The following is a 144,179-nucleotide window of genomic DNA, read 5'->3' as shown; positions in this document are numbered from 1 at the left end:
ATGTCTTGATTAAGTTAATTAATGATTTTTAAATATTTCTAAAGTTAAAACTTGGGAAAATTGGTTAATTAATTGACATTATTTAAGATAGGGTTGATTTGCCTCTAAAAGCTTCTTCAAAGTTTCTAAGATGATCTTAGCCATTGATTAGGACAAGATAGCTTCTAATCTTGGTCTTTCATTTGTGAATGAGAGATTATTAAGGGAAATCGATAGTCAACATTGGAGCACACATCGAGTTGGATGAGTTTTCAGTGAAACACCATAAGGGTTTCAACAACAATAATTGAAAAGAGTTTTTGCAAGGTTTACTCTTCATCCAAGAGACTTCCATCTTCTAAGTTTTAGAGGGAGGTTTTCATTGGCCGAATTATTTCCTGCATAGGTTGTGTGAGTTGTCAGAAAGGCAGTGTGAATTGCCAAAAGGTCGTGTGAGTTTCCAGAGGAGGGTCGAGTTGCTTCTAGGAGGTCGTGTGAGTTGCCATAGGCAATGCAAGTTGCTAGAGGACTGTGCAAGTTGCCAAAGGTTGTGTGAGTTCTTAGAAATGGACATGCGAGTGGCAGAGAAAATCGTAAAATTTGCATAAGGAAGGTTGTGGGGTTTTTCCTAGTTAATTTGATTAACATGAGTGAAGCTCAATTTGCGAGTGTAAGGAAAGAGTGAATGTAATTTCTCGATAGAATGTTTGCTAAAAAATCAATAATAAAACCCTCATACTAAAAATTGGATATCTCCATCTCAGGGATTTTCCAGGGACATTTGTTCAAAAGCATTTTTCATTTGTGATATTCCACTGCATTTTAATTTGGTGAATGGTGTTGTTTATGTTTTTGATTCATCACTATTAGCTAAAATTTTCATTACGTTGTGTATAATTAATCAAAATAATCTATTGGATTAATAACACCTTTTGGGTAGTGGAAATTTTATAAAAAAACACAGATACATCTAAATCATCCTAGCCACAAATATATTTACATCAAAATATTTGATCATACAATATTTTTGTTGGACTGAAGTCACAAATACATTTACAACAAACCATTTGGTCAAATCAAATTCTCAAACCTAAAACCGCAAAAATACATAAATTAAAATATTTAATGATATCACAATCCCATGATAAAATGACAAACACATTTCCAGGTTGGTAGGAGCGAGAGGGGTCATCCTTCACCCTAGTGATCAAAGAGAGATACAATTCGCTTGGGACTGGGCATTTCAACAAATAACCAAGTTGAATATATAGCCCTCTCGAGAGGACTAGAATTAGTCATTACTAAAGGAATAAGGAGATTGATGGTCTTTGGAGATTCAATGCTTGTATTAAAACAACTTAATAAGTTAAAAGTAAGAGAAATAACTATCAATACCACAATACTAAAAAATATTTCTCTACAGTTGAGGAATTTTGAAGAGATATAATTATTTGATGTATATAAACAATTGAAATCGGAAGCAAATATGTTAACTAACGAAGGAGAAACTTTGAACCAAAGCGTTATGGAGATGGACCATTCACAAATTTCATATAACCCTTTACCATGATGAGTCCAAAAAAGTTTAATGTCAAAAAATGGTCATCATTGCCATCAAATCGGTGAATTTAGCCACCAAATTTCATATAACCCTTTACCATGATGAGTCCAAAAAAGTTTAATGTCAAAAAAATGGTCATCATTGCCATCAAATCGGTGAATTTAGCCACCAAAATAATTATGGAGTTATTAAGCATGATAATGCATACCATCAAGCTCCAGCCTAATGCTTGCTCCAAGGTAGATGTAATAAATTGAAGCTTGTTGAGCCACTAGTTAAGGTGTTGCGGTTGGTGGATGGGGAAAGGTTGGCTATGGGCTTCATTTATGAGGTTATGGATCAAGCAAAGGAGCAAATAAAGACGGTATACAAGGATAGAGTGGCAAAGTATGGGCCCATTTGGGCAATCATTGATGAAAGATGGAACAAGGTAGATGTAATAAATTGAATACATAGGGGTAGCATACACCAGTTATGAAGACAATTGCCTCGAGACACGTTGGGAAAAAAGTGTGACAGATGGCAGAGGAAAGGGCGTCCATGGAGAAAGGCAAGCAATGAACAAGTTAACCCACTTATGTCCGGAGTAGAACGTTAAAATATGGAATATCTGTGTTAAAGGTGATTCTCCACAGGAAAATATCATGTATTCAAAGCACTTGCAAGGATGGATCGCTCCCACGAAGCTTTGATTTGGATAGATTTCGTTTCAATATCCTCCTTTAGGCAACGTCGTCTCAAGATATGAACATCACGCGGTTATAGCCAGCTTTAGCAAGCATGATGCCAACACTAAGTTGGAATTAGTTCAGAGCAATCAAATCTTCAGTAGCATCGCGGAATAGGTGGGTGGAAGTGGGTAGAAATGGCATCAACAAAACCACTTTCGCTCGAACAGGAGACATATGAACTAGATGATAGACAATATGACGGAGGTGGTGGTGTCATTAATGGAGTTGATGAAGCAACGAAGTGAAATGGCAGAGAAAAAGGAGAGGAGGAGGCAAAGATGGAATTGCTGGAGAAAAACGTGACTGGATGCAAAAAAAAATTGGACAAAAAAATAAATAATTATGGAAGCCGAAGTAGCAGTCATGAATCTCAGAATGACTAGAATAGAAGCAACTTTGAACAAAAGAGTCCAGAACAAACAAGAGGAACCAAGTCTATTGATAATCAACCAAGGCAGAAATCAGAGAATCAATTGAATGAGGACAGGGTCGCACATTGCTAAAGAAAAAGCTAACACAACTCCAAAAGTTGGGCTCTCCAAAAGTTGGGCTATCTGGAACAAGTTAATCTTTTTTCTTTTCTTCTTTTTTTTGGAAGAAATTAGTTTAAAATTGTAGTCAAAAGATCTTATAGAGGTAGGAAAAAACTCATGTGGATGTATTGGAACAGTGAACTTTGGAGAAAGATATGAAATATGTAAAGGGTTTTGGTCTTGAAACTAATCTATCTTTTATTACAAAATGATAACCATTCCATTTAAAAAACAAAAAAACAAAAAACATCTTATTCAAAATATTTGGTAATCGTTGATCTAAATAAATATTCATCAATCATCACGATTGAATATATGTTCACATTATTGTCACATATATACATTTAAATCAAATATAAATTATTTTGGCCTTCAAACTAGTGTATATTTTATTACAAAATAAATATTATTCCATTTAAAAATATATATATATAATAAATACATATTATTCAAAATATTTAGTAATCATTAATCTAAATAAATATTCATGAATCATCATGATAAATATATGCTCACATTATTATCAAATCATTTGTTTACATTGCAATTTTATACCTAAAATCACAAATACATCTAAATCATCCTAACCCACACATGGGTTTACATCAAAATATTGGATCACAATAAAATAACAAATAAGTCTATATCAAAATATTCAACCACACAATAAAATTACAAATTCATGATCAAACCAAATTCTCAAAACTAAAACCACAAATATACTTAAAATACCTGATGACAATCCAATAGTAAAAGTACACACATTTTATTCAAAATGTTTCTTAATGATTCCTATAAATAAATATTCTTACACCAACAACCATGACAGTAAACATGTTTAACCATGACAATAAAAATATTGATAAAAAAATTCACCATAATCATTTAATACACTAATTTAACATTTTGTATAATTTTAATTATTATTTAATTTCAATCTAAAGTAATAATATAATTAATTTACATTTTATGTGATTTATTATTTATTATTTATTTAAGTGGCACTTTTATTGATTTTAACTATCTACAAAATTATATAAGGTATTGTCTATTATTTGGGATTATCTTAGGTAGTTGGGAAAAATCATTGTTATCTTGCCAATCTAGATTCAAATATATAGTGATATGATGAGTTATAATGCCCAGATAAATATTGTTGTAATGGATTCATGTCTATAAATATTATTGTATTGGTTTTTACGAAGTTGTATTGGTTTCTAGTGTACTTCATGAACAAGTATTTTACTAGCTTAACAACAGGAAGCCCAAGAGCGGCACTGATACAATATAGATAATCTGGAAATGTGACTAACACCTTAGGCACGCCATGGCCATCCACTAAGACAAGCAGTAAAAATCTGGACAAGAATGAACTCAATATGAACCCACTATAAAGTTATGAACCACTTTGTCTCAAGACGAAGTAGTAATTATTTGAATAAATTGTTATATTTATTCGAAAGGATCAGAGAAATACTGGAGGAATAAGCCAACCAAAAATTTACAAATTCCCATTCAAAGCCCATTCAAATGAAGTGGTGAATTTTAATTCCCAACAAACTCCTTGTCCTCATTCCTGCGAGTTGTCTGTAGTGAGACTTTTTGGAAGATTTTCCAGTCTAATTTCTCTAAAATCGGCAAGAATTTTGATCTGATAATCACCCTATGAGTGACCTTAGTGAAGATTTATTAAACAAAAGGTATTACAGACCCATGTGCTGGTGTGTGTGTTTTGTGTTATTGAAACAATGGATCGATCAGATTGCCAATACACAGAAAATAAATGGAAAGACAGCAGAGAAATACAGTAAGCAATACAAAGACACAAGCAGTTTTTAATAAGGAGTTCACCCTATTCTCCAAGGTTATGTCTCTGATCCAACTTCAGTGGTGGCCTTGTTTTATTGTGTCCTTCAGCAGAGAAATTACAATGCAGGGACTCAATATGAGTTCTCCTGAAGCAGATTTTTCTTGGCAGGGTGGTTCTTGGATTCCGCAAGCCACTTGGAGTACACAGACTCTTGTTCTTCCTACCAGCTCTGTGACCCTCGGTCTACAGTGGAAAGAGCCAACTGTGATGCTCAATCCAGACAAATTCCTCTATGGGAAGGCTTGATTCCTCAAGCTCTCTGGTGCTCGATGCTGCCTATGGTCAGCTCAGCCCTCTGTCTCCTCTACTTGGCTTTATTGTTCTCTATGATCAGTCCTCCTCTCAGGGTTCACTGTTCACTATCTCTCTTGGTCGCTTGGACTATTCGTTCTCTCTCTTCGAATCTTGTTCACTATCTTTGTTCATGGCTTTAACCATTCGACCTCCATGCCTGTTCGGTTCCTCTCCCACCTGCGTCGATGCACCTATCGCCTGCGTGCTGGGAGTTCCCTGTTCGACATTAGCATGAACGCTCGGGAAGTAGCCACGTGTCTCAATCGGAACAGTGTCAGCCTGTTCTTCGATTCGTTTCTTTCCCCATCGTGGCTGTCAATGGATTCCAAATCCCCTTACATCGCGGCTTAATCCCGTATCGATTCCACTTCTGTCTATCGAGGTTAATCTCAGCTGTCCGATCTGGGCTCCTCCAGATCCAACGTCATTCGCACGCCGAGCGCAGTTGACTTGCTCGATTGATAACACGCGATCACGACGGTTTTTCTCTCACCTCCACTAGCACGCGTCGACCGCTGAGTGTGATCGCTCCGCTTTCTCCAAAACCGCTTACCATTCAAGGGAGCCCCGATCAATACCGTCGGTTTCCAGGGTGCGAGTCCCGCCTTTGTACATTAGCACCTCTACATTTTTCCGCCCACGGTCCTCTGGTTCCCCCACGCGACCGAGTGCTTAAGGCTCCTCCTTTTCAGCCCTATTTTTACAGCGATGCACGTTAACGCTAAGCGCTAACGCGCATTGAAAATCAGCTCCTTTTCCCGATCCGGGGCTCCCAGGGGCTATTTTGACCTCCTGCGCAGTCTCCATGGGCCTCAGTCAGCGCGCTTTGACCAAGGTCCTCGTGGTTCCATGCCGGCTGCCATGGCCACTGGTTCAAGGTGTTTTCGATTGTTGTTTTGGATTCTTCAAGGGTTTGTTTCGTCCCAATATAGTCATGGTTCTATGACAGTCGTTTATGGATGCGATTTGGAACACGGCCTCCCAACTGAAAAGCTTTTGGACCACCAAAAGTTGGTTTTCTTCAAGCATCGACTAAGTGACAAAACTGTTGTCTCACTTGTCCAATCTCGATCCACTTTGCACTGCTCAACTTCGAACCTTTAAGCCCAATTCTGAGGTATTCCACTTGTCCACTGCGCGTCGTCCTTACCTTCCTGTCCAACACTGTATCTTCCTACAACTCATTAAGATATTCAGGTAGTAGGTCATCAACAGAAGGCAATTGACTCTACTCTTCAAGGTCCTCAATTATTGAAGGTTCAAACAACCTCAAGCAATCTGCATTCACGACTGAGTAGATGTGCATGTACGCTGTAATATCAAGGCGAAAAGCATTCTCACCAATCTTCTCAAGTATCCTGAAGGGTCCATACCTAATAGGTTTTAGCTTCTTGCCTTCACCTTACATCATGTCCTTGTTGATATACAGCCATACTTGGTCTCCAACTTGAAAACTATGCTCCATCTGATGCTTATCATGTCTAGCCTTGTACTTGGCTTGGCTCTTTTCCAGTTGTTCCTCTACTGCCTGTTGGATCTCCTAGATCTGTTCAATGAACCTATTTTCCCTGTCCACATCATTGTGTCCATCAACCATGGTATCTTTACCAAAGACAAGATCCAAGGGAGACCTTGGTAGGAAACCAAAGCAGGTCTCAAAAGGAGATCTCTGGGTAGAAGAGTGTTTAGCTCTATTGTAAGCATGCTGCACATAACACAAGTGTTCATCCCAAAGCTTAGGGTGTTTGCTGCAATATCCTCTCAGTAACTGGATCATTGTCCTGTTAACTACTTCTGTCTGGCCATCTGTTTATGGATGAAAAGTTGTGCTTTTCTTTAATTCCATTAGTTCCCACAGACTAGACCAAAACTTTCCCACAAATCGGGTGTCTCGATCAGATATAATAGAAGTGGGTAATCCAAAATGAACCCATACATGTTCAAAGAATAATTTTGTAGTTTTTTCAGCTGTAATCTGTTTACTACAGGGTATCAAAATACACATTTTGCTGAACCTATCCACAACAACATATAGATAATCATGACCTTTCCTAGATTTAGGCAGTCCTCCAACAAAATCCATGGAAATGCTTTCCCAAGGGTGAGAAGGAACTGGCAATGGAGTGTACAAGCCTAGTTTTCTGTTGCTGGGCTTGCTTTAGCATACATAGCACACCCCTTTACATATCTAGAAACTGTCTCACTCATTCTTGGCCAATAGCAGAACCTTTGCAGCTATGCAACTGTTTTACTTACCCCAAAGTGACCTGATATCAGAGAAGTGTGTGCTTCCCTAATTATCTTTGCTCTCTCAGTTTGTGGAATGCAGAGTTTCCCACAATGATATAAGAGTCGGTCCTTCACATGATAGTCCAATTCTTCTACTCTTTTTCCTTGACTCAAAGTTGCATATACATCTTTAAAGTCCATATCCTGAGCATACTATTCTATGTAGCTTTCATGGAGCACAGAATTATGCTTAAGTATCGTAGATGCATTTATAATGGGTCTAAATAACATGTTTGCAACCTTGTTATGTATGCCCTTTTTATATCTGATGACTAAATGAAACTGTTGTAGAAAACCCATCCATTTGTAATGTCTTTATTGTTGCAACTTAGTTTAGGAGTGTAGATATTGAAGTGGTTTATGGTCAGTATGTATTACTGTTTCTTTTCCCATTAAGTAATGTTTCCACTTTTTCACACTCTGAACTAATGCATACAATTCCTTATCATATGTAGGATAGTTAACTACTGCAGGATTAAAAGTCTCAGAATGATAACATATGGGTTTACCGTGTTGTGTCAACATTGCTCCCATGGCATAGTCACTGGCATCAGTTTGAATCTCAAATGGTCTTTGTAGATCTGGCAGTGGTAGTACAGGTGTTGTACTAATTTTTTCTTTCAAGTTGTCAAAGGATTTCTACTATTTGCCTCCCCACTGGAACACCTTGTTCAATCCTGTCAAAGCATGTAAGGGAGTTGCAATTGAGGAAAAATTTGAAATGAACCTCCTCCAATACTGTGCTGCTCCTAAGAATCTTCTTACTTTTGTAGCAGACTTGGGTTTAGGCCAGTTTACAATGACTGCCACTTTAGAGGGATCTATTTTCAATTCACCTCCCCCTACTATATGACCCAAATAATTTGGAGGTTTTGCCAAATTCACATTTGGAGAGTTTAACATAGAGTTTTTCTCTTTTCAAAACATCTAATGTTGCTTAACATGCTTTAAATGTTCTTCCCACGTTTCACTAAAAATCAGAATGTCATCCAGATACACAATAACAAAATCATCAAGAAAAGGTCTGAGTACATCATTCATTAATCTCATGAAAGTAGCAGGGGCATTGGTCAAGACAAAAGGCATAACCAGCCATTTATACAATCCCTGCTTTGTTTTGAAAGCAGTGTTCCATGCATCTTGCTCTACAACTCTGACCTGATGGTATCCACTGTGCAAATCCAGCTTGGTGAAATAAACAGCTTCCTTCAATTGATCGAAAAGATCATCTATGTGAGAAAGAGGGTAGCAATTCTTCATCGTTATTTTATTCAGTGCTCGATAATCAATACACATTCTCCACGAGCCATCTTTCTTTCTCACCAAAACGATTGGTGACCCACATGGTGATGTGCTAGGCCTGATGAACCCTTTCTCGAGCAACTCCTGCACCTGCTTCTTGATTTCAACATTATCCAAAGCAGATAACTTATACATCCCAATGTTAGGCAAAGGAACATCTTGCTGCAAAATAATATCATGTACTATTCCCTTTTTGGGTGGCTGACCTTGAGGTTCTTGAAACAAGACATCATACTCTGAAACAATCTTTTCTATATCAGCTTGCTGATCAGAATTACAGCCCTCAAATACATTGGTTTTATCAGTTTTCTTTTCCTCTACAACCATTAGTAAGAACTGTTTGCATCATGTTATCATTCTTTTCATCTGTCCTGAGTTTATGAGACTATAATTATTCTTGAGCTTATGAACTCTTACAAAGTATTCGATTCCATATTTAACAAGTAGATACTTGTTCTCAGCTCTATAGAAAATAGCCTTTCTATCATACAAGTAAGGACTTCCTAAAACAATTCCACATATATCCAAAGGAATTACATTTAACTCAACCTCATCTACAAATGCTGACCCAAAAGAAAACTTGAGTTTGCACTGTCTAGTCACTTGTAGTTGTGCTTTATCATTCAACCATCCTAATGGGTATGGCTTCTTATGAGGTGTGGTTGCTATTCCCAATTTTTTGACAATTGCTTCAGAAATCAGATTTACTTGTGAGCCACTATCAAACAAAGTATCAATATTTTGATTTTTGGAAACAACTCGAATATGGAAAAGCTCACGCCTTTTTCTCTCATGTTCTTCATCAACAACAGATTGAGCAAAATTACTAGTATATGCTTCAAAATTCTTACCTTTTATACCTGTGGCTGCAATGATTGTTTCATCTCCCGAGTCTGACCCCAAATCTTTCTGAATAGCTGCAGCAGCCTTCTTCTTCTTGCCCTCTGACTTCTTAGGTCTCAGCTCTGGATGCAGAATCCAACAGTGCTCATCATCATGCCCCTCATTTTTACAGTGAGTGCATGAGGCTTTGCCTTTCTGTGCAGTGTTAGCCTTCCTTTCTTTCCACTTCTACTTTCTTTTCTCCTTGCTCTTGCTTACAGTGGGTTGGAATGGTCCCCCAACTTTTGGATTTCCATTCTTTCCTCTAGCTTCTAGATGAGTAGCTTGTACAGATACCTATCTATACTAGTGGGATTAAACATGAGGAAGGTATACCTCATGTAGCTGTGTAGACCACCAATGTACTTCAAAAGAGTTTCTGGTGAGTCTAATGAAATACCCAACATCAATGCTCTCTTTCTGAACTCTTGAGTATACCCTTGTACACTTTGCCCTTTCAACTGCCGAAGATTTTGCCAACTCATCATGGCTTGTTGCATGTAGGCCAATGGATAGAACTACTTTTTGATTGCAGTAACAAATTCACTCCAGACAGAGATGGTCTTACCATGCTTCCTCATATCAGCTTGGGTTCTGCCTTCCCACCAAACCAAGGCAATGCCTCCTAGGCAAAGGCTTGCCAGCTGAATCTTGCTCTTGTCTAAATCTATATTTTGTACTCTGCAATACACATCAATTTGTCTTATCCAGTTGTCCAACTTTTCAGCATTCAACTCTCCATCATATATAGGCAAATCAAATTTAACATCTAACTTAATCAAAGATGCCATCTTATTATGCACAGGGCTACTAGGAGGTGTAGGGAAGCTTTCTTCTTTCCCCTTTTCTTTGGAGTGGTCATGGGAATGGGATTCATCTTCTTTATCTTGCTTAGAGCCTGATGAATCTTCACCCTTATGCTTTCTAAAGTCCCTATACATTTTTTCCACCATGGACATTATAGCTAGGAAACTTTCTATGAATTGAGAGTCTGGCCCTATAGAACCTTCTTTTGACATTGTCTTTCGAGAATAGACTCTCCCAAACTCAAGATTAGTTTCCACCAACTCTCCTTCTCCTAATTTGAGCTTTGATCTAGTGAGCATTCACAGCTAAACCAACACAAGCTTGTCCAACCTTACAGCCTAGAGCTCTGATACCACTTGATCTAATAATCACCCTATGAGTGACCTTAGTGAAGATTTATTAAACAAAAGGTATTACAGACCCATGTGCTGGTGTGTGTGTTCTGTGTTATTGAAACAACGGATCGATCAGATTGCCAATACATAGAAAATAAATGGAAAGACAGCAGAGAAATACAGTAAGCAATACAAAGACCCAAGCAGTTTTTAATAAGGAGTTCACCCTATTCTCCAGGGCTACGTCTCTGGTACAGCTTCAATGGTGGCCTTGTTTTATTGTGTCCTTCATCAGAGAAATTACAATGCAGGGACTCAATATGAGTTCTCCTGAAGCAGATTTTTCTTGGCAGGGTGGTTCTTGGATTCCCCAAGCCACTTGAAGTACACAGACTCTTGTTCTTCCTACCAGCTCTGTGACCCTCGGTCTACAGTGGAAAGAGCCAACTGTGATGCTCAATTCGGACAGATTCCTCTATGGGAAGGCTTGATTCCTCAAGCTCTCTGGTGCTCGATGCTGCCTGTGGTCAGCTCGGCCCTCTGTCTCCTCTGCTTGGCTTTACTGCTCTCTGTGCTCAGTCCTCCTCTCAGGGTTCACTGTTCACTGTCTCTCTTGGTCGCTTGGACTCTTCGTTCTCTCTCTTCGAATCTTGTTCACTATCTCTGTTCATGGCTTTAGCCATTCGACCTCCATGCCTGTTCGGTTCCTCTCCCGCCTGCATCGATTCGCCTGTCGCCTGCGTGCTAGGAGTTCCCTGTTCGGCGTCAGCATGAACACTCGGGAAGTAGCCACGTGTCTCCATCGGAACAGCGCCAGCCTGTTCGTCAATTCGTTTCTTTCTCCACCGTGGCGGTCAACGGATTCCAAATCCCCTTAAATCACGGCTTAATCCCCTGTCGATTCTGCTTCTGTCTATCAGGCGCAATCTCAGCCGTCCGATCTGGGCTCCTCCAGATCCAACGTCATTCGCACGCCGAGTGCGGTTGACTTGCTCGACCGATAATGCACAATCACGGCAATTTTTCTCTCGCTTCCGCTGCCATGCGTCGATTGCTGAGTGTGATCGCTCCGCTTTCTCCAAAACCGCTTACCGTTCAAGGGTGCCCCGATCAATACCGCCGGTTTCTAGGGCGCGGGTCCCGCCTTTGTACTTTAACGCCTTTACCTTTTTCCGCCCGCGGTCCTCTGGTTCCCCCACACAACAATGTGCTTAAGGCTCCTCCTAAGCGCTAACGCGCATCGAAAATCAGCTCCTTTTCCCGATCCGGGGCTCCCAGGGGCTATTTTGACCTCCTGCACAGTCTCCATGGGCCTCGGTCAGCACGCTTTGACCGAGGTCCTCGTCGCTCCATGCCGGCTGCCATGGCAACTGGTTCAGGGTGTTTTCAATTGTTGTTTTGGATTCTTTAAGGGTTTGTTTCGTCCCGATATAGTCATGGTTCTATGACAGTCGTTTATGGATCCGATTTGGATCACAGCCTCCCAACTGAAAAGCTTTTGGACCACCAAAAGTTGGTTTTCTTCAAGCATCGACTAAGTGAGGAAACTGTTGTCTCACTTGTCCAATCTCGATCCACTTCGCACTGCTAGGCTTCGAACCTTTAAGCCCAATTCTGAAGTATTCCACATGTCCACTGCGTGTCGTCCTTACCTTCCTGTCCAACACTGTATCTTCCTGCAACTCATTAAGATATTCAGGTAGTAGGTCATCAACAGAAGGCAATTGATTCTGCACTTCAGGGTCCTCAATCATTGAAGGTTCAAACAACCTCAAGCAATCTGCATTCACGACTAAGTAGATGTGCATGTAAGCTGGTAGATCAAGGCGAAAATCATTCTCACCAATCTTCTCAAGTATCCTAAAGGGTCCATACCTGGTAGGTTTTAGCTTCTTTCCCTCACCTTGCATCTTGTCCTTGCTGATATACAGCCAGACTTTGTCTCCAACTTGAAAACTATGCTCCATCCGATGCTTATCATGCCTAGCCTTGTACTTGGCTTGGCTCTTTTCTAGTTGTTCCTGTGCTGCCTGGTGGATCTCCTGGATCTGTTCAATGAACCTAGTTGCCCTGTCCACATCACTGTGTCCATCAACCATGGTATCTTTACCAAAGACAAAATCCAAGGGAGACCTTGGTACGAAACCAAAGCAGGTCTCAAAAGGAGATCTCTGGGTAGAAGAGTGTTTGGCTCTATTGTAAGCATGCTGCACATAACACAAGTGTTCATCCCAAAGCTTAGGGTGTTTGCTGCAATATCCTCTCAGTAACTGGATCACTGTCCTGTTAACTACTTCTGTCTGGCCATCTGTTTGTGGATGAAAAGTTGTGCTTTTCTTTAATTTGGTGTCCATTAGTTCCCACAGACTAGACCAAAACTTTCCCACAAATCGGGTGTCTCGATCAGATATAATAGAAGTGGGTAATCCAAAATGAACCCATACATGTTCAAAGAATAATTTTGCAGTTTGTTCAGCTGTAATCTGTTTACTACAGGGTATCAAAATACACATTTTGCTGAACCTATCCACAACAACATATAGATAATCATGACCTTTTCTAGATTTAGGTAGTCCTCCAACAAAATCCATGGAAATGCTTTCCCAAGGGTGAGAAGGAACTGGCAATGGAGTGTACAAGCCTAGTTTTCTGTTGCTGGGCTTGCATTTAGTACACATAGCACACCCCTTTACATATCTAGAAACTGTCTCACTCATTCTTGGCCAATAGCAGAACCTTTGCAGCTGTGCAACTGTTTTCCTTACCCCAAAGTGACCTGATACCAGAGAAGTGTGTGCTTCCCTAATTATCTTTTCTCTCTCAGTTCGTGGAATGCAGAGTTTTCCACAATGATATAAGAGTCGGTCCTTCATATGATAGTCCAATTCTTCTACTCTTTTGCCTTGACTCAAAGTTGCATATACATCTTTAAAGTCCATATCCTGAGCATATTGTTCTATGTAGCTTTCATGCAGCACAGAATTATGCTTAAGTATGGTAGATGCATTTATAATGGGTCTAGATAACATGTTTGCAACCTTGTTATGTATGCCCTTTTTATATCTGATGACTAAATGAAACTGTTGTAGAAAACCCATCCATCTGTAATGTCTTGATTGTTGCAACTTAGTTTGGGAGAGTAGATAGTGAAGTGGTTGATCGTCAGTATGTATTACTGTTTCTTTGCCCATTAAGTAATGTTTCCACTTTTTCACACTCTGAACTAATGCATACAATTCCTTATCATATGTAGGATAGTTAACTATTGTAGGATTAAAAGTCTCAGAATGATAACATATGGGTTTATCGTGTTGTGTCAACATTGCTCCCATGGCATAGTCACTGGCATCAATTTGAATCTCAAATGGTCTTTGTAGATTTGGCAGTGCTAGTACAGGTGTTGTACTAATTTTTTCTTTCAAGGTGTCGAAGGCTTTCTGCTGTTTGCCTCCCCACTGGAACACCTTGTTCAATCCTATCAAAGCATGTAAGGGAGCTGCAATTGAGGAAAAAATTGAAATGAGCTTCCTCCAATATTGTGCTGCTCCTAAGAAGCTTCTTACTTCTGTAGCAGACTTGGGTTTAGGCCAGTTTACAATGACTGCCACTTTAGAGGGATCTATTTTCAATTCACCTCCCCCTACTATATGACCCAAATAATTTAGAGAGGTTTTGACAAATTCACATTTGGAGAGTTTAACATAGAGTTTTTCTCTTTTCAAAACATCTGATGTCTGCTTAACATGCTTTAAATGTTCTTCCCACGTTTTATTAAAAATCAGAATGTCATCCAGATACACAATAACAAAATCATCAAGAAAAGGTCTGAGTACATCATTCATTAATCTCATTAAAGTAGCAGGGGCATTGGTCAAGCCAAAAGGCATAACCAGCCATTCATACAATCCATGCTTTGTTTTGAAAGCAGTGTTCCATGCATCTTGCTCTACAACTTTGACCTGATGTTATCCACTGTGCAAATCTAGCTTGGTGAAATAAACAGCTTCCTTCAATTGATCTAAAAGATCATCTATGTGAGGAAGAGGGTAACGAATTTTGATCATTATTTTATTAAGTGCTCGATAATCAATGCACATTCTCCACGAGCCATCTTTCTTTCTCACCAAAATGATTGGTGACCCACATGGTGATGTGCTAGGCCTGATGAACCCTTTCTCGAGCAACTCCTGCACCTGCTTCTTGATTTCAACATTCTCTAAAGCAGATAACCTGTACATCCCAATGTTACGCAAAGGAACATCTTGCTGCAAAATAATATCATGTACTATTCCCTTTTTGGGTGGAAAACCTTGAGGTTCTTGAAACAAGACATCGTACTCTCAAACAATCTTTTTTATATCAGCTTGCTGATCAGAATTACAGCCCTCAAATACATTGGTTTTATCAGTTTTCTTTTCCTCTACAACCATTAGTAAGAACTGTTTGCATCAAGTTATCATTCTTTTCATCTATCCTGAGTTTATGAGACTATAATTATTCTTGAGCTTATGAGCTCTTACAAATTATTCGATTCCATCTTTAACAAGTAGATACTTGTTCTCAGCTCTATAGAAAATAGCCTTTCTATCATACAAGTAAGGACTTCCTAAAACAATTCCACATATATCCAAAGGAATTACATCTTACTCAACCTCATCTACAAATGCTGACCCAAAAGAAAACTTGAGTTTGCACTGTCTAGTCACTTGTAGTTGTGCTTTATCATTCAACCATCCTAATGGGTATGGCTTCTTATGAGGTGTGGTTGCTATTCCCAATTTTTTGACAATTGCTTCAGAAATCAGATTTACTTGTGAGCCACTATCAAACAAAGTATCAATCTTTTCATTTTTGGAAACAACTCGAATATGAAAAAGCTCACGCATTTTTCTCTCATGTTCTTCATTAACAACGGATTGAGCAGAATTACTAGTAGATGCTTCAAAATTCTTACCTTTTGTACCTGTGGCTGCAATGATTGTTTCATCTCCCGAGTCTGAACCCAAATCTTTCTGAATAGCTGCAGCAGCCTTCTTCTTCTTGCCCTCAGACTTCTTAGGTATCAGCTTCGGATGCAGAATCCAACAATGCTCATCATCATGCCCCTCATTTTTACAATGAGTGCATGAGGCTTTGCCTTTCTGTGCAGTGTCAGCCTTCCTTGCTTTCCACTTCTACTTTCTTTTCTCCTTGCTCTTGCTTACAGTGGGTTGGAATGGTCCCCCAACTTCTGGATTTCCATTCTTTCCTCTAGCTTCTAGATGAGTAGCTTGTACAGATACCTCATCTATACTAGTGGGATTAAACATGAGGATGGTATGCCTCATGTAGCTGTGTAGACCACCAATGTACTTCAAAAGAGTTTCTGGTGAGTCTAATGAAATACCTAACATCAATGCTCTCTTTCTGAACTCTTGAGTATACCCTTGTACACTTTGCCATTTCAACTGTTGAAGAGTTTGCCAACTCATCATGGCTTGTTGCATGTAGGGCAATGGATAGAACTGCTTTTTGATTGCAGTAACAAATTCACTCCAGACAGAGATGGTCTTACCATGCTTCCTCATATCGGCTTGGGTTCTGCCTTCCCACCAAACCAAGGCAGTGCCTCCTAGGCAAAGGCTTGCCAGCTGAATCTTGCTCTTGCCTGAGTCTATATTTTGTACTCTGCAATACACATCAATTTGTCTTATCCAGTTGTCCAACTTTTCAGCATTCAACTCTCCATCATATATAGGCAAATCAAATTTAACATCTAACTTAATCAAAGATGCCTTCTTATTATGCACAGGGCTACTAGGAGTTGTAGGGAAGCTTTCTTCTTTCCCCTTTTCTTTGGAGTGGTCATGGGAATGGGATTCATCTTCTTCTTTATCTTGCTTAGAGCCTGATGAATCTTCACCCTTATGCTTTCTAAAGTCCCTATACATTTCTTCCACCATGGACTTTATAGCTGGGAAAATTTCTATGAATTGAGAGTCTGGCCCTATAGAACCTTCTTTTGGCATTGTCTTTCGAGAATAGACTCTCCCAAACTCAAGATTAGTTTCCACCAACTCTCCTTCTCCTAATTTGAGCTTTGATCTAGTGAGCATTCACAGCTAAACCAACACAAGCTTGTCCAACCTTACAGCCTAGAGCTCTGATACCACTTGATCTGATAATCACCCTATGAGTGACCTTAGTGAAGATTTATTAAACAAAAGGTATTACAGACCCATGTGTTGGTGTGTGTGTTCTGTGTTATTGAAACAACGGATCGATCAGATTGCCAATACACAGAAAATAAATGGAAAGACAACAGAGAAATACAGTAAGCAATACAAAGACACAAGCAGTTTTTAATAAGGAGTTCACCCTATTCTCCAGGGCTACGTCTCCGGTCCAGCTTCAGTGGTGGCCTTGTTTTATTGTGTCTTTCAGCAGAGAAATTACAATGCAGGGACTCAATATGAGTTCTCCTGAAGCAGATTTTGCTTGGCAGGGTGGTTCTTGGATTCCCCAAGCCACTTGGAGTACACAGACTCTTGTTCTTCCTACCAGCTCTGTGACCCTCGGCCTACAGTGGAAAGAGCCAACTGTGATGCTCAATCCGGACAGATTCCTCTATGGGAAGGCTTGATTCCTCAAGCTCTCTGGTGCTCGTTGTTGCCTATGGTCAGCTCGACCCTCTGTCTCCTCTGCTTGGCTTTATTGTTCTCTGTGCTCAGTCCCCCTCTCAGGGTTCACTGTTCACTATCTCTCTTGGTCGCTTGGAATCTTCGTTCTCTCTCTTCGAATGTTATTCATTGTCTCTGTTCATGGCTTTAACCATTCGACCTCCATGCATGTTCGGTTCCTCTCCCGCCTGCGTCGATTCGCCTGTCGCCTGCGTGCTGGGAATTCCCTATTCGGCGTCAATATGAACACTCGGGAAGTAGCCACGTGTCTCCATCAGAACAGTGCCAGCCTGTTCGTCGATTCGTTTCTTTCTCCACCGTGGCGGTCAACGGATTCCAAATCCCCTTAAATCGCGGCTTAATCCCCTGTCGATTCCGCTTCTGTCTATCGGGCACAATCTCAGCCGTCCGATCTGGGCTCCTCCAGATCCAACGTCATTCGCACACCGAGCGCAGTTGACTTGCTCGACCGATAACACGCAATCACGGCGGTTTTTCTCTCACCTTCGCTGCCACGCATCGATTGCTGAGTGTGATCGCTCCGCTTTCTCCAAAACCGCTTACCGTTCAAGGGCGCCCCGATCAATACCACCAGTTTCCAGGGTGCGGGTCCCGCCTTTGTACTTTAGCACCTTTACCTTTTTCCGCCCGCAGTCCTCTGGTTCCCCCACGCGACCGAGTGCTTAAGGCTCCTCCTTTTCAGCCCTGTTTTCCCAGCAATGCACGAACGCGCATCGAAAATCAGCTCCTTTTCCCGATCTGGGGCTCCCATGGGCTATTTTGACCTCCTGCGCAGTCTCCATGGGCCTCGGTCAGCACGCTTTGACCGAGGTCCTCGTCGTTCCACGCCGGCTACCATGGCCACTGGTTCAGGGTGTTTTCGATTGTTGTTTTGGATTCTTCAAGGGTTTGTTTCGTCCCGATATAGTCATGGTTTTATGACAGTCATTTATGGATCCGATTTGGATCAAATTTATTGAAATCACAAGCTTGATGGGCAACCCCTGCACAATCGAAGTGCCCTAGGGATTTTTGAGGGTGTTGAATCCATATATACAATCAAAAAATCAATTTAAATAACACAATTCAAGATTTCACCTCAAATTTTTTCGTTGGATTCCAACACCAGAAAGTCCAAAAGGTCGCACTAAAGACAACTCCTCATTCCTCCCATCTATCATTTAAATCTTTCGAGAGCACTTGTTCAAATAGATAATTGAACATCTTCACAATGAAGTGAGGCTTAACCTCCACATTCATCAACTAGAAAGTTGAAATGCCCTATTTTGATTTGCCCATTAAACCTGATGGGCTCGTGTCTCCACTACCTAGTATGTGGTAGAGTTTATTTGAAAGAAAACGATCATATTGTTCTCCCTGCAATCATTTGCAAGGCACAACAAATTGGCCAATGCCCATCAAAATACTCTCATGAATTTTAATTCCTGACATTCTTGTCCTCATTTCTGCCAGTTATCATTGAAAGCTTTGGAGAGTAGTTGTTCCAAGAGAGAATTGGACATCATCACAATGAGGCGAAGCTTGACCTCCATACTCATTAACTAGCAATTTGAAATTCCTTGTTTTAATTTTCCCATTAAGCCTCATAAGATATTGTCTTCACTACCTAGGATGTGGTAGAGTTTATTTGAAAGCAAACAATCATATTGTTCTACCTGCAATCAGTTTCAAGGAACACATTGTCAAGCAGTCTATATAAGCACTCACATTATGAATTAAGCCAAAGAAAAACATAGAATTTATCTACATTATTTCTTACGGCCTTTTATATCGAAGTAAAATACTAACAAATTGTGAGACACAATAGACAACAGGACAGCTTTTATAACTTAAAACAACTGTATTAATAGAGTTTATCATCATTATGTATCACATAACGATGGGAATGGTAATACAAAATAAGTGATAAAAAACAATCAATTAACAAACAAAAAAATCTTAAAAAGTTGTTAAGTACCAACATTTAAGAAAAGGGCAAGAAGACATACATAAATATAAATATAATACAGATGCCAAGTTAAAACATGAGTAACAGTAAAAGAATGTTAATCATAACATTTAACAAAGAAGCAATGCCCATAAAAGTTGTTTTAACTTGGGTTCACGCAAAACCAAAACCAGAGTTAGCTAATTGAAGATGGAAACTAATTTCCTTATTTTTTCCATTTTGTGGAATACAAAAAGGATATTAAGATTTTAAATTAGTGTACAACACATGAGACTGGAAACCAAATCAAATGTATATTAATTAATCTCAAACAATGATGCACAATGTGTACATATTAATACATACACGAAACAGTTGAATTAGTTCCTTGGAGTTCTTGGACTCCAATAACTACCCAAATTGACCTAAGGTTAATCCCGAGAATTAGCTATCTAATATTCCCCCCTTAATCCGAAGGGATATACTAAAGTCCAAGAACAAAAGTTCAAAATGAAAAAATGCATCTCCGCCAAACGCTAAATATCTGTCAAGAAATGGTTTTTAAGGATAGCCACAAACCAAGATGGGAGAACTCAAAGTATCAACCAACACCAACTCTAAAACCTTCATAGTGGTTATCAGAACAACAAAAAATGTAGTTTAAAGTGACCACAAACTCTGGAACTATCACAACAGTTCCTCGAACAATTCCAAACATGGATGTTCTCAATCAACTCAACTCTGACTCGGGCTCTCTTGACATCTCGAACTTGAACCTATAGCAAACCATCAACAATTCCCCCCTTGTCGGATACAGGGTGAAAAGTATTTTGCATCACTGCAAGACTGGTCATCACTCTCGAACATATTATTCAGTATGACCTGTAAATCTTCTTGGATGTTTTCATCCAATCCCAAGAAGCAATCCATCTGAAATTTACCTTCTCTCTTGCAGTAGTCTTCTTTTTGGAACATCTATTTGTATGATGATTTTTCTTTCCACAATGCTCACACAGGTGAAGATCAAAACACCGATCTTTCATATGTCCAACTTTGTTACATTGTTGGCATCTATCAACTTGTTCTGGAACAACACCGTTCAGAAATCCAGCACTTCGAAATTGTATCGGTTTAGCAAAATCTGGAATGTGAAAAGATACATCCAGAATATTCTTGTTGTAACCCAATCCAATTATATGTTTATTGTGTGTAATCTCTTCTGATGGCCTTATGAAAGTTTTGGTAACGACAGGCTTCACATCTGTATGCAAATGACTATTGCATACACTTGCCTGAACACGACTTTCCATTGCACCCAAATTTGCACTTCAAATCACTTCATTACTCTGATAATTTTCTGACTGATGATTGGCTTCAAATAAACTATTGTTCTGAATAAGAATAGGTTCAGAATTCTTCTTTTGCAGTTCTTCTCGCTGAAACTGGGACTCTAGCTCCAAGAATTCAATTTTGTTTTTCGCATTTTGTAAATATCTTTGGATATCAAAGAGTGTGTCCTTGCTGACTTGGATATTGTTATGAACACTGGATGACATTAAACTGCTTAATAACAACAACAAATCATCGACTTTGGCCATTTTCTCGAGCAATCAACTTTGAAAACAAATTGGTGTCGACTACCACCGAAAACGCACCCAATACAAACAAATTTATGATGATTTAACCGGGTGTCGGGTTCAACCGATCATGCACCCATCTATAACATTGATGATACACTTTTAAACTTTGAAACCACCATACTTTTAACTTCAAATCTTCAATTCAAACTTTGACTTTTTTTTAATTCAAATTTAACAATTTTAGTGCTAAAAAGCACAAAAAAAAGTTCTTCCAAAAGATTTGAACTTGTGACCTTGTTATCTTTAAAATACCAAATGAGTTCTACTAACCATAATGCCTTCCCTACAACTTCAATTTTATCTTGCATGCCAAATTCTCTAGTTCTCTTGTCATAAATAATCAAACCATTTATAAACTCACAGAAACACATTCACCATAATAACCCTTATGCTTTCCCATTTTTAACTTTTTCAATTTTATTTGGATTTGTCTTTTTGCTCTTTGTGGTCAACCACAATCATCAAAACTGCAGGGCAACTTCAGAAAATCAGTACTGCAATTTTTCCTTAGTGACTCTCCTTCGATCATACATATGGTTGACTTTAACGGACTAATCAAAATTCGAGCAGACGGGTCTTATTGTTCTGCAGATCCTCCTCTGTCACATCTGGGTGGGATCAGCGCAAGTCAATCAACAATGGAAAACTTGAATTCTACGCTAATTGCTCTGTTTAGATCTCTAGTGACTCATGATCTTTCCTTTGCAATGTGCAGAGAGGCCAAGTTGACCACGACCGCATCAAAAGAGTGAAGATGGCTTCATAACAATGGATTGACTACACTCTGCAAACAAATACTTAGTCGGGACAAGTCGCTCTTTGGGTCCACAACATCAAACAACACCTTCGAAATTCCTTGAAATGCTTCAAAATTCTTGAAGAACAAAGTACAATGGACTACGTTAGCGGTGAGAGTGTGCAATCTAAAGAATTTAAATGTTTTTAACTTCAAATAAATACCGCTATATAGAATTTCAGCCTTCACAACAAGATTGCAACATATAACAATATCAGTTACACTCCTCAGCGACGCGACGTTACGATCACGCGTCCTCCTCTCCTTGAGAAGGAAAACCCTCAAACTTCTTCATGTTGACCACTCAATTGCTTCTCCGCTCGATGGACTGGTTGGGCAATTCATAATCATTACAGCGCTGACAACAACAAACTCTTATTTATGACTGCAATTCACAGACTCGTTGCTCTTATCTCTTATCTTTTAGAAGGGAAATCCACAGGCAATACCGACTTCAAACAACGCCTCCTTTGGTGTTGCAGGTTCTAATGAAAACACTTGCCCTGGCCCCTACCATAGCAAATTAATAACGCTTTACAAACTTTCTGATGGCAGGCCAAGTCACCCCAGCACCAATGTCACCATTCTCTCACATCCATATAACAATGGATTTGGCCATTTTTACACTTTCAATGTCCAACAATAAAAAATAAAATACCCACACAACTGGGCAATAAGAAAGCATGCCAAAAGGAAGCTTCAGCCGAAACGAAGTCTTGTAAAAAAAATTATCAGTCGCTACGAAATATTTCGCAGCATCTGTTTCTAATTCAATGTTCAGTCGCTATAGAATAATTTTGTAGCGTCGTTCGTTACAAAATAATTTCGCAACGCTTGTTAAAATTATGTAAAGCAATTTCAGGGAAGATAAAACAACTCTCTTTCCAGACAACTCTCTTTCCAAAGTGACTTTCACATCCCTAACTCGCTCCTTGACACAATGAACTATTTCACGTGCCTCTCTTCACCAAGATTTGCAACACCATACAAATTTGTCAATAAGAACTAATAAAAAAACACAAACAAAAACATTAAAAAAAACACACAAAATCAATTAAAAAGGATTTGACAGCATTCCCAAAACAGGGTGCTTTGTTATACTATAACAACACTTGAATTGTTGTAACAACCATGCATTCACTACGCCAAAACCTAGTGAAAGTTCCTCCACCAGGTTTTGAAACCATTACAACAAAATACAAAAGAATCATGAACAACCACACAACAATTGAGGTTGCAATGCTCAGATTTTTTTTAATGTGAATCGATTGAGCAAGTTACAGGCTTTCAAAATGACCAATATTCAAATGAACAAATACATAGGAATAAAAACCATGGGTTCACAAGCAGAAATCAATTCAGTGTAACCACGGAGTTTTTAATTCATTTAACAATCACACAACTTATAGCCACATTGCTATTCATTATGCCATTCACCCAGAAATACCTTCCATTCACACAAATTGAATGTACAAGCATCTACAAAACTCATAACTGTAGTTACACAGAAGAACGAGTTCCTCTTTGCTCTCCTTGTCCCCTCTTTTCTCCTGAAAGCTTCTCCTTTATTTTTCTTCTCCTCTCTAAACACTCTTTTCTTATTGTTTCCCAAGAGAAACCAATCATGATAACCAAGAGTCATAAAGGGTGAATCATTTCCCCTTCTTCACAGGATAAGGGAAACTGAAAATCTATTATTTTTTTCCTTTTACAATAGATAATAACTTCTCCAACTTATTCTAAAAACAAAACTCACTTCCTAATGTAAATATTTACACTCTTAGAAAACATTTAAAAATTACTCCCAACATTACCATGTGACCATCCCATCACATTGGTAAGTTCTCGTCCAGACTCTCACATCTTGTGCTTGGTCTATGCACCTGCATCACTTTCCAATGGACCTCCTTCAAACATGCCTGCGGAGAGTTGGATCAGAAATATTACCAATACCAAAGAAGATATTCTCAATGCATTCAGGGATTTTTGGATTTTACGAATTCTAGGATCATCAATAAATCGCAATCATGGAATTTCACCTCGTGACTAGTTAATGTTATATGTAAAGTGTCTCAAGGCTCACTATAAATTGTTGTCCATACCTTGTCATGCATACCTCGCCACCCAATCATACCATCTTCTACCATCTCAATTTATTGTCCATCACAGTCAATTCCTCATAGTTTGTCATACATCACACATCGTACCTTTCATCATCAGTATTATGTTTTCATTCCTTCGTGAGTTCTGTACACCTTTGTGCTAATAGTCAATCCTTGAAATTTGTTAAGTTTGTGTTAAACATACATAATATAAAGGAATTTAAATATTGAAAAGGTGAAACAACAAAGAAACTAAATGATCATTGCGATAGAATAGAGCCACTGAACGAATAGGTAGACGCATTACTTGCAGAGCCATTAGTTTACTAAAGACCAGCACAAAGTACAAATCACAAAATTCAAGTGATCGAGGACATCAAAAAGCACCAACAAATATCTTTTTCGCCAATATGCATAATTTGCTATTTTAAGATAGAGATTATCACAAGCTTAAAAGAGTTACAAAAATATGACACAAGGACCAAAAATGAGTTTATCTAGGTCAACAAAATGAAGCATATCTTTGGGTCAAATCCCTCACCAAGTGAACAAGAAAAAATAATGACAACCTCCAATAACGTATAAGGGGAAGCCAAGGATTGGTTTCTATGGTAGACCATAAAATGTGACATTCATTCTTTTCATTGGCGAAGTTTCATAAATTCCTTATTAAAAAAGATTTCATGACAGAAGATGATGACATGTATAACAAAGTCATGCATCTAACAAACCAACAAATGTAAATGATTGTACACACGAATGGGAAGTTATGGGAACAATACAATGTAGGTTCACAAATGAACAATTACTAATAATGTATATTTCTGGGTTGAAAGATTATATCCATAGTGAAATAAAACTATGGAACCCTAAAACTATCAACGATGTTAGACGTGCTGCAAAATTTATTGAACAAGATAACCACTCCAACTCCAATATACAGTGATTCACCAGAAAAAATGAAACAATACCCAAATAAGAAATGGGTAAACAAATTGTAAGCTTTGCAAGCGTTAGGATTTAATTTTGCATATCTTTCTAAATACTTCGTCTACCATTGATGGCCAACATCATACAGCAAGGAGACGTTCCAAATTTGGATACTATCACTTCAACCACACCTAATTTAGTTTTTGGGTGCCAATGTGGGGAAGGGCACAAACCCCTCCTACAAATAAATAGTGATTGGTGAAAGCCAATCCAATGCGAGTGGACCTGGAGGTACAAATGGAGAAGAAAATATTTGGGATAATCTGACTGTCATAGCACAAAGGAAATCTCATTTCAAAGCAAATGTTTACCTAAAAAAGCGACAAACCCTAAATACAAGGTTCAGCCCAACAAATTGGAAGGGTACAAACAATATATGAAAGATCAAGCTTTCATTTATAAGTTTATTGGGATATGGCCTTCTGAGAAGGATCTTGTGAAATGGATCAAGAAATGGCAACCAAAAGGCCAAATTGAATTGGAATTAGGGGCCAAAGGCTGTTTTACGGTAATCTTTTATGGCTTAGAAGACAAAGCTTGAGTCTTCAAAAACGATCCTTATTTTTTTAATAATGCCAACCTTTTCATGAGATCTTGCGAGGAATGTTTGGCAACCAAAAGGCCAAATTGAATTGGAATTAGGGGCCAAAGGCTGTTTTACGGTAATCTTTTATGGCTTAGAAGACAAAGCTTGAGTCTTCAAAAACGATCCTTATTTTTTTAATAATGCCAACCTTTTCATGAGATCTTGCGAGGAATGTTATAATCAAGAGAAAAAGCAATTCTTAGTGGCACCAGTTTGGGTGAGATTTTTCTCTCTACCCAAAGAATTTTGGGATCCAAAAAATTTATAAGGAATTAGAAACTCGATTGGAACTTTTGTTAACATCTCAAAGGTCACTAGGAGGGGCTGGTATACCTCCTATGCCAAAATATGCATACATGAGCATATCCCAGCCATTACCGGAGCCCATTGGAATTTCCTACCATGATGACATCTGGTGCCAACCCCCTGGACTATGAGCACATTCCTTTTTGGTGTCAGTGTTGTCACAAATATGGCTACTTAGTTCACGAATATCCAATTTAGCAGGCCAAACTACAAGAGCAGACACAAAAAGGTAATTATGAAGGATTTCAAAAAGTAGTAAACAAAAAGTGAAACCCTAAAAATCAGTTTGTGGTCAACATTATCCCAGCTGAAAACAAATATTCCATGCTTTCAAATAGGGATGAAAACATTGAGCTACCTGAAGATCTAATGTATTTGGATCATAATGTGGAGATTCCTCAGACCAAGCCTTCTCTTAAAAGAAAGACTCCAAAAGCCTCAACAGTAAATCCAATCTGGAAGAGCCACCCATGACCGAAGTGGTAGGAATGGACACCAAGGCAAAGAAACACTGTGCTTCAGTCTTCCCCCAGATCTACTTTGATATTCCTTGAAGATTTTTTGATGGTGCAAACCAAGGAGCCTCACGGAGATGTGGGATTGGGGCAGTTTTATTCGTGAATCAAAATCATATTTTCATACTTGTTCATGCAACGAAAAGGCAACAACATTAAAGAAGAATTTTCTGCTTTATGGGCTCTCCTTTATTTTGGAATCAAGGACGGAATAAACAATATTCAAGCTATCGGGGTTCTAAAACAGCGATTGATTGGGCATGCAAGAAAATTGCAATTGTAAACAATTGCCTTGGCCCCCTACTACAAGAAATTAATAACACTTTACAACTTTCCAATGGACCTCCTAGAGTTGAATCAGAAAGCTGACGAGCTACCAAAGGAGGCATTCTCAATGAATCCAAGATCCTTTGGATTTTATGAATTCCAGGATGGTCAAGAAACCACATTTATGGAATTTCATGTAAATTCAGTATAAGTTATCTTCAAAGGACTTATCAATTTTGAAAAATAGCAGTTTAACCAAGTTTTGGTCAGTGCAAGTAGCACTAGATTCTGTTTGTGTGAAGGTAAGTCAAAATTTACATACGACGAAAGAATAACAGTTGTCAATAAGGTCAAGGTCAGCTTGAGAAGCTTGTGTGTCTGGTCCTTAGGGTATAGCAACATGTATATTCATATAAATGATTATAATTATTCTTTTCCTTGGATAAAGAAAATTGAAAATGCAGAGAACAGAATTAAAAAAATAAAAAAATAAAAAATAAAAACCAAAATCAAGTCAATTGGGCTTAGTTGAAGTCGTTGTGAGCAATGATTGTTATCCTTTCCACATGTTTAAGTGCCACGAATGACATGTTAACTATTATAAACATAATAATAATAATAAACAATAATGAGTTAATTAGTTAATGAAAAAGTGTACATACTCCACCTCATGACTAGTCAATGCTATAAGTAAACCATCACAAGGCTCATTTATAACATATCATTTTATCAATTATTCTATCAATCAATATATATTTTATAATTACAGAATTTCAAGTATAAACAAGAACTATTTATACCACTGGTATAAGAGAAAAACACTCCAACCATAGGCTAGTGGAACAACCATATCTAACCAAGTGCACATTCGCTTGCAGTCCTGACAAACTGCTTGTCCTCATTCCTGTCCTTTATCATTAAAATCTTTAGAGAGAACTTGTTCAAATAGCGAATTGAACATCTTCACAATGAAGTGAAGCTTGACCTCCACATTCATCAACTAGAAAGTTGAAATGCCCTGTTTTGATTTGCCCATTAAACCTTCATGGGCTTGTCTCCACTGCCTAGTATGTGGTAGAGTTTATTTGAAAGCAAACGATCATATTGTTCTACCTCGAATGACTTTCAAGGACCAACAAAAATTGACTGATGCCCATCAAAATGCACTCATGAATTTTATTTACTGCCATTCGTGTCCTGCCCGTTATCATTGAAAGCTTTAGAGAGCAGTTGTTCAAAGAGACAATTGAACATCTTCACAATGAAGTGAAGCTTGACCTCCGCATTCCCCATCAAGAAGCAATTTGAAATGCCCTGTTTTAATTTGCCCATCAAGCCTCATAAGCTTCTTTCTTCACTACCTAGAATGTGGTAGAGTTTATTTGAAAGCAAACGATCATATTGTTCTACCTGCAATCATTTTCAAGGAACACATTTGTCAAGCAGTCTATATAAGCACTCACATTATGAACCAAAGCCAAAACAAAACATAGAATTTATCTACATTATTTCTTACGGGCTTGTGTATCACAGTAAATACTAACAAAATTCTGACACACAATAGACAACAGGACATAATTTATAACATGAAACTTAAAACAACTGTATTAACAGAGCTTATCATCATTATGTCTCGCACAAAGATGGTAATGATAATACAAAATAAGTGATAAAAAACACAACCAGTTAACAAACAAAAGAATCTTAAAACGTTGTTAAGGACCAACATTAAGAAAAAGGGCAAGAAGACATACATCAATATAAAGACTTCAGAGAATACAGATGCCATGTTAAAACATGACAACAGTAAATGAATGCTAATCATAACATTTAACAAAGTAATACCCATAAAAGTCTTTTTTAACTTCTAACTTGATTTCACGCAAAACCAAGGATGGCTAATTTAAGATGGAAACTAGTTTCATTACTTTTTCCATTTTGTGGAATACAAAAAGGATATTAAGATTCTAATTAGTAGTTCCGTCACATTCCTAAATTCCTAAACTTCATAACTAATCAATCATATCAGAAAAACTAAAGATGATCCTTGTCAATTGAGCTCAAAATAAGTATATCCTGTAATGGCATCCAGTCATGTTCTCTGAAAGTCCCTCAAGGAACGAAACATGTATATTCCTCACATGGAATATAAAGATATTTCTCATGGAAATTAATAAAATATATATATATATATATATATATTAACACGTATATTCCTCACATGGAATATAAAGATATTTCTCATGGAAATTAATAATATATATATATATATATATATATATATATATTAGGGATGACCCTTCTATTATGGAAATCAACAATGTAAGAAACCAAGATAACTTGAAAGAGTTCTGTGGACTCCATATTGTAATTCATAATGAGAAATCATAAGCTTTCTTATTTAGGATTACAAGCAAGACAAATCAATCCACTTTATGAATGTGGGATTGACCAAGAACATAGTAAAGTGAAATAAGGCATAACAGCATAAAATAAATTGAAGTTAACTTGATTTTATTAATGCCCAAGTCTAATCCCTAATTGACCATTATATGCTAATATTTACTTTAACACCCTCCCTTAATGGTGAAGGCATTAACTACACCAAGATTATCCTGGAATTTTACATGTTTTTCAGTACCCAAAGACGATGAGAACATCTGCAGTTTGGTCCTCTATGGGACCATATTACAGCTCAATAGATCCATCCTCTACAAACTATGTGATGAACTGGCAATACACTTCAACATGTTTGATTCGCTCATGGAAGACTAGATTCTTGGCAAGTTTAATCACCCCTTGGCTGTCACATAATAGGATGTTGCCTCTATTTGCTACATCTGCATATTTGAAAGCATCTTCTGCAGACAAAGTAACTCACATGCTCCTTTCACTGCTCCTAGATATTCTACTTTTATCAATGAAAGGGCTACTGCATGTTGCTTCTTGTTGAACCATGTGACTGCACCCATGCCAAGTCTGAAAACATGTCCAAAAGTGGATTTTCTATCATCAACAGAACTACCCAATCTGAATATGTATACCCAGACAATCAAGGGATTTTCCTTCTCTTGTGCAGAATGTTGAAGTCAAATTTCCCTTTCACACATCTCAACAAATAATTCACCACAATCTAGCCCTCCACCTTTGGCACTGTCAGGAATCTGGAAATGGTGCTCACAACTAAACTCAAAGCAAGTCTAGTGGCTGTAAGATATATCAAGTTAACCACTAGTTACATGTATATTGACAAATTAATTGCCTTAAAGTCGATGTCGGCTGAAAGTTTCAACCCTTTCTCCATAAATGTAAACAACAACTTTTCCAGCCTATCATTCTGAAATTGTCAAGCAAACTCTTGGTATAATTTGTTTATGAGAAAAAATGAGGTTGTTAGTTTTTGTGTTCAAGCCATGAAATTTCGTGGAAAAGCTAGAATACATGAGATCTCCAAAACCCAGAAATTGTTTCTGGAAATTCCACCTAGAGGTGACTTAATTAGATTATTATCCGGTTTTTAAATATTGCCTAAATCTAAACTTCGGGAATATGGCTAATTAATCAGAATTAATTAAGTCAGGTGAGAATAGTCTAGAAACTCAAATGGATCGACTTCAACATCATCCTAGCCATCGATTAGGATTTAATCTTGGTCGTTGGTATCCCAACAGAGGATTATAAGAGGAAATTGATGGGCACTTGGAGAAGACATACCAGAACACCAAAAGTTTGATTTATTTGGTAGATTGATTTCCAGAGTAGCAGCAGTCAGCTGTCGAAGAGCCAGAGATCAAAGCAGTGAGTGGGGAGCAGGGGCAGTGAGGCTGGAAGAAGTTTTCCAGATCTAGCGAGTCAATTTGCAGAGAGGCAAAAGTACCACACTGAGGTTAACGCAAGGGCTGCGCAGATGCCTCTAGAGGGCAATTCAATTTAACTAGAGAGAAACCGAGTTTCAATTCCAGAAGTCAGGAAAGGGTTCCAAAAGGCCGGAGACTCGAGAGAGTTTCTAAGCCAATGGCACACATGACAGCTACAAGAGTAGTTAATTGAAATTCAGGCTGAGCGTGGCAGATACTGCGCTAGGGTGACACAAGCCAGCGCGGAGACAGTTTGGACAGCTCACTTGCAGCTATAGTCAGAGCCCAGATTTGCCTGTGGGGTGAGAAAAATTCCTCACTAGACTTTTGCCAGTATTTTTCTTAATAGGATTGCCATATTCGGCATCTTGATTATTGTACTCAAAATTCTCATTGTTGCTTAATAATAAAAATACCAAGTTGTTGCACCGGTTTTCCCAAGTTGGGTTTTTCCGAGGACAATTGTCAAAAAATAACGGTGTCAATTTATGTATGTGCTAGTATTTTCTCAATTTCCAATGCTACTATTTTTCCGCAATTTTATTTGTGAATGTTGCAAAATGATTTACTCAGAATTTGTTGTAGCAAATAAATTGTTAAAATTAATTAACAAGTAGAAGAATATTTTCCAGTTGCTGCAATAGGATTTCAGTATTGAAATTTTCACATGGTATCAAAGCGTAAGTGATCATCCGAGAAGCTCAAAAGTGGAGGAGAGAATTTTGTTGCTCAAAGGGAGTAGCAAGCCGAAATTTTTAGAGGCAGCGCAGTTCATTGACAGGCAGACCGAGTCGTTGGGGCAGCAGTTCGATTTTCAGTTGCTGGTTGGCAAAAAAGTCGAATAGCCCGGGAGTGTGATTCCAACAGTCAGAGGGAGCAACTACAGCTCAGATGTTTGCTGAGAGGATTCCTTGGTTGGACGCAGATGGTTTTGCAGCAACAAAACTACCATTGGGTGGAAGAGGAAAGCACACACACACAAGGAAATTCCTCTCAAAGGGTTTCTAGCCAAGAAATATCATTTTCCCAGTTGCAGATTGGGAGTAGCAGTTAGCATAACAGCGCATTCCAGGAGGGAGTGTGAGTAGCAGAGCAACAGTCAAGCAGAGGAAGACAGAGTTTCTAAACCAAATCAGAGATGGCCACAGTTGGGCTTAGGGACTAAGACAAATTGAAGGGTGCCTCCAACTATGTCAAGTAAAAGGAAAAGATGTTATTCCTTCTGGATGGATATGATCTAAAGCCCTATGCAGAGGGTGTCATAATAGTTATTCCTTTTGCATGGATATGGTCTGAAGCCTTATGCAGAGTGTCGTAACAGTACCCCAAAATGTCGATCAGTAGGAGTACATAAAGGAAATGACAAAGGCCAAGGGGATGATTTTGGATGGAGTCCTGTATCATCTCGTATCACATGTGGCAAATAAGGCAACAACCAAAGAGATGTGGGATGCCTTATCTGAGCTATTTCAAAGTTATTTCGAGCAGCGGAAGATGTACCTCCAGGAGAAGATAAGGAGCACGAGGATGCCAAAGGGTGAGAGCATAGATGCCTTTCTCACTTGAATTAAGGAAGTCTGAGATCAGCTGGCAGCTATTGGATCAACACCTCAACCCACGGTGCTTGTACGATTGGCACTGAATAGTGTCTCAGAGGATTGGCAAGTATTCATCCAGAGTATCTTGGGGAGAGATACCTTGCCAAGGAGGGACAGGATGTGGTCCAATATGCAGCAAGAAGAGTTGAGGAGGGCTCTATTGAAGAGCACCATCAATGGCAGCAGCAGCAAGGGTGTGAAGAGTGAGGAGGAGAATGTGGCTCTTGGATCCAAGGGTCCTAGTCAAGCATAGGGGGAGCAGAAGAAGAAGAAGAAAAAGGACCTATCTAAGGTCGAGTGCTTCAGGTGTGGCGAGTTTGCCCACTACACTACCCAATGTCCTCTCAAAAAGAAGGACAAGCAGGAGAAGCAAGACCAAGCAACAGCACGTGATGAGATAGATAGGTTATCCTGTAGGTTGGAGAAAAACTTTGCGATGTTCATCGATATACCTCCAAGAGTGAGGTGGGGTGACTTGGAGTTATAGCCCCAGAGAGGTACAGACTTGCGTATGGTCCAATGAGGAGTCCACCTCATGGATCATTGCATGGCTACAAGGGCCCATAGTATTTACTAGCAAGATGGGTCAATGTCAGAGGTGTAGTCAAAACCAAATTGACAGTTGCATATTAGTAGCAATCAGACACTGGAGAACGCAGTGCAGAGTGCCACATAGCAAACTCATCAGCAACGCAGATTCTTCAGAGACAGTGCAGAGGCTAGTAGTAGTCAAAGGCTCAGGTGACAGATACATCATACTGAACACAGTTGACTCAGTAGTTTGGATGTTTTCCAATTGCGGATATTGTAGTTGCAACAGCAACAAAGTTTCAGTGTAGATGCAGTGTTGGCAACAATACAGCAAGGTCAGCAGCAACACAGATGCTGCATCAAAATTGTGCAGTGGTTGGTGGGAAGTGGCAGGCAGTCACAGTAGCCAAATAACGGCAGCGTGGTAGGAGGTGATACAGAGACATGGTGTTGTGAAAGGGTGTGCAACACTAGAACACATTCCTTGTTAAGAGAGAGTGTTAGTTTTTGTAGCATCAGATATGTTCTAGCCATGAAATTTGGTGGAGAGGCTTTCCAAAAAAATATGACAAAAGTTTTCTTAACCAAACAAGTTCCTTTTCTACTTCACGTGCAGCAACATATTCTATTTTAGCAGTACATAATGCAACGGGATCTTGTTTTCTACTCATCTATGAAATCATTGCAGATCTCAAACTAAAACATCCACTGGTAGCGCTCCTTCCATAACTCTTACTGCCACCCCAATCAGAATCTGTAAAACCTGTCAACTTAACTTCCTTTCCATCATATTTAAGGCAGTGTTGTATACTGCCACGTAGATATATCAAAATATGCTTAGCAGTTATCCAATGGTCATGACGAGGCTACAACTAAAATTGACTAAGAAAATTTACAACAAAACATATATCAAGTCTTGTATTTACCAAGTACATCAAAGAGCCCACCAACTTGCGATAGCTAGTAGGATCGACAATACTAGAGTTGAAGCTTCTCAACTTCTTAACATTAGTGATCGTGGGGGTAGACATAGGCTTGGAATCCATCATACCGAATCTCTGCAATATCTCTATTATGTATTTACCTTGACGAAGTACGATGTGCCCGCTACTTTTAGGCCTCTCAACACTATTTGTGGCTCCCTCAGGTCTGTGAAAGACCCTATTGACCCTAAGGACATGAAGGGCGTCTATGTCATTCCCTGTTCCCGTGGGACCCCTTATATTGGTGAGACTGGTCGCTCTATCAATCAACGGATTAGCGAGCATTCGGCGGACTTAAGGCATGGTAGGACCAAGTCCTCAGCCCTGGCTGAGCATGCGGGGAAGACTATGCATCATGTATGTATAGAAGAGGCTCAAGTCATTGCCAAAGTAGCACAGTTTCACCATCGCAAATTTAGAGAGGCCCTAGAGTTTGAGAAAAGGCCGAACAATCTTAATAGGGATGATGGCTGGAAGATTAGCAGTTGCTGGGTCCCAGCCTTGTCTTCCTAGCCTCCTCATTCCCCTTTTGTTAGGTCTTAAGGTCTCTGTCTTCCATCTTCTTAAGGTGTGTTTTTGGCGAATTAACTAATTCCTTATATATTTGACTATTAAACCCTATTTTAAACCTTATTAGTAATAATCTATTTACCTAATTGACATAGATATCTTTTTAGTGAATTAATATTACTTATTTAATGAATATAGATTATTAAATATAAATTATAGAAAGTGATATAGTTGATAAAATGACCTTTATGTCAAATAATAAATAAGAAATTATTATTTTATATATAATACTTTGATATAATTATATGATATACCCATAATAGTGAGTGAGTTTGAGTTAGTTATATTTTTGGATATTCTATTATTAATAAACATATACTTTAATTATGGTATTTACCTAATGTAACTAAATAATAAAGATTTAACAGGAATACTAAATTAAAAATATTGGAATTATAAATAAACATAAATTATTATTTTTATTTTCGAATGGGCCAATTTGATTAAAATAATATATTAGAGTTTACCTTTGGACCATTAGCTTTAAACAATTAATATTAAATTAATACACAATGTACCTATATTCTACTATTAATAAACATATACTTTAATTATGTATTTACCTAATGTAACTAAATAATAAGGATTTAACAAGAATACTAATTTATAAATATTGGAATTATATATTATATAGATTATTTAATAAACATAAATTATTTTTGAATGGGCCAATTTGATATAATTAATTAAAATAAGATATTAGAGTTTACCTTTGGACCATTAGCTTTAAACAATTAATATTAAATTAATACACAATTATTAATTAACATATACTTTAATTATGTATTTACCTAAATAATAAAGATTTAACAAGAATACTAATTTAATAATATTGGAATTATCAATTATATAGATGATTTAATTATTATTTTTATTTTCGAATGGGCCCTTTGATATAATTAATTAAAATAATATATTAGAGTTTACCTTTGGACTTCTAGCTTTAAACAATTATTATTAAATTAATACACAATTTACCTAATGTAACAAAATTTCTTAGAAAAGTAATAATTTAATACTAAATAACATTGGAATGATATTATTTAATTAAATATGAACGATTATACATGACCATTATATTTAAGAATAGATTGTATAAATACTATATTATTCATACTCAAAATTAACAAAGAAACCCTCTTAGTATATAAGCTAATAAAAATAGATTATAGGTTTTAGCAATATTAAAAATATAATTAGTGGTTTGACTAAGACCTTTGGTCAAAATTAGCTGTTGGCATTATAGCCGTTGGGATCTCTGCACACTCTATTTAAGCCAGCTTAGCCAGATTGGTCTTCAACTTGTCCTGACGATGAACCACACTGGTTGGTTCGAAACGCGTCGACAAAAGATTGATTATGTGATTTTGCCGAAGATTATCTAAACAACGAAATATATCTCTTAGAGTTTATGCCAGACTTCCATACCCAAGTAATAGTACATAAATCCGAGGTCTCTCATTTCGAATTTAGCTGCCGCCAATTTCTTGCATTCTTATATTCTGCGCTCAACACCTATGATAAACAAATCATCCATATATAGTAGTCTAATTATTAGTTCATTCTTTACCACCTTGATGTAGAGATTTGCATCTGTAGAATCATTGACAAACCAAATTCTTAAGAGATATGCATCCATTATTGCATACCATGCCCTAGGAGCTTGCTTCAAGCCATATAGGGCTTTCTTGAGTCTTCAAACATCTGTATCTTTGCTATTAATTTTGAAACCTTCTGGTTGTTCAATGTATACTTCTTCATTAATGGTTCAATTTAGAAATGTTGTTTTGACATCCATTTGATGGATATTCCATCCCATAGTAGAAGCTAGCGAAACCAATGATCTTATAGTAGTATACCTCGCAATAGCAGCAAAGGTTTCTTCAGTCTATGCCTTCCTTTTGTGGAAAAACCCTTGCAACAAATCTAGCTTTGTATTTGTCTATGCTTCCACCAATAGCATGTTTGATTTTGTAAATCCATTTTGAGGTGACAACCAATTTGTCACTTGGCCTAGGAACGATTTCCCAAACCCCATTCTTCATGATGGATTGATATTCTTCTTGCATTGTCTTCCTCCATTCTTCTTGATGAGCAGCTTCTTCAAAAGTAGTAGGTTCAGCCTCTATCAATTTTGTCATATATGTTGCATATCCTAAATACCTCTTTGGTCTTTTCCTTTTTCTAAAAGTTCCTTTAGTAGCCCCATTGTCCTTCGACATCTTCGAGTGTAGATTTTAATCAATTTGGCCTCTTTTTTGTTTCGAGAATAATTATAGGTTGAATAGGATCACTTGGTCCTTCTTCTTAGTTTGTAGTTGTCTTATCGTGATGCTCTTCTTCTTCAAATAGTGGTATATATTCGTCATCAAAATCGATTGGAATATCCTTGGATCTTTTGTAGGCATGATTTTCATCAAATATAACATCCCTGCTAACTTCAATTTGTCTTCCTTCCTTGATGTAGATCCTATATGCTTTTGAAGAAACATTGTAGCCAACAAAGATTTGTTTTATACTTGTAGAACCTAATTTATTTCGCCTGTCTTTTGGAACATGGATGAATGTGACACACACAAAGATTCGGAGATGGTCCACACATGGCGCCTTCCCTCTGAACGCTTCCTTCAGTGTCATATTATCAAGGATTCTTTGAGGACTTCTATTTTGTATATATATTGTTGTCATTGCAACTTCTCCCCATAGAAAATTCGGTATCTCTTGATCAAATATCATGATTCGTATACATTCTCCAATTGTTCTATTTTTCCTTTCTACGACTCCATTCTCCTCGAGATTGTAGGGAACAATGAGCTCCCTCTTAATACCTGCTTCTTTACAATATGCAATTAGTTCTTTTGAAGTGTATTCCCCATCATAATTGGATCTCAAATTCCTTGTCTTTCTTTCGGTTAAGGTCTCCACTTCAGATCTAAATTCCTTGAATTTTTCAAATACTTCATCCTTTGTCTTGAGAAGGTAGAGCCATGTCTTTCTAGAATGATCATCCATGAAGGTCACATAATAAAGGTGGCCTCCAAGAGATTTGTTAGACATTGGCCCACATACATCGGAATGAACGAGATGTAATATTTCTTTAGACCTTGTGTCATTACTTGTAAAAGGCTTCCTTGTACTCCTTCCCAAAGCACATCCATTACATACTCCTTCACGATCTTCCTTGATGTTGGGGATGCCCTCTACCATTTGACTAACTGAGGGAATTATTTTGTAACGTATAACCCCATATCTTCTACACCATAGAGTGATAGGATAGATCTCCATGTGAACTAGGGCTTGAGGAGATGAGGTCATAGCTCTATCTAGTCTTCCTTCACGAGCTCCAATAACCTTTGCCTTTTGAATACTTGAATCTTTTCCCCAAACCAAACCTTTACCATCTACAATAGCCACCCTATCTCCTTTATCTTCTAAACAAGAAATTGAAAGTAAATTATTTTTCAAACATGGGACATAGAGGATATTGTTGAGGTGTAGCTTCGGTTCACTTTTCAATTTCAATGATGTAGATCCAAGACCCTTTAATGCATAATTGTTGTTGTCTCCTAACTCTATTGCATGAAATGATAGTTCCTTTGATACAGTATGAAGTTTCCCACGTTCTCTCGTCATATGTCTTGATGCTCCACTATCAATGACCCATGCATTGTCATCATCAAGGGCACCTGTAAGTGCAGCCAAGAATCCTTCACTCCCGACTCTCCTAGATAGGTTGTAGATAATCCTTCCAAATCCAACTTCCTGCAATTCTTACGATATTGAATCTCATTTTCAAGTAACTTGTCATAGAGGGAGTAACCTTTACTTTCAAGCCAACAAAGTGATCTCCAACCTTCTTCGACCTTAGCTTTGATACCATGTTGAGAAATCAATGCTTATGTGAATTAAGGTTTGATTCCTCTTCTTGATAACTAGTAGTGAATTATGTTGGCTTCTCTTACTCCTTAATTAGTTTATCTTTCATCAAGCAATTACCAAACTATATGTTTATGAAGATCACAAGAACAAGAGACACAAGATGTAGACGCACAGCCATGGCAAAATCCCTATAAGGGGAAAACCCAGTCAAGAACTCTTCCTTCAGTAGATTCAAATCAATATGAGACACGTCTAGGCTTCTTAGACCTAGACAAAGACCTCCTCCAATCACCAAGTTAGCCCTTCCCTACAACAGATGATCTTGATGGAATACTTCAAGTGACAGCTTCCTAGTAGCAACTTCAGTTCAAAATTTCGCCTCCCCCCCCCCCCCAATACCAAATTATATGTTTATGAAGATCACAAGAACGAGAGACACAAGATGTAGACGCACAGCCAAGGAAAAACCCCTATAAGGGGAAAACCCAATCAAGAACTCTTCCTTCAGTAAATTCAAAACAATATGAGACATGTCCAGACTTCATAGACCTAAACAAATACCTCCACCAATCACCAAGTTAGCCCTTCCCTGCAACAGATCTTGATGAAATACTTCAAGTGACAGCTTCCTGGTAGCAACTTCAGTTCAAAATTTCGCGCCCCCCACCCCCCACAGCAAAGCTTCGACCCCCAACTTCAGAAATTAGGACCTGCAGTAGAGACAGATTTTCAACCCTGCATTTTGCCCAGAAACTCTGTATGTGTGAGAGATAGATAGCCCAAAACCTGATTTAGGTCTTCCCAGCAAACTTTGTCCTCTTCCAGCTACTTTGCACTCTTTCTGCCTCTCTTTCTTGTAGATCAAACTTGTTGAGTGAATGTGTCAAATAGGTCGAATTGTCTCTCCTTATATAGCCTTTATGTTGGGTCGAATTGCCCTAATGTAGGCCAACTTCATGGGAACAAGGCTGACTTGGTATGGAGGTGACAAATTACCTTGACTCAAAAATCATTCATTTTACATGATACAAAAGCCCAAGAAGGGTCTAATAAAAATGACAATGACTCTAATAACTCAATATAAAAACCTAGAAACCTACAATGGAGGCTTTGACCTATAAAAATTTGACCCAAGCATGAAACCCATGCTTTAATAAGTCATTTTCTTTAATAAGAAATTTTATTTTGACAAGTACAATTATGAACAGTGAAGCTAGTTAAATTCTTCAACAAAACGAGCCGGTCTCCTATTCACAAAACCCACGAAATTTTTGACTCTCCTAAACCCACAGAAACCTTACAAACTCACCTAAATTGCGGGCGTCGAGCAGAGCTTCGGTCTTCGGAGCACAATCGAGGAGCTACAAGCGTTGAGCAACTGTAATTTTTTTAAGGATCAATTTGAAGCGAACCAGAGAGGTATGTTACAGTTTTTTTCTTGGTTTTTGTTTTACATTACAGTTTTCATCTTGGTTTGGGCATCCTGCATAAGCCTTGGAACTACATGCACCGAACTCGTCTGTTGAAGTTCTGTTGTCCCATGTAATATGAAACAAGGTTCCCAGATTTCATACCAAGCAACTCGCAAATCGATAGAGAATGGAAAGATTTATGTGATTAGTGTTTGTACCTAGTCATGAAGTCAAATTCGTTGAGATTGGTTCGTGCGTAGTTGTTGGTGATTGCCCAAACCTCCCATCGCTACAGAATCAACTCCATTGTATTTCAAACAACCACTCTGACACCCCTTCTTGTGCTTACCCTGACTTTTGCCATTAACAAAGTGCTCATTTGAAAATTCAAGATTTTGAACATCCTAGACAATTATGAGATGTCATTGCAGAGGTGGGGTCATCCAATGTTGTTCAAGTTATCACTAATGTAGCTCCACTATGCAAAGCAACAAGGGCAATGTTTAAGAGGGAGTACAAGTTAGTGACAAGTTTCAACATTCAAGTTTGAATTATTTTAAATTTAAATTACATCAATTACATTTTTAATTTTGATTACAGGTTTGATTTGTTTTCTAATTTTTAACAATAAACATTTTGATTTATTAATATTTTAATTTTGTCCTTGATGTACCCAGACATATTTTTTGGAAACCATGTGCAGTGCATTCTTTGAATAATGCATTGAAGAACATTGGGAAAATTGAATGGATTTGAGCATTAATTGAAAATGGCCACAAAATTCAAATGTTTATATGCAACCATCATCAATCACAAGCCATTTACCGCAACCATGCCAAAATGGAGCTTCTTAAACCAGCAGATACCAGATTTGCAACTTACTACATTTTACTTAGGCAGCTTGTAGACATGTGGTACCAGTGGAGGTTATCTGCCTCAGATGCAACTTTGGAGGTGATGAGGTTGATCTAGGATGATCAATTTTAGGTTGATGCTAAATTTGTTGTGGAATTTATAGAACCAATTTGTGATATGATCCGCTATGCAAACACAAATGGTCCATGTTTAGGTGAGATTTATGAGAACATGGACTCCATGTGTGAGAGGATCCAAACCATCACAAATAGGAAGGATCCTACTTTATGGCCACAACTAAAAGAGTTTATACATAGGCGGTGGAATAAAATGAACACGCCTCTTCATATGGAAGCTTATGTAGTTAATCCAAAATGGTATGATCCCACAACAAGAAGGACACATCCTTCCCAAGATAGAGAGGTGTTCAAAGGATTCTTGACTGTTGTCAAGAGAATTTATGGTTGTACAGAAGAAGCCTTTGACATACGATCTCAGTTTGCCCAATTTTCACATGGAAAAAGTCTCTTTGGTTCACATGCAACATTGGTCATTAAACACAAGAAGATGTTATTTTCGACAGCTAAGGGACAAATTCCATCCTTTGGACAATCTTCCTCATCAAGCAAAACCCCTCCTATCCCTTGCAAGAATTTAATTTGGTTAAGGAAAATATATTTTAATATGGAAACCCACATGTGCACAAAAGGACGGGTCGGCCCAAAAGAGAAATTGGACACTCGTGGATGGCTATAAATACAAGTCAAGTGACCCTCATTTAGAGATCATCATGTAGCATTTATTCTTTTATCTTCCTTGGTTTGGTTGGCACAAGTCTGAGACTAGGTCGCGGAGATTGGTTCGTACAAGTCCGAAATTGCAAGGTCGGAAGCTAGCACGTGTGTTTCGGGTTTTGGTTTCCAACCGCAAGCTTGTCACAAGCATCTTTTGGTTACAACAGCAAGCACGCAGGCTCATGAGTGAGGTTGGAGGGTTTCAACCACATGCAAGTACACTCTTTGTGTGCAGCTAGAAACTAGGATTTGATCTTGTAGTTGACCGCAGACAAGGACAGTTGGTGGCAAGCTTCTGAATCAAGGTTTTTATTATTAGCATTGTGGGGTTCATCTCTTGGATGTTGTTTAGTTGATTTTGCTAGATAGTTTTATGGTTGAAGATTTGGAGCATTGTACTCTCTCTTTGCTTAACATTTTAAGACAATCTAATAGGAAGAAGAATTTGAAACAATTTTCCCCATAGTGGATTTTCCCCTGGTCTCCAACCAATCCTGGTGTCTTTATGTGTGAATGCTTGTCTTCTATTGTACCTTTATGTTTCGTTGCATTGATGATGATATTGATCTTTCTATATAATTGCATATTTGTTGAATAATGAAGTAAATATGATTAATGTTATGATGTTGTGGGGTGAATTCAATATGTAAATGATGAAATGCATTTATCTAAAGCAAAGAACAATAGATCCATAAGAAAAATTAACAGAAGAAGGATCCAAATGATTGATGGTGGCTTCATGGTGTTAATACTACTGTGTTGCAGCAATTTGCCATACATTTACTTGGACAAGTAGCTAGTTTGGAATTCCTCGTCTTATTTCTCAATTTTTGTATTAAATTTTCATTTTAGTTTTTATTTTTAAATTTTTAATTAATTTAATGGGCTTCCCCTAACATTCCAAGTAGCTAGTTCCTCATCTTGCGAGAGGAATTGGATTAGTTATGCATTTATCCATTCAATAAAGAGAAATAGGTTGGGCACAAAGAAGGAAAAGAACTTATTGTACATTCATAGCACACTTCGTCTCATATCTCGAAAAGACATTGGGTACAAGGAGGATCCTTTCAAGAGATGGTACAAATACATGTGTGTGGACGAGGAGATACAACCAAATGGCCTTAATGAGTTGTTGAAGAATATAGGGCAAGCATAGTTAAGAGGATTCTTCGTTACATGATAACAATTTGTGAAGTGTTTATGCAAATTTATCTTAGTGTGATGTTTACTTCATTATTAGCATGTGGAAGTTAACTTCATCAAACTGCTATCAAAAACAAAAAGGAGACAAGAACACAAATGTTTCGCTTTCTTCCAAGGCCAAAACCTCTCCCTCTTGGAGAGGAAAACCCACACATAAATTCTTCTTATAGATATTCCATTGACGAATACCAATACCATGACCCTTGACACAAGCTGCCTCTCCAAGACCAAGCCATCAATCCTCTTCATGTCATTGTTGAGATCATTATCTTCAATGCACCAAAGAGGTCATCACTCCTGCACCATATTGATCTTTCTTACTACTACAACATCCATTGTTGTACCTTCATTCGAGGTCCTCACAATGAGATCTTCATATGACAGAGAGCTATAATTAGATCCACTAAAAGCATAATTATTTCTCTATAGATGCACTTTCGTTACACTGAGATCACAGTTCAAGTTGCTTCAGAGATCATTGAGATTGTTGACCATGATCTTTACTAAGACAGTGATTGTGTTCTCCATGCATCGAGACCTTTCATTCTAATCTCCAATGAAACAATGATTGTGATGTTATCTCTCCATTGAGATCATCATCATCAAGCTATCACTAAGGTTACCAGGTATCCGAGATCCCATACATATCCGAAGTTGCAAGAATACATGTCTTCCTGTAATTTGGATATTAGTCCCATATCAATCCGAGAGATGATTCATAGGTATGCCAAGATTATTATCTCTGTTGTTGTGATATATCTACACAAATATGTATGACAGAGATGCCGAGGTTGTAATCGCAGAAGTATATCTAGCCGAGATTTAATATTGTGTCTCTATCCATAGTCTTACCCATCCGAGGGCTTCTCCTTCCAGTCATAGGTATGCCGAGAGGATACAGGACTGGGTTCTATTGCTCCTTATACTCTACCGAGGTAGTTGGCCCCTAAATGTGTCCTACTGAGATGTGGATCCTCTGATCCTTAAACACACGAAAATTCAGAGATAATTGCGAGATTTTCTTGTGTTCTCTTGCGTTGACCCTTCATGGGTATTTATAGTGGTGAGCGCTCCATTAATGAGCCAACGTGATCCCATGAACCGACGTGACTCTTGCTTCAAGCCAACATGACATATATTTATATATTTAATTTACTTTTGAGCCGACATGAAGATGCTTAGATGTTTTGCTTGCAGAATTCAGTAGGCTTGCTTTTGAGGCATTGATATTGGTCTTGGAGGATTATTACACAACTTGAAGACTTATACATATTTACATAAACTCTTGAAGAGTTTCTGTACACATGACATGACTCTTTGATATATAAATAAATCCTAAAGACATCAAGAACAAGTCTTTCACCTAGTGACACTTCTTGCTCATGAAACCCATGTAGCAAGATTACAAAAATAATTTATTTCCTTTTATTACATCAAATAAAAAGATCATGTCATTATGAAGACCGAACCTAGTTACACTTTCTTCAACACTCCCTCTTAACTAGGGAGGTATTCATAATGGTACTTGGTCATTCTCAATTTGAAGAATTTCTCATAAGAAGAATCAGATTTGCAATCCATCTGTTATAGCATCATTTCAACCAACATTGTTTCCATTTAGCAAGGCCTTGACTAACAACTCTATCTCTCACTTATATCATAGCACACAATGTTGGCGAGACCAATGACTAATAGACATGCATCATCATTGTCTCTCTTAGGGTCATACCCACCCGGGTGTTCTCCAAGTATGCCCTACTAGGACTATTCTCATCTTGGGTTCCCAACCCTCAAGAATATCGGTCCTCTTGCCCACTCTTGTCTTGGATGCCCTACCACATCCTTAGAGAGTGTCGAATGCCAATGATTACACAATCCCCCATTCTTTCTTCCAAACTGAAGACGAGAATGTTGTGTCTAACTCTCCCTCTTAATCATTGACGAGTTCCAAGTTTCTCTTCTCTCAGAAACTTGCTCGAGTTCCTTTGCTCATAGGAACTTTCCAAAGCTACCTCTTACCGAGGGACTATATCATCAGTGCTTTATAGGGTCTTATAGTTCACTGATGATCCAAGATTTCGATGTCATCAATTTTTTCACATGTAGGGTTCAATCATCATCACTTTCCTCCGTCATGTCATTCCTTCTTTCCCGAAAATATCCTCCTTGGCTTTACCTCCGGGGCTTCCTTCATAAGCTCGTTTGTCTTCACTTTTCTTCAATAGTGATTGCTTTGGTTCACAAGGTACATAGTTGTGACATCCTTCACAACTCTCCTTTCCCTGATCCTGCACAAATACCCAGACTTTTCCAAGAGGCCAGACACCAAAAACAAATCACATATTACCCCTTGGTGATGGCCTTCTTCCAGTGACATCTTCTTGTAGGTATCAATCATCCTGCATACATGTTGGCACATCTCCCAATGATATCTATTGTCAAGGGTACTCATATTTTCATATTTCCATCTAAGTCTTCACATCATTCCAAGAGATTTCCTGGTCAAGTCTTCCTGATCTTCTGGATGTCGATTGCCTTCATCAAGGTTGCATACATGACGATCACTTCCATCCTCATACCTTTCATTCCCAAGAGCTCTCAAAGTTCTTCAATTGTCATCAACTACCTCATACTACATTATGAGGACATATTATGTTGATTTCATCTAGTTTGACTTATGTCTTTCTGCATCCTTTGAGAGGAGGAGATCCTTTACCTTTTGATCATGCTTGATCCATTTTACCTACAACCATATAACATGACATCACAATATCAAATACAAATACAATTACAAGTATACATACCTAATTTTTCCTTCAGGCTACTTTCTGCAGCTTTCTTGATTGAACGGATCTTCAATCCCTCGATCTGCTTCATTATGTCATCAGTCATTCATCTCATGATTTCCACAAGTTGGAAATCCTCATGAAACTCTTGCTACCTTCCCAGACTAAGTGATCCTCCACTGAGATACTCTTCAGAATTTAGTATATCCCCATTTGGCAGGCATTCCCTTTGACTTGGATGACTTCTTCCTTTCTATCAATGTACGATGAGATTCCCAAGAGCTATATTCTCCATGATTCATATGAGCTCGTGTTTTCATGATGCCACAATGCATATTCTTATCATGATCATTGTCTGCAAGGACTTTTGATAGGACCCATTTTGAGAGGGATATCGATTCTCTTATACTGGAGATATATTACTCCCTGTTCCCTTCAGCTTACTCCATCCTTTAGATGATATGAACCCTTTTCCATAGTCTTTTCATAGTGTTGTTCTATCTTGTTAATCCTCCCTTTGCACATAGTTGATTCCTTTCAATTTATCATTCTCTATTCAGTATAGAGACCACAAACTGTTGATTGGGGTAACCTTCTTGTTCATGGACAGTTGTTACCTTGCTTATCAATATTAATGATGATTGTTCTCTCATCATTTTTCTTAGATCTCGTAACTGAGATCTCATGAAGATATTTCTTTATGACTTCAAAGGAGACCTTGATGTACAAAGCTTACTTCTTCATAAGGATTCTATCAATCCTTCTGCAAGAACTTTTGATGACCTATCTAACCTATAGATATTCTTGCAATGAAGTCAATGAACCAAACATGATTATAAAATAAAAGATACTTACTTGATACGTGAAGATGAGGTCTTCACCCTGATCATGTTGACAGTTGTTGAGGTAGATTCATTGGTGCTACCTCTAGATATGATCCTTACTAAAGCTTATCTTCAAGCCTTCAAAATAATTGATTTGAACATCTTATCCTTGCAGCATTGACTTGGGGTTGGTGGCCATGATGTATAGAGACCCATTACTTAGTGTTATCAACAAACACCTTCATTCTTTATTGAATATTGTCCATACAAATCATGTTGTAGATGATATACTTCTTTGAGTGGAAATCCGAGTTGTTCTTTGAAAGGATTAATCACTGTAATGTTGAGATCATGCCATGATGTGGATTGAGAGAGACACCAACGTTGTTGCTATAGACCAGACTTCGACTTCAAACTTCCAAAACCCTTGTTGTAGATGATTGTAGTTGTGGACTGCTTCTTGGAACTTGATCTTCTTTGATACGGTGTAGTCTACAAGATCTTGTTGTTATAGATTGTATCCTTGATCAGCGATCCTTGTGTTTACATACTGTTGTTGTAGATTGACCCTTTTCTCTAGGGTTTGATCAAGGTATAGTTCTTGATATTCTTTAGTTTGCTATGCTTGCATTTTTATGTTTGCATGTCCCTTTTCTGCCCTCTCCCTGACTTTTGAACCACCCTCTGATACCATGTTGAAGAATCTAGGGCAAGCATAGTTAAAATGATTCTTCGTTACATGATAACAATTTGTGAATTGTTTATGCAATTTTATCTTAGCTTGATGTTTGCTTCATTATTAGCATGTGTAAGTTAACTTCATCAAACCGCTATCAAAAACAAAAAGGAGACAAGAACACAAATGTTTGGCTTTCTTCCAGGGCCAAAACCTCTCCCTCTTGGAGAGGAAAACCCACACATAAATTCTTCTTATAGATATTCCATTGACGAATACCAAGACCATGACCCTTGACACAAACTGGCTCTCCAAGACCAAGCCATCAATCCTCTTCATGTCATTGTTGAGATCATTATCTTCAATGCACCAAAGAGGTCATCACTCCTACACCATATTGATCTTTCTTATTGCTACAAGATCCATTGTTGTACCTTCATTCGAGGTCCTCACAATGAGATCTTCATATGACTGAGAGCTATAATTAGATCCACTAAAAGCATAATTATTTCTCTATAGATGCACTTTGTTGCACTGACATTCCAAGAACAAGCCATCAAGCCTCTTCATGTCAATGTTGAGATCATTATCTTCACTGCACCATAAAGTTCATCACTCTTGCACCATCCTGATATTTCTTACTGCTGCAACATCCACTGTTGTACCTTCATTCGAGGTCCTCACAATGAGATCTTCATATGATTGAGAGCTATAATTAGATCCACTGAACGCATAACTATTTCTCTATAGATGCACTTCGTTGCACTAAGATCATAGTTCAAGTTGTATCAGAGACCATTGAGATTGTTGCACCATGATCTTAACTGAAACAGTGATTGTGTTCTCCATGCATCGAGACCTTTCATTCTAATCTCCAACGAAACAGTGATTGTGATGTTATCTCTCCACCAAGATCAGCATCATCAAGCTATCATCGAGGTTACCAGGTATCTGAGATCCCATACCCATCCGAAGTTGCAAGAATACTTGTCTTCTTGTAATTTGGATATTAGTCCCATATCCATCGGCGAGACGATTCATAGGTATGCCAAGATTATTATCTCTATCATTGTGATATATCCACACAGATCTGTATGACAAAGATGTCGAGGCTGTAATCATAGAAGTATATCTAGCCCAGATTTAATATTGTGTCTCTATCCATAGTCTTACCCATCCGAGGGCTGCTCCTTCCAGTCACAGGTATGTCGAGAGGATATAAGACTAGGTTCTATTGCTCCTTATACCTAACCGAGGAGGCAATTGATCACTAAACGTGTCCTACTAAGATGCGGATCCTCTTATCGTTAAATACCTGAAAATTCAGAGATAATTGCGAGATTTTCTTGTGTTTTCTTGCATTGACCCTTCATGGGTATTTATAGTGGTGAGCGCTCCATATATGAGTCGATGTGATCAGATGAACCGATGTGACACTTGCTTCAAGCCAACATGACATATATTTTATATATTTAATTTACTTTTGAGCCGACATGAAGATCCTTAGATATTTTGCTTGCAAACTTCGGTAGGCTTGCTTTTGAGGCATTGATCTTGGTCTTGGAGGGTTGTTACACAACTTGAAGACTTGTACATATTTACATAAACTCTTGAAGAGTTTCTATACACATGACATGCCTCTTTGACATATAAATAAACCCTAAAGACATCAGGAAGTCATCTTTCACCTAGTGACACTTCTTGCTCATGAAACCCATGTAGCAAGATTACAAAAATAATTTATTTCGTTTTATTACAACAAATACAAAGATCATGTCATTATGAAGACCGAACCTAGTTACACCTTCTTCAACATGAGCTACCTACAGTCGCTATGGATGAGCAGGATCCTCAAGATGGGAGTGATTCCTACCTAGAGAGCATGTTGACTGAACAGCTAAATGATGTTGATGAGATGGCTTGAGGAAGTCATTCTTCACTATTTTGAAATTTCCTAGTCCATGTTTGGAGATGTCTTAAGGCAAATTTTCAATGTGGTATGACAATGGACATATGTCATGATTCTTATTAATATGTACACTCCAATTTGCACTTATATCAAACTAGAAATTTGAAATTTCAATGTGAATGTTCAAATATGTGCATGTTTAAATCCTTAAAGTTTAAATCATAAATACTTTATTTTTCTTCTTTAAAATTGGAAAATATACAAATTCATATATATTATAATTTATAAAACAATATATATATATATATACCCCGACGAACCCACTTACCCTATTTCAAAATGTAGTGTACCCGTCCTCCTCCCTGTCCCCGTCCCCACGTTTCCTGGCAGCATAGTTGCTCAATAATTTTGGATTCAAGAAGTGTGTAAAGGTCCCACTTCCTCATCAATAACATCTCTACTAAATCTCACCTTATTTGTATCAATATCAACAAATCTATAGGCTTTATAATTGTCATTATACCCTATGGGCATCATCTTTTTTCTCTTTGGATCTAACTTGGTTCTCTTTTCATCCAAAATATAGTTGTAGGCTATGGATGACTTTGGTATTTCTTCCAGACAAAGCTTGCTATGGACTCTTCTACTTCACTATCATCGTTGTGAGATATAGTCAACAAGTATATTGTTGTGAACACTCCCTTAGTCCAAAACTTGTTTGGAACACATTTATTTTGCAACACACACCTAGCCATCTCTGTGATGGTGTGGTTTTGCCTTTGAACCACTCCATTTTGTTGTGGAGTGTAAATGAATGTCTTTCAATTCCATGTTTAGCACAAAATTATTGAATTCTTTGGAATATAATTCGCCACCATTATCAAACCTAAGAGACGTAATATTACAACCTTACTCTTATTCTACTAGGGCTTTCAACTTTTGATATGCATTAAACACATTAACTCTCAGTTTCAAAAAATACACCCACATTTTCATACTGTAATCATCAACTAGCAAAGGGAAATACCTCAAACTTATGATAGATGATGTGTTCATTGTTCCACAATGTGAAAATTCCAAGACTGGAATCCTATTACAACAACTATTATTATTTCTCCTAATTGTTAATTAATTTAACAATTTATTTGCTATGGAAAATATCGAAATAAACACACTACAACCTTCACAAATAAAATTCTGGGGAAAAATAAAACATTTGAAGCTGACAAACACTAGCACATACACATAAATTGTAACACAACTATTTTTGGACAAAAGTCCCCGGAAAACCCAATGCAGGAAAATCGGTGCAGCGGTGAGGGTTTTTATTATTATGCAGCAGTGAAATTCTGAATCTGGATGCCTAAAACTGTCAATACACAGGAAGAAAATCTGGGCAAAATTATTCAAGGGAATTTCCTTTCCTCCACAGGCAATCCTCGACACAACTTGCCTTCAAAAAACTTGGTCCTTTGACTCTTTACGTCAGCCTCTACGCTACATTGCGCAGTCTACTTGACGTCAAGCCTCCAAGAAGACTCTGATGAAGTTGTTCTGCCTCCAGCTGTTGAGGAAATCGTCTCTCCAGCCTTCTGGAACCTCTACCCAGCCTCTAGAACTAAGATCGATTTTCTCTCGAACAATTTGAATTGTCCTCTTTGAAGCTATTGTGCAGAGCTCTGTGTTACCTCATTGGGATAACTCGGCCCTCTTGTTCCTGCGTCTCTGGATCTAGAAAACTTCCCCCGGATCATTGTCTATGCCCCTCACTTACTACTTCAATCTCTGGCTCTCTCCAGCAACCGAGTGTTGCTACTCTGGAAATCAATCTACCAAGGACATTGAATTGCTCAGGTTCTCAAGTGTCTTCTCCAAGTTCCCATCGACTTCCTCTTATAATCCATCGTTGGAGCTCCAACAGCCAAGATTCCCACTCACTACTTCGATCTCTAGCTCTCTCTAGCAACTGATTGTTGCTACTCTGGAAATCGATCTACCAAGGAAATCGAACTGCTCAAGTTCTAAAATGTCTTCTCCAAGTGCCCATCGACTTCCTCATATAATCCACTATTGGAGCTCCAACAACAACGATTAAAACTTAATCGATGGTTAGGATCATATTGGAATCGATCCATGTGAGTTTCTAGATGAATCTCATCTTGACTTAATTAATATTGATTAATTAACCAATTTTCCTAAGTTTGTACTTACGAAACATTAAAAAATTGGTTAATAATCTAATTAAGTCACTTCTAGGTGGAATTTCCAAAAACAATTTATGGGTCTTGGAGATCTCATGTAGTCTAGCATCTCCACAAAGTTTCGTGGCTAGAGCACATCCAATGCTATAAAAACTAACACACAAATGTCTACATGAACAATTTGAGAGACTTTGTGCTCTCCATCTTTGTCCTTCATCAAATGTCTCTCAATGTTACCTCCTTGTCTATCAAGCTCCACAAACTACCTAGATCAATTGTGAATGTTCGAAAGTCAATCTACTAGATTCTCTTGTGTCAACTAAAAGAGGTAGATCAAGATCATGTACCCAAACTCCCAATGCCATAGTCTATTGATGTCTTACGCACTATTAGCTACTAGTGCATTCACTTTGACCTATCCAATATCCACCAATATGAACAATCTGCAGTCCTCAACACCAAGGACAACAACTTTTTTGGTCTCTTTGTCAACTATGTAGCGCTTGTGATTGCTAAAGTTGGCAGCTAGTTGGGAGTTGTGTGAAAAAATCTAACTAAATGCAAATTAAGCTCCATACCTAGCACATACTATACATTGAGTAGGATTAGCATTTTTCTCCAAAGGAAATCTACACATTTCTATTTCCAATTATTGTATACTCCTCCCCACCATTCAAGATCATTGAATCCTTCGAAGAACAAGGTGTGTGCTCTGTCAACTAATCCTGCTTGTTTGTGAAATGATGTGATGCACGTGAATTGGTGAACAAGTAGGTAACATGGGTTGATTTGCTTATGTTGTGACCAGCATAGAAGGGTTGACCTCATTAGTTGTCTAGTCAACCAACCTCTTCTTCTAGTGCTTCTTCATGTGTCCCTCTCCACAATAATGGCATTTGAAGGTCTTCTCATCCTTGCTGACATCTTCACATTTTCCCTAGGCATACTCAAAACCCTCTATTTCATTGCTACTTCTGAACTATTTCTTCCATCTATCCTACTATAAAATCTTATTGCAAAGCTCATCAAACCTCAGGTCAACATTCGTAGAAGTGATGTTCAAGGTCTCAATAAAGTAGTAGTATGCACAACATAAACTTTTTAATGTGATTACCATTGTTGACCACTCAAGTGTCAACTACCCTTAAGCAGAGTACCTTTCAAAGCAATCAGAAATTTCTTCAGAATCCATCATCACCATGCAGCTTCTAGTCATTTTATCATAATCTAAATTTTGCAACCCTATGGGCCATTATGTAAAAATGATTCTAGTATGTCTATAAAGCCATGTAAAACATCTAGATAGCTTACGATATTTACTAGAGTTTCACTCTAAGGAGATTTTTCCATCCGCTAATTGTTTGTGTATTTCAACACTTATAATTGGTAGATTTTTTCTTGCGAGCATATCTGAAAGCTAGGGTGGGGCTTGATGGTAAAGCCTTAGGTGAGTCCTAATGTATAGATAGAGTCAATGTAAATTATCATACTAGATTATCTGTAAAGTGTCGCAGAATTTGGTTAGGTCTAAAGGTCATTTTTTTAGTTGTCAGGCGTTCCCTTCTAAATGGGATGTCTATGTAATATTTGATGTAAAAAGAGTTGTCTCTAGAAATTATAGGAGGGTAAGAGTATTTAAAATTATACCTCAACACCTAAACTTTCTACTTAGACACACTTTGAGGGTGGAAATTATGTTTAAAACCCCTCTAGAGTCATTATTTTCAATTATTAATTTGGCATCTCGAGGACAAAATCCATTCATTGGACTAGATTCCTCTTTCCGAGAGGAACAAAATTGATCTTTGAAGCACTAAATTTGGATAAATAAAATGTATTTTTGAAGTCAAGCCCACAACTACAAAAATTGTCAAGGTCGGCCTACAGACACACTGCCCCTCCTCCCATGCATATAAATACAAGTGACCTCAAGCTCATTTGGACATCTCATTATATCATCTCATCTTCTCTCTCTCAATCTAATTGGTTCGTACAGGTCTAAGGCAACTCTAATTTACAAGTGTGGGCAAGAAGGAGGGTGAAATTACAGGTGGCCGAAAATCTTAACTATTTTGCACCTTTGACCAGCATTGAATTTTAAACTTTGAGGAGAGTTTGACTTCAATTTTTCTGGGCTATCTATGTCTCTCTACGCCGCATCTTTTGGCACAAAAATCGAGTTTGGAGTTGTTTGACTTGAGATGACCGTCAACTTTTCACTCTCATTTGACTGAGTTTGATTGGGTGTTTTTGGATTGTTTTTGGCTCTATTTGACCAACACTTGAGGTCACACTTTTTTACTATTGATTCAGCTCTTAAAGGACAAATTTGATTGATGACTTGGTATTGGTTAGGGCACATTGACTATTGTTGATCTTGACCAAAATTGCAAATTATGACAATTGACTAAATTTGACTATTTCATCATTGGCATATTGGTTTCTTGGTTGGTTGATTTGTTGGACGAGTCAAGGCTTTGACTTTGACTCTTGTTATTGAATTTGGCTCATTGTACTCATTGCTTGACATTTGAAGACATTGTAATAGAAGAAGAATTTCAAAGGGCCTTCCCCCTTGTGGGGTTTTTCCTTGGTCTTTGACCAAATTGGTTTCTCTTGTTGACGCTCTTGATTGTCTCTTATTGTCGTTGCATTCACTGTTCTATCTTCAATTGCTATTGATTATTGGAAGATCTAATTGTTATGGAAAATATTGCTTATTGAAGAATTGAATTGGGAGACTCATCTTGTGAAGTTGGAGTACATTCAAGGAAAAGGTCCTAAGCCCCTAGAAAATGCTACCGCTGCAGTCAAGAACAAGTACAAGAAAGGTGAGTTAAAAGCAAAGAAAATTGTGTTGATGGTTTACAAGATCATTTACTTGTCTATGTTGGAAATTTGAAGAAGTCCAAGGATATGTATGATAAGTTAGCCAACATGTATGAGGCCAACAATTTGAATGAGATCATCTCCTTGAAAGATCAACCCAAAGATATGAAAATGAATAAAGGAGAACTTGTGCAATCCTACATCATGAGGATATCCTGTCTTAGAGAGAAATTGCAGAAAGTTGGGGAAATTGTCCCTGACAGGGAGTTGGTGTTGGTAACCCTTAGAGGTCTCCCTCCTGTTTGGTAAACCTTCATTACCACCATAAGCAATAACAACAATTTCCAATCATTTGATGAGCTTGTTGGAAAATGCACTCAAGAAGAATCCAAGATGATTTCAAGAGGTAAGATTCAAAAGCGTGAAGGAGAGCCCTCTGCCTTTGTTGCTCATGACAAGAAAAATAAAGGAAAGGAAGGATTGTTAAAATCAAGGAAGCATGCTCCCTTGACCTCTAATAGAAGAAATGGAAGAGAAAAGGAATCATTGTGCATTGAATGCTACTATTTTCACAAGAAAGGTCATTGTGTTCGAGATTGTCCAAGGAAGAAGGGCTCTTGGGGTTGAGGGATCTCTGAACAATAAGTGTGCGTGATCCCTAGTCTTGCAGTAGGTCAAGTATCTCCCTTATTGACACCCATAGGGTGTGCGTGATCCTTGTCCTTTATGACAAGTCGGGTATCTCCCTAGTTGGCATCATACCCACAAGTCGAGCTTCTTGGGATAGTCCCTCCCCATCTGGCCAATGGGTTAAGGAGAATTGGGGCTTGTGATTCTTACATTTTGTAAGTCAGGTATCTCACCCAAGCTCGGATTATGATGCAGGGGCTCTACCACATGACTCTTAATGGTCATTGTTGGGAAGATCAGTAGGTAATAGGATGGATGTGATCCCTACTTCTTATAGCAAGTGGTATCTCACCCATTGATTTCACAATGGGATGGTTGTGATCCTTGCTCAGTAAGTAGTATCTCGCCTATTGCTCGATAGAGGGTGGTAGCTATAGCTCCCCTACAATTCTTCTTAGTTAGATTCGAGAATAATTCAACAGATAGAGTTGAGTCAAGATGAGCAGAGATGGAACATGATTTGATAACGAGATATTTGCGATGATCACATGATACAGTCAAAATTTCTCCCGAGCTTAGGAGTGTTAATTTGGTAGCTCAATGACTAAATTCCATTTATTGGACTAGATTCTTCTTTCCAAGAGGACCAAAATTGACCTTTGAAGCACTAAACTTCGATAAGGAAAAATGTAAATTTGAAGTCAAGCCTACAGGTGCACAAATTGTCAAGGTCGGCCTAAGGACAAATTGCCCCTCCTCCAGAACATAAATACAAATGACATAAATATAAATGACCTCAAGCTCATTTGGACATCTCATCATCTCTCTCTCAAACTGAATGGTTTGTACAGGTCTAAGGCAGCTTTTTTTCACACATGTGAGCAAGGAGGACAAAATTACAGGTGGCCAACAATTTGAATTGTTATGCACCTTTGACCAGCTTTAACCAACGTCGACTTTTACCTTTAAGGAGAGTTTGACTTTGATTTTTCTAGGGTATATTTGTCTCTCTAGGCCACATCTTTTGGCACAAAAACCGAGGAGTTTGGAGCTATTTGACTTGGGCTTACTACAAGAAAAATGCATACTTTGACCGCAAATTTTTCTCTCATTTGGTTGAGTTTGGTTAGGTGTTTTTGGACTGTTTTTGGCTCTATTTGACCAACACTTGAGGCCACACTTTTTGACTGTTGACCGAGCTCCTAAAGGACAAATTTGATTGTTGATTTGGGACTGGTTAGGGCACGTTGACTATTGTTGACCGTTGACCAAAATTGTAGATTATGACAGTTGACTAGATTTGACTATTTCAACATTGGCATATTGGTTTCATGGTTGGTTGATTTGTTGGACAAGTCAAGGCTTTGACTTTGACTCTTGTTATTGAATTTGGCTCATTGTACTCTTTACTTAACATTTGAAGACAAACTAATAGAAGAAAATTTTCAATTGGTTTTGACCTTCTTGGGCCCTTTCCCTCGTCTTTGACCAAATTGGTGTCTATTGTTGATGTTCTTGATTGTCTCTTATTGTCATTGCATTTATTGTTCTATCTCTGATTATTGTTGATTATTGGAAGATCCAAATGTTATTGAACAGATTGATTATTGAAGAATTGAATTGGGTTAAAATAATTGAAATAGCATATAGCAGTGGAAAAAATAACAATATTTTCCGGCAAAAAATGGCAAAATAATTAGCTGGAAATTGGTCAAAAAATTAAATGAGAGACAATAAAATTCTCTCCAATTGGAAAATAATTAAAAATTGCGAGGACTTTCCCAAAAAAGGAATCAAATTAAAAAATGAGAAAAGTCATATTTCCAAGGCAAAAATGTCCCACAAAAATTTCCTTGGGCTAGAAGAAGTAATTATATTTAAAGAAAAATTAATTTTTTGGTCTAACTGGTAATTTTAAATGAGCAAATTTCGAAGAAAAAAAAATAAACAAAAAAAAGAAGATATTTTTGATGAAATTCTAGTGGTCCAAAACTACTCCAAAGTGAAGATTGGTCGATGCAGCTCATCAATCAAGGAAGTCAAATTTTTCTATGGAATTATGCAACAACAATCAAGGGTTCAAGTTTTTTCTAGAAGAATCAAGCCATGGATCAAGTCAACTAGCAGTTTCTTCCACTTGGAGTGTTTCAGCTCTTTGATTTTCTATATAAGGAAGCTCTTGCTCCTCATTGTATCATCATGAAATCTGTAATCAAGCTCTAAGCCAAGCTATGTTGATCTGTAATATTTTTCTAGAATAATAAAGAAGTCTTTGGGGTCAATTCATGGTGGTGTTCCTCTTCTATTCTCTATGATAAATTATTTTTGAATATTGTGCTTAATGCTCTATTGAGTTTGAATTCAATAATTGTTACTTCACTAGCCAATTGTGGATTCACTATTTGCACAGGCATCTTGCATTAGTTCGCAAGTCAAAGAAGCATTTTAAATTTAATTGATCTAGGGGGTATCTCTAGATCTTTCATGTTATTGGGTTATTTAACCCCTTGTGATCTAACAATTTAATTTTAAGTGTGTAGAGATCATCAATGATTCAGATCTTGGGCGTTAGGGGATGTCTTTGGTTGGACTAGCCAACTCCCAAGACATAGAGATTGAAGAGCCTGCTTTGTTTGATTTCAAAGACTTATCTAATGATTTATTTTACAGAGATTCTTGGTTATCGCTCATCTAAAATCTATTTATCTCTCTATATATTTGTGCTTTAACTAAATAGATCTTGCTATTGAGAGTCATTATTTTTTAATCAAGGAAATCTATTCCTTGAAATAGCCCTTGTAAATTTGTAAATAGATTCTTGTATATATTTTTCCTAACCCTTGTATATATTTTATTCATCTTGTATATATCGATTTGGGGTTCTTTGTGCTTTGCAGATCTGAAGAGAGGACAAGGGTTTTTCATTGATTTTGTTTTGCAGGTTGATTCATCTCAAAGATCAAGGAGAAATCGATTGTTTGAAGGCTAAGCCCTCACCAAGCCTAGACAACTATGGTTTTAGTCCAACGAATCATTTTTTGGAGGGTTGTCTGGCATTTATACCCTCTGTATTCAATGTTGCAATCCTTGCCTCTCTAGCCTCTTTCAAATTCACTTTTAATTCTTTAATTTTGAGGCTTACACAATTTTATTGATCATTTTTTAGCTAGCCGCAAGCCTATTTTGGCTTATTTCACCTAGCCACAAGCCTTTAAGGACTTTATATTTTGCTCTTTGTATCAAGTGACTAACCCTTGGGTTTTCCATCAAATTTTTGGGCTAGAAGTTAGCCTTCGAAAGGTTAATTTTTTAGACTACTTTTGGAGGAGAGTTGCAAGGTTTTGGAGACCTCTTTCTCTTACCCGAGGGCTTAAAGAAGGGTCGCAAACCCTCTCTGATTTGAAGTATACTCACTTGAAGGTCTATCGGGTAACAAAAAAAAGAATTTAAGAGTTTAAAGGCTTAAAAATTATGCAAATTTATTATATAAATTTTACTATAAAATATTATAGAAAAATAAAAATAAAAATAAAATAAAATAAAAAAACTCTATCCTTTCTCTTTGCAAGGTCGTGAGCCTTGAGAGTTATATTCATCAAGGTCATGGATTTTAGAGGCTTGGAGCAAGTCTTTTGACATTAAAGTTTCATCATCAATTGACATGTAGCCTCTTCTTTGATATATTGAAGCTTGACGAGGAATTGGTTGTTTTAAGGTTCTAATCAGCTTTGTAATCTCATCAAGGTTGGAAGAACCTTTTCTCACTGTCTAAAGCGTTTCTTATTCATTGTAATAATAATAATAAAAGTGATCTTACTTTTGAAGGGAGATTGGGATTCAATCCCCTACTATCCCCCACCTTATTTAAAAGGGAGGATCTCTCATCATCATCGCTTAGCTTATTGTGCATACTAACCTCTTCCATTACTCTCATTTGATTAATTGAAGCTTCATTGTCATCCTTGTTGGATCTAATCTCTTGAGTTGCATATTTTCTTTGTGATCTCTTCTTGGCTATTTGATCTTTTGCATTCTAGATTTGAAATAGTCTTTCTAATATCTTCTTGTTAGCAATCTCATTTTCCATCACTTACTTGTAATTGTATCATATAATTCTCACTCGTTTCAAGCTATCATGATAATATAAGTGAAGAAAATCTTAATAAGCACTATTAACTAAAGCCATTTTGAGTTATTGTTTCATAACATTAATATCTAATTGCCAATTCTTGCATTCCTATTGTTTCATTGAGTAAGCTTAAAAGTTGCTTCTTTGAATCATTATTGTAAGCTTGATTTAACATGTCCTATAGTGAAGCATATTGTTATAATTGAATCTCATTAAAGCAATTGCATTTGCATCCTAGATATAAATTTGCATCCTTAAAACTTACCTCCACGCTTAATAGAAAGTTAGGATCACCTTCTTCATTATTCAATTTGAGAAGCTTGACCCTTAAACAACAATTTAAACGAATGACCTTGCAGTTCTCTTGTGGTCGAACCGCATGTAGGAACAGAGCCACTTGGGTTGCTAGAAGCCATGGGTAGGCATCATTAACGAGGCCTTAGCCTCCTTCCCTAGCACTTCTCCCACCAACCTTGTTTTAGGACAAGCTTTGATAATTGAGGAGAAGACTTTCCCCTTAGTTTAGGCATATAATTAAAATTAACCAAGATCTTGCATCTCACATAGATAGATCTTGCATTCGCTCATCTAACATCATCATTTTGCATTTCATTTGGTTATTGTAGTTGGAATTGTGAGCTCGTCCTAATACTTGAAAGCTTTACGTTATTATACTTGTCAATTTCAACCTTGTTGTCTCTTGAAATATCATCTTTATTTGGACTACAAGTTTTACTTCGCTTGCAAGCTTATTTCTTCTTCCTTGTATCACTAATTGCTTTTAATCTCTTGACCTATTGTAATAACCTTGTCTTGCGATGTTACCAACCACTAGTGGGTGACACCTGTAGGAGAAATTTTTCTCCTAGATTATCTTCAATTGGCAGCCAACAACCCCTTGCAGCGACCAAATAGCTCGATGTGCCATCGTCTCCGCCGCCTAAGCCAGCCATTATGCACCCTCACCTATATGTCATCATCATATGTTTGAAAGTGGGCCTTCCAACCCCGAAGGTATGGCCTTCATTATGTAGTTGGGTATTTTTGCTTACTTATCATGGGCACTTCTGGGCATGGATTAGTGGGGGGATTTCGAGAAAAGAATGGGTTTGGTTTGTACTCTTGTCCCCTTGTCCAACATGGTGGTTAACCTTGTATACTAGTCCCATTGGATGGCTACTAGCTTTAGGAGTAGCACTACATGGGAAACTCGATTTTGGTTGTGTGGTCCCACTTCCTGACATCACATACATCACTCCCCTCCACTCATTATAACCCCTTTTCACATATTTCCCATCCAAGTCCACATTTGACCATTGAGTCCACAAGGAGTTAGCCTCCTCCTCCCCTTGTCCACACTTTAGGTTGGGCCGGAAACGATACCCTAAAGGCTGATGCAGCTTAAAAGAAAGTTAAAAGAATAATTTGGCCACTTACAACAAGAAATGTACTATTAAATGCAAAAGATGGTCGAGACATAAAAATTTAGCATGTGGGCAAAAGCCAAACATGAGCTCTACCCCTACCATTATGGCCATCACCCTAGTTCCTAGGCCCCCTTACATGAGCCCCCTGCATCATTAAAGACCTCATGATTATCCCAACCCCTGGTGCGTGATGAACTGTCAGACCTTAAAGGGGTATCCACAGATATATCATTCACATCATGCTCTCATTCCCTAAAGCCCCGAGCAATAAAATAAAAGAAAAATCAATGAAAGGCAAAAGGCATATGAAGAAGGGTGGAAAAACAAAATTCGAGGTAAGTCATGTACCACAATTGCTCCCTCCCACATCCATACACCCAAGTGTGGACTTCCCTCACTATAGCTACCCTTGAACCATGGCATGTGGCTTGGAGCCTTCCCTGTTACCCCACTCCATTCCATCACTATTTCACATGACACACGCCATCTGACAGATGGACCATGGACCTGTCACTCCCTTAAAAGTTAAAAACACCTAATAGGGTCCTTGCTTAACCTCCCTCTTGAACCTGGGCACACATGTACATTCTAAAGCCCATTACGAAAGGGCATGCCACTATGAAGTGCCCACTTGGTTCCATGATTTGTAAGCTTATTTTTTCAATTGCACTAATGAATTATTGTACTGGAGGGAAACGAGACACATTGGATCTTATATAAGATTGGGGATGGGTCTTCATCTTTGGGTTTGGTCTCCCTATATGAATCCAAGCCCTCCAAAGGGTCTTAATGGCATTTATTGGGTGAGCATTGAGAGCCATGGGCCTCCACTACAACAGAGAGTAGATAGCAACACCATGGGATCCTATTCACCATTTATCACTTGCTTGTGTCCCACTTATTCGATGATGATGATGCACCTGGACCACCTTGACCAACCGGCTCCACACTTGCACCACACACTTGGCAGTTGATCTAGGGCCCAAATGGGGTTTTGTCTCACCTAAGGAGACAAGGGAAGGCTAGCAACATTGTTCTAGCCCTTACAGATGGAGCACAGGCTTGTTCGTTTCAGTTGGAGACCCATGAGGATGTTCATTGTGCCCCCACAACCACTTGGAGCACCACAAGTCATTTGCTTGGAGATCAAGGGGCCTACACATTTTGGCACATGAGGGACTTCATTTGGTCTTCCAACAACCCTTCTAGCTATCTATCTATCATTTGGGCCCTCTTGGGAGGCTAGTTTGTCTTATTATGGAGCTATTTGGTGGGCTTGCCACCAAAGCTATTGTTAAAATATGTTATTTGAATCCCTTAGAGGATTGTATAAATAGAAGAGGGGCATTCTCTCTCATTCATCATCACTTGGATTTGGGATATATCTTTCTAAAGATTCCGGACCTGCAATTTGTGGAACAATTTGGATGATTAAATGCATATTGATGTGTGGAATATTTTCACTATCTCTCTTGGAGCTTCTGTTTGGCAAGTTTATGGATGGGTATAATCTTTTTGTCATGTATGTGCTCTTTTCACGCGAATTTCATAATGCTTCATGTCTAATGTATGGAATGTTATGTCATGATTTTACTTGTGCCCTAAAAATTAATGTGAATTTATGAAACACTTGTAATCTTGGCTCGTTGCATATGTTATTCATCTTGGCAAGAAGAACGAATTTTCCTAGGGGTAGGTTGTGCACCTTTTACCTTGAAACTCCATCAAATATTGCATATCGAAGTATAAAAGTCTAAAGTTGTTCTGAAGCTACATCCACAAAGAGTGTAGTTGCTTCTTTAGGCCTCCTTGAAGAGTGAAGTTCCTAAATCTTAATCATTTTGACTCCAATCTTCCCAATAGCTAGGCACTGGTCCTAGATCCTTGGTGATCACATTAACTTAATGAAATATCATTCTTTCACCTCTTTTCTTCCTCTTTTCTTCGTCCCCTAAGGATAAAGAGATTTTCTACGGTTTGGTGCAAAATTTTAGGGAGGGGGAATTTTAGGATTTTGTCCAAACAAGTTTCTTCATTTATGTCTCCTCTAGGAATCCTCTAGTTTGGAATGAATTCCGACAGTGGAATTTCAAATAAATTGATGCCCTAGCTATCACACCAAGAGGGAACCCTTGAAGCTTATTTGACTTGGGGATTTCTTGAAGGTTTGCACTTTGTAGTTCATCATTCAAAACCTTTTCTCTTAACTATAGGTGATCATTGGATGAGCCTTTACCACATTATATTTCTCAACCCTTGCTCTCTTATAGTATCTCTCAAGGAGTTTTTCATGCAAAGTCACCCTAGCTTCTCCCAAAGCTCACACTTTAATTGAATTTTTCCATTGAATGAGACATCCTTGCCTCACTTTGAACCCTAGTATAAAGTCCATAGTTTTAAAACTTGAACTCGGACTCGGAACAGGCCGAGGGTCAACTCCAACTCGGACTCCAACTCGATATCGACTCGGACTAGTTTATTCCAATGACTCGATCTTTGTAAAAAGTACATTAAATATTTAATTTTAGTGAAAAATCATATTTTTAAAGATTTTCATTCATGTTTCCAAACTCAAAGCACTAGAATAATAGAGAGAAGATAACATTTGATTAAAGCATGCTCATACATATATCTATTATATCAAAGTGGCACCAAGTGCATTGTCCAATGCATGTAATATATAGAGATCATAACAAAAACACATAACCAATGTTGCTCCAAAACCAGCTTCTCAATGTTGCTCCAAAGATCACCCAAGAACATCCTCAATGTTACTCCAAAAACCAACCCCAACTGCTCACAAACTCCTCACAAATGCTCACATAAATGCAATGAGATAGCTGTGAGGAAATATGAGGGGGTTGGGTCACCTTTATGGCGTGGGAGAATGCTAGACGGGCTAGGAAATAGTTTAAACGAATAAAAAATGATTTCAAGTCCGCCCAGCTCACCTTTCTTTCCCGCCGTCGAGACCTAAGAGTTCAAGTCGAGCTTGGTCGATCCAACCAATCCATTACCGAACCGATTGAATCGGTGACCAACTCAACCGGTTCGGTAACGAACCAGTCGCCGAACTGGATAATTGACCTAGTCAATTCGAGCAAAGGTATGGCTCAGTCAACCAAGTTGATTCGATTCAAACCAGCCTAATTTTAAAACTATGGTATAAACACATCAATCACAAGTGAGGGATTTTGGAAGTTTTGATATTAGGCATTCATCATTTTTGAATATTCCTAAGCTTGAAGTCATCCTTCATGGGTCTTTCTTGCGGAGTCTTTTAGCTTTTCTTTAGGTATTTGAACCATTAATTGAGCCTCTCCTTTGAATGGGCCTAGGAAATCATGTTATACCTTGCCATTGATCCTATCATTCAAGTGATTTCCTCCATATCGGGACTCCTCCCATTGGTGAAATTCCATAAAGAGCAGGGGGCATCGCCTAAGGTGACAATGAGTCCTTGTCCCGTTGTTGCCATTTGGTCTAGTGTAGTAGTTGTCCCTTAGGAACCACTCCTAAGGCACTTGCTAGATTGAGCGGTAACATGCAACATTATCTATCTTGTGACTTGAAGTCTCACTTCTTTATTGTTTTAAGTGTTATATTTACATTTGAGCATTGTTATTAAAGCACTAGTCTTTCATTCTTATCTTATTGTCATTGAATCTATATTTAACGCTTGCATTTCTCACTAATAATTATACTTGCCAATTAATCTTAATTCAAGTTATCAAGAGAAGTAATTGCCTTGCCTTAGATCTCCTAGACTTGTTGTTTCAACAAGCTTTCCTTTAGTTTTTCATTCTTTAGGGACTAACCCCCTTAGCTTGCCTAGGAGAGAGCTTAAACGGAGTGAGTAGGGAATAGAGATCCTACTCTTAGTGTTGCACGATAAAGACTATACCTTGTGGGGTTGGAAACCTTTCCCACATCTAGGTGTAAATCTTAGACAACAACATACATGTCTTCCTCCTCCCTCTTTTAACCAATGGCCAACTACTCTTGGATATCCTTGATCTTGAGCAAATGCTCCTGGAGGGTTGCATGCACATCCATTATCATTGAAAACATGTTTTTCAAGAAAGAGGCTCTGCCCTTGTTCAATGTTTCATGCAAATTTTTCAAATATTTCAAATGTATGGTAGATGATTTTTTTAAATTGACCTTGCTTTGAAAATTGTGAAACAATACCTAGTTTCAATGATGCCCTTTTGGTTCTTTGTTGTGCTACACTAGCGATCCCTCGATCTGTCACTACCAACAGCAGTCCCTAGGTCTTCATGCTCTCACAGACTTCATGGCTCTAAATGGTCTCTAATACCATATCATGAAAATCAAGCACATAAAGAAACCAAGACAACTCGAAAGTGTTCTCCATCTTGTATTTGATATTGAGAAAGTGAAAACTTTCTTATATAAGATTAAAAGCAAGTCAAGTCACTCCACTTTATGAATGTGGGATAGATAGGGAAACATAATAAAGTGAAATAAGGCATTAAACCATAAAATGAACTAAAGTCATATTGACTTTATTAATGCCCAAATCTACTATCTAATTGACATTTATATGCTAATATTTACTTTAACACGTTCAATGTGTCATGATTCATAAAGGATTACATTTCAAGGAATGGAAGTCATACATAAATACTTTCATAAGATAATACCCAACAGGAACCAACAAAATCACCAAAAGCTTTCTTGAGACTTTGCAGGCTTGTCAAAGTCGTTTTTTGTTAACAGCTGATATGGTGTTTTTTGTAAAACTGTTTCTCGTCTTCTGTATGACTTGTGCATCTATTTTCTGTTTGGGTTGTTTTCCTCGGAAGAGGAGACCCGGGAAATAGATGCTCGTTTCTGATCTTGTCATGGATATGCAATATATGATAACTGTGTTCTTTTTGACGGTTCTGGGGACGGGAGCTGTTTTCCTCATTATGAGGAGGCTCACGTTTCTCAGGGATTCCTATCTCTCTTAGTTTTGGACAGGAAGGGCAGCCTCTTCTTGCAGAGCTTTATGATTCTCAATCATACAGCAAACAGAATGCTCCGGCATATGCTATGTAACTTTTTATTCTGTTTATAAAAAGTTCGATTTTTTCTTTGGAGAAGGAAAAAAATAAAAAAATAAAAAATAAAAATTTCACCAAGAGCAACTGTCTAAATGTTCAAATAGCAGAAAATGTAAATCAGTAAATGTGGTTTCAAAAAATATTGATTGCGAGTAAATTAAAATGTAATTTAATCATATCCTCAGCAGCTTTGGCTATGGAGAAGCAACTGGGAGAATTTTGGATTTCGTTAGTATAACAGTCAGTGTTATCCAGTAGCATGTTATTAACTAGAAAATGGGATGGAAATGATGTCACACTTGGGCTATGAGAGAATTTAGAATGTCACAATCCCAAACAAAATAACAAAATCATGCATGTTGAAGCATTAAGAGAAGAAACCTTTTCTATCAATTCCAACTGTTTGTTAACCAATCTATCCAACAATGCTTCTTTGCTGGCTGAAACTTCTGGTATCCTTCTCTTTTGGATATATTCTACCTGTCAACCAAATGTTCATGTGTGTTAATTAAATAATATTTGAACAAAAGCATCTGGTTAAATAAAGAATGAATAGTCTGCCTAAACTCAATTACCTCTGAAAATTTTTCTGACAATCTTTGCTCTGCACGTTCTAGTTCCCGCAGTCTAGGAGCAATCTGTGTATTCAAGGCATCTAGCTCCTTTTCTGCTTCTGTGCATTTTACCTCTTTTTCTGCCTCTAAATTTTTTTTTGACTTTTCCAATTGCTCGACTGCAGAAAAGATGTAATCAACCCCAACAAAATATTAGATAAGTTGTGACAAAATTAAGCCAGTCAAATTTTATGAGTGAGTAGAATTCAGAATTGCACAGGAGGACAAGAACATTGAACCAGAACCTTTTACTTGAAGTTCAACCCTTTTTGCTTCAAAAGCCCAGTCTTCTTTCTCTGCGTCTTTGAATTTTGCCTTGAGTGCCTTGACATCTTTCTCTACTGTTTTGCATGAATTCAACTGGAAAAAGATGATAAAGGGAAAACATCAGTACTGTGCATTCAACTGGATCCCTTAAGCATAGCCTGTGAACATCAAAGTAAAATTAGTATACCTGCTCCTGCAGAGCTTGCACTAGGGCCAAACTCTTTGTCACCTTCTTATGTACCTGACATGACAACACAGATTCAGTTATGAAGCCTCAACAGAATAATTCCAAATGTAGACATAACATCAAAGAACCATTGTGAACCAAACAAGTGAAAACTATTTGAGACTCGCATCTCATTCTCATTGTAATGAACAAAATTAGGTTGAAGAACAAAAAGATGATTTCCTTCATAGTCAGCATCTTTCTGTTTTTGATAAAAGGCTCTTCTTAACAAGAAATTCCTACATAGTCGTCATCTTTTTGTTTTTGATAAGAAGCTTTTCTGAACAAGAAATCATTAAAACCATGCTGTAATACAATAGAAGCGTAACAACAACAATCAGCTAGTGTATGATGCCTCATAGCTTTGCCACAATGTTGAAAAGTTATTTTGAACAAAACAAAAACCAAAGCAGTGTCTGAGTTTTAAAATATATATACCTTTGTGTAAGCTTCAACTGTAGAATTCCACTTTTGGAAAGACTCCATGGCAGACTCAACATTCATTTCCAGTTCTGCTTTGCGTGACCTCTTTTCCTCTAGATTTTTCTATAAACAATTTAATATGCAACAACATTGGCATCCTAGTTAGCATAATTATCACAAGGTTTTAAAATACTGAGTATGCCATTTTTGTAACATGCTAAAACTAGGACCACACTAACAGAAAAAACAATTTTAAATTTAAAACCTTAAAATCTGAGCAAATACAATTATACCTTCACAAAGTAACTTACCATGATTGATGACAATATATGGAGGAACCAGAAATAGAAGCCAAAGTAATTGATTTTGATCAAACAGTCCAAAAAACAAGAAATAAAAACTAATGTAGGCTAGGAAACTTGTTACATAATTCAACTGTTATTATTTAAAATTTGAATACAATAAAACGATGATCACAAAAAAAAAATATTACTTTATGGGGATTATTACACCTCATATTGTATGAAGTTCCACATTGTGATTTCCAGCATGAGGATTGAGATTTGCTGATAGTACTCCTGGAGCATTGTATAGACTTTTAGGGATTCATTATCATGGATCCCCTTCCCTGCATGGCATCATATCACTAGATGGTGGTCTTTGGTTGGAGGAGCTTCACTTCTCCTTGCTTGGATGAATGTGCTTGTTGCTTGGTGCCATTCTCACATCTGTTTACCTTGTCGATCACCCCTCGTTCGCATATTGATGATTGTGGAGCATGCTCTCTCCTTATCCAATGGTTGATATGCTTATCTTGGATATAAATGATGGTTCTAGCGCCACAAGGTGTTCGATGATAATGGTATTGGGAGATATACGTTTCAATATAATTGGGCTTTCTTAGTAACTTCTGCATGATGATATGATATTATTTGGTGTCACACTAGGAAGGGTTGTTCTACATGGCCCGCCTGTTTGACGTTTGATGGGGAACACACTTGATGATTAGATGGGGTTATCACTTTGTTATGTCCCCTTCTCTTACGATGTTGCTTATGTGGAATGACTAATGTTGCCTCTATGGGATTTCCCGAAGTGACATAACTTAATGATGTCATATTTGCTAAAGATCAGTTGGGAGCAAATGTGTTTGATGATGTTAGTACCGTCATTGATATGCTATTTCCCACGTTTGCACCAGAAAGGGGCATCATACTACATATGATTTGATGGTGATCTAACCCTTGCAATATGAGCTAAGCTTGCAATATATTATATAAGGGTTACATCACTCATATGAGCTTATCTCATATTGCAAGGGTTAGGATCACCATCTAAGCTTGCAAGATATCAGCTTATCTCATGTCTTGGTTACTTTAATTATATGCCTAAGGTGAAGGCCTTCTCCTCAATTATTTTGAAACAAGTCTTGGAACAAGGTTGTTGAAAGAAGGGTTGGGGAAGGAGGCTATGGCCTCATTAACAATATCTACACATTACTTCTAGCAACCCAAGTGACTTTGTTCCTACAAGGGACTTGGCCACAAGAGAGTTGCAAGGTCACCTGTTTTAACTATTGTTTAACCATCAAGCTTATCAAACTAAATGGTGAAGAAGGTTGTCCTATCTTTCTGTCAACCAAATATTATGCTCAGAGGTAAATTTTAGGATGCAATCTAGATCTAAGATGCAAATGCAAATGCTTCAATGAGATTCAATTATAACGAGATGCTTCAATATAAAATGTATAACCAAGATTTATAACAATCACTTACGAACACAAGATTATTAGCTTACGATTCAAATGAAGCAATTCTTAAGATTACCCGATGAAACAAGGGAGATACAATTAGAATAGATGTTAGAGCAATATCTCACAATGCCTTTTTCAAGGAATGCTTTTAAAGATGCTTTATTATATTAAATACTGAAAATAAGTAAAGTTTTTAATGAAATCATATGTGAATGATGGCAAATGAGATTGCTAACAAGATTATAAAGAGACTACTTTAAATCTGTATCTTACAACTAAAACCAAGGAAAGAACAATTCCAAATGCAATATATCAAATAGTCAATGAATGCAACTTAGAAATGATATCTAAACTAGCTATGCAAGAGAGATGAGTTAGCAAGTTAGATCTAAGGACTAAGAGAAAGACAATGAGAAAGAGAATCCCTCCCTTAAATAAGGAGGCGAGATACCATGGGATTCAGATCCCAAGCTCCCTCAAGAAGAAGATATTTATTACTACATTACAAGGGAAGAAATCCTTTTGACAAAGGAAAAGGAATCTTCAACACAAGGAGAATTACAATGATTGAAGAACTTCACAAAATAACCACCTCAAGATAAGAAGATGAACCAAACCAACTATCAATTATGATTCCAAACACTTCAATCAAGTTGATCCAACCCTCTAAGGAAACTCGACCTTCAACAAGAATAGACACCAGTGACGGCCTAGGTGGAAGGAAGCCTCCAAGTCCTTAGGGCTAGCCCAAACATTTAATTAAATTTTTATTAAAATTTTATCAAAAATTTTATGGTGATTTTCTTTGAGATCAAGGCTTAATTTACTTCAAAAAACAAATTCGGTTTACTCACACCAATAAGCCCTTCGCACTAGTCAAAGCCTAAAAATATGTGGCTTCCTAAAAAAAATTGCAAGTGATAACAAGCCTTTGAAAATCGATTTTTATGCCAAGAACATATGGTGAAACCTTCCAAAAATTCATTGAAACTCTTGCAAAATCGCAAGGGTTAGCACAACAAAATTTAAATGCAAAATAAAAGCCCTAAAGGCTTGCGGCCTAGAGATAGAGGACTAGAATGCCTTCGATCCTCAAGAAAAAGGCCTCAAAAATTATATGAGCCACAAATTGTTGAAATAAACCCTCACAAGGTGCCAAAGCAAGCACTCAAGGCTAGCGACTACCCAAGGATGGGATCCGAAAAGCAAAATGGCCAAAACTCCAAGCCGAAACCCCTTCAAGAAATTTGCAAAATATTGTAGAGTGAGGTCCCTTGGAAAAATTCAATTTGGATGGCAAACATGCCTCCAAAATCCTTGCGGCCACCAGAAAAGGCTAGATGACTTCCTTAAAAAAGTTCACTACCCTCAAAAACCTTAGTCGTCTAAGCTAGGAGGATGATCTTGGCTTCATAAAACGATTTTCTTCAAAATTTCGATGGGATCAAGCCTGCAAAAATATATACAAATAGATCCAAGCCAAAATTGATGCCCTTCTTCAGATCTGTTGACCCTGTCGCCTACACCTGCCTACAAGTCAATGAGAAAAGCCTTCAACCCCACAAGGTGTGGTTGGTGGCAGGGAACCAAGAGAAGGGGTTGTCACACTAATCCCAACTCTCTCTGTCTAAGCTATCTCCTAGGTTAGCTAAGGGGGGTGGTCCCTAATGAAAAGTTAAGTTAAAAAGATGTGAGTTTCTAGGAGAATTGTTAGAGTTAAATAGATTATTTCTTTAAGATTTATAAGCAAAATTGATATGAGCAATAACCATAAATACATAAGATAAGCATGAAATACATAAACAACCAGTGCCTTCAAAGTATTGCTCTTTAAAAAATGAAATTGTATTTGCTTAGAATGAAGTGAAATGCTTTCAAATGAAAAGCCAAAATAATCCTGAAAAGTGAAACAATAAATTGTTAGCACAAGATATTATAAATGCTTTCAAGATGAATAAGTCTACAAATCAAAGCATGGAAACTATCTTGCTCAAAAGGATACAAAAATAACTCAAATGTTAGACCAAGATGACAACATGCAATTAAGTTTGCAACGCAAAACAATAGTACTTGAAAGTGAAATCAACCATTTCTGACAATAATTAAACCACAAGATGAGTCAATTTCCAAATACAAGAAAAATAAAACTTGTTGCAAAATTTAAAGGAATTACAATGCTTGCATCCAAAGCGCCTCTTGAAATAAGATTTGCATGTGAGACTTTAAACCATCAAGATAGCAAGAAATTTAAGAACTTTGCAAACAAAGCAAATATCATGGAATGAATTCTTGGTTTATTTCATTAATTAGTGCTAAGGCAAAGTTACAATTGAACTCTAGTCCTCAAACCTCATCTTCGCCCAACCTCATCTTCACACAAATGTTTGGATATCACAATTAGGAGTCAATAGAGGTGGAGTGAAACGTGTTCATTTGAAGCATGCATAATATGAAATTAAAAGCTAAAAAGCTAAAAACAAACTAAAAGCAAGATTAGGCCACCCACAAGAATCCTTCCTCTAAATGAGGAAGGGGGGTGCCATGGGAAAAATCCCAAGCTCCCTCCAACAAAATATTTTAACTTTTATTAGTGCTTAAAGCGGGTAAAAATGCCTCTAAGAGGGCAGCCCACAATACGAGAGAGATCTTTACAAAGATGGGACTCTAACAAAGCTAGACTCTCTCCCCAAAATATATAGCAACAACAAAATTGGAGATGGAAAAAACACTCCAAAAGAGATTCACAAGGCTCTAAAGGCCCACGGCCTCGATGAGTTTGCAACTCTCTCCCAAGTGCTTATGGCCTCCCTAGAAATCAATCTTTGGATAGCGTGAGGGGGTCCGGCATACACACGAGTGAGTAGTTTTCCAAATTTTCTCCTCAAGCTCCTTGCTGCCCAATGCTCAAGCCTATGGGCTACAAAACACAAAAAAAAATACCAATTGTCAGTGTGAAATTACGAAAAAGAAACCAAAACTAAACTTAGAATTTAATTTACAAAGTACTAGCTCAAGTAAGGGACTGAACCCCATACTTGCCTAGCTTTAGAAATGACTCTTTAATAGGAGATATAACTTTGAAAGAAATAGAATCAAAGAAATATTTTTGAATTTAAATGGATGACCAAGTAGCTATAGACTAAGAAAACTCCATTTTGCTCTTCGTTGGATGGAAAACTTGGAGCGAAAAAATGGCTAAGTCTTGGATCGTTGTGATTCTAGGAGTGAGTTGATTTAATTAAGATTTCTCCCACTTCCCGATGGATTTTTGCACACACTACAAAAGATCTTTCCCACACACTTGAACACGTATTACTTTGCACAAGATTAGAGCAATATAATGAATAAGATAAACCAAGCATTCCTTCTAAAATGAATTGGCAAGCTTATCCCTAGAACACTACTCTAAATCAATGATATGTGCAATATAGCTTGCAGACATCAATCCAAGCAAGATGGAAAACACAAACTAATATTACTTCAACATGCGAAAGAAATTAAACACAATAGTAGTAGTATCAAAGGACACCACCTCATAACGCCAAGAGAACACCAGCCAAATAGCCCCAAAGTCTTTATTTCTATTAAGAAAGTATGCAAGTACAAAATGGCAGAGTTTCTTCAAACCCAATAGCTTAATACATGATACAATATGAGAGCCCATGGCTCTATTATATAGAGAGTTGGGAGCAAATCCCAATGAAGAATGACAATGACAAATGGCATTGGAGCCAATCCCAATGTAACAGTGATTAGACAAGTGACATGAGGTGACAATCCCAAAGAAAAATTCGAATTTGTTGAATGAAGCTCCAATGCCAAGTGTAAAAACCGAATTTTGACAAGTGGACATCATTTTCTTCTTCCCTTATGTGTCAAATTTGAATTTTATGATAGAATGTCAAGTGTATATTGTTGGTAACCCATGTGGGGGCAATTTCCCACAAAACTTTCCACCAAATATTCTCCCAAATCCTCTCAAATGTGCATTAACTTCACAAATTCGAATTTCCAAGTAAGCGGCTTTCTCCTTTAATGCCAGAAATTCGATTTTATTTGAGCACGTCCTTTCCTTGATTTTAGGCATTCACATCACCTTAGAACTTCACTTTAACTCCCCCATAGTTTTCTACCTCCTTTCCACAACATTTAGCATGTGTGGATATTTATTTTTCTCCATTTATTTAATTTGTGGCTTAATTAATTGTCAGATTTCCCATTAAACCTAGGAAAAGTGGGTTTTAAGGGTTCAAAACACATTTTTAACCCATCAAAATGTGTCATAGTAGAAAGTTGAGGGTGAGAAGTGAAAATTTCATTACTCATACCCCATACAACTTCTCTAGACATAACTTATTACATTACAAATACAATTTTATTAGCAATTTCCACAGTGCGGAAAATCTAAAAGATTTAAAAATGAATACCTAGACTTAACCAAATTCCACAAAAAATTTTGTGTGATCTAGTATGGTACTATACATTGACTCTAAACACTAAGATGTGTTAGGGGCTCAGCCTTCAAACCGTCTCCCCGGCTTTGGTGTAAAACGTGAGTGAAAAAAACCCAGAAAATTATTCATCTCTAAAAAAGAAGAGATAATTAACCAGATAAAGAAAACACTCCAAGGTGTACTCATTTGTTGATCGAGTCCCAACATCCTAGGCCTGTTATAGACTCAAAAACTCATCATTACTAGCATCACTTATTACAATTCCCCGCAGGGTGTGAAACCTTGGTACAAGAACGATGATGAGAAGATAGAAGTAGAGTTAAAAAACTATGTTGACTGATGATATTTGATGGTACAAGTGTCCTCTGGATCATCCTTGGACATGCAGTCTTCATATAATCATCAGGTGCCACTCCAGTGGTCAACAAGCTCTACAAAGAAAAATCAAGAAAACAACGAATATATACAAAACAAATATAAATTATATAAAAGGTTAGAAGAAAATATATATACGAGATCTATTTACAAATTTATAAATAAAAGCTCTTCAGAAGAAGATCTATTCATTTAAAAGCTCTAAAATAATTTTTGAAAGATTTTAAAGATAGATAAATTTTGATCTAGAGAAAATGGAGAGGAAACCACTTTTTTTTATTTCAAATGATAAGTCTTCAAATGACCCAATATGGTTTCTTCAGCTTCTATGCAATGAATAGTTCATTAATTCAATAGAGGATGTCCCAAGTATCCAAGATCTTATCAACAATATTATTTTCAACACACTTGAAAATTAAGGAATTTAGACTTCTGTGATCCATAACATTGTTTAGATAGTCTTCGGCAAAATCACATAACCAATCTTTTGTCGACGCGTTTCGAACCAACCAGTGTGGTTCATCGTCAGGACAAGTTGAAGAACCAATCTGGCCTAGCTTGCTTAAATAGAGGTGCAGAGACTCCAGGGTTAATAATACCAACGGCTAATTTTTGACCAATGACCCTAGTCAAAATAGTTAAATTAATATTTACCTATTTTTTATATAGTTTTTGTAACTTTTTATAAAGGCGTTAATTAAAATTAATTATAAATAAATCTAATATTAATTAATTATTAAGAGAGTTCTAGATAGTACCTTATCTAATAATCTAATGGTTATATCGCATTTATTTATACTTGATATTATTCTAATATATTTATACAAAGTAAAAAACCTTGTATAAAGGTTTATTCCAAAATTAATTTTTTTTTAGTAAGTTATATATGCTTATTAAATGATCTACTGAATAATATATAATTCCAAATAAATTGTTAACTCTTAATTCTTCCTAGAATTTAGCTCCTTATGGTAAAAATCATAAATTAGGGTTATTAAAGACCAAACCAATATATCGTAAATATCTATAAGACCCAATGGTTAAATACTCAATATTTTAAGTTTAAATATACTCACATTAATACTATTAATATAATAATATACCCATAAACCTACCTTAATAATCCATATTTAATTTTGATGATAAATATTATGATATTAAATGTTAATACTATTAATATATCATAATGATATTAAATATTAATACTATGATGATAATACTATTAATATATCATAATATACCCATAAACCTACCTTAATAATCCATATTTAATTTTGATGATAAAAATTTAATATTATGATATTAAATATTAATACTATTAATATATCTTAATGATATTAAAAATTAATACTATGATGATAATACTACTAATATATCATCATATACCCATAAACCCACTTTAAAGATCTATATTTAAGTTTGATGATAAATATTTCAATAAAATTAATTAATAGACATAAGCTAAAGGCCAATTCAATTCTAGGAAAATAATAGAAATAATAATGAAATAAGGAAAATCAAAATTTTTTATCAAAAAACCGCCCAAAAGAATGAAAAAACAGGTTAAGGTTAATTCACAAGGAAGCCCGAATGACTTAAATACACCAAAATAATAGGATAAACAAGTCAAAAGAGAAACAAGGAGGACAGAAACCTAGAGACATAACACAAAGGAGAATGAGGAGGCTAGGAAGACAGGGCTGGGACCCAGCAACGGCTAATCTTCCAGCCATCATCCCTATTAAGATTGTTCGGCCTTTTCTCAATCTCCAGGGCCTCTCTAAATTTGCGATGGTGAAACTGCGGAATTTTGGCAATGACTTGAGCCTCCTCTATGCATACATGATGCATAGTCTTCCCTGCATGCTCAGCCAGGGCCGAGGACTTGGTCCTACCATGTCTTAAGTCAGCCGAATGCTCGCTGATCCGCTGATTGATAGAACGACCAGTTTCACCAATATAGGGGGTCCCACAGGAACAAGGAATGATATAGACACCCTTCATGCTCTTAGGGTCAACCGGGTCTTTTACAGATCTGAGGGAGCCACGGATAGTATTGAGAGGTCTAAAAGTTGCGGATACATCATACCTCCTTAGAATCCTCGCAATCCTATCTGTGGTCCCTTGGATGTAAGGAAGGTTCACACCTAGAACATGATCCTTAGGAACCTTTCGGATTGAAGGCTCCTTCCTGGCCTTGAGGAAGGCTTTTTGACCGAGGTGCCTCTTGTAACCATTCTTCTCAAAGACATCAAGGAGGTGAGCCTTCTCAGTTTCCAGGCTCTCCTTATCAGAAATTCTCACAGCACGGGTGGCAAGAGTGCTAAGAACTCCTAACTTCTGAGCGGGGAAATGATGTGACGAGGCATGCAAGTATTGCTCAGTATGCGTCTTCTTTCTAAACACCTGATGAGAAAAGGAACCATCCACCTTCTTCGAGATGAGGACATCCAAGAACGGAAGACAACCATTCTCTTCCTTCTCCATCGTGAATTTAATGGAGGCGGATTGGTTATTGAGGTGACAAAAGAAACGATCCAGCTCGTCAGGACCGTGAGACCAGACAACACCAGTATCATCGACGAATCTTTTCCAAAGCTTTGGTAAGAGACGAGAGGAGGCCAAAGCCTTAGACTCAAAATCCTCCATGAAGAGATTAGCGACCACAGGGGACAAGGGGGAGCCCATGGCAACCCCACAAGTCTGCTCATAGAATTCTCCTTCGAAGCTGAAAAAGGTAGAGGTCAGGCAAAGCTCAACCAACTTAGCCGTATCAGGGTCGGTCAGCTTATTAATAACCGCCATGGCCTCATTGATAGGAATGCAAGTATAAAGAGAGACCACGTCGAAACTAACCAAAATGTCCTCGGGCTCAAGATTAACCCTCTTAAGATCCTCGATAAAAGAAGCTGAGTCTTTGACAAAGGACTCAGTTTGCCCAACCAAGGGTCTTAACTTAGCGGCGAGGAATTTGGCCAGGAGGTAAGTCGGACCACCGATGGTATTGACAATGGGTCTCAGGGGGACCCCATCCTTATGAATTTTGGGAAGACCATAAATCCTAGGAGTGATGGGGTTTCCCTCAATAAGTTTCTGGGCTAGAGGAATCGTGGAATTGCACGACTTGATCGCAAGAGCGACCGCTCTGGAAACCTTCTTGAGGGGATTCTTCGAAAGCTTCTTATAACTACCACTATTACAAAGATGGTCCAGCATCTTATCCCTGTAATCCTTTCTATCCAAGATAACAGCAGCCCCACCCTTATCAGCTTTTAAGACCACGACATCACGATTCTGGTTCAAGCTCTTAAGAGCTTCAAACTCAGCCTTGCTGATATTGCTCCGGGGAGGCTTAGCCCTCCTCAGGGTGACGGCACAATCCTGCCTAATCGTGTCTTTAATCTTATCAGGAAGGTTCTTGATGCCATACTCAATATCGCAGATGATGTCTTCAACTGGGATTTTTCGAGGCGCTAGGGCAAAATTAAGACCCTTCCCTAAGAGATCAAAAACCGCGGGTGGAAAGGAAGAGCTTGACAAATTCACCACCTGATTGCCTCGAGAGAGGGATCTTGAATTTATCACCGACGAACTCTTAATACCAGCCTTACAATTAATGGGACCAACCCCCTTTAATACTTTAGAATGCCGACCATTATTATCATTATGATTATCGATATCAATGTTACTTTTAAATAGATCATCTATATTATTATCATTATAATTGTTACCTTTATATAAACTATCTATATAATTATCACTACAATTGTTATTACTAATAACGTGTTAAGGTTGGTAATTTTAATAATATGGGTCCGCTTAGTATTAGTAATAAAGATTGTAATAAGGATTATATAGAGGGTTTATATAAAGATAACAACTGTAATGATAATAATATACATGATCTATATAAAAATAGTAATGATATCGATAATCATATCCATAATTCCAATGGTGAACGTGTTAAGGTTGGTAATAATAATAATATGGGTCCGCCTATTATTAGTAATATAAATTGTAATGAGGATTATATAGAGGGTTTATATAAAGATAACAACTGTAATGATAATAATATACATGATCTATATAAAAATAGCAATGATATCGATAATCATATTGATAATTCTAATAGTGAACGTATTAAGGTGTGTGATAATAATATTGGTCGGTCTATTATTAGTAATAACAATTGTAGTGATAATTATATAGATAGTTTATATAAAGGTAACAATTACAATGATAATAATATAGATGATCTATTTAAAAGTAACAGTGATTTCGATAATCATAATGATAATAATGGTCGACATTCTAAAGTATTAAAGGGGGTTGATCCCATTAATTGTAAGGCTGGTATTAAGAGTTCACCGGTGATAGATTCAAGATCCCTCTCTCGAGGCAATCAAGTGGTGAATTTGTCAAGCTCTTCCTTTCCACCCGCGGTTTTTGATCTCTTAGGGAAGGGTCTTATTTTGCCCTAGCGCCTCGAAAAATCCCAGTTGAAGACATCATCTGCGATATTGAGTATGGCATCAAGAACCTTCCTGATAAGATTAAAGACACGATTAGGCAAGATTGTGCCGTCACCCTGAGGAGGGCTAAGCCTCCCCGGAGCAATATCAGCAAGGCGGAGTTTGAAGCTCTTAAGAGCTTGAACCAGAATCGTGATGTCGTGGTCTTAAAAGCTGATAAGGGTGGGGCTGTTGTTATCTTGGATAGAAAGGATTACAGGGATAAGATGCTGGACCATCTTTGTAATAGTGGTAGTTATAAGAAGCTTTCGAAGAATCCCCTCAAGAAGGTTTCCAGGGCGGTCGCTCTTGCGATCAAGTCGTGCAATTCCACGATTCCTCTAGCCCAGAAACTTATTGAGGGAAACCCCATCACTCCTAGGATTTATGGTCTTCCCAAAATTCGTAAGGATGGGGTCCCCCTGAGACCCATTGTCAATACCATCGGTGGTCCGACTTACCTCCTGGCCAAATTCCTCGCCGCTAAGTTAAGACCCTTGGTTGGGCAAACTGAGTCCTTTGTCAAAGACTCAGCTTCTTTTATCGAGGATCTTAAGAGGGTTAATCTTGAGCCCGAGGACATTTTGGTTAGTTTTGACGTGGTCTCTCTTTATACTTGCATTCCTATCAATGAGGCCATGGCGGTTATTAATAAGCTGACCGACCCGGATACGGCTAAGTTGGTTGAGCTTTGCCTGACCTCTACCTTTTTCAGCTTCGAAGGAGAATTCTATGAGCAGACTTGTGGGGTTGCCATGGGCTCCCCCTTGTCCCCTGTGGTCGCTAATCTCTTCATGGAGGATTTTGAGTCTAAGGCTTTGGCCTCCTCTCGTCTCTTACCAAAGCTTTGGAAAAGATTCGTCGATGATACTGGTGTTGTCTGGTCTCACGGTCCTGACGAGCTGGATCGTTTCTTTGGTCACCTCAATAACCAATCCGCCTCCATTAAATTCACGATGGAGAAGGAAGAGAATGGTTGTCTTCCGTTCTTGGATGTCCTCATCTCGAAGAAGGTGGATGGTTCCTTTTCTCATCAGGTGTTTAGAAAGAAGACGCATACTGAGCAATACTTGCATGCCTCGTCACATCATTTCCCCGCTCAGAAGTTAGGAGTTCTTAGCACTCTTGCCACCCGTGCTGTGAGAATTTCTGATAAGGAGAGCCTGGAAACTGAGAAGGCTCACCTCCTTGATGTCTTTGAGAAGAATGGTTACAAGAGGCACCTCGGTCAAAAAGCCTTCCTCAAGGCCAGGAAGGAGCCTTCAATCCGAAAGGTTCCTAAGGATCATGTTCTAGGTGTGAACCTTCCTTACATCCAAGGGACCACAGATAGGATTGCGAGGATTCTAAGGAGGTATGATGTATCCGCAACTTTTAGACCTCTCAATACTATCCGTGGCTCCCTCAGATCTGTAAAAGACCCGGTTGACCCTAAGAGCATGAAGGGCGTCTATATCATTCCTTGTTCCTGTGGGACCCCCTATATTGGTGAAACTGGTCGTTCTATCAATCAGCGGATCAGCGAGCATTCGGCTGACTTAAGACATGGTAGGACCAAGTCCTCGGCCCTGGCTGAGCATGCAGGGAAGACTATGCATCATGTATGCATAGAGGAGGCTCAAGTCATTGCCAAAATTCCGCAGTTTCACCATCGCAAATTTAGAGAGGCCCTGGAGATTGAGAAAAGGCCGAACAATCTTAATAGGGATGATGGCTGGAAGATTAGCCGTTGTTGGGTCCCAGCCCTGTCTTCCTAGCCTCCTCATTCTCCTTTGTGTTATGTCTCTAGGTTTCTGTCCTCCTTGTTTCTCTTTTGGCATGTTTATCCTATTATTTTGGTGTATTTAAGTCATTCGGGCTTCCTTGTGAATTAACCTTAACCTGTTTTTTCATTCTTTTGGGCGGTTTTTTGATAAAAATTTTGATTTTCCTTATTTCATTATTATTTCTATTATTTTCCTAGAATTGAATTGGCCTTTAGCTTATGTCTATTAATTAATTTTATTGAAATATTTATCATCAAACTTAAATATAGATCTTTGAAGTGGGTTTATGGGTATATGATGATATATTAGTAGTATTATCATCATAGTATTAATATTTAATATCATTAAGATATATTAATAGTATTAATATTTAATATCATAATATTAAATTTTTATCATCAAAATTAAATATGGATTATTAAGGTAGGTTTATGGGTATATTATGATATATTAATAGTATTATCATCATAGTATTAATATTTAATATCATTATGATATATTAATAGTATTAACATTTAATATCATAATATTTATCATCAAAATTAAATATGGATTATTAAGGTAGGTTTATGGGTATATTATTATATTAATAGTATTAATGTGAGTATATTTAAACTTAAAATATTGAGTATTTAACCATTGGGTCTTATAGATATTTACGATATATTGGTTTGGTCTTTAATAACCCTAATTTATGATTTTTACCATAAGGAGCTAAATTCTAGGAAGAATTAAGAGTTAACAATTTATTTGGAATTATATATTATTCAGTAGATCATTTAATAAACATATATAACTTACTAAAAAATTAATTTTGGAATAAACCTTTATATGTAAATAATAGATAGAAATAATATATTTTATAACCATTATTACCATACCTAACAGGGTTTTTTACTTTGTATAAATATATTAGAATAATATCAAGTATAAATAAATGCGATATAACCATTAGATTATTAGATAAGGTACTATCTAGAACTCTCTTAATAATTAATTAATATTAGATTTATTTATTATTTATTTTAATTAACGCCTTTATAAAAAGTTACAAAAACTATATAAAAAATAGGTAAATATTAATTTAACTATTTTGACTAGGGTCATTGGTCAAAATTAGCCGTTGGTATTATTAACCCTGGAGTCTCTGCACCTCTATTTAAGCAAGCTAGGCCAGATTGGTTCTTCAACTTGTCCTGACGATGAACCACACTGGTTGGTTCGAAACGCGTCGACAAAAGATTGGTTATGTGATTTTGCCGAAGACTATCTAAACACTTGAAAATTATTTGTTAGATCCACACAAATTTGGATGGCACAGTGATAGAGGAGTCTAAGGGTTTAACCAAAAACCAATAGATCTACTCTACCTACAGTGTTTCTCCAGATCTAAACAATGATGCAAAATAATTGTACACCAATGAATCTTCAAGAGCTAATGGAAATAACAAAATTAAAACATCAGTAGAACATTAAGCACAACAGATCAGAAAGATATTACCATATAACTAGAGAATAACACCATAGCTTTGCCCCGAAGGCTTTTACTTTATTGTTCAAAAAAATATTACAAAAGTAGCAAAGCTTCACATAGCCAAGAGCTCAAGATTTTTCATGATAAAATGAAGAGTTTAGAGCTTCCTTAGATAGAAAATGAGAGGATTAAACCCCTCCAAGTGGAAAAAACCAATGTTGCGGAAATCAAGATTAGGATAAAATCAGCAAGGGTCCAAAAAATGAAGAAAAAAAATCCTAAAAATCGATAAAATCAGCAAAACATCGGCAACATTAAAAAAAATATTTAAAAATCCATTTTTTTTCAATTTTTAAATTATCTAAACAATCCACGATTTTTTACTATTTTTACGAATTTGGTGATTTTTACGGTTTTTATCACGATTTTTTCATTTTGGAAAAAATCTCGGCGATTTTTACAATTTTATCGCGATTTTTTCATTTTGGAAAAAATCGTTGATTAAATCGTCATGCATCAAAAATCTCAATTTTCGCAACACTAGAAAAAATGACTAGTTTTCTTGATTCGTGGCTTCATCCTTCCAAAAAAAAATTGATCCCTTGATAACACTGCACAGACCTAGAAGAGAATTTGTTTTCCTTGATTGATAAGCTAGATGGACCATTTGTTGAATCAGGGTGGCTTTGGACCACTAGAATATCTTCAAAATAATTTTTCTCAAAATTTCTTCATTCAAAATGACTACCTGAACCAAAAATTCAATTTCACCTAAGAAATTAGTTTCTTTCTAGTCGAACAAAATTTTTGTGGGGTTTTTCTGCCTTGGAAATCAAACTTTTCTCAACTTCCAATTTGATCCTTTTTTTGGAAAGTGCACATTCCCTTTTTAATTATTTTTCCACTTGGAGAGAATTTTATTTTCTCTCATTTTAATTTTTTAATAATTTCTACGTAATTATTTTGCTACTTTTTGGCAGAAAATAAAAATAATGACTCTAGACAACCAAATTCTACGACACTTTATACATGATCTAGTATGATAATTTAAATAGACTCGATACACTAAGACCCACTTAAGATCTTACCATCAAACCCCACTCTACCTTTTAGGTATATTTGGAAGAAAAATTCTACTAATCATTTGCAGTTGAAAAACACAAATAATTAGCAGAGAAAAAAACTCCCTAGAGTGAAACTCTTTGGTAAAAATCATAGGCTTACCTATGTGTGTTACATGGATTTATAGACATACTAGAATCATTTTTACATCATGGCCCACAGGGCTGCAAAATTTGGCTAACAACTGAAAACCAAAAGTTGCAATGATGATGATGAATTTTGAAATATTGACTGCTCTGAATTGTACTCTGCTTATAGGGTAGTTGACACCTAAGGAGGGGTCAACAAGTCCTAAATGGCATGAGGACACGTATTGCTTGCATGGAAGCTTATACTTGACTTAATAACACTTTGATTTGGATAGATCACATAGAAGTGGCGGACCCATAGATACACATGGCTTAAGAGGCATTATTAGAGCTTTGAAGGCCTTTGGAGGAGAAACACTAGACCTTGCACAAAAAGTATTCATGCTTGAAGCCTTGCTTGTTGGGCATGTGTGCCTTGGAGCTTGGCATGTGCGTCCTAGCGCTAGACCACTCCATATGTGGGCCTCTCTTTTGTAGTGGACTAGGTCCTGTTTGGATTGTTAGCCCTCCTAGCATTTAATGTAAATAAAGGAAGGGAAGAATATTTTCATTAGGAGTGTTTGCCCACTCATGTAATCACATACTTGTTATTGAGAAATATAGCATGGACAAGAACTTCCACATAGGTTTGCTCGATGTGAACATTTGAGAAGTAGTTCAAAATATTTTCGAACAAGCAATTTTTTAAAAGGAATTCTCTTTTTGGAAGGAAAAAAAAAATTATTATATGTTTAAAAAAATCATTCTATTTTGCAATTCATTTTAGCTTAAAAAGGGAAAGTCTTATACATACATAAGCAGCCAAGAAAGAGTCATTTCCGAGCAATGCACAATTCAACACAATCATACGAAATAGTTACTTATAACCATACAAATAAAACCATGCATATGACAGCCATACAAATGATACAACAATGTTGTACAGCAAAAATCCGTTGCTTTTGGTATTTTCAACATGTAATCTAGAGCAACCTGTAGAAGCTCAAGTTTACGGGTGATTTCAATAACCATGTAGTGTTGTTTTTTTAGCAACATGTAAAGGTTCCTATAAAATACCCCCTTGAAATATCTTAAATTTTCCGCACTAAAATTTCTGAGTTTTTTTAAGTTTGTCATTGAGTTATTTTGTCAAACAATTTGTATACATAAACATGTAGGTGCACATTTTGTAATTTATTTCAAACAAGCAAACACAATACCAAACAGATGCCCAAAACATAATATAAACAATAGTGCCTAACCTGTATTAAATTCAAAATGGGTACATACCACTGATAGATAGTTGTTATAGCCACATAACTATGATTTCTCCTCTGGAAATAATTCAAGGAGGTTGTAGCAAAGTATGGTCTCCTTCAGCAATAACACCACAATTGATTCTCTCCAAAGCTGATATAGATAACTAAGAAATTTTTCTTACATATATAGACACCCAGCTCATCCACAAAAGCAAGGAACTCGACCTCCTCTAAATCATTGTTCAACAACTAGACTTCCTTTATGCAACTCGACCTATGCAAAGGAGAACTCGGACACCTCTTGGCAACTCAATCCTCCTCTCAGCAACTCGGCCCCTTGTGTAAACACGGCCAGCAAAAAGGATAGAACTCGACTGTTAACGATAAAGATAATCTCAACCCTCAACAAAAAGATAAAATCGACCCAATGCACCAATAACACACAGTGATAACTTGGCATGTATAGAGTGAATAAAGAATACCCAAAAACAAAGTATAAAATGAATTGATAACACCATCATATCGATTCTATTTTTGTCAATGCTTTTATTTTCGTCAATGATGAAGCCCAATGTTGAAATATGAGTGATTCTGCTCCAATACTAACTAGGGTGTATAGTTTCAACACCGAAACCAGCAACCAGAATAAGGGTTTCCAAAAAACCTAGTCTCTTCTCAAGAGTTCTCCAAACTTCTGTTTCTAAAGTGAACAAATGCAAGAATGAGGAGACTCCACAATGTCCTCTTTTTTATAACTCACTTGACTCTTTTGCCACCATTTTACCTTTTATTTTAATAAATTCACTTTAGTGGGTTTTCTCACTTTATAATTTAAGAGTGACTTTTCGTTAGCCTATAACCCATGTCCCCTTTTTCCCCATGGATCTGTCACAATTGTATTTGTATGCATAATGTTACTTTGTACAAATTACAAATTTTAAATTTACAATGTAGAATCTAGATCTATGTCTAAATTTGTACCATGAATGAGAATTTGTGTAAGAAATATCTATTTAGTATTATATATATAGATATATATATATGTGTGTGTGTGTGTGTGTGTGTGTGTTAATAAAATAATATATAACTTGTCCTATTTTGGGGGGTCTACATGCCTTTGTTGGACACTTGAATTTGTGTGTCCTGCGTGTCTTGTGTCCCCGTGTCAAGTGACTTAGTTAATTAGGCTATTGAAATCATCCCCTTGTGTCTCCTAAGCGGATGGGGACATTACAATTTCATAAGTTTCCCAAAGGAATGAAAAGTTGATTCAATTTCCTGCTATCGTGTAATTGGTGCAATGGTTGGAATTTAATTTCCGCGCTAATTAAATGTAGCAATCTACTTATTTGATTGACATCATAATTACGTTGAAATTTGATGACAAAAAAAATCCTACAATCCCAACCCGATTTTAATTTCACCTAATCACTCTCATTCAATTAAATGCCCTTTCCCACAAACATACATTCAACATATAGAATTCTGGAAATGAAATTTTCAAATTAAAACACATGGGATTGTCAACACATGCTGAAAATAAATATGGACATAACCAGACCAGCAACACACATAAAAATACACACATATTTTTGGTCAACCTAGAGCCAAACAAAACCACTTCAATCTTCTCTAAGGAAAACCTATTAGAGAACTCTTCAAATTTATTTATCTTTCAAGTTCAGGAAAAATACATTTGCTGACAAAACAAAACAGCAAAATACAACTTATCTCTTCAGCCCAAAACTCCTTCAAAACCATGCCCACTTTGTCTCGATTTGTGTGCCCACTTGAAGCTGAAAATATGTACTATACAGATACAACTGTACAGATTGTACTATAGGTACTCCGTACAAACTATACGGATTTTCATACCATTGTACAAATTTTTTTCAAAAAAATCAACTTCTCTCAAACGGTGTGCAGCTCACAATATTCAATGTTGTTCTTATTGTACCTTTTGATGTCTTCTATGCCTTGATTTTCATGCCCATCTTTGCCCAGAAATAACTCCTTCAGCTTGCTGCAATAAATTTCTCCTTCAAAACTTTTCTCCAGCTCTTAGTCTCCTTTCTCCAGTCTGCTTATGAAGAATGAATGCAGTCTCTCTTTTCTTTCCCCATTTTGTTTCCCTAAATGACTTTTAGGCAACCCTAAAATCTAATGGCTCAGATTCATTTAGATCAAGGGATGAAAATAAATGTGCATTTAATTCTCACTTTCTATTTTTTAACTCATCCATTAAATAAAGTACCTACATTGTACTTTATGTCTAAAGTCACTTTTCACTTTATAGTTTAACAATGACTTTACCACTTATAAAGTCACTTTCACTTTATAAAGTCACACTTAGGAAAAGAATTATATTAATTTTTAGTATGTTCTATGCTTAGAGCAATTTATTTCAATTTTCAAAGTTAGCTCAATATCTTTTCCAGATTAGCAATCACATCAGCATGATAGTAAATTGCATATATAACATAAACATACATCGCAGAAGACAAGTCAAGACAAGAGGACACAAGATGTGGCGCTAGCCAGGAACAAACCCCAATGTGGGGAAACCCTTTGATCAATTCTTCTTATATGTTTTTCGATAGTTCAGCAGAGAGAGAGAAAGAGAGAGAGATAGTACATATACAACAGAACTCAACACTTTGACTTATCTAAATAAGTGCATAGATCATCTCTAAGAAGATGAAACATGAGGTAGTTGAACTCAGTTGAAGACACGTTGCTTCAACTGATTCTCCAAGGTGACTCCATTGCCTTGCTACACCTATCATTGTGTTGCTCATCATCATGTTGCACCTCACTGTGTTGCATCATGCTGCACCCATCATCACTATGTTGCATCTCATCATGCTTCACTAATCATGATTGTACCCATCATTGTACTATTGCACTATGCTGAGTTCTTCATTGCACTATGTTGCACCCAAATGTAGGTTGCAATACCTCTTCATTATCATGTTGTCCCAGTGTTGCACCAATGTCCAACAATACTGATCTACACTATGCTGCACCATCTATGTTGCATTGTACATCATGCTATGCATTGTTGCTCCTATGTGCACTATGTTGCAGTGTACAACATGTACTCATTGTTGTCACATGTACCATTGTTGCACCAAGTATCATTGTTGTTATGACTGTGTTCTGGTTAGGGCATCACTGTGGCCCACATTAGCCCTAAAACATACCCAATCAAGCCTCCAACTTGGCTCCCACAAGTTTCTCAACAAATTGATCCAAATCTGGTCACAACAGTGACCCAACCCACACAAACAACTACTCCAAGTCTGCTTTGTTGTTATTGTGATAGCGATTGGTTAGGGCACCTCAGATTGCTGCAACAGCCTCGAACAGTGACCCAAACAACCCTTCATCTTTGCGGCCTACCCTAGTGTGAACCCTCTGCCTCCACGTTGAAGATTAGGGCACAACATGACCCCAAAACAGCCCACGCTATCCCTTGTTGTGGTGGTATGGCCTACGGCCTACCACACAACCTTGTAGTAGCTTATTGCCTCCTCCAAAATGTGCCAAAACAGTCACCCAATTACCAGTGTTTTGCTCCTCCTCTACTTGGCCTAGCAACTTGCCCTCTCGGCCCTAGAAACAACCTCTCGAATCTATCTCAACCTTAAGACAATCACCAAAAGCACCTCGACCTCTAGTAGCAACAATCTGGTCTCCTGAAATGACCTGCGGCTATGCCAAGATAGACCTGCGTATATGGTAGGATAGACCTGCGTATGGGGCAGCGAGTATAGGCCTCCTTCACCGTGTTATATCTCCATGCTTGGATTGTGGCTAGGCATCCTTTAGCCAATGCATAGAAGCAGGGATCTCCTCTCATGGACTGCAGCCAGACTAAGGCTAGGGCTTCTTGATTAGCCTCCTTTCCTCCAGCGTCTAGAGCTTCATCCTCCTATATTTCTCTTCCACTAAAACTCAAAAACAAGTGGAGAGAAATCAAGAGTGAAGTGTATGTCCAAATGACTTGCAAAGCACTTGTATTTATACCAAAACGTGGAGTACAAGAGGGGGCAATTTAATTGTTGGTCGACCTTGACGAATTGCCCCATAACACAAATAAATTCATATCTTCATGAATACTTATCAGAATCGGACAATCTTTAGATCAATCCTACACCTCTCGATGAGAGGAGTCCAAGAAAAATATCAACTGCCATAAATAAGATGACCCACATGGAGTTTGGCCCTAGTTGCCAATTTTAACACTCCCTCTCGACTAGGGAGAACTCCATCTGTTGATCCATCTGCCAGACTGTACTATCTTTGCCATCAATGCCTTGCATTACTCTGCTCTGCCCTGCTAAACCATGAAGAGGAAGAATTGATCGAGAATGTCTCATACCATTCTTTACTGACCTAAAGTCAGTCCCATATGAAGAGAGTGTGTCATATCACTCTTATTGATCCTAGATCAGTTCCAAAAGAGAGTGAGTTATGTCACTCTTCCCGAAGTCAGTTTCATTAATCCCAAATCAAAATCACAAGAGAGTGTCTCAAACCACTCATACTGACCCGAAGTCAATTTCATTGATCCCAGATCAATATCACAAGAGAGTGTCTCAAACCACTCATACTGAAGCGAAGTCAGTTTCATTGATCCCAGATCAATATCAAAAGTGAGTGTCTTAAACCACTCATACTGATCCCATATCAGTTTCAAGAGAAAGTGAGCTATATCACTATTACTGACCCGAAGTCAGTTCCAATTGATCCCAAATCAATGTCGGTCATCCTAGCATAGGAAGTACAACAAATACATGATGCGTCCATCGACACTACTATGGTCTCTAACCCCATTTGCCTACTCACTGGCCAAATGAGAGGTACTTCCCATGAGTCCTAGAATACATGGGTAGGATGCCTCGACAGGAGAACCACTCATCCTATCCATAAGTCGCCACGATGTATCACAAGGGAACGTTGAACCATTCACCCTGTACACAGCGCACCATTAGGCGAGGGTGAGTCGCCCTATGTTTGCTTCTTGCTCCAAGAAGTACCGCAACCCCCCCAGAGCTCCCAGAGCTCCATGCATGCATCATACAAGACCCTCATAAGAGGGTCTCACAATGACTTCAAGTCGTTATGGAAAGTCACAAATTTGACCTTTCCTCAGGGCTTCGACAGAATGTCTGCGACCTGCACAACAGTCCCAATGCGATGGAGCCTTCTTTCTCATCGATGTACCATATCCCAGATAGAGTGGTACCTTATGTCTATATGCTTGGGGCGATCATAACACACGAGATTCCTCAACAATCGAATCCCCCTTTAGTTGTCACAGAAGATCACAGTGGTATCCATCATGTGTCAAACAACTCACTGAAGAGCTTCCTCAACCAGGCAGCTTCAACCGAGGTCATACTCGTAGCTATGTATTCGGTCTCAGCGGTGCTCAAAGCAACAGTCTTCTTCTTCCCGCTCATCCAGGATAACGAAGCAGAACCCAAAGAGAACCAGCACTCAGAGGTGCTCTTGCGATCCTCCACACTACCTGCCAAGTCAGCATTTGAATAATCATGCGGCTTCACATTTTCGGCAGCGTATCTCAATCGATGAGAGATTGTGCTGCTAAGATATCTCAGAAAATTCTTGGCACCAATCTAATGAGGCTCAACCATATATGAGCTCAACATGCTATCTGCAAAACATATATCCGAACGAGAGTTCACCAAGAACATCAATGTTAGAATGAGTTCGTGAAACTCAGAGGCATTCCCCAAATCAGGTCTAGCATTCCTACCACATAACCTTTGAAAGTTAAGATCCATCGAGGTAGTCACAGGCTTGCAGTTCATCATTCCAAATCGGGAATCCAACTCCCTCTTAATTTTGCAAATGAGAGGGTCTGCACCTATCAAAAAGAGGTCGTCCTCATAAGGTGCCAGTATGAGAGGTCTATCATCCACAACCTTCAAGTAATGGTTTGGATCAGCTTCACTCTTAGTGAATCTCAGCTTCATCAGACAGCTATCAATCCTCTCATATTAAGCCCGAGATGTTTTGCTTCAAGCCAGAGGGCTTTCTTCCACCTGCATACATGAGATTCCTGATCATGAATCTCAAACCCCTCAGGTTGTTCCAAACCTATCAACCTGCTACATGAGGGGAATTGTCCTCTTGTAAGATTTTTCATTCAATACATCTCGGACATGTACCTTCATGCTCTTCTTGAATTCAAACACCCTATCACCATTTGACTCACATCGGATACGACCCCATAATAAGCAGACCTCCGGTGCTATAGATGAGATGTGTCAACTGACATAGTCCCCAATGGACTTCTTGCAACTTGATACAAATTGCCAACCCTAAACCCATGAGTAAAAGCATCTTTGAAAATTCTATTTTCAAACACGTACCTTTCCATCAATGAATGCCACCGTGAAACCTTTGATTTCCATTGTCAAAATGGACACCAGGTTCTTCTTACGATTAGGTACATAAAGAGCTTCTTTTAAATGAATCGAGTGACCCTCATTCAATTGAGAGGTAGCATTCCCTACACCCTTTCTGAGATAGGTGGCATTGACTCCAAGTATAATCCCATGATTGTTTCCATCTCTACCAAATTAGAGAGAGCACCCTTCTATCTGATGAAGTGCCTTGAAGCACTACAATCAGTAAGCCAGATTCCCAAAGACTTTGGAGGAGAGGGCCAATATAAGATAACGCTTCTTTATCTTGTCGGAAATAACATTTGATTCTTCACACCTGAAGTTCATTTCTTTCTTTGAAGAGTCAGTCGTTCCTTTATGACCTGCATTACCTGTCATTCCTCCGATTATTGAAATGTCCCAGGAATGATTGTTATCATCATCAAGTGATGTGTCCCTACCATTCGGACACTCCTTCGAATAATGGTCGAACTTATTACAAACAAGGCATTTGCCTTTCCTTCCAACCCTTAGATCTAGACTTCCCATTGAAGTGATCTTTAGGTAGGCAATCAGAAGCTTCCGCTGCGCCATTCTAATAATATTTTCTGCTTCGACTTCACCCTTGGCGAATTTGAAGAGCGATGAGGAATCCCTTGAGCCTTTTATCCTTTCCAACCTATCTTCGGCGATTGCTCTCACTCTTGCTTGGGCTTTGTCTTCACCTCAGCTTTGATACCATGTTAATTTTAGGTATGTTCTATGCTTAGAGCAATTTATTTCAATTTTCACAGTTACCTCAATATCTTTTCTAGATTAGCACTCACATCAGCATAATAGTAAATTGCAAATAGAACATAAACATAAATCGCAGAAGACAAGCCAACACAAGAGGACACAAGATATGGCGTTAGCAAGGGACAAACGCCAACGTGGGGAAACCCTTGATAAATTCTTCTTATATGTTCTTCAATAGTTCAGCAAAGAGAGAGAGAGAGAGATAGTACATATACAACAGAAGCCAACACTTTGACTTTTCTAAATAAAAGCATAGATCATCTCTAAGAAGATGATACATGAGATAGTTGAACTCGGTTGAAGACATGTTGCTTCAATTGATTCTCCAAGGTGACTCCATCGCCTTACTGCACCTTTCATTGTGTTGCTCCTCATCATCATGCTACACCTCACTGTGTTGCATCATGTTGCACCCATCATCACTATGTTGCATCTCATCATGCTTCACTAATCATGATTGTACCCATCACTATACGACTGCACTATGCTGAGCTCTTCATTGCACTGTGTTGCACCCAAATCCAGGGTGCAATACCTCATCATCCTGCTGCTGCAATACCTCATCATTATCATGTTTTCCCATTGCTGAACCAATGTCCAGCAATACGGATCTACACCATGTTGCACCATCTATGTTACACTATACATCATGCTATGCATTGTTGCTCCTATGTGCACTATTTTGCATTGTACAACATGTACTCATTGTTGTCACATGTACCATTGTTGCACCAAGTATCATTGTTGTTATGACTGTGTTCTGGTTAGGGCATCAATGTGGCCCACGTCAGCCCTAAAACATACCCAATCAGGCCTCCAACTTGGCTCCCACAGGCTGCTCAACAAACTGATCCAACACACCACACAAACAGCTACTCCAAGTCTGCTTTGTTGTTGTTGTAATAGTGACTGGTTAGGGCACCTCAAACAATTGCAACAGCCCTCAAACAATCACCCAAATAGCCCTTAATCTCTATGACCTACCCTAGTGTGAACCCTCTGCCTCCACGCTAAAGATTAGGGCACAACATGACCCCAAAACAGCACACACTATCCCTTGATGTGGTGGTATGGCCTGCGGCCTACCACACAGCCTTGTTGTAGCTTACGGCATCCTCCAAAATGTGCCCAAACAGTCAACCAAATACCAGCGTTTCGCTCCTCCTCTACTTGGCCTAGCAGCCTGCCCTCTCGGCCCTAGAAACAACCTCGCAGATTTCTCTCAGCCTTAAGGCAATCAACAAAACCACCTCGGCCTCTTGTAGCAACAATCTAGTCACCTGAAATGGCCTGCGGCTAGGGCATCATAGACCTGCGGCTAGGGCAAGATAGACCTGCATATAGGGCAAGATAGACCTGCGTATGGGGCAACGAGTATAGGCCTCCTTCACCGTGTTATATCTCCGTCCTTGGACTGCGGCTAGGCATCCTTTAGGCAATGTATAGAAGCAACGATCTCCTCTCAAGGACTGCGGCCAGACTAAGGCTAGGGCTCCTTGACTAGCCTCTTTTCCTCCAACGTCTAGGGCTACATCCTCCTAGATTTCTCTTCCACTAAAACCCAAAAACAAGTGGAGAGAAATCAAGAGTGAAGTGTATGTCCAAATGAATTGCAAAGCACTTGTATTTATACCAAAAAGTGGAGCACAAGAGGGGGCAGTTTAGCTATTGGCCGACCTTGACGAATTGCCCCATAACACAAAGAAATTCATATCTTCATGAATACTTATCGGAATAGGATGATCTTTAAATCAATCCTACACCTCTCGATGAGAGGAGTTCAAGAAAAATATCAGCTGCCATAAATAAGATGACTCACATGGAGTTTGGCCCCAGTTGCCAATTTTAACAAATTATTTTGGACACTTTTCCCTAGGTAGAGACTATCACATGGGAAACCACTTGTCCAAGGTACATTAAAAATCAACACTCCCTCTTACCGAGGAAAGTATTTCTCACCATACCCATTTTGTCCCTGAAATGGACATGCTTGCCTCTTGGCAAAGACTTCGTGAGAACATCGGCCACCTGCTCATCTATTGATATATACTCCAACTTCATTGCCCCCTTCTAAACATAGTCCCTGATGAAATGATATCTGATGTCAATGTGTTTGGACCTATCATGAAACACCGGATTCTCCGTGAGCCTAATGCAACTCTAATTATCACAGGAATAACCGTCAGTCTCAACTCCTGATCAAATAGGCCATACAACAACTTGCGAAGCCAAATGACCTCACAACTAGCCTGACTAGCAGCCATATACTCAACCTCAAAAGAGGTCAAAGCGTCTGACTTTTGCTTTCAATTGAACCACGACACAACTACCGAACCCAATCTGAAGCGACACCCTGAAGTGCTTTTCCTGTCAGAAGCACAAACTGCCCAATCTGAATCTGTGTAACCTACCAACCTCACTCCATCTCCCCGCCTATAGTCTAGGACATAATCAATAGCCTCCTGCACATAGCAATGAATGTGATTTGCAGCTACCCAGTGCACCTTCCTGGGTTCAACCATGAACTAGGTAAGTGTGTTCACTGCAAAGCATATATCTGGCCTAGTGTTGACCACATACGTCAAGGACCCAATAAGTTGCCTAAGATGTGGGATCCACCAAACTAAAATCTGAATCATGAAGCTTCTTCCAGTTGGTGATCATAGGTGTAGACATGGGTCTACAGTCTGCGATGTGAAATCTGCTCAACACATCCACATCATACTGCCCCTGCCACACCTCAAGCCCTAGAAAGTAACACATCAGCCCAATGTCCTTCATCTCGAACTCCATAGCAAGATCCTCCTTGCAACCACTAATCAGTCTCTCTGCCCCAGTAATGAACAAGTCATAAACATACAACACAAGAATGAGCGGATCATCCCCTACAATAATGTAGTATAGGTTCGGATCTGCATCACTCTTCGAGAAACCCATCTGTTGCAAGTAAGTATCAATCCTCGTATACCAAGCTCTCGTAGCTTGCTTAAGTCTGTAGAGTGCTCGCCTCAACCGACATACATGGGTCTCCATCCCAAGTACCTCAAATCCATGTGGCTGCTCAACATACACCTCCTCTATAACTTCGTTCAAAATGCGGTCTTCACATCCATCTGATGGATCTGCCAACCCATTTCTGCCACAGGATGGGACCGAATAAAAGTGTAGCGAGCTACGGGAGCGAAGGCCTCATCATAGTCAATTCCCTCTATCTGTGAGAACCCTCTAGCCACAAACCTCGCCTTGAACTTCTTAATGCCGCCATCCGCAGCATGCTTGATCTTGTAGAGCCACCTGGAAGTCACAACTGACTTGCCGTCAAGCCTAGGCACCACTTCTCAGACATTATTCTTAATGACAGAGGCATACTCCTCCACCATAGCCTCTCTCCATGCCTCCTAGCTGGAAGCCTCCTCATACCTAGTAGGCTCAAAGTCAACAATGCTAGTAGTCTTGGCTACATAACTGCAAAATCGCTCAGGTGGCACACTCTCCGTGTTCACCCTCTTCGGAGGACCAACAAACTATGCTTCCTTCAAGGTGTCTTGACGCCACTTAGGCCTTCTCTTCCATGAAGAAGCTTCCCCATAGGGAACCTCATCCACTGCCCTCCATTCTCGTGAACCTGAAGGTTTGCCAACTGACCCTGGTGTGCTTGTACCAACACCTGTCCTCGAAGAACCTGTATTGGTACCTATGCATGTATCAGCTGAAGTGCCATGTGAACTATGTACCAGTGGACTCCCTAAATAAGTGCTCGATGAACTCGCCACTGGTGCCCCAGATGTCATTGACACTGAAGTACCTCCTATACCAATTGATCCAGAACCCTGAGGTCCTGCTCCCTGTACTTGACCTCCCTGCTGAGGAGAAGTCTGTGACTCTCTCTCATCATACTCTCGTGATCTCTAATAGGCCCTCTCTTCCTCAAACTTCACATCCCTTCTAATCACCACTCTCCGTTTAGAAGGAATGAAGATCCGATAGGCTTTCGAAGTCTCCTTGTAACCCATAAAGATACCCTTCTCTGCCATGGGTTCCAGCTTGGTCCTCTGCTCCTTGGGGATATAAGAATATGTGAGACATCCAAAGATACGAATATGTGCCACATGAGGCATCTCTCCAGTGAAAGCCTCCTCCAGAGTCATATTCCCCAATACTCTGTGAGGACTCCTATTCTAAAGATAAACAGCAGTATTTCAACCCTCAACCCACAAAAACAAAGGCAACCACTGATCATGAATCATCGCTCTAGTAGCCCCAACAATAGCTTTGTTCTTCCTTTCAAACACACCATTCGATTGGGGGTTGTAAGGAATCATGAACTCTCTCCTAATGCCCTCATGTGCACAGAAGTTAGAAAACCCACCATCAGTGTACTCACCACCATTATCTAACCTCAAGACTTGAATCTTCCTACCTGTCTGTTTTTCCACAAGAGCTTTGAAATCTTTAAAGTGACTAAAGACCTCACCCTTGGTCTTCAGGAAATATATCCAACTCCTCCTAGAGTAGTCATCAATGAATATAACATAATACTCATAACCACCCAAAGACACATGAGACATATGGCCACTAACATCAATATGAATCAAGTCTAGTATACCTGTAGATCTGTTGTCGCTCGTTGGGAATGGTAACTTGGTGTACTTGCCCAAGGCACACCCTCTGCAGACCTCATAATGCTCGACACTAAAATCAGGAACTCCAGTAATGATCTTCCTCAATACTCTCAAAGCTCAATGACGCATATGCGCCATCCTACAGTGCCATAACTCGCACAAATCTATACTGTTGGTGGTACTCGTGTAAGTGCTACCAGATGTGCTACTCACCAATGCTCCTGTCAACTGAAAACCGAACCTATATAGTTTCCTAGAGCGGACTCCAATCACTTTCGCCGAAGTGATGGAAGCTCCTCTAGGATGCATCAATACCTGCCCTCCTGAGAAAGTGACATCAAACCCCTTCTCCTCCATAGCAAACACTGAAATCAAGTTCTTATTCATCCCCGAAACATACAAAACATCCATGACCTTCAAAGGAGGCAAAGACTCCCTCTCAAAGGTCACAATCCCCACACCAACAGCTCTCATAGGGCGATCATCTCCTAGTACAATCTCAATATCAAGTGCCCTCTCTACAAGCTTTGAAAAGAACTCTCGTGCACCTGTCATATAGCGGGAAGCCCCGTTGTCTATGTACCACACACCGAATGATGTACTCCTACTAGATGTAGAAGTAATAAATGCAAAGTCTTGGTCAAACTATGAAGCAAACTGATCCACCTCTGTTGAAGTTGCAGTACCCTTCTTCCCCTTATTCTTCCTCTTAGGACACGTAGTAGCATAGTGTCCCATCTGCTGACATGCCCAACATTTGACTTTGGATATATCCGTATCTTTCTTCTTCTTGTTCTCCTTTCCCTTAGCCCCATCTGATGAGGCCCCTTTCTTGGCCTTCCCTTTGTTCTTCTCCCTGGCTATCAAGGCTACATCCTCCTCATCTACTATCTTCACCCCACCACTGCCAGTCTTCCGTATCTCATGTTGCACACAATCATCCCAGAATTTGTCCCAATTGGGAAGATTCTCCCTAGAGGTAACAACATCTCCAAAGACCTCCCAAGACTTAGGAAGTCCCGCTATAGCTATCCTAACTAACTTCGTGGGTGCAATTGCCTCACCAATAGCAGTGAAATCATCACTTACCTGTTTGACCCTGCCAAGATAATGAACTACACTTTCAGCCTTTGTCATCCTAATGTTCTTCAATTGTTCTTTGATTACCATCTTCCTGCTCTCATTGGTACTCTGATAGAGAGTGGTTAGATTTGTCCACATCTGTTATGCATTTGTGTTTATTCTCACCTGAGGAACCACATGATCCTTCAGACAAACCATCAAAATCCTTTTTGCCTTTGCATTATTTTTTGTGAATTCAGCAAGTTCATCCGTAGTAATAGGAGGTACAACCACTTGCCGCACTATGTCCAAAATTGTTGCCTCCTCAAACATTGTCTGAATTATGTCCTTCCAAACGGCATAGTTGGATATCCCATCCAGTCTGTCCTCTATCCTTAAGAACATCGCCATGATTGTTGTCCAAAATTTACAAAACCAAGAAAATGGAGAAATGAACTTTCCAGCACACCTTGCTGTCGCAAAATATCAGTTTGTTGTCCAAACTGAGTTTGTTGTCCAAAAATTCAGTTTGTTGTCCAAACCACTGTTTGTTGTCCCAAACTACCGTCTACTGTTCAAACTACAATTTTCAGACTGTAGCTCCGATACCATGTTGAAATTTGAAGACAAAAAAAAAGTTTCTTACAATCCAAACCCAGTTTTAATTTCACCTTATCACTCCCAATGAAGACTTCTCTAGCTAAATTGTCGAGGATCCTTGGTGGAGTTACCAGCTTTGGTTAGGAGTGATCCATAGTAAAGAATCAGTTGCTAAGGTTTTGTTATAGTTTCCCTAACTACAATTTGGAGAGTTTGATGTATAGGAACTTGTCTTGAAATGTTGGTATGTGCATGTATTTCATCTCTTATATATATGAAGCATTTCAATCATCCAAATATTGTGTATTTGCAGATTTAAATCATAGACGGTGTTATCTTCATGACTTGGCATATTCTAGCATGGTTATGCATGCTTATTTGACATAACATTGAGTCGAACTTGTTCAGTGATGTATAACACTTCTAGAAGATGAAGGAACAGATTACTGCTGTTATAATCTGTTATATGTTTGAGAAGTAGACCATAAGGGCTGTAGTTTTGTGGTCTTGAAGTACACTCAATCAGCATTTATTTTTTTGGGCTGCCTAGTGAATTGGGTTGATGTGAAGTGCAACATTTGCTGCTGTAAATTAATATTTCAGATTCAGCCATAAGGCTGAAAGTTCACAGGAAGTAGATCTGGAATACCTCAACGTTGAAGTGAAATTTCTGAATTTGCGATAAAGACATTTTCCAAAAATTCTTATAAAGGTTGGCATAAGCACTAAATCCGACTTATAACTAAATCAACATTATAAAAATAGTGTACACTACCTACAACAATATAGTTAATCATGAAAACATATCATGGTAGAAACAAAAATCTTCAAAACTGGCTATTACCACGTATTAGTTTCGCAGCCCACGGGGCTTTGAATTGACGATGAATGGGTGCATTGTTAAGACACTCCTTGCGAAAAGTTCACCAGTTAGAATCCCCCGTGGGTTAGTGTTAAAATTGGCAACTAGGGCCAAACTCCATGTGGGTCACCTTATTTATGGCAGCTGATATTTTTCTAAATTCCTCTTCTCGAGAGGTGTAGGATTGACCTAAATATCATCCGATTCCGACAAGTATTTATGAAGAGATTAATTATTTGTATTTACTTGACAAATTGTCAAGGTCGGCCAGCACCTAAATGTGTGGCACACATGCCCAGCAAATCATATAAGTACAAGTGAGGTTGATTCATTATCAACTCATCTCATCTCAACTCATCTTCTCTCTCATCATCTTATTGGGCAAGCAAAGGAGCAGCTTCTCTCACACGTGCAAGAAGAAAGATGAATTAGGGCAGCGTTGACTAAATTAGGGTAGTGTTGACTTTCAAGGCTGCGTTGACCAAGTTCTGGGCTGTTTTATGGAGCGTTGACCAAGGGCTGACTTGCGCTAACTTTTTGGCAGCTGCGTTGACCTGAAAGTTGACCAGCGTTGACTAGTTAGGGCTGACCGCAGATTGCTGAACTTTAACTTCTGGTTTGACTAAGTATTGTGGTCTGTTTTGGGCTGCTGAAGATAGCTGTTGAAAACCGAGTTCTTCAAGTTGACTAGAAGTCAATCCAAGGCCGTTTTGACCAAGTTTGACTTTGCTGATTTAGGGTTTGCTGCTGCTGTTATAAAATTACAGAATTCTGAATTGTATTATTTCTCTCTACTGAACTATTGAAGATTAAAGAAGAATTGATCAAAGGGTTTCCCCGCATTGGGGTTTGTCCCTGGCTAGCCGCCACATCTTGTGTCTCTTGTCTTGGCTTGTTTTCTGTCGATCGTTTAATGTTCTATCTGCACTTTACTTTATGTTTATGTGATTGCTAAACAGTGGCTAATAAAAAGATTTGAAGTAAACTGCTCTAAGCATAGAACATACCATAATTTAATAGTTAGCTGACAAAAAAAATTGTATTGGTTTCACAAAAATGCTACAAAATTACAAGGAAAGATTCCAGGAGAAAGGAAACACCCAAGCCACAAAAAACACAAACGACTTGGTATTACCCAGAAGGAAATCCTAGAGATGGTGTAGAAAGCAATCATGAAAGATTGGACAACAACAATGCAAACAAAACTAGCCCAATGAGTTAGCCCAATCAGTTTGAATAGACTGTTTCAAGGTAGAGTTCACTATAATGTCTCCAGTTCTAGTCCAGCTGAGGTTCCAGTCTGGCTAATAACTGCCAGGTGAATAGTTGCTACTGTGGCTGGCAGTTGAGCAACCCTCCATCCACGTATTCGGGGAAAGTGGGAGGATATCCCACAAGGTTTCTCTTGGAGAAAAAAAGGAATGCAAAAAGGAATTGTATTGTTTGAAAATAGGGCAACTTTCATGGATAAATCATCTATAGATTAGATTCCAAGATGCCATTACTACCAACGCTACAATCGCCATCAAAAATTTTCAAAATTTGCTATTACCTTGCACTAGTTTCACAAATGCTACAAAATTACAAGGAGAAATTACATTAGGAAAGCAACGCATTGGGCACAGAAAACACAAATAATTTAGTATTACCTAGAAGGAAAACTAGAGGTGGTGTAGAAAGTGATCATGAAAGATTGAACAATGACAATGCAAATAAGAACGGCGGAATGAGTTAGCTCAATTAGTTCAAACAAACTATTTCACAGTAGAGTTCACTGTAATGTCTCTAATTCTAGTCTAGTTAAGGCTCACCTCTAGCCAAAAGTCCTGCTCGGTGACCAGCTGCTATTGTAGTTGGCAATTAAACCACCTTCCATTTGCATATTCGATGGAAGAGGGGGGACATCCGACAAGTTTTTCTTTGGGGAAAAACACAATGCAAACAAGCACAAATATGTTGTTTGCAAATAAGGCAGCCCTGATGAATAAATCATTCGTAAAGTACATTCCAAGATGCCATTGTTATCAACAACTATCACCATCCAAAATATACTTAAAAGAATGGATAAGCTTGAATTGCTTGCAAGGGGATGACATAGATGTATACAATATAAATATCAAGTTGCAGAATAAAATATTGTTAGAAATTAAAAAGGCAGAAAGATTTTATTATCTTTGATAATTACTTATGATGTCCCTGTATTCTTATTATCTTCTTTTATGTCTTCTTTTATTTTCTTATCATCAAGCAACTATAAAAACCAAAAAGCATGAGGATAAAACAAGGACAAACTGTGTAGACTCTCGCCCAAGGCAAAACCCCTTTCCTATGGGAAAACCCAACCAAAACTTTTCTTCTTCTTCGAGAACCAATTCAAATGAGACAACCAAGACCCTTAGACCAACAATAAGACCTCTTTCAATCCACCATGTCAACCTTCCAAGAAAAACTAGTCACTCTAGTCAAGTCCTTCAAAGTCAACTCAAGTCAAGCACTTCAAATCAAGTCATCTAAGGCCTCAACCCTATCCTTACTCCTGAATTCTTGGCTTGCACCCTCGGTCATGCAATTTCGCACTTCCTACCTCATTCCTTTAGCACATGTGGCAAAATATGAGCAAAATTTCAATCCTCTTGCTAGACAAATGTTTCTACTTTTCTTCGCTAGAGATTCTTTGCTTTTTCTCTTGCTTCACACATGTTTCTCTTCACTATGATTACAGATCAAATGATTATTGGATATATGTTCAATAGGTCGAATGCACTGCTTATATATAGTCTTCATGAGAGGTCAAATCTCCTTCATGAGGTCGACTTGCTAGGAGATGAGGCCGACTTGGTAGAGGAGGCTTAACCTATAATTTTGACATAAAAACAACTTTATTTCTTGATTCAAAAAGAACAAGAAGGGTCTATTACATGATGACAAGGACTATGACTCATGGCACGGCCCTTGAAGCACTCAATGGCTGCTTTGACCTATAAACATAATAAATTGAGCATGAAACCCATGCTTATAAAAATAATTTTTTTGACCTTTTCAATAATTCTCTTTTCTTTTTTTACAAGTACATAAAGATTACATCATGTCATGGGCCAAACAACACTTAGGAAGATCGAACTAGTTACCTCTTCAACATGTAAAAATTTATGTTTTCCCACCCCGGTTTTCAGTTTCTCCTTATTTCTCCCATGTAGTTAAATGCCCATTCCCATAACCATACATTTAACAGACTGAAAAAAATAAATATTGCTGAAAACACAAATTCTGGAAATTTTTCAGAATGCTGGAAATTGCAGAATTAAAAATCAGCAATCAAAAACAGCCATTAAAACACTGATATTTTTGGTCAACTTGACCCTGGAAAAACCCCCTACAACTCTTGGGGAAAACCAGTTTGAGAGCTCTTCTTTATTTCTGAAAATTGCCTTTTTACAGTGAGAATTATTCAGCAAAAAATCAGCAAGCAAATTTACAACTTATCTCCTTTCCCGTGCCTCACAGCAATCTGGAAATTACAGCAAACAGGACAGCAATAAATGTTGTACGGACTCCGTTTTGTGTGCAGAAAAATCAGCAAACTGCTCCTCGATTTTTGTGCAAAAATCTGCCTTTCACTATGTGATGAATCAGCTGTACAAATCTGCTCAACTGTTGCCTTGGAATGTGTGCCAAGTTGCTGTCTCCTTCTCCTCCCTGCTCAGAAATCTCTCTTGCTCTCTTGCTCTCCTTCTCTCAATCTGCTCATGAAAGAATGAATGACCTTTTCCTCCTTTAATATAACTCCAAGTGACTTTTGGGTGATCCAAGTGACTTTTGGGTGATCTCTAAATCCAATGGCTGAAATAGATTTAAATCAATGGCTGAGATTAAATGCTCATTTAAATCTCACTTTCTATTTTTTAATTCACCCCACTTTAATAAAAACCCACTTAGTCATTTATTTCCAAAGTCACTTTTCCTTTCTAATTTTTCATTTACTTTATAAAAGTTACTTTAAAATTAGACTTAGTAACTTTATCACTTAAAGTCACTTTTAAATTAGATTTAACTTTATAAAATTATAAAGTCACTTTAGGAGAAAAATTAAATTCTTTTTGGACACTTTTCCCTAGGCCAAAGATCAAAGCCTAAGGGAACCACCTGTCCTCCGGTACCAAATTTCAACACTCCCTCTTACCGAGGAAGGTGTTCCTCATCACACCCATCTTGTCCCTGAAGTAGACATGCTTGCCCTGTGGTAAGGCTTTGGTAAGGATATCTGCAACCTGCTCATCAGTGGAAATATACTCAAGCTTCACAGCTCCCTTCTGAACATAGTCTCTGATGAAATGATATCTGATCCCGATATGCTTTGACCTGTCATGAAATACTGGATTCTCCGTGAGTTTAATGCAACTCTGATTATCACAGTAAATCACTGAAGGTCTCAACGGCTGACCAAATAAGCCAAACAACATCTTGCGAAGCCAGATGGCCTCACAACTAGCTAGACTGGTTGCCATATACTCTGCTTCCGCTGAACTCAGTGCTACTGACTGCTGCTTCCGGCTGAACCATGACACTACTGTTGAACCCAACCCAAAACAGCACCCTGAAGTGCTCTTCCTATCAGAAGCACAACCTGCCCAATCAGAATCAGTGTATCCTGCCAATCTCACTCCATCTCCCTGCCTGTAGTCCAAACCATAATCCACTGTCCCCTGCAAGTACCGCAAAATGTGTTTTGCAGCCACCTAGTGAACCTTCCTAGGCTCACACAAAAACTTACTCATCGTGTTGACTGCAAAACAGATATCTGGTCTAGTGTTGAACAAATACATCAAGGAACCAATAAGCTGCCTGTACAATGTGGGATCCACCAACTCGGAATCCGAAGCATGAAGCTTCTTCCAGTTGGTGATCATCGGTGTCGACATGGGTCTACAATCCTCCATGTGGAATCTGCTAAGGATGTCCACAATATACTTCTCCTGCCCCAGGAAGAAATGCCCTCCTCCTGCCACACCTCCAAACCCAAAAAATAATGCATCAGGCCGATGTCCTTCATCTCAAACTCCGCCGCAAGATCTCTCTTGCAGTGCTCTATGAGTCTCTCTGCACCTGTAATGATCAAGTCATCCACATACAGCACCAGAATGAGAGGCTCCTCACCAATCACAATAAAGTAAAGGTTCGGATCTGCCTCACTCTTTGTGAAACCCAACCCCTGCAAGTATGTATCTATCCTGGAGTACCAAGCTCTAGGAGTTTGCTTCAGGCCATAAAGGGCCTTCTTCAGTCTGCACACATGGGACTCCTTCCCATGCACCTCAAAGCCCTGTGGCTGCTCAATGTACACCTCCTCCTGTATGAAGCCATTGAGAAATGCGGTCTTCACATCCATCTGGTGGATCTTCCAACCCATCTATGCTGCTATCGATATAATGGAGTGGATCGAAGTATATCGAGCAACGGGAGCGAAGGTCTCCTCATAATCAACTCCCTCTACCTGGGAGAACCCTCTAGCCACAAACCTCGCTTTGAATTTCTCAATGCTGCCATCTGCAGCATGCTTTACCTTGTAAAGCCATCTGGAAGTAACCACGGATTTTCCCTCAGGCCTCGGCACCACCTCCCAAACATCATTCTTCATGATAGAAGAATACTCCTCCTGCATGGCCTCTCTCCAGACCTGCTGGCTAGCTGCCTCCTCATAGCTAGAAGGCTCAGAGTCAAGGATGTTGGTAACCATCGCCATATAGCTACAAAACCTCTCAGGTGGTCTACTCTCTCTGACCGGCCTCTTCGGCTCAGCAACAGATGTGGCATCTCTCAAGGTGTCCTGAAGCCACTTGAGCTTCCTCTTCCCTGAGCATGCTTCTCCCATAGGAGAATGAAACTCCTCCTCCTCATCACCATTAGTAGCCTGAACTCCTGACTGTCTGTCTGTTGTCCTCTTGCCTGCACCTGAACCTGTAGAAGCTGAGGTACCGTGTGAACTGTCCATCAGTGGACTCCCTAGTGAACTGCTCTGTGAACTGCTCTGCATGCTGCCCGGAGCACCACCCCTCTGGCTCGGCGAGCCACTGCTCACTGATGGACCTGACATCCTCATGGATGTACCTCCGGATCCTCCTGATCCCTGCCCACTACATCCCTGTGACTGACTCAACTGTTGTTGAGGGTCTGGCTGATCCAGATACTCTAACTCCCGTGACCTCCTAAAGGCCCTGTCCTCCTCGAACTTCACATCCTGTCTGACAACAACTCTCCTTTGTGCAAGGATGTAAATCCGAAAGGCATTTGAGGTCTCATTGTAGCCCACAAAGATACCCTTCTCTGCGGTGGGCTCTAGTTTGGTCCTCTTCTCCTTGGGTATATAGGAGTATGCAATGCATCCAAAGATATGAAGATGACCAAGATCAGGCTTCTTCCCAGAGAAAGCCTCCTTTGGAGTCATGTGCCCCGAGGCACGATGCGGACTCCTGTTCTGCAAGTAAACAGCTGTGTTGCAGGCCTCTGCCCACAAGAACAATGGCAACCCCTGATCATGTATCATGGCTTTGGCAGCCCCTATGATGGATTTGTTCTTCCTCTCCGCAACCCCATTCTGTTGGGGGTTGTAAGGAACAGTGAACTCCCTCCTAATGCCTGCCTCCGCACAATAATCAACAAACTCTCCAAGGGTGTACTCTCCTCCATTGTCCGACCTCAGGGACTTGATCTTTCGACCTGTCTGAGTCTCCACAAGAGCTCTGAACTCCTGAAACCGCTTGAAGACCTCACTCTTGGTCTTCAAAAAATAAATCCAGGTCCTCCTGGAGTGATCATCAATGAATAAGACATAGTACTCATATCCACTCAAGGAAACATGAGACATCCGACCGCTCACATCAGAATGAATCAAATCAAGTATCCTAGTCGCTCTGTTGTCACTGCTAGGAAAAGGGGATTTGGCAAACTTGCCCATCGCACAACCTCTGCAAGTATCAAAGTGATCAGTACTGAAATCTGGCACACCTGTAGTGATCTCCCGCAATGTCCTCAAGGCTCCATGATACATATGTCCCATCCTGCGGTGCCAAATCTCACACAGCTCAGAACTGCTAGCTCTGCTGTCGGTACTACTGCTCAATGCCAAAAGGGGTTGGAATGCAAACTTGTACACCTTTGCATGGCGTACACCTATCACTCTAGCTGAATCAGCTGGAGCGCCCCTGGGATACATCAACACCTGTCCTCCCCTGAACAGTACCTCATATCCTCTGTCCTCCAAAGCTGAGACGGATATGAGGTTCTTCCTCATCCCTGGCACATAAAGAACCTCTGACACCTTCAAGGGAGGTTTGGACTCCCTCTGAAATGTCACTGTCCCCACCCCGACTGCTCTAACAACTCTGTCATCACCGAGTACTACCTCAATATCAGTGCCACTCTCTGAAAGCTCTGAGAAGTACTCACGGACTCCTGTCATATGACGTGAAGCCCCACTGTCCACATACCAGATACCTAAAGATGCTCCGCTAATCGAGGGAAAAGCATGCTCCCTCTGAACCTCTATTGCAGGTGATCCTGCACTAGAGGACTCACACGTAGTAAACACAAACTCCCGGTCAAAACGACCTGCAAAGTCCTCAATCTCTGCTGAAGCTGCCACGTCCTGGTTCTTCCCCTTTTTCTTCTTCTCCGGACACGCAACTGCATAGTGTTCCATCTTTTGACAATTCCAACACTTCACCTTGGAATAGTCCTTCTGTGTGTTCCCCTGTTTACCTTTACCTTTGCCTTTGCCCCCACCACTGCTTGTGGAAGTCTGCTTCTTCCCTTTGCCTTTCTTGCCTCCTGCCACCAGTGCTACGTCCTCATCCTGCTCAACTGGCTTGGCTGCCCCAAGCTGTCATTTCCTGATCTCTGTCTGAATACAATCATCCCAAAACCTCTCCCACGTGGGAAGGGTCTCATGTGCACAAACCCCATCAGCAAAGTTCAACCATGAACTGGGGAGGCCATTCACTGCAATACGCACCAACTCAGTGGATGGAATGGCCAAACCAATCGCTGCCAACTCATCTCTCACATTGGTAATCTTTGTGAGATATCCAGCTGCACTATCATTCCCCATCTTAATGTTCTTCAGCGTCTCCTTCAGGACCATCTTCCAGTTCTCATTGGTACTCTGGTAGAGATTGGACAATGTTGTCCACATCTCATGGGCATTGCTCTTTCCTCTCACATGAGGAATGCAATGGTCTTTGATTCCGTCTAGAATCAGCCTCTTACCCTTATTGTTCTTCTTTTTATACTCAGCCAACTTAGTAACATCAGTGGGCACAACAACAGGGTTCTGTGCGGTATGCACCATGATATCCCAGACTTCTGCCTCCTCAAAGATACTCTGCATTCTCTCCTTCCAAACGTTGTAATTTATATGCCCATCCAGCCTATCCTCCACCCTCAATCCCAATGACATCCTCTTGTCCTAAAACTGAAAAATAGCACTGTTGTAGTAAAGATAAAACTGTTGTTTATGAAAAAATCAGCTTGCTGGAATTTTCTGAGTGAAAAATTAGCAACTGTAATTTTTCCTTTTGCTGTCCCAAACTGCCCTTCAGCACTCAAGCTCCGATACCATGTAGAAATTTGTGCTTTCAGCAATATTTATTTTTTTCAGTCTATTAAATGTATGGTTATGGGAATGGGCATTTAACTACATGGGAGAAATAAGGAGAAACTGAAAACCGGAGTGGGAAAACAGAAATTTCTACACAACACTCACTCTTAACTAGGGAGGTATTCATAATTGTTCAATCAGTACAAGGATGACCTCAAGTTGAAATGTTCTAAGAAGAGTACAACAGCATATACAATACTAGATACCATCTAGCCCAAAACTGCCAAGGTATCAATTCAACTTATCAAAGATCCAAGTGTCATCTAGGCTAACTGCCAAGACACTAATACAAGGATCTAAGTGTCCTACCAAGACACTCATTCAAGGATCCAAGTATCATCTAGTCCATAGTTTTAAAAATTGGTCAGGTTGAACCGAAAATCGATCAAACCAACCAGTTCATTGGGCGATTGAGTCAAACCGGACAAAAAAATTGGTTTATGGGCCTATTTTGCCAAAAAACCACAAAAATCAGCCCAAACTGTCTGGTTTATGAGGGAATCAACCGATTTTCCCATAAACTAATCGATTCCTTCATAAATTGGTTGGTTTATTGCTAGGCCAACTACAGACCCCACAAAATACAATTTTCTGAGTTTCGATGTTGTTTTGAGGGAAATTTGGATTTGTTTCTACCCAAACCATTTTTGGGTCTTGGAGAACTCATGTGCTTTAGCCTCTCCACCAATTTTCATGACTAGAGCACATCCGATGCTACCCCAAATCAACACTCGCTCTTAGCGAGGATTGTTCTCAAGTAATACTCCACACTGAGCATTACTCTAATCATATAACATCGGTACCTGTGCTAATGCTAAGCCTCCCTGCCCAACATCCTCTGCATTGTTGCATCCTGCCCATGGCTCTATCACTGCCACTGCTACATCTGTACTGCAGCTCCCTCTACATCTGTGTTGTTGTTGGTCCATCTTCCCAACACTGCATCTGCACTGCAACTCCCTCTGCATCTGTGATGCTACTGGTCCTTCTTCCCAACACTGCAAACTCCTTCTCATCATGTTGCATCGTGCTAGTGCTGACTGCTACTGCACTGCAACATCATACCCATTTCTGCTACTGAAATGGATTCTTAAAACCGTAATTCCAAACCAATAGAGACAAAATATGCAAAGTTTGTTCATCTATATACCATGTAAAGGTGAATATATCAAAATAGCATCAAGTGCAATACATATCAACCACAAAATACAAAATCAACGAGTTTCTAAATGGCCTCTAGAGTCCAAAAACAGTGCTACAAGCTGTGGGGCCACTGGCTTACTACAAGTCTACATATCAGTGATCAACACGATCACTCATCATGATCAAACTCATCACCACGAGTAGACATGGGATCATCAACATCAGCTACATAAATATGGATTAGAGTTTGAGGACTCCTAAAACTCCTCTACAACCTCAATAGTAGTGGTAATAGTAGCAACAAAACTAGACATCAAAACTACAAATTACAGATCAACATTGATTCAGTGCTACTAGAAATGGGATCATCAACAAGAGATACATAAACATCCTCTAGCTCAAAGTCTTCAAACATGCATTGTTCAACCTTACAATATGATAGAAATTTAAAAAGTTTAACATGCCTAACCAGTGGTTTTGGTCTAAGTGAAGTGTTCATCTCCTCAACCTTATAATGTGGTAGAAAAAGCTTAGCATGCTTAACCAAAAATTCTCCTTTGACTGAAAGGTACATTTTTGTTAAGGCCATGGTAAAGGAGTTTAACAATCAATACCACCATCAACAAAGTTCAACAATCAATGCCACAAACATCAAGGTTCTTAAAGTGCTTCATGCTCTTGATCAAATGTCAATCTAATACCCTTACGCGTGATAGAATCAAATGGAAACATTGCAAACCCCCAAACCATGAAATCCTGAAAACCATCAAGTCTGTTGAATTTTGAGTGAAATCTAAAATTCTAGTTTCTCCATATGAAATCCAATGAGGTCAAACATATGCTCAAACATCCCGAGTCATTTCATGGTAGTGTTCAAAATTTAAGTAAAAGGATGAAAATGAAAGATAAAAGAATTACCATTGATTGCCAGACTTGCTAGGGTTGAAATGTGTGAGCAAAATGATGGGGGAGACATGCTTTTCTTGGAGGGGTTTTTTTAAGGGAAATAGGCCCAAGTTTCTCTAAAAACCACTTCAAAACTCACAAAACCACTTTCTATCGAGTTCACGGTTGTCCTGGCAATGAACTAGTCGGTTTATGACAAAATCGACCAGTTTATGGCAAAATCGGTCGATTTCATCATAAACCAATCGCTTTATGCCCAATTTGGCCAAAAAACTAGCGGGGAGGGCAGTGTAACTGCGTTTTTTTACCAGTCTGGCGGAGTTTGCTAATGAACCGATCAATATGACCAATTTCTGCTTTGAATTGGCCGATATTGAATACCATGATCTCTGTAGAGACTCCACTCTTGGGTTTTGGACATGGAAGAGATGTCCTCTATCTTTTGCATTTTATGTTATAGTGCCATATGGATTCCATCATCCCCTTTTATTCTGCTGAGGGTAAATGTAATGGCCTAAATGACACTCAGCATCCAAACAATTCTCGTCATCTTGCTAATGATAATACAATTTGTCCATCTAGTTACCCTAGTGTGCATAGATCCCTAGAAATTAAGTTGTTAGATGTGTTTGTTGGTATTACATTACAGAATTCATTCAAGAAATAAAAATGATGATACAATCCTTCTAGATTAAAGTAATTAATAGATGTGAAAATCTAGAAACATCAAACTTTATAAAGCTTTATACCAAAAATTGTCAGCATATTCCGACACATAGGAAATAGTTAAATATAACTTGGTCTAGTGTAGAGATAGGTAAAGTGTGTTTTTTTACTATGTACTTTTGTAACTTACAATCCGACGGTCACGATATGTTCTAGTCATGAAGTGATCCGACGGTTCATTCTCTCCTCCATATTACCAACACTTGATCCGTGGCTTAACACCCAATTGGTCCATGATCTCTATTTAAAGAGCATGGAAGGTCATTTGTAAGGTGACCGTTCATGAGAGAAGCTTATGTAAATTTTCTTTCTTTTATTAATAAATTGCCTAAAGTGGTCATGTTTGCTCAGGTCGTGGATCGTTTCCCTCTTTGAGGCTTTTAACCACGTCAAGAATACTGGTGTATTGATCTGTGATCTGTTTTTTAGTGTCCTTTGGTGTTCTATCTGAAGAACTTACCCTATAAATTCCTACATGTTATTGGAGCTATTTGAGGGCCGCATCGTTGGTGATCCAAATCCAAAGCCGGTACAAGGGCATCTAACTGTCGTTTCCTAGATCTATTGTTTCTGACTGATTTCAGGCTGAGAGGACTGCGCTATTGTGTTAGGAGCATCTATCGCAATGAGGAACCCCTTTTGTTTCAAGCGAAAAAGTTTTCAGTAGCCCTAGCTACATCATTTTTAAGATCTGGAGGTATACAGTCTTTATTTGCAATTTTAGTTATTCATCTCTCTGTTTATTTCGGTTTATTTAGCTCTTTGTTTTTTATTATCGGATCTATACCTTTCATTTCTGTATATGCTATTTGCCCCGCGACTCTGTGATCTAGGCAAATCAAAACAGAAAGAATGATTTTTCTAATGTGTATGCTCTTTTCCACCACGCCTTAGTGTGATCTCAGAAAATCAAAAACATTGAGTAAAATATTCAATTTCCGGCAAAAACTAACTTCAAGCCATAAAATTTGTTTTTTCTTGCATGTTCGCGTTGGGTTGTGTGTTTTTTTGTTTTGTAGGCAAAGAGGGTCTTTTTCAAGTAAGCACACACTCCAAAGCTTCAATGACTAAAAAAAATAAAACCTTCCCTCATTTCCAAAAATTACTAACCTTTTAAACTAACTCACTTGGTCCAAAGTTACTTTATGAGAATAAAAGTCTTGGGTTCAAGCCTTTTTTTTGTCGAGTTACCTTTTCAAAAAACACATATAACTTATGTTTTAAAGTTATTTTATGTAAGAGTATTCTCACCCATTATAAAAAATGAGTCACTTATAATTCTAAAGTCTCTTTATCTTTAGTTAAGTTACAATTTAGTGGGTAGCTCATAAAATACCATTGTAAAAGTGACTTTCACTTATTTATAAAAGTGGATCACATATTTTTTTTAAAGTGAGTTAATTAGATTAAGTTTAGAAAGAGGAAGGATTTTTTTTAAATATAACATTATCATTCACTTCCGCACATTCACGTACTTCGTCGGCATCTTCAACAACTTTTCTTCAAAAAGCCATAACTTTTTCATCCGGAAGCTGTTTTTTTGAATGGGCCTAATTTTTCGAGATCTTTCTATTTGAACACTTAGTTTTAACATCTACAGCTTCAGTTTCTGTTAAAATGGAAAGTCCATGTCAAGTTATTCTTGACAACACCAACTACTTCCAATGGGTGTCCTACATGGAGGATTTACTTAGAAGTAAAGGTCTTTATAGAATACCCTCAGGCCAAGAGTCTAAACCTAAAGATGAAGATAAAGCAGTCAAATGGGAAAATAAGCAAGATCAAGCACGTGGATTGATAGGAATGTCTATTTCTTTAGACCTTAAATTCCATATCGCATAACTTGATACCCCTGATGAAGCATGAAACAGCTCAATAAAGTTTTTGGAATTAAAAATGAAATTAGAGCCCATCAACTCGAAAATGAGTTGCTTACATTGGACCCCACTACTTTTTCTTTCATTGAAATTTTTTTGTCCAAGTTCAAGACCCTTAGACTTCTCTTGGAAGGTGTAAAGGTTAAGAAAGAAGATGGTATCATTATCTATTCCATTCTTACTAAGTTAGGACCAGCCTACTTTGTGTTTGTTTCCACCTTCCATTCTACTAAAGAAGCCTTTATTTTTCAAGGACAAGCCTACAAGTCCCTCTCTTTTGATGCCTTTTGTGATTCTTTAATAAGAGAACAAGAAAAACTCTTGCATCTTGGTCTTCTTAATCTTGGAAACTCTTCTAAGAAATCCTTAGTCGCCCAACAGCAACCAAGTTCAAAGAATCCTAAGAAGCAGCATCCTAAAAAGAATGGTCCTAAACCAACCAAGGGTCCTAAACACTTTCAATCTCAAAATGAAAAATCAATTCAACAAATGATAAGGCAAATAAAAACAAAGGGAAAGACTGATAGACATTGCAACTTTTGTAATCGAGATGGCCACCTAGAATCCAAATGCTTTAAGAAGATGGAAGCCTTAGAAGCAACAATGAAGAAGCATAACATCCATTTGGAGCACTCTTCATTTTCAACTTCATCTTCAGGAATAACACTTTCTACATGTGGTTGTCAAGCATCTTGGTCTGGTTATGCAATAAATGTATCTTCTTCTTCTCATTCTCATGAGTGGCTCATTGATTCTAGAGATTCTTATCACATGGCCAAGAACAAAGCCATGTTTTATTCTTTAAATGATTGTAACACCAAAAATATATATGTTGGTGATGATAGATCTCTTAATGTTGTAGGGACTGGAAGTATTCATCTAGAAAATGGTCAATTTAATAATGTATTATGTGTTCCAACCTTATCCCGCAACCTTCTATCTGTATATCAGATATCTCATTCAGGTGAAAGTAAAATCATTGAATTTTCACCTCATGATGTTCTAATTAAGGACCTAAGAGATCCTAGACAGATTTCAGCTACTGGCATTGTTGATGATTCTACAAGGTTGTATAAGTTTAACAACTTTGGGTCATCAACTCTTCCCTCAGTATTTATTGCTCATAATGATGAAGTGAGCAAACTTTGGCATGAGCGATTTGGTCACTTAAACTATCACTCCCTTCAAAATCTATGTAAAGAAAATATGGTGACAAGTCTTCCTATGGTATCTTGCAGAGATGGTGTTTGTTCAGGATGTGTACTCGGAAAACATCATCAGAATAGTTTTGAAAAAAACGTGCCTCTTGGCATGCCTTATCCCCTTAACAACTTGTGCATAGTGATTTATGTGGTTCACTTCCAGTTGTTTCATTCTCTGGCTACAAGTATTTCTTAACTTTTATTGATGATTTCTCCAAACGCACTTGGGTATACTTCTTAAAAGTCAAAAGTGAAGTATTTAACATGTTCTTAGACTTTAAGGTCTTTGTTGAGAAACAATCTGGACATCAAATTCTTGAGCTAAGATCTGATAATGGCGGAGCATATGTTCACAACAAATTCATCAACTTTTTCACTAAGCATGGAATTCAAATGCAACATACTGTTCAATTTACTCCACAACAAAATGGTGTAGCTGAAAGGAAGAATCACACCTTAAAGGAAATGGCTAATTGTATGCTTCAATCTAAAGGGTTGTCTTAATTTTTGGGCAGAAGCAATTAATTGTGCAAATTACATAGTAAATCGCACTCCTACTAAGGTTTTAAAGAATATCACTCCAGAAGAAGCATGGAGCTCAATTAAACCAGATGTAAGTCACTTTCATGTTTTTGGAAGTGAAGCATGGGCCCATATTCCCGAGGAGAAACATAAAGCCTTAGAACCTAAGAGTGAAAAATGCATTTTTGTTGGATATTCTAAAGATGTCAAAGGATATAGACTTCTTTCACCTAAATCCAAAAATGTTATCATTAGAAGAGATGTAAAGTTTGCTGAAAAATATATCGGCCTATGAGCCTAGTTCGGTGGATGTGCCACCTCTCTCCATCCCTTCTACTTCTAAACATATTTCTTCTTCAGATGATGACAGCGAGGATGACAGCGCTCCCCCACCTTCTCAAGATCCTCCTTTAGCTTAACTTCCAAAATGGGTCTGTCCTACTCGGGATGCAGCAGGTTCTCTTGCAAGTGATCCTACAGATTAGCGACGTACACATTCTCAGTTCGATAGAGCCTCTTCTTTACTGGCTCAAGCTTCAGCGAATTATGATCTTGACACCTTTGCAGAAGCTTCAGGTCATCCAGATTGGGATGCAACTATGAATGAAGAATATAATTCATTATTGGCAAATGATAATGGGATCTTGTTCCTCTTCCAAAGGGAAGAAAACTTGTTAAATGTAAATGGGTTTACAAAACCAAGTTTGGACCAAATGGAAAAGTTGATAAACATCAAGCTCGCCTTGTTGCCAAGGGCTTTTCACAAGTTGAAAGCATTGACTATACTGAAACCTTCTCCCTTGTTGCCAAAATGAACTCTATCTGCCTTGCTCTTTCCTTTGCTGCCTCTTTCAAATGGGAAGTCCATCAAATGAATGTTAAATCTGCCTTCTTGCATGAGGACTTGCATGAAGAAATCTATATGGAACAACCTCTTGGCTTTATACAAACAGACTCCATCCTTGTATGTCGGCTTAAGAAATCCCTTTATGGTCTCAAGCAAGCCCCTCGGACTTGGTATGCCAAAATGGATAGCTTTCTTTTAGATACTGGCTTTTCTAGGTGTCATTTTGACAATACTGTCTACACCAAGAAAGTGGGTAAGTCTCTTATCATTCTTGTTCTTTATGTTGATGATCTTATCCTTCTTGGTAGTGATCCCAACCTTATAAACCATGTGAAGTCCAGCCTTAAAACGCAGTTTGAAATGACAGACTTAGGACACTTGCATTATTTTCTTGGTCTTCAAGTCTTGCAATCCAAGGAAGGTACTTCCCTTTCCCAGTCCAAGTATGTTTGTGATCTTCTACGCCACTTTCACATGGAAGACAGTAAGCCAGCCCCTTCTCCCTTTCAGTCTGGAGCCAAACTTTCAATCACTTGTACTTCCTCTGAAGTTGATGCTACCTTATACTGTCAACATGTAGGAAAACTTTTGTATTTGACCCATACCCGTCCTGACCTTTCCTTTATTGTTGGCCTTATTTTTCGGTTTATGCAAAACCCACATGAAACTCATTGGAAGGCAACTAAAAGAATACTTCGTTATATTCGAGGTACAACTCAGTTTGGGATTCATTACAGTGCAAAAGCATCTCCTCTATTGGTTGGTTTCACTGATTCTGATTGTGCTGGTGACCCTGATGATCAGAAGTCTACTACAAGTTATGTCTTCACTCTTGGTTCTAGACCTATTACATGGGCTTGCAAGAAACAAAGTGCCATTTCTCTTTCTTCAGCAAAGCAGAGTATCGTGGCGCCATAGAAGCTAGTAAGGAAGCCCTGTGGCTTCGTCAGATCCTGTCAGAGTTTGGCTTTCGGCTATGTAAAGATCCAGTCCAACATCAACACAGTAAACACATTGAACTACACATGCACTTCATCAGAAAGCTCATTCATGACCATGTTCTTGAAGTGCAATATTGTTCAACCGATGATCAAGTTGCAGACATCTTTACAAAGGCTCTCACAGAGGCAAAGTTTACTAAACCTCGATTTATGGTTGGAGTTCAAGAAGTTGTCACTAAGGGGGGATAGGCTCTAATGCCTCCTTCATTCTCCTATTGTGTCATATTTGTACATCCTTCAATGCTATCCCAAGTTGTTCTTAAGGGAGGGTGTTAGGATATTCCAACACATAGGAAATAGTTAAGTATAACTTGGTCTAGCGTAGATTTAGGTAAAGTGTGTTTCTTTACTATGTACTTTTGTAACTTACAATCTGACGGTCACAATATGTTCGAGACATAAAGTGATCCGACGGTTCATTCTCTCTTCGATATTACCAACACTTGATCCGTGGCTTAACACTTGATTGGTCCATGATCTTTATTTAAAGAGCATGGAGGGTCATTTGTAAGGTGACCGTTCATGAGAGAAGCTTATGTAAATTTTCTTTCTTTTATTAATAAATTGCCTGAAGTGGTCGCATTGGCTCAAGTTGTGGACTCTTTCCCTCTTTGAGGGTTTTAACCACGTCAAGAATACTAGTGTATTGATCTGTGATCTATTTGTGAGTGGTGCCCTTTGGTGTTCTATCTGAGGAACTTACCCTGTAAATTCCCACAAAAATTGACAACAAAAACCCCATCTCTAATGCTTTAATTTCTCAAATGAGATCAAAAATTTGTTTGCTTGCAAGAGATCTGAAATCATGTTTGTGACAATAGACCAATGTTACCAGAACGAGTAGACCCCCCTGGACCAGGCACTGGTAAGAACCAAACCAAAACCAGTAAAAAAACTAGACCAAAAAGCCAATCAACCAAAAACACATAAGATATTAAAATTTTAAAGAAAGCCACATATATTCAAGCGCATCCATATCATAGTATTCAAAATCGGAATCAGTGGCAGGACTGCTCCACCTAATAAATCGGGAGTGAACCGGTTTTAAAAAACACATGAAATAAATACTTTTTAATGAAAAAAAAACTATTTTTAAGATTTAAAACCATGATTCTACACCAATAGACACAAAATATACAAAGTTTGCTCATATATATACCATTTAAATGTGAATATATCAAAATGGCACTAAGTGCAATATATATCAGCAACAAAATATGTAATAAATGAGGCTCTAAATGGCCTCTAGAGTCCAAAAACAAAGCCTACAAGCTATGGGGCCATTGGTCTACTACAAGTCAACATATATGATATTATGTGATCAAAATTATCACTTGAAACTTCTCATCTTGATCAAACTTAGTTGGTTGAGTCTCGAATCCCAAACTTTGCAACTGCTTGAGTCACAAACTTCTTTGTTGGTTCAGTGACTTGAGTCTCAAACTTCTAAAGGTATTCTGCCCTAATATGCCCTATTACTTCATTTGGTGCTCCACATGGATTTACATGGCCTCCTATCCCAACCAAGTGTTGCTTGAACCTGTTAATACCCCCTTCTTCAATAGATTTTTGGCAATATTTGCAAATAATTTTGCCATCAATCATATCACAATGAGCCCATGCACTATCCTTGGCTTTTGGAAGCATGGTGACTACTACTTAGCTCAAACTCTCTATTGTTCCACTACTCCAGCAAAAACTCAACACTCTCCAAGCTCACAATGAAGCTCACAAAAACTCCAAATGAGATGTGTGAGGCAAATGAGAGGGGAGACCTCCTTTTATTGGCTTGGAGGGGTTGTTTTTGGAAGGAACCAACCCTTATTTTCCCTCCAAACCACCTCACAAGCCTCCAAGAAGCATTTGGTGGGTTTGTGGCCAGCCTGGCAATGAGAAAGTCAGTTTATGACGAAACAAACCCATTTATGGGAAAGCTAGTTTGTTCCGTCATAAATTGATAAGTTTATGTCCAGTTTGTCTTCAAAAAGGGCGAATAACCATACATGGGTGCACATAAACCAAAATAACACCAAGTGCAATCCATCTTTGAACCGAAAATACATCAAAAAACAAGACCTAGATGGCCTCTAGCATCCAAAGATATCATGCTACAACAAATACCTACATATCATCAAAATAATTGCCTATATTGGGATCTTTGTCATCAATATCACTCTCTAAGCATTAAAATAAGATAATAATAAAAAAAAAGTTTAGCAGGTCAATTCAAGATTTTGTTTGAGTGATGGGTACATTTATGATATTTAGTAGGGTCATGATAGAGGAGTTCAACAATCAGTGACACTAACATCAAGGTACATAATGGGATTGGCACTCTTGATCAAATGCTAGTTCGATACCCTCAAACATGACAAAATCCAATGGAAACATTGCAATACCTCCAATCCTAAAAAATCACAGATCTGTGATTGTCTGTTGGATTTTGGATTTGAACCAGTACCGAACCGGCTTGTTCGGTACGATTCAATTCACCAGTCTAAACTAGTTTTTGCCTCAAAGTAGTCGAATCAGATGGTTCAAACTAGATCAATCCGGTCCTGATAACAATGCAATAAACAAGTTGGTAAATATTTAGGCATCTCAAATTTTGTTGACAATGTAGTGTCTAAATGGACAAACAATTAATTCTAAGGCCTTAATTGATGAAATTCTATAGCTGGCTAAATCTAATTGATGAGAATTATTAGAAGGATCATATAATTTTGTAAAAACAATTTCATTACACTCAAAATAATATATTATAAAACGGAGTGAATAATGAGAGTTTCACAATGGAAAGGAACAAAAATGGAATGTTAAAACACTAGGAAATGATGAAGGTATGGTGAGGCAATATGCTAGGCTATAGATCAGCATTTAAACCCATGAATATTGACAATAAGATAAAAAGAGCAAATGTTCTAAAGGTGGAAAGCCATGTGACAGTTTTATCAAGTAAAATTATTTTAAGCATTACAAAAAACAACGCTCTTCAAATCTCCCCTTCATGTCTTGATCAATGTTTTAAAACTCCGACCCTGACTCCGACTCGGCCGGCTCGATTTCAATGACTCGGTCGTTGTAAAAAAACATTAAATATTTATTTTTTATAAAAACACATAATTTTAAAGATTTTCATTCATGTTTCCAAACACAGCATTAGAATATAGATAGATCATAGAAGACAACATATGATCAAAATAGGCTCATGAATATATCCATTATATGAAAATGGCACCCAGTGCATTGTCCAATACATACACAATGATGATATAGAGATCAAACAAAAACACATAACCAAGGAGGCTAGAAATGGCCTCTACAACAAAAGTATGTGACCAGTACTACTGGCTACTGCTAGAGTTGCCAACATCATCTGGCTCAATGTTACTTGGGAGCAGGAGCAAAAGCGGGGAGCGAGAGCGAAAGCGGGGAGCGGGAGCAAAAACGGGAGCATGAGCAACATTTTCAGAAGCTCCTGGTTTGGGAGCGAATCCCAAAGGAGTTCGACAACCAATGTCACTAACATCAAGGTACATAGAAGGGTTGGTGCTCTTGATTAAATACAAGTTCCATACCCTAATACATGACAAAATTCAATGGAAACATTACAATCCCCCAATCCTGAAAGTCTGCTGGATTTTGAATGAAATCTAAAATTCTACTTTCTCCATATGAAATCCATTGAGGTCGGAACCACTCTCAAACATCCTGAATCACTTCATGGTAATGTTAAAAATTTAAGTAAAAGGATGAAAATGAAGATTAAGGAGAATGTCACTTTTACTTTAAGAATTTAACATTACCATGAATAGCATATCAATACTAGGGATCAAAGTCAGACAGGGAAGCCCAGGGAGTCCCCAAAAATAAAATAAAATAAAAAGCCGTTTTTTTGGGTTCACTGGCCGCTGTATGTAACCCGGCCGGGTTGATACGGACTCGGCCGAGCCGGTCGGGTTAATACCGAGTCGACCAAGTTGTTACACAACTCGACTGGCTCAGTATTAACCCGGTCGACTGAACCAGTTCAATGGTTGGGTCAAACTTTTTTTGACCGACTCGAACCAACTCGGCCGAGTCGGTTCCGAGCCAGCCAGGTTTAAAAACATTCGTCTTGATGTCTCTTCAGGTGCTAATAAGATAATACAAGATTATTAATGTCCAATAAGTGACCAAAAATAGGTCAATGGCACTGCTAAGTACATATGTGAGGATACAAAGTAGGAGCACTAAAGTAACTCTTGGAAAACATGATATACAAATCTATCCAATGCTAAGAAGAAACCAAAACCTTAGTCCTAACCAAATGGATAAGTGAAAGCATAGTGAGATACATGCAAGTGTGGTGGATAACCAAAGGCCACGAACTATCAACCCTATGATGCAAGTCGTCTCACTTGGATGGAAATCAACCATTCCCAATGCCCTCTGTCCTAAACTCTACAGCCAATGCCCTCTCTCAACACAAAAGTTTACAGTTAAGATTAAATTAAAATGCCCCACCTACCAATTGAGTTCCAGTTATCTCAGAGGTGACATGACCACAAGGGTCTAGCTAGTTAAGCACCAGTAACCTCCGAAAATATCACAGATTTGATGTCTCATGTAGTTTTCTTGTTTGTCTGCTTCTTGGTGCCTCTATCTACTAGAAGCACCAAAAGAAAATTTGTAATCAATGAAACCAGATCTGGAAGGGACTAAAAAGGGGGTACTAAGTGATATATGAATCCATGGGCATCCCTCATGTACAAGGTCGCACATCTCTGGTCAAGGAAGTAGGAAGAACCTAGACAGAGTGAGGAGGGCTCCTTGAAAAGAAAACAAAAGGACCCATTAAACATGTAATGGATGGTGCACTTCAAGGAAGTGCTCCTTTGTCTTAATCTCATGAAGATGGTAAATTTGGTAAGTCCTATCCCCTCAAGTGATGTGGTGGCCAATTTCAAACCAAAGATGATGTGAACCAACCCAAAACTACCCAAGGGGGATTCGGAGAGCATACATCCAATGTCGAAGCATGGAGGGAATCTGAACAATAAGGCCATCTATCCACTCCAAAAATTGCTTCATGTAGAAGGCAATCTCTTAAAAATTTGTCTACATGTGATATTTGTTCATAAGAAAGCCCTTTTACTATAACAAAAAACTCACATATTTGGGAATCAATAGAACTTGAAAACCAACAAAGCTACAACATAATTACTAGATATATCAAGATAACATCTACTGGACACAGCTTTCATTGAATTTTACTCAAAAAAATGTAAACTCTATCCAGCATAACGAACAGGCCCAAGGGACTGTCACAAACTCTTCAAAGATTTTCCAACAAAGGAACAAGGCCCTAACAATGATCTTGAGTTCAACAAAGACCCCAGCCATACTTTACAATATATTATCATGTGGGTATATGAAGAAACAACAAAAAGTAGTAATAACAAATTACAAAATTTTATGCAAAATGTTGTCCAATAAATATATCAAGTTAACATTTCTTTGTGATAAGTGGCCTGCATATCTAGTTGACTGGAATTAACTTATAAATAGTATTGATATTGTATCATTCAATAAGCACTCCACATTCATTCCATCAAACTTCAAGGCTTCATACAGTAATTAAAGCATATCATATCAGATTCATGCAGACATTAGTTATAAATTATTTGTAGGATTTACTTAGCATGCCATTTCTATCAAGATTTCTTCTGGAATATTTCAAACCAATAACTAATAACAAAATCAAGTTCAACTTTCAAATTTCAACAAAAGGATAAACCTGAAGCCTGTCTGGAGATTGGACGACTTGAGAACGCAGTTGAGAACCTTCTTGGGTCTTTTGTAGAAGCAAGAAATCTGCATTTGAAATCTGCAACCAAAGAAAGGTGTCATTGACTTCTCACAATGATGGCATTTGAAACCAAATGAAATTCCCTTGTTGACATTTTATTTAAAAAGGGATTCATGCACCATACTAAGCAGCAAGAAGTGCCAACTTGCCATTTGAAATCACAACTTTTATATTTCAGCAAGTATAAACAAGTGCCTAGGGGTAAATCAACTTGCTGGGAAATGCACTCACCATAACTCAGCAGAAAAATGAATTGATATATGGCAGAAAGCCAACAAAACAGTTGAATTAGAATGGAATTGAAATAATGTGTCTGGAACTGAAATGATGCGTAAATGAGTAGAACAAATGCTTCTGCTCTAAGCTCAAATCCAACATAATAGTTACGTAAAGCACGATGAAAGCACTTTCAAAGAAACATCTAATCTAACACTAGGTAACTCTTGCAATTAGAGTTTAGAATGGTAAAGTAATTGCCAATAGAAAGCCGCATTGCAGTATATAAATCAGATTGTCACTTCCAATCCATCGCTCTTGAAACATCTTTTTGATTATATTCACTATCTTATTGAGAAAAAAAATTACTTGTGAGTCATTTTTATAATTATGCTTGCTAAGAAAACTAATTAATAGAGTTGAATATCTGTGCATGCACATTGGCACATTCAAACTAGTAGAAACATGAGGCAAACAATTGCCAGAATAGCTTACCTATCAATATTGCCTGAAATTACTTTTATATAGATTTAGTACATTTGATATTTTAGGTGACTTGGTGAGGTCGGGATGGATGGATAGGGCTTGGGGAAAATGAAGAGAATGCCCAACTATCAGGGTTAGGTTGGTCAACAGTTATGTTTCTCAAGTTTGCATTAATCACTTTACTATTAGCCATCTCAATTTGCACTACACCAACTCCCAACCCCACTGAATAAAAGTAAACTAGTACTGGAGCCCAAGGCCAACACAATTGACGAATACAATAAACCACGACATCAATAAAATAGGGACCATTTGTATGCAGCAACTTGAAACGATGTAGATCCAAAGTTCAACAACAAGTGTGTTTTGCACGAGGATGTTTCATCGAGAGAAGACTCAAACAGAGTGTTACAAGAGTGAGCACATGAGAACCGTGATGTTTACAATGGCTATGTGAAAAGCTTGTTCAAAGTTAAAGGATAAGCACAAGCCTGATTACTGAATATGAAGAAGGGCAAGACCTAATAAAACACATTGAAAGATTCAAGAAAAGAATGAAATTTACTTGTGATGACTAAAAGGTGCAAGAGTTCTCAATGGCATTAGGCATAAAAATGTTTCAATAGTGAACAGCTCACTTTATTCCAGAGCCTAAAATTACATGTGGCAAACTTTACGCAATACTCCTATGTCAGTGCCAAAAGATTAAAGTCGAAAACAATGTGACTACCATGAGGCAATGAGTCTTCATCACCTGCCCTGATTAAGCTGGAACAAACAAGAGTGGATGAAGCAATTTAGGCCACCAAAAGAAACTGCGATTCATATTTTCCCAGGAATTGTCCATGGTTTTGCCTACAAATGGTATCCCCACCAACAAAAGCAAAGGAAAACATGAGAATGGAACACATTATGGATGTAGTTCCCTGCAACTTAAGCAACAATGAAAATATAACTTTGGCACAAATATTGGGAGAAAAAAAATGCATCAGTTTCCAAGGAACATACATTCATAACCAACGACAAAATGGTTTTTAAGGTGTCCACTCCTAATAAGGAGGAAACCATTCTTGATAGCTACCAAAAAGAGCAAACCCATGATAAGAAAATCCAAGAACCAATGGATCAACAATCGATAGAAGGTACAAGAGAAAATCAACATAGCAAAAGAAGGAAAAGAACACAAACATTTGGAGATAGCCGATTTTTTGGAAAGCAAAACAATAGCTGAAGCAATTGCCATATCCAATGACTTTGTCGATGTCTTCAAATATAGCTACCATGACTGAGAAGGCATTCCCAAGAAGTTCAAGGAGTTGGGAACCAAACCGCAACAAAACAAAAAAACCCTTAAAGAAGAGGCTTGCATATGGAATAGGCCCAAAATACAAGGAGAAGACATAGCAAGAAATGCAAAAGTTGTTAGATTTCAACAGAATTTATTCAATAAGCAAAAGTGAATGGATGTCATCAATTGTGGTGACCAAGATGAAAAACAGAAAGCTAACTATGTGTATGAATTTTGGACGTTGAATCAAGTAACAATCGAATACCTCTTTTCAAAACCCATCACAGAAAAGGTTCAAGAGGGGTAGCAAGTAAAGAGATTTATTCACTTCTAGTTGGATCAAGGTTGCACCGAGCAGGTGCCTTTTTGAGAGTGGAAGCATCAACAATGTCATTTCAAAAAATCCTCCAGAGCGGAGCATCTAATATATATGTTATAGGCTATGGAATGGAATAAGCCATCTAGAAATTATCAACAATAACATGACCAAAGAAGTCTTCAACAACTAAGCATCTAATATATATGTTATAGGTTATGGAATGAAATAGGTCATCTAACAATTGCCAACAATAACATGATCAAATAGTTATGTTTACAAAATAGGCCATCTACACACCAAAATATGAGGATCGTAAGGTTCAAAACAATAAACTGAGCTAGTTGCTAAACACCTTTCTACAAAAGAAGTGTTCAACAATTGTAAAAGACAATATTCCACCAAGACTTCAGGACAAGGGGACGCCGGTGTGGGGATATGCACAATGGGGATGTGTGGGAGTACCCTTAAATTTTAGGGAGGAGGAATTGGGGTATATAATTCTTTTTCTTTTTTAATATATATATATATAGATATATAATCAAATTCATATTCATTTTTTTTGGTAGGTAAGCACTCACGGGGGATTTGAACCAATGACCTATCGCAAAGAGTGCCTTAACAGTGCACCCATTCACCGTCAATCCAAAGCCTCATGGGCTATAATCAAATTCATATTCAATAGTGAAAGCATAAATACATTAATTCATACATTATTGAATTAAATAATGAAATACACTGATCCATACTCATCATTCTTACTGATACATAAATCATTCATCCATAGACCATGAGATTCAACAACAAAATACATTGATACATATTCATCATTCATTATTCACCATTCTAGAATCTACATTGATATAAAAATCGAATTCATCATTCTAGATTCTAAATTGATTTAATTTTAAAATTCATCATTCATCATTCTAGAATCTAATTAGTACTACTACTAAGCAAAATAGACTATAGTAGATACTGAAATCTGAACACTGGAATAGTAAATTGATATAACTATAACTCAAAAATAGGAAAGAGTGACGAGGCAAAGAGTCAATATAAGGTACATAGAGGGCTTGGTGCTCTTGATTAAATACTAATTCCATGCCCTCTTACGTGACAAAATACAATGGAAACGTTGCACTGCTTCCAATCCTGAACAACTATTAAGTCTGTTGGATTTTGTGTGATGAGGTCGGAACCACTCTCAAACATCCTAAGTCATTTCATGGTAATGTTAAAAATTTAAGTAAAAGGATGAAAATAGGGCCCTAGGGTTTGTTGATTTTCTAACGCAACTACAAACAAGCCCAATTTTCTGCCACCGATAATTACTTCCAATGATATACAATCTTACTTTAGTACTTTTTAGAACATCATTAAGCAATTACACTCAGAAAATTCAATCGTAGATGCATCGGAAACAGTGAATATCACAACAGAAAGAGCATGCACAATAGACACCAAAAATTTTCACCCAGGAAACCAAAACTCAATATAAAACCCAACAATCTTTTCTAGGAGATATTGTGCAATTCAACAAAGTACAATTTGATTTTTCCAAGTCAAATTTGGCCAAACAAGACCTACAAACTAGCACTATTCAAACCATGTCAAATTGGCCTAAATTCGACCTCTTGCAGTTGCTCATAAATTTGGCCAAAGAGTTAAATAGGTTGAATTTTGGCCTCATGCTGCTGCCCAAAATCTTAGTCAAACTGCCCAAAGATTCAGTGAAATTGCACAATCAAACTCTACCTAGAACTCGATCAACAACCTCAAATTTGATCAAATTGTGCCTTAGAAAACTTCAATCAACTTACTCAAAATTTAGTCAAATTGCGCCTCAGAAAACTTAGATCAACTACATCATAATTCAGTCAAATAGTGCCTCAAAAAGCTTCGAACAACTGCCCTAGAATTCGTTCAAACTATGCCTCAAAAACTTCAGTCAATTGACCTCACACAACTTGGTCAAAGCCTAAAAAAACTTAGTCAAACTAACCTCAAAAAAGCTCGGTCAAAGAGTGGTCAACATTGGTCAAATTTTTGCCTTCGCCTCTCTCTCCTTCGCAATTGTGAACATAGAACAAATGGTTATGTGATCCCAATTGACTGCCAAATGGAGGAGGTCGAATGTGTATATATAGTGGTCAAATCAAGTGGGTTTTGACCAAGGGTCACACCCATTCAACTGGTGGGGTTGACCTATCTCTTTGGAGCCTATATGAGCTCAAAATTAATAATTTTCATTTCTTTTAAAAGGCTTATTTGACTACCAACCGTAGTTACCAAAAAAATCAGCACTCCCTCTTAGCTAGGGAGGTATTCAACTTTGACTTTCTCAGATGTCCTCTTTGCTAAACAATTTCTCTATCCAAAGAAAAGATTTAATGAGTTTGCTATGTTAATGTACCCATCCACTTCATGTTCTATCCTAGAACCATGTGGAAAGCATCCGACATCAGCATCACACAAAGGATATAGTTATCCACTAATCACATGTCCTTTGCAAATGGATCTAGTCACCCACTAGCCAAATACCCTTTGGCAATATTGTCAAGTACCCCCTAAACAGAGTAAACACAAGACTAGTCCTAGGTCACAAACTATCCAAGTAGTCACCTAGAATCAAGTCAAAATTGAGACATCCAAGACCCTAAAACAAGACCAAGAACTTCCACCAAGCACCAAGTCAACCCTCCAAAGTATCCTCCTCTAAAGGAGTCAAAGTCTATCCAAGTCAATGAAGGTCAACAAGTTTTCCTTCTGCAACTTTCAAGGTCCCAACCTATGACTTCAACCTTGCAACCCTCAACCTGCAATTTCGATCTGCAGCAGCAACAAAAACCCTAGAAAATCTCACACCTGTGAGCCAAATTAGGTCAAAATTTTAGTCTTTTCTCCTTTGCTTGGTTTTTTTTCCTTTCCTCTAACATTAACTTGTCTTTTTCTTCTAATTTATGTGTAGACCAAACTTGCTTGGCATTGGATACCAAATAGGTCGAATTCTCTTCTTAGCTATACCTTCTTCAAGGGTTGAATGGGCCTCTTCTAGGACAACTACACTGGAAGGGCCCACTTAGTCTTGGGAGTCCAAATTTTACATTTTAAACTCAAAAATAATATTCCTTTCTAGATACAATTTGCCCTTAAGGGTCTTCAACATAAGAAAAAGATTCAAATGACTCAATGAACCCTAGAAGCATGAAGAATTCTTCTTTTTCTTCTTTTTCACTTTTACAATAAATATACAATGACACAGATATAATTATTATTATTATGAAGACCAAGCATAGTTACATTTCTCAACACTAAGAACCAGTTTGCCTACGCAATTATCGACCGAATCATCCAAGATGACAGGTACAAGCTAGCTGACATGGTTATTTATTATAAGTACAAAATATACTTGGTTCCTGGGTCTGCGCTCAAGGAGAAGATTTTGAAGATCACACATGCAATTCCATCAGCTGGACATCAAGGTTTTTTCAAGACATAACGACAAATTTGGGAATTATTTTCTTAGAAAGGTCTAAAGAAAGATGTGATGAAATACATCAAGGAAAGCATGACATGCCAACAAAATAAGGTTAAGCATACGCATCCTGCAAGTCTTCTCCAACCTCTACCTATTCCCGAACATAAATGGGAAAGCATCTTGATGGACTTCATTACAGGGTTACCCAAAGCACAATATAAAGATTGATTTACACTATGATGGACAAGTTAACCAAATTTGCGCATTTCTTTACAACCCCATCTGATTATTCAACCAAACAAGTACCAAAATTGTTTTTCCGAGAAGTCTTCAAACTGCATGGACTGCCAAAGAATATAGTTAGCAATCGCAACAGCAGGTTTATGGGTGCTTTTGGCCGGACTGAATTAACCCCTAGCGCTAGCTATCAGCCACAAACAGATGGTCAGACAAAAATAGTGAATAAGTGGATTGAGGGTACCTACGCAATTATGTGACGGGGCGGCAGAAAGCATGGATCAAGTGGTTGTACCTTGGGTAGCATGTTGATTTTTGTTGCTTGGGAGGTACTCCAAGCCTTGAGGATCAATTGGAGGAAGGAGCTCCACAAATGGCCTTGTGGGCTTGAAACCCAAGCTTGGGGTTTTGCACCCATCAATGTTGGGGACAAAACTATGGAGATATTTTGAAATGTGGTGGGTGAGGATGATAGTGCTTGTTGAGACGAATCCGACGCATCGAACATCATCGGATTCTGAGTTGTGGTTGAAGAGAAATGAATTTTTGAATTTAATGTGTGGGTTTGGTCAAGGTCGGTTAGGCGTTTAGAGACCTTGTGACAAGTTGTCAAGCCCACACATGTGATTTGATGGAGCCCTTGTATTGTGTATAAATATAAGCTAGGGGAGAGTCATTTAACACATCCAAGAAGCATATTTCATAGTCTTCACATCAAGAAAGGCAGCTAGAGTGCAAGAACGTGCGAGTGCAAGAACGCGCGAGTGTAAGAACGCACAAGTGTAGGAACGCGCAAATGTTGGAATGCACGAGGGCAAGCAGCACGAGTGAGGAATGAGCGTTTCGCAAACTACACCAAGGTGACGCAAAAGCAGAGAAGGGGTAGGTATGTATTGTATTGATGTGTTAAGGTTGAATTGTTGCTAATGGATGGTGTCCTAGGACAGGATAGTTTGGAAGTTTGTTAGCAACCAAGAGGAAGGGTTTCCTAGGTGGTTGAATGCCCTAACCAAGAGCAGATGCTACAACAAGGATTGGTCACTCGTGATCTATTGGAGGGCAACGTGAGAGTGGACCAAGTGTGGATAGTGGATTGGGCATTTATGGTATGTTGGAGGACAGCGTGATAGTGTCCAAGTTAGAGCTCGTTGTACACCAACTTCATGGACTTAGGTGGTTGCTAGAGTGGCAGTTGTTAAGTTCATGAATCTAATCAACCAGGAGCAATTTGTGCAACCCTATACTTGTGTGTGGAGAAGAACATCTACAACAGATGATGGGCAGTCCTCCTAGCCGTGTTCATTGTAGGAGATGGACATCTTACAGTGGTTTGTGCCCTATGTTGGTCTTCATTGGAACAACGCAGGAAGACCATAGTGAGCTGAAGTCCCTGAGTAGCTGAGGAGCAACAGTGGGCAGTTGAGAGTTGTGCAATGTGAACAACTCGACAAGAGTCTCAATGTGTTGTGCCCTTGATGGACTAAGGCACAACTAGTGAGCAGATTGGATAGTCGAGGTTCAGTGGTCAAATGGACTTGGATCATTGATAGAGGCAAGAGCTACAAATCAAGAGCCGAAGAACCGAGCAAGTACAGGGTACAACCGAGAGGAACTGAGAGAGTCGACTGCATCAACCAAATGGTCAAAGTATCTAGTTGAGGGTAGATTGGTTGTCGATGGACCGACACCAAGCCCCAGTTTTGTATTCTTGTACTAGTGGATGTATGAGGACCATTATCCCTAATACGAGAGCCCTAGACTGTTGTATTATATGTTGATTAAGATAGTGAAGTTGGGTTCAAAAATGTAAAAATTTGTCCATATTTTGTGCACTAGTAGATTGACTGTTGTTTATATTCTATTGTGCAAAGTAGTATCATTGTGATTCTTGGTTTGGTAACGTCATATATTTAAGATTCTATCCCAGAAACCAAGGTCATGGAAAAACAACAAAGCATTCTACAACACCACCTACCACATATCCATCGGGATGTCGCCATTTAGGGCTCTATATGGGTATGATGCATCATCCTTTAATAACAAGGTTTTTGGAGACAACAAGTTGCCTATTGCTAAGGATTGGATACAAGAAAGTCAAGACATCCTCGGAGTACTCAAGGAAAACATGCAGGTTGCTCAAAATCAACAAAAATTGTACGCAAATCAACATTGAACAAAATGCAGCTTTGAGGTAGGAGACCTCGTCTTCTTGAGGTTGCAGCACTACCGACAGTCTACCCTTAAGAGTGTCGTTGAAAAGTTAAAGTCTAGGTTCTATGGGTCATACAAAATCCTCTGGAAGGTTGGGAAAGTGACATATGAGTTAGAACTTTCGAGAGACAACAAAATCCATCATGTATTTCATGTGGCGTGCCTCAAGAAGGTCGTAGGGGAGCAAGTCACCACATTTGTCGAATTGTCGCCCTTAGACAACGAAGAGCAACTAGAATTAATTCCAAAGATGATAGTGGACGTGCGAGAAAAGAAGTTAAGAGGAAGAGTAATTCAAGAATACTTTATCAGGTGGAAGAATTTTCCAAAGGAAGACGCGACATGGGAAAGGGAACGTATTCTGCAACACCCGAATTTGCAATTGCATGAGGGAAAGCAATTTCAAGTAGGGGGACTGTGATGTCCTCTACAAATTGAGGACAAATAGGATGAAGTAGGCTATTAATCCCGGTAGACTATAGTCCTCCATAAAGGGGAAAAAAACCCCAAAATCCCCATTGTTGGGGAAGTTTTGGGGCAGTTGGGAGAAGAAACCCAAAAATTGGGGCTTGGAGTAAAGATCACTCAATCATTTTGAAAGAAGAGGCCCCTCTAGGAAATCTATAAATATGAGAGGGATGAATTCATTTTGGATCATCAATTTGTGAATCATTTCATCTGTTCTCCTAAGCTTAGTTCTAAGGGTTTTAAGACCCCTTTCTTCTTGTCAATTTCGATGATGAAAGGTTCCACCATAATTGACACCATTATATCTTTTCTCTTTGTTCTGGCATAGACAATATCCTATGGAGGCAACGAATTCTCTAATGGTTTAATTCCTTGTTTTGCCTGGGAACATCGTCTAAAGGACAACGAGGGTTTTTCTATTGGTTCTCGAATTTTGTTCTGGCACAAGAATATCGCAGGAGATTCTGGTCTTAAAATTATAGTCTGAAGTCATACGAATTGCAGTGTTCTAGGGAGATACAAAATTCCAAAACAATGAGCTCTATGAGAAGATAATATTATTGTGATCAGCAAAGGGTCTAACCCTATAGGGTTTTTTGTAAAATTACTCACGCTCTCAAGTAATTTGACACGTTGAACAACATTGTGACAGAGGCCTCCGTAATAGTTGACTTGTGGACTCTAACATTTTGGAAGTCTTGTAGCGGGTTCAGCATTCTGAAGCAATTGTGGAGTTTCATGTAACAAAGCAAACAGCACTTGAAGGGACCAAATTCGTAATTGTTGAAATGATTAAGAATCAAGCTCTTGAAGCATACAATCCATAAATTCTTGTAGCAGAATTCAATCCCTTAAGGCAGTGGAAAATTTTCTAAAGAGAGTAAACAACATATGGCAGGAACAGTTCATAATTACAAGGCAAGGAAATAGATTTGAAATCAACAAATTTCGGCTAGGATAGCAATATATTAACGTTTAACTATGAATTATATGGTGCGAATTTATGTCTTGTAGAATAGATAAATAATCTAGAAATTTTGCAGTCCATGGTTCTATTGGGTTTAATCGTATCATTGATGAATAGTTGAACAAGTTTCTCGGCCAATATTTGTGGCATTGTTGGAAACTGCCGAATAATATATTTACTAGTAATATTTGCTTTAATATTGGGTTTTTGTCATATAGTTGTTGAAAAAAATATAATATTGATATCGTTGAACGATATGTACGAAGGCTATCATATCATTTAGAAAGAAATGAATTCACTGTTAAAGGTTGTGTTGAATTTAATTGCTAAATGTGCGGGAAGACTACTGCCTCCCGAAACCCTAAGGCAGAAATCCCCTTCAATTATTACAAACATGTATGTCATCTCCTTTTACTTATTCTATTCCAACATTCTCTTATCTTTCTACTTATGTTCTAAATCATTCTACTTCTTCGGACAACGACAAGAAGGATGAAAACCAAACTCCCCCTACTCCACCTCCTTCTCTTGATGTGCCTATTGAACATGAAGTTGCACCATCCCCACAACATCCTAGACATGTTTGTAAAAGAAGGGATGCAATGGGTTATCTAGTCAATGATCTTTCTAATAAATGACAAACATGTTTACAATTCCAACAAGCCTCTTCATTATTGCTTCCAACTTCTGGAGACTCTTGATCCAACAACATCTAAAACAACTTTTGGCCACCCAAAATGGGATGCAACAATGAATCAAAAATTTGTTTCTTAACAACTAACAAAACTTGTGATTTTGGCCCTCTTGCAAAAGGAAGAAAACTTGATAAATGCAAATATGTTTACAAGCTTAAGTATGCCACAAATGGTAGTGCTGATATATGCAAGGCATAATTAACTGCCAAAGGTTTTCACAAGTAGAAGATATTGATTATAATCAAACCTTTGACCTAGTTGCCAATGAATTCCATTTGCCTTATCCTTGCAATTGTCTACTAAATTCAAGGGGAGATCCATCAAATGGACATTAAATCCACCTCCTTGCATGGGGATTTACAAGAAGAAATGTATATGGTCTGAAAATTCCCTTGAAATGCAACAACTGGAATTAATTCTCCTAATTGATTAACAGTTTATTAATTTTCTTATTAATACCGAATTAATCACACTGTAATTCCTTCACCAAACAAAATATTGCGGAAGCAAAAATAGGAACCGAAAAATATTAGCACACACACTCAAAATTAACATGGTTGTTTTTGGACAAAAGTCCCTGAAAAAACCCAATGTGGGAAAACCAATGCAGCAACTGAGGGTTTATTTTATTATGCAACAGTGAATTCTAAGTACAATCTTTGGAAGCCCTGTTGGCTATCCAAACAATAAGAATATGACAGAAAGTATTTAGAGAGAAAGTTCTCTCCCTCCACAAGCAAACCCCAACCTCTAAAAATTGGTAGTCGACCCTTGCGCAGGTCGATCCTGCTTTTGACAATCTGCGTGGTTGTACTAGGAAAACATGCGTGATATTCGCGACTGTTCTGGAAAAACCCGTGCAACCCTAATCTATGACATCAAAAAAATCGGTGTGACCCTTATGACTAATCTAGGCTAGTCGTGTCATGGAATACTTCATTCACTCACTTGTTGCCTCTCTAGAACTGGAAATCCTCCTCAAGATCACTGTCTCTACCCCTCTAAGACTTGCTACTCAATCTCTCGAACTGTGTAGATCACTGAGTATATGCAAAATCTAAGTCACGACTTCTCTTGCCTGCGCTACACTCGTGGCTTTTCTGTACTCGCGCGGTTGTGTTGGAAAATCAAAGTTATTATATTAAGGTTTGATTCTCGTTTCTTCATTATTACTTGTGAGTGTGTTGACTTCTTTTAATTCTATATTATCTTATCTTTCATCAAGCAATTATACATGTATGAAGATCACAAAACAAGAGACACAAGATATAGGCATATGCCCTGGCAAAACACCCCTCGAGGGGAAACCCCAATCAAAATAATTCCTCCTTTCAATAGTATTCTTTGAGACTCTTTACCCTAGACCAAGACCAAACTTTCCCTCCACACCATGTCAGCCTCCTAGATCTTCGACCCCTTCCAACAATTCGACTAAACAACAGCTTCCGGCAACAACGAAATCTTAGAAGACTTCAAACTCCCAACCCAGACCACAAAACAGAGAGAGAAAGGCACCAAAAGTTAGATTTTCTTCTTCTCTAAAGACTTCCCCAAACTCGCACTTTTTACGTCCTCCCGACAATAGACTTCGCACTTCTCCAACTCCTCTTGAGATATCAAACTTGCTTGAGAGTGAGTGGTTCAAATGACTTCGACCTCCTTCAATATATAGGCTTCTTGTGGGTCGAATGGGGTTCCTTAGGCCGACTTGATCTCCCTTAGGCCGACATGATGTGGAGGGTACATAATTCATATTTGACTTGATACAAAACCTTTTTACATGGTTTGAAAGCCCAAGAAGGGTCTCTTCGAATGTACAATGACTCTATAAACTCAATATTAATCCTAGGAGTCCACAATGGGGACTTTGACTAATATAATGATGACCCAAGCATGAAACCCATGCTTTAATAAGTCATTGTTACAATAATAAAAATTATTTTATTTATTCTTTTGACAAGTACATTACATAATGACTCAAGTACATTATTGAAGACCGAACATAGTTACATTTTCTAACAAGTTGTACTCGTTCCAAAAATTCTATTACAGTAACTGGAATTAATTCTTCTTAACTATTAATTAATTAAGCAATTTATTGCTATAGCAACAACGAAGTAATCACACTACAACCTTCATAAATAAAATATTGCAAAAAATAAAAGCACTAGAAACTGAGAAAAGCTAGCACACAAAAATATGACACCGTAATTTTTGGACAAAAGTCCCTGTAAAAGCCCAACATGGGAAAATCGATGCAACAGTTAAGGGTTTTATTACCATGCAACAGTGAGAAATTTTGAGTACAATAAATGTTGCCAAATTGGCAAAGTTATCCAAGAGAAATACCGGGAAGAATTTTTTGAGGGAAATTACCCTCTCTGAGCAATTCTAACACTTGACTACCTCTAAAAAGCTAGTCATCCAACCACTCTACACAAGCCCTGCATCACCCTAGCGCAATCCCTCAAACGCTCTACCTAAATCAGCTTCCAATCGAGTTGTCCTGACTCGTGCATGCTACTGACTGGGAAAATGCTTCTTTGACTCTTTGGAAAACTTTCCCAACCTCCAAAACTGAAAACGTCTTCCTCTTCAGCTGGATCGAAATCTCGGCCTCCTCTTTCTGACTCTCCGAAACTGGAATAAGTCCTTCGAACTCACTGTCTTTGCCCCTTTCTACTTCCCGTTTTTGATTCAAACTCTTCGAGCAATTATTGTTGCTCTCTGGAAATCAAGTTGCCCAAGGAAACCGATCTCAAGTGTCACTAGTGTCCTCCTCCATCTACCCATCGACTTCTTATAATCTCACTATGGGACTCCAACGACCAAGATTAAATCTTAATCAATGGTTGAGATTATTTACTAGTCAATCTATGTGAGTTTTTAAATAATCCTCACCTTTCTCAATTAATACTGATTAATTAACCAGATTTCCTAAGTTTATACTTAGAAAATATTACAAAGTTGGTTAAAATGTAATTAAGACACTTCTAGGTAGAATTTCCATAAACAATTTCTGGGTTTTGGAGAACTCATGTGTTTTAGCCTCTCCACAAAGTCTTGAGACTAGAACACCTTTGATGCTACAAAAACTAACATATTGAACAACCTCATGATTTTATTCAAAGTGACCCCAATCCAATCTTGTCTAACACTCAAAGAAATTCCTCTATGGCCTCAAACAAGCTCCTCAAGTTTCGTATGAGAAAATGGGCCAAATCCTTCTTGATTTCAACTTTTTGAGATAACACTTTTAATGATATTATCTATACCAAGTTGTCAGGCCAAGAGAGTAACTCCATGAATCAATTGTATTTTGCATTAAGAGAGAACATGAATATATACAAGGAGAGAGAGGTTATTGGGATTCATCTTCCAATGTCTCTTCGGCTTCCAATTTCCTTTATTTCACTATTTACATGGATTTTCCTAATCCCAAAGAATAGGTGTCAACATTCCCCCCTTAATCTCAAGGGATGTTGGTGAGTCCAAGCATCATTATAAATCTTTCAAACTTTTCTCTTCCAAGCGCTTTGGTGAAGATGTTTGCAATCTGCTCATTTGTGGAACAATGTCATAGGTGGATTGTCTTGGCCTCAACATGATGTTGAACCATATGATACTTTGTATTGATGTGCTTCATTTGATCATGGAACTTTGATTTTTGGCCAACTTTATTGCAAAAGTGTTATCAATCAAAAGAGGAGTTGAATGCACTTGTTTCTCCTGCAAATCCTCCAGAATTTTCTTGAGCCACACAATTTCCTTCGTTGCTTCAATTGTTTCCACATATTCTGCCTCAGTTGTGGAATCTGTTGGAATTGATTATTTGCGTGACCTCCAAGAGATAGCTCATGATGCAAAACTCGTTACATAATCTGAAATAGATACTCCAGTTTTTTATCTCCATCAAAATATCCAATCAAGTTGAAATCATCGACCTGTGTATACTTGAGTCCAAAGTCTTGAGTTCCCTTCAAGTACTTTATAACTCTTTTTGCGACAAACCAATGACCCTCACAAGGGTTTTGCATAAACCTAGATAGGATTCCAACAGCAAATAAAATGTCTGGTCTGGTAGTAGTCAGATAGTTGAGACTTCCTACAAGTTATTTATACTTCGTTGCATCAAATTATTTTCCTTTAGTGGATGTAAGCTTTAAGTTTTGTTCCATTGGAGTAGTCAAAGAATTGCACTTAGACATCCCAAACTTGTTCAACAAATCTCCAATGTACTTATTCTGAGAGAGGAATATAAACTTTGGATATTGGGTTACTTCAATACCAAGATAGTAGTCAACATAGCCCAAATTTGTCATTTCAAAACCTTTCCTTAGTTCTTTCTTTATGGATTCAATGTAATTCTCATTGTTCCTAGCATCAAAAGATCATCATCTACATACACCACAAGATACACAACCGTTTTGCCAATTTTCTTGACAAAGAGAGTTGCATCATCAAGATCATAGTGTTTTAAATTGAGTTTCAGAAGATGCTCCGTCAATTTTTCATACCAAACTCGTGGTGCTTGCTTAAGGCCATACAGGAATTTTACAAGCTTGCATACTTTGTGTTCCTAATCCTTCACAACAAATCTTTTTGGTTGGGACATAAAAACATTATCTTTTAGATCTCCATTCAAGAAAGCAATTTTTACATCCATTTAATGGACTTTCCAACCGATCTTAGCTACCAAGGCATAGAGTGTCTGAATGGGGCAAAGGTCTCCTCATAATCGACCCCTTCCTTTTGTGCAAAACTTTTTGCCACAAGCCTGGATTTATGCTTGTTAAGTGAGCCATTTGCTTTATACTTGTTTTTGAAGACCCACTTACAGCCAATTGATTTGGTTCCTAACGGAGGATCAACCAACTTCCAAGTGTCATTCTTTATCAAAGCATCATATTCTTTTTGCATCGCTTCTTTCCATTCATCATGAGAAATAGCTTCTTTGAAGAAAGTTGGTTTGAATACTATAGACAAATTTAGTTCACAATCATAAGAAACATCCATATCAACAAGTGAATCGAGATCTTCTACATCACCTCCATTCTGTCTGGTTGCGCTTCTTGTTCTTGTATTTCCAACCTCATCAGGACAAACACTTTGAAGCATCTTTGTGAGCCATTTTGGAGGACCTTTTTGAGATGGCCCAGGCTGGTTAGTTAACTGAGATGGGGCTAAATCAAGATTTAGCCTCTCAATTCTCTCAATCACATCACCCAAAGTGTCTTCTTGATCAATGGTTGGAGCTTCATGCAGGGGAGAGAATGCTTTAGAAGGAGATTCCACAAATTGATCCAGTATAGAGATCCCCCCATCAAGATGTGGAATCTCATTATCAAATTCTTGAAAAGACTTTGCATGCCTAAAATTATCCAAGCGATCAAGTTGTCGCTCAACAACATTATCAGTCTTGGAAGATTCAAGAAAGATCACATCTCTAGTATCATAAACTTCTTATTTACTTCATCATAGAGACAATATGTTTTGGAGGTGTCTGAGTGCCCCAAGAAGATACATGTGTGACTCCTCACACCAAGTTTGTTTCTTTGTTCCTTAGGTATCAAGGCATAACAGGTGGAACCAAAAACCCTTAGATGTCTCGCTGAAGGAATGTGGCCATACCACATTTCATTGGGAGTCTTAATTTTGATACCATGAGATGGACACCTATTCTTGTATACACAGCACGTAAAATTGCATTAGCCCAAAACATCAATTTAACATTCTTCAAAAACATCATTAAACATACCATATTTAAGATTGTCCTATTCATTCTTTCAACTACTCCGTTCTATTGGGGATTATAAAGCATGAATGTTTGATGTTTGATCCCATGCTGGCGAAGATAGTTTTCAAATTCATTTGAAATATATTATTTTCCATTATCAGTACAAAAATAGCCAATATGAGATTGTGCATCATTTTCAATCCATGCATGAAACACATTCTAGTGTAGTCATCAATAAATGTCATCATATATTTATTACCATTTGCAGAAGGTATAAGCATTGGGCCACATAAATTAGAATGAATGAGTTCAAATTTTCTATGTGCTCAAAAATGAGAATCATGAAAAGACTATTTTCTATGCTTTCCTAAGATACAAGCATCACATTTCTTAAGTTTCCTAGGAATTGTAGGCAAACCAATAGCACCATTTTTCTTCAACAAACAAAGGTTGTCATAGTTCAAGTGTCCAAATCTAGCATGCCATAAAAGACTTGATGGAAGTGTACCTTCATCATAGTGAGAACTATATGAAAAGTTGTGCACGAGCAGAGGTTCCTTGCAGCTTCAGTAGTCTTTCTTCTTCTATCCCAGTGATGACAAGTGAGTGATTTGATGTTTTTCTAACCTCAACCTTGTCATCAAATATATGAATGGAGTGTCCTTGTTGGCGAATGTGAACCAAAGACAAGTTTCTCCTCAACTCCAGTTGGTATAGAACATCATGCAGAAAGTCTAGAAGAACAGGCAATTTGAGCCTGATGGTGCCAATTCCAGATGGCTTGAGCTTTTATTTATCTGCAAAGTAGACTACTCCATCAACATTGTCAATGAATTCTTCAAAGAAATCTCTTTTGAAAGTCATGTGGCAAGTTGCTCCTGAATCAAGCAACCAAGCATCTTTCCATGAAGCAAGTGAAGCATTGAATAAGTATTCAGTTACTCCAATGTTGCAATGTGCAATAACATAATGAGCAGACTTGGGTGCCTTTCCTTTCCCTTTACCAAGTTTTTTACCTTTTTCTTCATTTCTTTCCTACTCGATTTTGTCCCAAGGCAGCTTACATGTGGAAGCATCATGTCCATTTCTATTGCATCATATGCAATGAAGATCAGAGTTTTCTCCTTGGAAATGTTTGTCCCCATTGCATCTAAAAATCTTCCATCCTCTTCCTCTTCGGCCACCTCTTCCTCTAGAAGAATGATGTCCTTGAGTCTTCTCTTTTTTATGCAAGACACAGCTTATTCATAACACTAAGGAGTTGCCTTCTTCCCAAAATCCTTCTCTCTTTCAACAAACTTCCTCTCAAGAGAGTCAAAGGAAATCTCCTTAAGTTTGTCACTTGCTTGCAATGATTCATGACAATGTGAATAAGTGGGATATAGTGCATTGACATAAGCATTGAGAGGAACATCTATTTCAACTCCAGTGGTTTTTATGTCATGCATAATGGATCTTATTTTTTATGCTAAAGCAAGAGGATCATCATTTTTTAACTCAAAATTGAACAACTTCAAGCTCATAGTGTGAGTCATATAATTCCTTTAACTTCTTTAAAGCTTCAAAAGCATTTGAAAATGGCAAAATATGACGACTCACCTCTTCATTTACTAACGCTGCAATCAAAGCATAGGCCTTGTTGTTCTTATTTTCCCAAATGGCAAGCTCCTTATCTAAAGTGGGCTTTTCAAGTGCATTGTCTCCTTCTCCTTCACAAACTCCTTTCCAAAGTTCATTGAAAATGATAGTGTGTTTTATATTCCTGGACCACTCATGATAGTTCTCTTTGCCAGAGAGAACTACTCCCACAATGGAGATTAGTGAATGCATCACAAAAAGGACTATGTGCTTTTGATTTCCAAAATAATTGTAGCCTTACTTTCTGCCTTCTTACAAAATTGATTTAAAAAACTTCACTACCAACTTCACTCTTCACTATACAAAGTCAATACTTTAATGTGAGCATATAAACCTCTACTCATCAAATATATATTATATTATATGACCCTTTTTTCTCAAAACTAAACATTGCATATACATATATATATATATATATATATATATATATATATATATGAATCACTTACGAACCATATATGATACCAACATATGTCTCAACATATATAAGGTTCGACATGTATCATATGCCATTCAACATATACCATACATACCATTCGGCCTTCAAAAGGAACTCAACACACATGTAAAGAGCATATGTATACCTCAATCGACGCACATGAAGGTTCTCCAACTCGATGCAAAGCTTTAATAGCAAGCAGCTTTAATCACAATTTTCAACACACAAATGAAGAGCAACATTTAACACCAATACAGCTCCAACGCAACACACAAATGAATCAATGAGCCATACACACAAACTGACTGCTTTGTCTTCAATACAGCGTTAATCTCCAGTATATACAACACACATATTAAGAGCAACAACCATCACAAAAAGGAACGACCCTTTCAATGCACAAAGAATACATAGCTACTTCAATGTAAAGTTCAAGACATAATCTTTACCACACATTCCAAGTTCCAACCAACACTCGTGCCATTCAATGAATTTTAACACAGAGCTTTGACCATATTTTAGCACAAACAACCAATATACACCAGCTTTCAAAAAGAATGCATACCAACGCATAGCAGTACCACCAAGGCCTTTGAAGCTAGAACTAAGCAATGAATTCTTGTCTGCAACCTTGTCATAGCGTGCAATGTATCAACTAAAGGTGGGCCTCGTTAGTATTCAACCAACGTACAACATTCACCATTCAAACACACACACCAAACGCCTCTGGTCACAACCATAATCAATGCAAAGGAGCAAGAATATTCAACGCACAACCAAGAATTAAACAATGAACAACATAATTACTCCATGGACCAACGCAGATAATGAGCAAAAAAAATAGAATGCAGAAGGGCAGAGAAAAATGGCATGAAATTACCAGGAGTTACAATGCAGAAGGAAGCTAAAATGGGCTTGGATCTAATACCATGTCAAACCAAGAGAGTAACTCCACAAACCATTTATATTTTGCATTAAGAGAGAACATGAATACATACAAGGAGAAGGAGACTATTGGGATTCATCTCCGAATGTCTCTTCGTCTTCCAATTTCCTCTATTTCGCTATTTACAATATCTACATGGATTTTCCTAATCCCAAAGATTAGGTGTCAACACAAGCAAGTACGTGACTGTCATCTTGTACTGATACTTTATGTTATGACCTTATGCTCACTGGTAATGAAACCAAGCTTATAATCCATGTAAAATCAAGCCTTACAAAAAAAATTGACATGATCAAGTTAGGACATTTGCATTATTTCCTTGGCCTTTAAGTTCTGCAAACACAAAAAGGCACTTCTATTTCCCACCATAAGCATGCATGTCCCCTTGTTTGCCTCTTTCACGTAAACAATTGAAAACCAACCCCATCTCCCTTCAAATCTAGAGTTAAACTTTTTGTCACTACACCTCACCCAAAGTGGAAACCACTTTGTACCAATATTTATTTGGTAACCTTTGTTTTAACACGTACTTGCCTTGAAACCTCCATTTTTGTTCATCTCGCTGCCCAATACATTCAAGAAACCCATCACAACCATTAGCAAGGGTGCAAAGAAGACACTTAAACAAAAGACCCTTTCTCTTGAGAAACAAAATATCAAGCAAAAATTCATGAAAGTTGAAAAGTTCTTTTGTTTGCATTCTTTAAGAGTTTGAATTCCAACAATAGCATCCAACCACTCTCTAGTGCAAGAATCAACATGCTAAGGAGCTAACTAGCACTAACATAGCAAATATATTGAGTTACATATGCAATTCATTAGAAAGATTGTACAAGAGTGCACCCTTGAAGTATTCTAGTATTGTACAAATGGCCAAGTTGTTGTCATTTTCACAAATGCTCCTCGCAAAAGCCAAGTTCTTAAAGGAAGTTGTCATTAAGGGAGGATAGGCTTTGATTCTTCATTCCTTCTCTTTTGGTCACTTTTGTAAATTCTCCAATCCAATCCAATGTGGTTTTTAAAGAGGAAAGCTAAGATATTTCAACACAAGGAACTAAGTTAAGCTTAACATGGTTTAATGTAGTTGGGTTAAAATGAGGTTTTTGTGTGTTTCTTCAATGTGCTTTTGTCTTCCTAACCTATTTGTTTAAAATACTTGTGTACAATCATGTCTTATAAGTGAGTGATCTGACAATTCAATCATCCATGGCTTAACACCCAATTATTTGGTGATCTCTATTTAAAGAGAATGGAGGATCATTTGTTGTGGTTCAAATTGAGAAATGTTCTTGTAAATTCTTTTATGCATTAATCAATTACCCAGGTGTCATGGACTATTTACATCCTTAAAGGTTTTAACCGTGTAAATCCTGGTGTCCTGATCTTTGATCTGTGTGTGAACATTTGTATTAAGGCATTCAACCTGTGTGACATATCATGTTTTCCACACACCAAGCACTGCAAGGCAAGCAGCAACATCTACTTGATTGCTGCCTGACATAAGTGAGAGATCTTTCAAGCAGTGCAAGTCCAGCATAAAGAATCATACAGAGCAGCCAGCGGCACCATCCATAAGCTCATAAGCATTGGATGACAGCATTCAACCAAAGGATGATAGATTTAATAGTTTTTCAAAGTCAAACGAGCCTGGCATCGACATCTAAGCTAAGTTTGTCAAGTTCCGCACAAGTGAAATTCTAATTCTGCAAAAGGAAAAGAGCCCCCAAAATCCAAGATCTTACCTTATTATTATACTCGTTAATCTTCTCCTTGAGATTCCGCACTTCAGCCTGCAAATCGGATTGTTGTTTATTCAGGGCCAAGATGTTTTGCTGCAGCTCCTTAATTTCAGCCTCTAATGCCTGAATTAGAGGCTGTTTTGATTGTCTCTCTGCCTCAATCTCAGCTAATTCTCGTTCCAGCTGAGACCCGAAAATAGAATAAATATGCAAGTGTCAGCTAGTTAAATTTACAAAAAGTTATGAAGCAAACCGATTATTTTTCATATGAGAATTTGAGCGGGAAAAAAAACCTCGGTTTTCTTCTCTTCTATCAGTAATTCCTTTTCAAGCTCCTCGTCGCATTCCATTATTGACTGGCTTACCGCTAATAATTTCTCTTCCCTGGGTACGAGAAAAAATGCTAAAGCTCATTAAAGCCAATATAAAAACATAGCACGAGAGTCTCGGAGCATACGATGTCCATCTCACCTGTAGCGGCAGAAATTGATGAGAGCGCTGAAGAACTTGATGGTCCGTTGGGGATTGGGCCTGAAAATGTCCTTCGAGGAGAAATCGTGGGCTCCCGCAGCCTGCATTATCTTCTGAATTTTCGAAATAGAATTGACATTGCCCACAGATTCTCTATGCAGCTCCTCGTTTTCCAGCACCTCCAGACCGCAGAAGACAGGCAGCTCCGTCTCGTTCCTGCACGTATATAAGAAAACATAAGCCCTAACCCCTAAAGCGCGCTATCATTCTCGCGAATTCAAGTCCAAATCGGCAGATGCATACATACCAGCCTTGTGCCTGGGTCATGTATTGAGCGAAGCAACGGTAAATATGGGAGATGGTATCAGGGCTTGATTTCAGAAGCTGGTCTTGGGTAACGGGACCGAATCCAAACTCTGTTAAACCGCTGACAACGTCTTTTACGGTCAGGATAGGAAATGAGTAAGAAGCCATCTCGCACAACACTCTAATGAACAGATTGCAACCTCTGTGTTCCCTTCTTCGTCGACTCCGAATCAAACCTCGGATGGAAAAATCTAGTTTTAAACTGGAAACGACTTTCTTTCCCGCTCTTACACGATCGTGGACAGAGGTAACGCGAGGTCAGGTAATGTTGTAACATGTTGTAAATAAAAAAGAAGCCTAACTATATATCCTTTTAGCTCTTCGTTCATTTTGATTTCTAACTTTTAAAAAAATTTGGAGGGATAAATTCCTTTTGTATGCCTAATTATTTATTTATGATAATCTATCTCATTTTAAAATGTGTTTGGGCTTATTAGTAATATGTGTAAATAAATTTGAGGTCTGAATAAGAATAATAATAAATTTATGTTGAAGATATTAATTATTACTTTTTGTATTTGTGAAAGGTGTTTCTTATATAACATTTTAAGGTTTTAGGTTTTTATAATTAAGTGATTTGGTTATGTTTCTGTCACGCCTACATTATTGTATACCTTTCCTCTATCTATCAAAAGTCATCGAGTTCCTTTATTAATGAGATCTTTAACATTTTATCTTAATGTCAAATGCTTTTACATGTAGCAATTGTCTTTCGTGTGATCAAAATATGACCCTCCAATAACAAGGAGCTTTGCTCATTTTCCACCCAGATCTTACGTTGCTCCTTCAACAATAGTCTTCCAACAAAGCAGGGCAAGCCTTGTGCGACATAGATGCTTGTGTCGATGGGGTTAAAGCATAAGGAGAGCACCCACCTAATGTGTGGCCTTTTCTTACATACAAAATGTGAAACTTCCAAAGAATTCACCACCTTTGTTGGATGGTAACTTAGGTAAACAACCAATGTCCAAGTTCCAAGGATCTTGTAGTTGGGGGATAAAGAAAATGAAACATGTTACCTCACTAACTTAGGGAGAGAGATCTCATGACTTACTCATGGCTACTTAAACTAACCCTCGGGGCTGTTAGACACCTAGCATGTCCTTGGAGAATAACAAATGGACTAGTAAATTGGTGATACTATGTCAGATCCACACTCACATCTAATGTGGATTGTGTCTAGCCCACATCTAGCCTTGTGTCTAGCCCTTCATTCTTTCTATATTAGAGCCACCCAAGGGTGTTAATCACTTGCCTTGCCCTTCTACACTTAGCATACGACCCTGATCTATGCATTTGGTGAGCTTTGTAAACTTAATTATTGTCAAGGAAGGGGAAGTTCTTCACTTCAATGTGTTCTCCTCAATGCATATGTGCTTTGTTTATTATTCAACCCCACTCCACTCCTCTCTCTTTTACTTTGTGTTATGCCCATCACAACAACATTTATTACATAAACATTGAATATAAATGCAACATATGCCAATTAGCATTTCATTTGGCATTTCAACCCTCCATGCATTCAACATGGCTCTTTGTGATCCATGTGGATAATGGTGGCCACCCACCTATTCCACTTGGGCCCCCACCATTGTTTCTTTCAGTTTTTCAGTTTCCTTAATTGTAGCATAGTTTACTATTTTTGGCAATTTTCGGGTCGTGGACTTCCAAAGCCATTTTGAGGCAATAAAACAACGTTTTTTGGGGAAATCATTGTGCAGCAAATATAATTTTTAACTCAATATTCGTTGTTAGCGATTGTAGTCCTCGGATAGATCCTTCTAACGAGGTATCATGTGGGTCAAACGGAGATCGTATGCCAAAGTTACAACCCCGGGAAGTTGATGTACCAATTTACCCTAACGAGGCCCATTGTTTGGTGTTTCATCTCCTAGGGTTAGGTTTTTGGATGTTTGGTGTTTCCATTGTTTCTCAATAATAAATAGGCCTTCAAGCCTCATTGTAACACAGTTCAGAGGCATGTAGCCACCACATCTCTTCTCTAAGATAAGCTACCATCGCCCTAGCTAGTTTATGTCTATTATGCGTGTAAAAATATTCTAGTTGTTTGATATTAATGAAATGAAGTTTTATTTCTATTGCATCTCTATGTTTATGTTTATTTATGTATTTTATTGCGTTCCTGCATAAATCTAGATCAATGGTATCAGAGGTCTTGTTTCTTGATGGTCGGTTGAGCAATGGCGCAGGCAGTGTAGGATCTAATGTACTTCCCGACATCCTGTCAAAGATTTGGCCAACAGAAATACTTCTGCAGTACTGCCACTATTTTCTCGACCCCGAAATGCCCAGCGACCCAATTGTAGTCCGCTTCCCAAATCATCTTGGCACGCTCGCTTGAAGGAACACAAAGGTGTCCCAAGTGGCATAACAGTGCATCCTGGAGGTGAAAATCTGGAACTTGCTGACTCTCCAAGAGCGTCTGGTATGTGTGGTCGAATTTTGGGTCGCTTTTGTAGAGAAGTAGCCAATCAAAAGTCTCATGCCCACAAGAGTT

At 38.2% G+C, this 144,179-nt stretch overlaps 1 protein-coding gene across 1 annotated transcript; it reads right to left on the bottom strand.

Annotated features, from left to right (window-relative positions):
- Positions 1 to 27,116: 27,116 nt before the first annotated feature.
- LOC149216357 (kinetochore protein NUF2 homolog) lies at positions 27,117 to 141,925 on the bottom strand. Its single transcript, XM_089391193.1, has 11 exons — positions 141,603 to 141,925; positions 141,296 to 141,511; positions 141,118 to 141,208; positions 140,828 to 141,007; positions 119,889 to 119,978; positions 66,103 to 66,210; positions 65,626 to 65,679; positions 65,417 to 65,531; positions 65,133 to 65,290; positions 64,939 to 65,037; positions 27,117 to 27,802 (listed from the first exon to the last, which is right to left on the bottom strand). Exons 1-11 carry the CDS (start codon positions 141,767 to 141,769, stop codon positions 27,731 to 27,733), a joined length of 1,350 nt encoding a protein of 449 aa, XP_089247319.1. The 5' UTR covers positions 141,770 to 141,925; the 3' UTR covers positions 27,117 to 27,730.
- Positions 141,926 to 144,179: the final 2,254 nt, after the last annotated feature.

This window comes from Pinus tabuliformis, chromosome 1_1 (assembly GCF_031772625.1).
Source record: "Pinus tabuliformis cultivar Carrire ecotype Pingquan chromosome 1_1, CPIR1, whole genome shotgun sequence".
Lineage (NCBI taxonomy): Eukaryota > Viridiplantae > Streptophyta > Pinopsida > Pinales > Pinaceae > Pinus > Pinus tabuliformis.
This window is presented reverse-complemented; position numbering and strand designations above follow the sequence as displayed.

Bases quoted from the DNA above. Each gene is read 5' to 3' on its own strand.
- LOC149216357 (XM_089391193.1), bottom strand. From the start codon at position 141,769: ATGGCTTCTTACTCATTTCCTATCCTGACCGTAAAAGACGTTGTCAGC. The intron at 141,512-141,602 runs GTATGTATGCAT...ATATACGTGCAG, and splicing joins ATGACCCAGGCACAAGGCTG to GAACGAGACGGAGCTGCCTG. The intron at 119,979-140,827 runs GTAAGATCTTGG...CTTTGGTTGCAG, and splicing joins TTAACGAGTATAATAATAAG to ATTTCAAATGCAGATTTCTT.